Source organism: Primulina tabacum, chromosome 15 (genome assembly GCF_025594145.1).
Source record: "Primulina tabacum isolate GXHZ01 chromosome 15, ASM2559414v2, whole genome shotgun sequence".
NCBI classification, from domain to species: Eukaryota; Viridiplantae; Streptophyta; class Magnoliopsida; order Lamiales; family Gesneriaceae; genus Primulina; species Primulina tabacum.
In genome coordinates, this window is record NC_134564.1 from 301,240 (window position 1) to 434,619 (window position 133,380).

At 35.9% G+C, this 133,380-nt stretch overlaps 5 protein-coding genes, 2 long non-coding RNA genes and 2 pseudogenes across 10 annotated transcripts in view; 3 read left to right on the forward strand and 6 right to left on the reverse strand.

Annotated features, from left to right (window-relative positions):
- LOC142528023 (transcription initiation factor IIB-2-like) overlaps positions 1-2,692 on the forward strand; it is a 6,558-nt gene extending 3,866 nt beyond the window's left edge. The window contains exons 3-7 of the mRNA XM_075633055.1: positions 697-826; positions 903-1,036; positions 1,187-1,275; positions 1,997-2,073; positions 2,437-2,692. Of these exons, the coding sequence (XP_075489170.1) occupies positions 697-826; positions 903-1,036; positions 1,187-1,275; positions 1,997-2,073; positions 2,437-2,576 (570 nt within the window). The 3' untranslated portion in view covers positions 2,577-2,692. The remainder of the gene's footprint in view (positions 1-696; positions 827-902; positions 1,037-1,186; positions 1,276-1,996; positions 2,074-2,436) is intronic.
- Positions 2,693-3,401: 709 nt separating this feature from the next.
- On the reverse strand, positions 3,402-4,636 carry LOC142527043 (zeatin O-glucosyltransferase-like; annotated as a pseudogene).
- Positions 4,637-22,843: 18,207 nt separating this feature from the next.
- LOC142526252 (uncharacterized) lies at positions 22,844-26,271 on the reverse strand. The gene is made up of 3 exons (XR_012815213.1): positions 26,091-26,271; positions 25,875-26,011; positions 22,844-22,941 (listed from the first exon to the last, which is right to left on the reverse strand). It is a non-coding gene; the product is annotated as an uncharacterized LOC142526252 (long non-coding RNA).
- LOC142526345 (uncharacterized) lies at positions 23,850-25,486 on the reverse strand (annotated as a pseudogene).
- A 10,635-nt stretch (positions 26,272-36,906) lies between the features above and the next one.
- On the forward strand, positions 36,907-39,207 carry LOC142527909 (mitochondrial acidic protein mam33). 2 transcript variants are annotated; one of them, XM_075632905.1, is made up of 4 exons: positions 36,907-37,219; positions 37,777-37,899; positions 37,969-38,300; positions 38,850-39,207. In XM_075632905.1, the coding sequence occupies exons 2-4, from the start codon at positions 37,897-37,899 to the stop codon at positions 39,070-39,072; spliced, it is 558 nt and encodes a 185-aa protein (XP_075489020.1). In that variant the 5' UTR covers positions 36,907-37,219; positions 37,777-37,896; the 3' UTR covers positions 39,073-39,207. The 2 variants fall into 2 exon arrangements, with proteins under 2 accessions (XP_075489020.1, XP_075489018.1); XM_075632903.1 differs by lacking the exon at positions 37,777-37,899 and having other exon boundaries at positions 36,910-37,219.
- Positions 39,208-50,271: 11,064 nt separating this feature from the next.
- Positions 50,272-50,703, reverse strand: LOC142527047 (uncharacterized). Its single transcript, XM_075631751.1, has one exon. The coding sequence runs from the start codon at positions 50,701-50,703 to the stop codon at positions 50,272-50,274; it is 432 nt and encodes a 143-aa protein (XP_075487866.1).
- Positions 50,704-59,940: 9,237 nt separating this feature from the next.
- Positions 59,941-71,459, reverse strand: LOC142526349 (uncharacterized). Its single transcript, XM_075630681.1, has 8 exons — positions 71,152-71,459; positions 64,393-64,601; positions 64,085-64,317; positions 63,616-63,865; positions 63,325-63,470; positions 62,811-63,016; positions 62,619-62,743; positions 59,941-60,609 (listed from the first exon to the last, which is right to left on the reverse strand). Exons 1-8 carry the CDS (start codon positions 71,385-71,387, stop codon positions 60,032-60,034), a joined length of 1,983 nt encoding a protein of 660 aa, XP_075486796.1. The 5' UTR covers positions 71,388-71,459; the 3' UTR covers positions 59,941-60,031.
- LOC142526350 (uncharacterized) lies at positions 60,789-67,197 on the forward strand. Its single transcript, XR_012815236.1, has 2 exons — positions 60,789-61,539; positions 66,142-67,197. It is a non-coding gene; the product is annotated as an uncharacterized LOC142526350 (long non-coding RNA).
- Positions 71,460-95,948: 24,489 nt separating the features above from the next.
- LOC142526834 (microtubule-binding protein TANGLED) lies at positions 95,949-97,470 on the reverse strand. 3 transcript variants are annotated; one of them, XM_075631451.1, is made up of 4 exons: positions 97,304-97,466; positions 97,108-97,217; positions 96,956-97,014; positions 95,949-96,870 (listed from the first exon to the last, which is right to left on the reverse strand). In XM_075631451.1, the coding sequence occupies exons 1-4, from the start codon at positions 97,394-97,396 to the stop codon at positions 96,101-96,103; spliced, it is 1,032 nt and encodes a 343-aa protein (XP_075487566.1). In that variant the 5' UTR covers positions 97,397-97,466; the 3' UTR covers positions 95,949-96,100. The 3 variants fall into 3 exon arrangements, with proteins under 3 accessions (XP_075487566.1, XP_075487568.1, XP_075487567.1); XM_075631453.1 differs by having other exon boundaries at positions 97,148-97,217; positions 97,304-97,360; XM_075631452.1 differs by lacking the exon at positions 96,956-97,014 and having other exon boundaries at positions 97,148-97,217; positions 97,304-97,470.
- Between the last annotated feature and the right edge of the window lie 35,910 nt (positions 97,471-133,380).

Here is a 133,380-nt window from a genome sequence, read left to right on the forward strand (position 1 = left end):
CAAACATGTTATTTCACAAATAATTACATAAGTATTCATCTTGATCTTTATTTTTGGTAGGGTGTAATGGAAAATCCTCATTTATTTGCCCTGATTGCACTTATGTATTTACTTTATCTTGTCCCATACAAGTCAACAATAGATAGAATTGGTCCACCATTCCCAAGTCCAGAACAAGGATCCGGGCTCCAAATATTAATGTCACATACTTGTTTCAGTTTACATAGGTGCCACAATTCTTATAATTTTAAAATAATTCAAAATACAACAAATGTTTCAAAATTCTCTTAAATTTTTTAAGAAACTCTCTGCTGATCAAAGTTCTTTTAACTGTTCAGTGTTCATCATAAAATACACTTTTTTTGAAATTTCTACAGCCATGACCTAAAAGTTGTTTGCTTAAAAATATTTTTAAAGAATGACCTCATTGGTTGCAATTGCTCACCTTTAACTTACTTATTATTAATGATTAGCTCTTACAGCTTTTAAATTATTTCTTAATGAAATAGCCCCTTATCCGGGTGCTAACTTTGTGATACCACTGACATGTAGAAATTCTGGGTTCTGACCTTGTGATATAGTGGCGCATAAAAATTTTCTCATATTCCCGACCGTTTCTCATAGGCTAGTTAGCTTGGTCAACACTTGAAATTTGTAAGCCCTTCCACGCCTTCTCTATTGTGCTTTTCTTTGAAGGACCGGGCTAGTGAACTATACAAAAGGTTGGAGGATCAGAAATGTACAAGAGGAAGAAATTTGGAGGCTTTAGTTGCTGGCTGCATTTATATTGCTTGTCGGCAGGAAGGCAAGCCACGCACAGTAAAAGGTGTCCCCCTTAATCGTGATAATTGTATTTTACTGTAATCTAGTTTGTGAAGGCCTCTGAATCTATTCTCAACTAGAAATTTGCTCAATGGTTGCTGGAGGAGCTACAAAGAAAGAAATCGGAAGAGCAAAAGAATTTATTGTGAAACAGCTAAAGGTTGAGATGGGTGAATCAATGGAGATGGGCACCATACATGCAGGGGACTATCTGGTAAGTGTGTCTCATATTTAAATTAGGTCACGACAAAAGCAGTTTGATCCATACTTGTCAATTCCAAGAATTTCCTCTGTGCTTTCTTGTCATGAAAATCCTTCTTGTTTTGAGGGTTATCTCACTTCTCCATGCCTTCCTGTGTTGCAGAGGCGCTTTTGTTCAAATCTTGGTATGAGTAACGAAGAGGTCAAAGCTGTTCAAGAAACTGTCCAGAAGTCAGGGGACTATGATATAAGGCATACTTTACTCTTCTTGGAACCTTTATGATATTTTCGGGGAAATAGTCTTGTTTTATGTTCTATTCTAGGTAGTCGCCTGGCCTTCCTCTTACATGGCAGTGTGCTTGCAATGAACCTGAAACCTTTGAATCCCCCAACCTAAGTTCTTATAACTTTACAGCTCAAAAACATTTCGTAAACATGTCACTTGTGTTTAGCTGTGTTATGTTCTGAAACGGCGATTAATGGACAAAATGTATTATATCTTGAATTACTTGGAGATCATAAAATGATGATCACTTGATTTGGTGTTGATAATATTCTTCACACAAGATAAAGTATGGTGCAAAATTTTTGTTTCATTCGGTGTATGGTTCTCTCAACCCACAATTGGTGCTACCACGTTAGGAAAGGAGATCAATGTTTTTAATTTTCTCAACCGGATCAAATGCCTTGTGTTTATTTATCTTAGTTTTGTAGCTATCCCTAGGCAAGTTAGGAAAATTTTGCTTTTGCCAAAAGCATGATTACGATTCATCCTTTGTTGTACCTAAATGTAAGATCTGCTTGAAAATGGACTACATGCAATTTTTAGTTATATATCTCACTAATGATGATGAAATGCCGGACGAGATTGTGTATGTGTTTTGCCCAATTGATAGGAAACTGCTCAGTTTAGTTGCATTACCTGTTCATGACTCAAAAGATCTATGCCAACAGTATGCTTCTTTTCTTTCAGGAGGAGCCCTATTTCGATTGCTGCTGCGATCATTTTTATGATAACCCAGCTCTCAGATTCAAAAAAACCCTTAAGAGGTCCAAACATTTACCATCTTTTTGTTCCATCCATTTAAATTTTATGGTAATTGATGTTGCACATTACTAATACTAACCGACTGGTCTATCTTGTCTTCTCTATTTACTTTCTTATTTATCTGCTGGAGGCCCTTGAAAGGATCTATTACATGTGCGATGGTGAAAAGTTTTGTTTCTAACCATCGTGCAATATTTCTTGGAGGATTGATATCTCCATTTGTGCTGGATGGACTGGTTTCAACTCCATGGATTTAACATATTTAATTTAAGTGTATATTGGTAGTTTAAGGTGTTTTTTGACGCTATCAAAGGTTATATTTTTTGTATTTTTGTTGATTAAACTTTGAAATGGCGTTTTTGCAGATATATCAATCGCTACTACCGTTGCAGAAGGGACGATAAAGAACTCTTATAGGGATCTGTACCCCCATGCAGCCAAGATAATACCAGAGTGGTATGCAAAGGAAAGGGATGTTAAGAACCTTTCCATTCCTAAGGCCTAACTGAGTGGGTCTTGATTGTGATAATTTGTATTGGATAGGGTATTGTTAAGTTTATCTAGGTTGGAAGACACAAATACATTTTTACACAATTTTAAATTTGTGTTCAAATTTTTTTACCTTTTGAGTTTTGATGTTGAATGTACTAAAATCCATAAGACTCGATGACAGAATTTCTTAGATGATATTGGGGAATGATAATCTTGTGGTCAAACTCAAATAATTTAACAGTAAAACATTATCTTGAAAGCAGTTGGACTGTAAGTACACCTTCCTAGGTTGGATGCAAGTTTTGACACATGATATTTGAATTCATGAGAGGTTGAATCTTAAATACATTGATGAAAAAGGACAGTATTCTGGAGAGTTCTGGGTCGGTATTTTCGGAGGAAGATTGGTTAGATGATGTGGGAACAATCTTGTGTCATGTTACACTGTTTTGATGTGTTCTCGAGCTTGCACAGTAAAATCGGTGGATGTGGTGATTTAGGACATGTAGAGCATCCTGATATTGATATGATCTAATGTCTAATTTTTATGCAGCACTCTATTTTACCACAAGTTCAAGGAAGAACTGGAGTGGTGGTGGTTGGACTTCAAGACCCTAATGTGAACCATTTGAGGCAGGATCTAATAGCTAAGAATACGATTGCCTGCTGTCATAATTCGTAAATTTTCCAAAATTGTTCTTCGTTTGTATTTTCTGTTAGGATAGCCACATATTGCATTACATGTATCAAAACCACATGTTAGAAGATGAAGTAATAGGAAAAAAATTAAGCATGAGCACCCACACATTATCACCTAGTAATCTGAGAACTGAAATCATCAAATTTCTGAATTCATTAGTGCAGCTCTCAACACCTGAGCAGCTCTTCTCATCTCATCTTCTTCTTCTTCTTCTGATTCCATTAATTTCTCTCTCACATTTTTAATTCTCTCAGCTTTAACCTTTTCCTTTTTTTTCCCCCATTTCCCCACCGTTAATCCTATCTTCCGAACTTCTGTCAAGAATAAAGCATTAAGCGGTTGATCCAAATGAATTGGCCAAGCTGCAACAGGAACCCCCATAGCAATACTCTCGAAGCAAGAATTCCACCCACTGACTCATGAATCCACCTATGGATGTATGCGCAAGAATCTCCATTAGAGGAACCCAATCTCGCAACACCAGTCCATTTACTTTCACTTTTTCTTCAAACCCTTTCGGCAGGCCAATCTTTCTAGCTTCACCGGCAAAGATATCGGCTGTGTCTGCTTCACCCAAACAAACTTTTGTTAGCCCTGATCCACCCCCATTGCAAACTCCATAGCTTATTCGTCAGAAAATGAAGCAGTTGTTCTGAAACATATATACATATGTCACCGATCTTGAGCTTGTTTATCCAGCCAATCCAAGCACTTATGGCTTCGATAGATTTTGGAGAAATGGAGGGCCTAATAGCCCGTTGTTTCTTTCTCCCACTGATCTCTTGCCTAGATATCAGATCGATGTACATACCATCAATCAATGTGCATGAATTATGTATGTCCCCAGCCCTTTCTTCGAAAAGTTCAGACTTCGAAACTATGAATTGAAGGGGTCCTCCTGGGATAAACTCCTTGACATAAGGCACGTTTTTAAGTTCTCGCTCTACTTCTAATGGTTTTCCCATCACTTCCCAAAGTAAAAAGAATAAGTTGAAAGCTGAGATGCAATTGAACGCGTAAAACTCCGTGTTTGGAATCAAAACGGCATCCCTGAATCACCTAATCATCAACCTGTCATATACTATCACTACCCTTGTTGTTTTCAACGACATCTCCTGTGGCAGCTCGGCTACCTGCTTGTGTATGTTCATGGTGGCGTAGGCTGCCGACCATAGATGGAGTGGTAATTTGTCCGATGAGTTAGGATCAAGATCAACAGCAGCGATTGGTGGCGTTGGGAGATAATGGAAGTGGATTTGGTGGACGGTATTAGGTTGTGTTGGCGGAGCCTTGAAAGTGAACTGGGAGGCCATAGGAAGTTATGTGAGCTGAAACAGCTGGTTCAGATGGCTTTGCGCTGGTAGTGGCACCATTGTCACTCTTGTTAGAGTAAGTTCCCAGCAAGCTAACTTGTGGCTCAAACTTTTATTGACTCCAACGTAAAACAATATTTACTTTAATAATATTTTACGATTTAATTAATTATGCCATTATGCTTTATCTGTATACTCATGCATGCTGTATAGATAAAGTTCTTAAATATACAATAAGTACCATGAGGTTTTCCTCTCAGCGTAAGATCATGAAACTCATTAGGAAGTGTACCATATATTCCAATCATGTTCTTAGTCGAATCAGCAGTCTAAAATAAGGATAAAAGTCGCTTGAGCTTGAGACTAGCATTTGTGATATAAACGCCATGTTTCATTGGCAAGGGCATGGAGATCTCCATTCATACAGATGAGTGATCATATAATGATACATTGAACGACTCTCCCTCAGACTGTCCAAGTGGTTCTTACTCATCGAGTGAAATAGTCTACGGTTATGGATGTACATCATTAGTCCTTTGACCCAGGACAATGTAGGGGCCATACGTACTAGCATGAACTTTGATCTGTTTACAGACTCCGTTGAAGGTCATCAAGTGGCAAGGTTGGTTGTAGTTTCGAAATACGTATGAGAAAATGCATTATAGTCAGAGATTCACCATTTTCCTTCGGATGAAGATATCCTATGTGATCTGACGAGTTAATAGTGCAAGGAGTATCTGACCATAGCAAGAAATGTGCTTTAGGGAAATGTATTTTCCTAATTGGACATAACATGCCACTATTAGTACTCAAAGATAAATCACATCATTATCGAATTCATATGCAACTCTCGATATACCAATGGTTGCAGATTCGATTGGGATATATGTGTTGAAAGGACCGTACTGTACGCTAACCATGACTTAAAATTCTTCCAGGCACTATCAATGATATCTGAAAGACCATGGGGCGATGCTACTAGACGCTCTTATCATGATCCGATGGGTGCAATCAGAAATGAGTTCTGACATTCTTGATCAAGGATTTGATGAAAAGAATGATACTAATTAGGGTAAGCCTGAACAAGAATAAGTGTAATTTTGAATCACATGGAGATGTGAACCCACAACTAGCTGTATCCTTAAACCATTGAGGGTCACACAAGTATCAGACTCCATGTTCCCGTTGAGAAAGTCAAAATTCAAGAAGTTGAATTTGGCGACTTATATTTGATGGAGATCAAACATGATGCTTATAAAGAAGTTTATAAACTGATTCCATATGATGGAAGAAATTGAAATTAGCTTAATTGCTAATTAAGGAAGGACAATGAAACTATATGTTTTGGTGGAGGAGTTCACTAAACTGGTAGCTGCCAAATATGATAAGCGAAAATTTTGATTTTTCGAAATTTTCATTTTTCATTATATGAAGACTTGTATTCTTGATACATCGACACTCTCGGATTGTCGATCGGGGTTATAATGGGTTCGGAATCATTTATTTAGTAAATTTAGAATTTAATAATTAAATGATAGCATTATTAGTAGTGACTATTAATGTGTACAAATTTTCATAAATATTCTAGAGGAGTCTAAAATTAAATTAACCAATGAGTTAATTATATAAATTAAATAATAGTTATTTGGTGTTAATATATCATGTATTACCAAAAGTTGATAAATACATTATATATTAATAATATGAGAATTTAATATAATGAAATATAGAGTCCTAGTACCACAATGACTTGGAGCCCTTGTGGAGAGGGACTCCTGGTCGGATAAGGAGTCTCACTCTATAAATATACCGTAGGGGGTCATAATAATTACATAAAAAATCTTGCGCAAAAAATCAACACAACACTCTTCCTCTCCTTCTAAACCAAGTCTCGGCCATCATAATTTCTCGAGAAGAAATATCGGCCATCTTGTGTTCTTCCACCGTCGCTGAACTGTCTCCGGATTTCGGAAATTCGGAGGCCATAGTATCAACGCACAAATCATGTGCTTTTTTTTTTTTGCATTTGCATAAGCATTTGGTCATGTTCACCTAGTGATAGACGTATTCGAAACAACTCTTTATTTTTACAAAACATGGAGGAACCAACATACTAATTGGAACATGAAGTAAATAATGAGATATATATATATATATATATATATATATATATATATATATATATATATATATATATATATATATATAAAGTACTTAATCTTTGTCCACGTCAATATTTTGAACCTTCGAGAGTTGTTTATCAGTTTTATAAAGGTTTGACACCTGAAGATAGGCAAATTCTTGAATTTATGTTTAATGGAACATTTGAAGATAAAGTTCCAATCGAGGAAACTGAGTATCTCGATTCATTAGCAGAAAATGCTCAAAATTGAGACATTATAAGCACAATTGAACTATAAAACAAGATTCAATCTCCCACATATGGTGGAGATATGTAGACCCTCAATGATGAACATGATCTCCAAGCCAGATTTGCATCTTTGGCAAGAAAAGTAGAGGCAATTGAAATGAAAAAGAGTGGTCAACTAAAATCTGTTCAAGAACTTTCTTGTCACGTCTGTAATACAAGTGATCATTCTAAAAAAAAATTGTCTAACTTTGCCTTCTTTCAAATAATGTCTCCATCATCAAGCTATTATTTTGAACGCTTTCAAAAAGTCAAATTTTGAACCATACTCTCGAAGTTATAATCCATATTGGCAAAATCATCAAAATTTTAGTTGGGAGAATGATAATGCTGCACAATTTTCACGACCACCTTTCCAAAATAAATTTTTTCAAAATTATGTAGCTTTTGTTCTTCCACCTAAAAGAATTTGGAAGAAACATTGCATGCTTTCTTTGCAAAACAAGAGTCTATCAATACTCAAACTGCTCAAACCATGATAGATTTGAAAAATATTCTTGCTAAATTTGCATCTGCACTTAATGTTCATAAAAAAGGTAAAATTCATTCACAATCATAGCCAAATCCCAAGGACCGTCATTCACAAAATAGAACTTCTGGAACTCAATTGATGGATCAGGTAAAATCCGTTATTATCCTTTGCAATGGAAAGGTTGTTGAAAAATCCATTCTTGAACTTGATGATGAAAATCAAATCTATAAGGAAGTTGAAATTTTTGAAAGACTTGTGTATTGTGAAAAGAAAATTTAATGTGAAGAAAATGTTTTTATCTAAACAAGCAAGTGCAATCATCTAAAATAATAATACTTTGAAATATAAAGAACATGGTTGTCCTACTATTTCATGTATTATTGGAGAACGAAAGTTTTAAAAAGTCTTACTTGATCTTGGAGCTAGTGTGAATTAATTCCATATTCAGTTTATCAAGAACTCAATCTAGGCGAGTTAAAACCTACTTCAGTAACACTTTTACTTGCTGATATATCTGTCAAAGTGACACGAGGTATGGTAGAAGATGTGTTGGCTCAAGTTGATAAATTTGTATATCACGTCGATTTTATAGTTTTGGATACACAACCTGTCGAAGCTTGTAACACAATTCTTGTAAATTTGGGTTGTCCATTTTTAGCAACTTCTAATGATTTGTTTAATTGCAGGAACCGAATAATGAAGTTATCGTTTGATAACATGAATTTGGAGCTTAATGTTTTTAATCTTTGTTTTTAACGAGTTTACCTAAGTGCGCAAAAAGTTGAAACTGATTAGGATTTAAGCTGATTTGATTACGAGCCAAAACTGAAGCTATCGAGACGCAAACGGAAAGTTCTCACTGATTACCCAAAATGAACCAGTCCAACTGATGTCTAAAAGACCAGTTCTACTGATTGTCCAACTTATAGGTGGTTCAACAGAAGATCTTCAGAAGCCCGACCAGCTGGTGAAGAGTTCAACTGATGAAGAGCCCAGCTGACCAGTTCAACTGAATCAATGAAATCATTTTAGCTGAAGAGTCAATTGATTTCACTAGACCAATTCGAAAGACTAGTTGCAGACTAGTTCGAAGAACCAATTCAGTTGACTAGTTCAGAGCAACAGTTTGGAGCAGACCAGTTTGTAGATCGTAGCAAGCCTTTCAAAAGGATTCCAGCTTTGCACAAGGGTATAAAATAAATTTTTCTATCAAAAGACAATAATGAACGTTGATGTAGAGCTTAAATTCAATAGGTTTCAAAATGGCTGTCAGAAAGTGCAGACACAAATTTCGAGGAACAGATTCAAAATGCAACAGACATAATTGATGACTCTTGATGTATGGTCAATTTGCATCTATAAATACAAGATCAAGACGATCAATAAAAACAAATGCATAACGTGAAGTGTATGATCGCACAGAGAAGAAGATACCAAGATATACACATACACAGAGGGCACGCTTAAAGTCTTATCAGCTTACAAGAAGTAAATCATCCCAGATTTGAGGGAACACTTCAAAGTGTTATCAACTTAGTTTAGAAGCACAATTCACTCAGTGTCTGAAAACATCTTCGTGTTGTATTCATAGATCAGTTCTCACACACGCACACACAAACACTCACATATACGTAGACATAAATTTAGTTGAGTGAGTCTTGCACAAAGACATTAAATTTGTGTTTGTAGTCTTGCGCAAAGACATTAAACTTGGGTATGTAGTCTTTGCATATGTGCTGAATGAGAGGTGCGGCCTTCAGTCTGTTAGTGGATTCTACCCAAGAGGTAGAAGGGGTGACGTAAGAGCGTTTAAGTCTCCGAATATCCATAAACAAACCCATTTGTATTTACTTGTTTACAAATGTTTCAAAACTCAACTGATCAGTTCAGTTGATATCAGTTCAGTTTTCCCCACAACTGAACTGATACAAACTGTAACGGATCCTCGCTTAATGTTTTCAATTTTTCTCACGAAGAATTATTTTGAGTATTTTCCGCTTAGTTTTCATTTGGTTTGAAAATAAAACTCGATTTAATTCATTGGTGTTTACATTCTTAGAACACGAGCTATTGCAGCTTATTGAGAATATTGTATTTGAAACACTCCTGTTAGTGTCAAATCGGTCATATCAAATTGATTTGATGATTTTAACATATATCACTCTTTTCTAGGATCAGAAAAGAAGTGGAGGCAAGAGATGAGAACAAGATGAACATACTACATTGGAGTTAAAGAACTTGCCAAAAGAATTGAAGTACGCATTTTTGGAGAAGATAAAACATATCCGATGGTAATTTCTTCAAAATTTATAAGTGATCAAGAAGATAAATTAGTCGATATGCTTAAAAGGAATAAAAATTCTATTGATTGGATACTAAAAATATCAAGGGCATTAATCCACTAATTTTCACTCACATAATTCATTTAGAAGAAAATTATAAGGCATCCCGACAACCAAAAAGAAGAGTAAACATACATATGATAGATGTGAAAACTGAAATTCTAAAACTAATTGATGTTAGAATTATCTATCTTATTTCTAATAGTAAGTGGATAAGCCTAACACAAGTAGTTTCAAAAAAATCTAGCATTATAGTGATAAAAAATGATAAAGGTGAATTGTTAACAAGTCGAGTTCCTTCTAGTTGGCGTATGTATATTGATTATAGAAAAATGAATGATGCAACTAAAAAATATCATTTTTCTTTACCATTTTTGGATCAAATTTTAGAAAGAGTGGCAGGTAATCCCTACTACTGTTTTCTCGATGGATATTCATGTTATTATCAAATTCCCATTACAATTGAAGATCAAGAAAAAATCACATTTACATGTCTTTTAAGTACATTTGCATTTATAAGGATGTCATTTGGTTTAGGCATTGCCCCAACAACATTTTAGCGACGTGGTTGAAATTTTTTTGGAAATTTCATGGATGATTTGATTTTTTTGGGAATATATTTGATAATTTTCTTGAAAATTTGGAAAAAATTAAAAAAGATGTGTGGAAAAATTTCTTATTTTAATTTGAGAAAAATGTCATTACATTGTTACTTCTGGAATTGTTTTGGGACATGTGTTTTTTCATCTCACGGAATTGAAGTTGATGAAGCAAAAATTGATGTCATGACTAATGTACCTCCACCAAAGATCATTAAAGAAATTCGCTCATTTTTAGGACATGCTGAATTTTATAGGAGGTTTATAAAGAACTTTAGCTTAATCTCTAAACACATTTGTAACTTCTTAACAAACACTGCATTTGAGTGGACTCAAGGATGTCAGAATACTTTTGATAAAATCATTAGACATTTAATATCGATTGGTATTTATAATTTGAAATCATGTGTGATGTAAGTAATTTTGCAATCGATGCAGTAGTGGGTTAAAGAATGAACAGTAAGTATTATGTAATATATTATTCAAGTATAACATTAAACAATGCTCAAATGAATTATTCAATGACTGAAAAAGAATTACTTGTTGTAATATTTGCATTAGATAAATTTCGTTCTTATTTAAGTGTATCAACGAAAATTGTGTTTACTAATCATTCTGCTGTTAGATATTTATTGACCAAATAAGATGCGAAGCCACAACTGTTTAGATTGATTTTTTGTCTCCAAGAATTAGATATTTCCATCAAAGAAAAAAAAATGAACCTAGAATGCTGTAGCTAATCACTTACCCAAATTAGTAATAGGATCATCTTGTTAAATCACACCAATCAATGACAATTTTCTTGATGAACAATTATTTTCTATTGCTACTACACTTTGGTTAGCTGACATAGTCAATTTTCTTATAACAGGAAAAATGTCATCGCAATAAAATTCTCAAGATAAAAGAAAATATTTGAATGAGGTAAAAATCTTTTATTGGGATGATCCATATTTTTTCAAGTATTGTCCACATAAAATTTTTCTGTGTTTTATACCCGACAATGAGGTAAGTAATGTCATTAAATTTTGTCATTTAGAAGCAAGTTGATGGCATTTTTCTTCAAAGAAAACAACTGTAAAATCTTATATTGTGAATTTTATTGGCTCATTTTATTTAAATATACTCACGAAATCGACAAGATCTGTGAAAATTATCAAAAATTGATTGTGATTTCAAAAAGAAACATGATACATTTAAATGTTATCATTGAAATTGAAATATTTGACTGTTGGAGAATTGATTTTATCGGACATTTTCCACCGTCGTTTGGATACTTGTTTATTTTAGTTGCAGTTGATTATGTTTTCAAATGGGTAAAGACAATTCCATATCGAACAAATGATCACAAAATAATTATCAAATTTTTGAAAGAAAACATTTTTAGTAGATTTGGAATTCATCGAGTCATGATAAGTGATGAAGAAACTCAGTTTGTTAATAAATCATTTGCTTCATTAATAAAAATTATGGTATTATTCACAAAGTTACTAGTATCTATCATCCTTAAACAAATAGATAAGTTGAACTAGTCAACAATGAGATAAAGAAAAGAGTAGGTCTCTTGTGAGACGGTCTCATGAATCTTTATCTGTGAGACGGGTCAACACTATCGATATTCAAAATAAAAAGTAACACTCTTAGCATAAAAAGTAATACTTTTTCATGGATGACCCAAATAAAATATCCGTTTATCAAAATACGACTCGTGAGACCGTCACACACAAGTTTTTGCCTAAAGAAAATTTTGGAAAAAACTGTTAACTCAAATAAAAAAGATTGGTCTCTACGACTTCAGGGTGCACTTTGGGCATATCGAACAACTTTTAAAATATAATTGAATATGTTTCTCTATAGATTGATTTATAGAAAACATTTTCATTTGCCTGTAGATTTAGAACATAAAGCTTATTGGGCAATTAAAACTTTGAATTTAAGCACGAATGATGCCAACAAATTTGGCAAATTGCAACTTAATAAACTTGATGTGCTCAGAAATGACGCGTATGAGAATTCGAAGATTTATGAAGCAAAAATCAAATAATTTCATGATAAAACAATCCTTATAAAATTATTTGAGATTTGTCAAAAGGTTTTTCTTTATAATTCCCGACTTCACATTTTCCTTGAAAATTACGATTGAGGTGGACATGACCATATGTTGTAAAAAATGTGTACCCCTATGGAGGTTTGGATATTGAAAATCCAAGAAATTGTGTTGTTTTTAAAGTAAATGGACAAAGACGTAAACTTTTTATAGAAAATGAGATTTTTCAATATGAATTTATTCAATTTTCTGATCCTTTATTTTTTTGTGTTGTATTTAATTCTTTTTTGAAGTTTCCTTAATATTTTTTATTTTCATGGTCAATTGGCGGATAACGATACTCTGTGGAATTTACAGTCCATTGAATCAGTCTCTCACAATAGCTGATACGAAAATAAAACAAAATAGAATTTTTTTCTTTTCAAAATGAATGAAATTCTCTAAAAAAATTTGTAAATATTTTCCTTCTGGTTATAAACATGTTTTGAAAAAAATTTATGAAAGCATATGTGAAAGATTGAGAATGATTATGCAAAAAGGAATTTCATAAGATATTCGTCATGTAATTGAAGTCAAGGTCTGATTAAGAGGAGAAGTTCAATAACATTACTAATTTGGTATATGTCCGGATTAGGAAAAAGCCCCTATGCTAAAAATCGAAGGGCAAAAAAGTTAGAAGTTTATCATAAGTGTTCAAGATGGAGTTGTGACAAACAATGCAAATTTTTGAAATTTTTTTCCTAAAACAAAGAAGGTAAGTCTGATTTTATTAAGAATGAACTGAGTAATTAGTCTTTAGATGACCTCTTGTTGACTCTTGAGACACATTATAGTGGACATGTCCATATTGAAATTTCTGCTTATGGAAATAATTCCAAGACAAACGTCATTGTAATAGTCTTGGTAATCTGACTAAAAAACACAATGTTTGCAAATTTATAAGAAAATTGGATGAGAATCATATCATCGACTCATAGAAGGCATTGAAACCGTTTCTAGACGTAAAACGAGAGGAAATTTGTGAGCCATAATCATATCATTATATAGATATATATATATACATAGATATTTATATGTATGTATGTATGTGTGTCATTATTATAATTTGACTATATATTTTGTTCTTAGTTGGGACCTATAATTTTGTCATGATAACATCTTATCACCCTATAAAATATCTCATTTTTCTCTTCATTTTTTCAGACAAAAAAGAAAGTAAAAACATGGCTGGATCATTTACAAAAACATTGAAAGTATTTGTGTATTTTGTGGGTCTAGTCCTAGAAAAAAATTAAGTGTTTGTGGAAGAAGCAGATAATCTTGGTAAATTATTAATTGAGAGAAAAATCCACCTAGTATATGTAATGCCCAAAAACCGAACAAACTAACCACATGCATGCATGAAAATTAATTAGAATTTATTTAAATAAGTGTTTTAAAAGTGTGTTTAGGTATTGGTATGATTTAATGAATATTTAACCAAATGTTATGAATTTGAACTTTCTGCAATCGAATACGCGACGTATGGCCAAGGTGAGAGAATCGGGGACGATTTTGATAAGATGTCTACTTTTAGAAGTTTAAGAATTTGAAACTCGAGAGTTAGTGATCTAAAATAGGAAATTAGGGAATTTATAGTTAGCAAAGAACGAACTTAATCGGTAACGAACTAGTGCTATAAAATGAGAAGTTTCGGGTTTCGGTACCCGAAACCAGTGAAACCAAATATTTTTAATTATCATTTGGATTTCTAATGGATTGATTATTGATTTAATTAACTCCTTAATGTGCCTAGATTAATAGTGATTAATTAAAAGAATTATAGGACCTTTAATTTAACCTAAAAGCCCACCTAGCAACTAAATTAAAACCCTAGTCATCCTCACACACGTCTCTCTTACTTGCATCACACACAAATCACACACTAAAAAGCCTAGGTGGCCGAAAAGCACATTAGCCAAAGGGAAGAAAGATTTTCGTGCCCCGTTCGTATCTCGTCGCACCGTCACTCGTTATTTGTAAGCACAAACGATCAAGGAATGTTTTTAAACCTTTCTTTATGCTCCATTCACTCCATATTATTGCATCTGTTCGATTGTTGTATGAAAATTCATGACGATGATGGTTTTACATTTTATACATGTGCATCTCATGTTCTCATAAAAAAATCTTGACGTTTTTGAGAATTGTTGATGGAGGGACGCAAACCAAGGGATTCAAGCGTCCGTCTAATCGTTTAATAGTAGGTTTTTAAGGGACAAAGGCCAAAAGGTGGGTTGGGAAAGCTACACAGCCCATGCGTGCAGGCCGAGAGGGTGGATCGAGTTTGGGGAAACCTACGGCTAAGGGGGATGCATTGGGTCCTAGCCATGGTCTGGAGGGTTGGTTTAGGGTCCTAGGGAGTTCATGGTTGGGGTCAGTCAGGGCTTGGATGGGCTGTAGCATTGCTATGGCTGTGAGTTTGGGTCAGTCAGCCCTTACCATCGTCTTGGGGCTGTTTTTGTGTGCGTGTGGTTCTAGGGGCTGGGGGACGGTGGTAAGGGCTAGACCAGGGGCTAGGGACGTGCCTTACGGACCTGGTGAGGGTCTGGCATGAGTCATGAGTTGAGCCAAGGGCTGTAGCAGCCGTAGGAGCGTGCGAGTCCTTGCTGCGTGCAAGGAGCGAGTTTTTGGTGCAGCGCTGGTTCGTAGGCTTAGGGCATCTGGTATGAGTACAAAAGGGCCTGGTCATGGGCTAAATTTGTGTCTAAGGAAGAGGTCTAGGGCCTGGTTCGGAGTCGTTTTGAGCCGTGGTCCGTTCGGAGTCGTAAAATGTGCAAACGTATCAAAATAGAGACGAAACGGGCCTAGGTTAAATCTCTTATTCTTGTTTCGGTTTTTCCTTGGGTTCGGGAAGTTCCAGTAGCATAAATTGGATCTTGGAATGTTAATAAATGTCTGGTCTCGGGTTGGTTTGAGTCGGAAGGGTAGTTTGATCATTGTTTGCCTGAAAACACGAAAACAAGGGTAAAAGAGTCGTTCAGTTAGCGAATATAGTCGTTTTTGAAAATATGTTCTAAGATGAAATTTCCAGCAAGATTCTTGACATTTGTAATATTTTTAAAGTTTTGAAATCGAGCCGTTACCATTAAGTCAAATTCCGGGGTCATCCGGGCAAGTATATAGTTGAATCGTGTGTGGTCGGTTTGAGGAAAATTGAGGGTGGTTTGCAACTTCCTAAAACAATTCCATATCATGTTAAATGTTATTTTTAGAATTTTTAAGGTATATGCATGATATATGCTATTTTTATAAGTTTTAATATATCTACATGTTTATGTTATTTTTAGCAGTCTCGACGTATAGGAAGGTTAAAAGCCATTTTTCCTGTGTTTTAAAGAATATGTAAAGTTATGCATGTTTTTATGATACGATAAAGTAACCGAAAAATATTTTTGAGGAATGTGAATTGATCGTGATTTAAAAGTAGTAAGGAATCCGTTGAAAATAGGAACAATGACCTTGCAATGAAAAGGGAGTGAACCGTCGAAAACGGGGGTGGGAATATCAATAATAATGGATCCGTTGAAGAAGTGAACGGTGAAGTTATTTTATGATAGTCGGAAAGATCGTCGAAGAAGTGGATGTTGAACCCAGCGGCCTAGTATTATGGTTTATAGATTGATCAATCGACTTAATGTTGTCACTATCGAGGATCAGACTTCACCTAAAAATGTCATTTTTTATTATAGAAAAGTTCATATTTATGCATGATTTAGAAAGTTCCATATTTTTTAAGGTTTCATGTTTGCATGAAAAATATATTTTTAGTAAATGTATTTTTTTACACATGCTATTATATAATCATGTAATTGCTATATAAGGTTTGAGCATGCTGAGTCATTAGACTCACTAGGTTTGAATGGTTGTAGGTGATGATAATATTGAGTCGTGAGGTGCGGACCATCGAGCCATCCGGAAAGCGCAGTGCATACCCGAGTACCTTGAAATCCGCATATGTTAAAGATTTTATGGTTTATTGATTTCATATCAGAATGATAGGATGCTAGAATTTATTGAGTTTAAATTTTAGATTTTTATTGCTTTATTTTTTTATTCTGCATGAACGAGTCTGGATAGTATGAAATTCATTCATTTTATTATTTATGCTAGTTCAGTTATGCTAAATTAATTATGCATGTTTTAGGAATTAAGAATATTGTTTTTTTAAAAAAAACTAGTGTAAATTAAATAAATTTAAAAATTAGGGTCATTTCAGTATATGGTGGATGTAATATTGAGTTAATAAGATCTGTTTCAACAACAGCTTGTCTTATATATTATTCCTACATCTTTAGCTGAAGTTAATATCACATGTGTCACGATTGAGAAATAATTGAGAGTTTCATCTATGCATGACAAAATCACCAAAATGATTGAAAATTCTGATGTTTTATTGCATTACCAGGTGGTTTCGGTACTTTAGAAGAAATTTTTCACAATATTTTTTAGGCACAAATTAATATCCATAATAAACATGTGACCTTGTTGAATATAAAAAATTATTATGATAGTTTGTTGACATTTCTTGATAAAGTTGTGGAGCATAATTTCATTTTACAAAATTCACGACTGATTCTTATATCTACTTCGACGGCCAACCAGTTAATTGATGATTTGTAAGCTTTTGTTCATAAGCCTCATCCGATTATCACAAAGATCAATTGGTCACAATCTAGCAGTAAGAAAAGAAAGATGAATCATTGATGAAGTCGTTGATTTGTTTGTGTTTCCGTTTATTATCTTCAATAAAAATTCCAAGTGATATCTCTTTAATCATGAACTTTCTATTTATAGTTATTTTGATATTAGGGACAATGTCATATTAAAGTTGGGAGGAGAATACTAAAAATAAAATAAAATAAATTAATTTTTTAAATAAAATCCATCTTGATAGTTTTTGCAAATTTTCATACATTGCAGTTTTGAAAGGTTTAAATTATAAAATGTGTTAATCTATTTGGAGATGTTTAAATTTTTATGAACAATTAGAAAATGTGTTAATCATTATAAAAATATAATTTATAAAATCATTTCGAGTGATTAAAATTGTGATAAGATAAATTATTAAAGTATATGGACAAAGATGTACAAGTGTCTCAAATTTTAAACTCATATCTATTTTGTGAGTGAGTTGAGAGGATTGAGAAAAAAAACTTTCGAGCTTTTATTGATAATCAGAGAGATTATCTATTGTTTAGATCTTGAGTTCTTATTTTGAAAACATTAATATATCTTTAAAAAAATTATGTCAAAGATCAATGTTATTTTGAAGATATATGCTACAACTTATTTGTTTCTCTCATTAAAAAATAGAAAAATGAAAAAAAGAGAGAGAGAAAAAAAATATTGTACAAATTGAATAAATATGTGGTCAAAGAGCGTAAACTCAGTTTGATTTTGTTAAAAAAAACTCAAAGGAAGATCAGGACAAAATTAGAATGACTAGATTTTGATCTAATAGATTTCATATCTTTTTGATTAATTTTGCTCGTTTGCCTGTATTTCGTAAACCATTTTCTTGAGTATTTATATGTATTCCAACTCCATGAGAGAAATCATTCCCATCAAAATATTTATTAACCTGTGAGGATATGAAGTTCAAACTCTTATTACAAATTTCTGAATGTCATGTATATTTAATTATCTGAAAATATGCTTTGAATTGATCAACTCACTTTATTTCATTAGTGATAATTATAGTGATTTTGATATAAATCTAACATTCATTAAATTAAATTTAAACACACGGACAATTTATTGCATGTCTGTTTAAATCAATCAGTGTATTTTGTTTTGTTATTAATGCTTAAATTGTTAGGGGCTAGCAATAAGTTGGTTGTGGTCTGATTAATATAAACATTTATATATTAAATGTTTTGTAAAATATTTTATAGTTAAAAGTGTATTTAATATTTAAGTTTTGTAAGTTTTACAATAATTTGTATAAAAAAATATATGTGTTGTATAATTGTATTATTTTTGTTATTTTTACATATTCGGTAAAATAAGAATAACTTTGGCTAGAAAAATGAGAATGAGATGATTTTTAAACCTGTATAAAGTTTAGTGCAATGTACACAATATTGATGAAAATCATGAGATAAAATTCTTCTCACGATTGAGGCCAAATTGAGCGCTAATTTAAAATGGTACCAATGAAATTACGGTTTTATCATGCTTGGATATTTTGACCATATTTGTCAAAATACTTGGTAAAAAAATGAAAATTTACCACAATTTGGAAAACGCAATTATGAACAATATTTATTTTATGTGGAAGAATCAAATGTATTGAAAAAATTATCAAATATGTACTGCAAAATGTAATAAATGTTTAGATTATTCATGAAGAAAAATTGCATCAATTATATGTATAAAATTAATATTTTCTTTTCTTTTGTATCTCAAAATTGGCCTATAAATAGGAATGTATTATGATGAATGAAAGCGTCTCTTATTCTATGAAATAAACTTCGAGTTCATAATTTTTCTCTTTATTTTGCCAAAATTTCTTCACTAAAATACAATTATTTTGCTAAGTATATATCCCAAAATTTTCATTTCCATCACGGCTAACTAAGCTTCCAAATTCGAGATGAAATGGTAAAGCTATTGGTATGATAATAAAGTAATATTATTTAATCTTTATTTATTATTTATGTTATGTTTAGTTTCTTTTATTTAACCATTTTTGTACACTATTTATGTATAAATGTTTTGATTTATTGATGCTATATGTTATACTAAATTCTTAGTACCACTTAAATATTAGTTTGATATTACCAACAATTTAAAGTGGTTATCTTGATTTACTATATATGAATATTATCATAATATTTAATTCTTGGTACCACTTAAATGTATGTTATGTATTATCAACCATTTAAAGTGATTACATTGATTTTGTGTTTACAAATATATAGCTCAATAAATACTTGACAATATTTATAAGTTTTGGTGTGTATAATATATGAATAAGAGAATAATATATAACAATAATATAAATAATAGTTATTTACTATATTGGAACCATTTTATCAAGTATATTCCAATTATGTTAATTTATTCTAACTTTATTTAAGTACCAAGAGTGAATCTTCTGATCTCGACTATTTAATTTAAAGTTTTGAACATATAAAAATCATCATCCAAGGCTAAAATAATTAAAATATTTTAAAAAACTGAAAGATGTCATAATGGACTTGTAAAATTACCTTAGCTTTCATGTGAATACAACATTCAGACTCACTAAATTATACTACTTGTGAAGAACTTGCTCTTGGGAGTGCAACAATCAAAGTTGTGGAACTTCATCAGATAGTTCCTCCAATATTCGTGCGGCTGAGGCTCAACAACTGCCAAAGTCTCGAACATCTCTAGATTTTTGATTTGTTGCAAATCACTCTCACATCCTTAGTTGTTTGAGTCATTGTCATCAAACCAAACTGGATCGATCATTGTTTGAGAATCTCGCTTTACTTCACAATCTTGACGACCCTCGAAAATTGATGTTATGCTCTATTTTGCACGACGCCTAGAAGTGATCATCTTTTCTATGGATTCCTCAGTTGATGCCATGAATTTGTTCAACACCTCTTCAAGTAGAGTAAAATTTTCTCCCTCGTATTAATATGCTAATGACTGGTTTGAAAAATTGAGATATTAGATTTCTGGCAGATATTGGTGCTTCCAATCCTGCGATGAAGGTTCTCAATACCAATTGTAGTCGAAATCTGCCATATCATCTAACAAGTGTGTATATCATCATCGCCTAGTAAAAATATCGGACTACCCATAGCCAAACTCCATCGACTACCCGTTTTTGGGTCAATGAATCCAAACCATTAAAAAAATCAAATAAGAGAATAATTAGAGAAATTGTTATACTAAAAGATTGTTGCCAAATTGTTGAATCTCTCACATGTCTCGTAGAATGACTCTTTATGTAAGGACCGTGTATCGTATTATCGTAAATCTTATGTGATTATCGATAATTCATGAATTTGATATGTGATTATGCATTTGATGTATATTATGACAATGAAATTGAGAAAATAAGTATTGAATATAAATTGACGTTGTAAGAGCTCGAGTGGAGAAGCCGGACGCCAATATAGTACAAAATCAAATATTTGTACAGAACATGTGGCGCCCGGGCGGTAGAAAGTGACCGCCCGAGCGCCAGGGTATATGGCAATTGTGTTCGGGCAGAACACTTCGCGCCCGAGCGGTAGTTTGCGACCGCCCGAGCGCGATGCAAGTGGGTTTGGGCAAAACATGCCGCGTCCGAGCGGTAATTTGTGACCCCCCGAGCGCGGTACAAGCAAAATTCGGGGGCAGAGTGTCTCGCGCTCGGGCGCGAGAATTCTACCGCCCGAGCGCGGTATCGGTGGAGATAAGAATTAGTTCCTTTCTTCTCTTTCCTTCATTGTTTATTCGATAACTTCGAGAGAGCAAAAGAGATTTCGATTTTTTTTCGTCCGAATCGACTTCGAAACGCTGTCTAGACGCGAAACCAAATATATATTCGGAATCGTCGCGTCGAGGACGTCTGACTGAGGTAATTTTCTTCTGGTTCCAGCAGCTTGAAATATCAAAGTGCTGGAATATTATGTATTTGAAGTTGAATTTCCTGTATGTAGTAGAATAACCGACAATAAACTCATATTTGAAGTCGGAATTGAATTATGATATGATTATGATTTGATATGAATTTTTGAAGTTTCAAAAGATATTTGAAACTCATATTAATGATTTGGAGTATGTTATTGATGTAGATAAAGTGTAATATCAATATCTTCAGGCTACATCAACTGGAAACGAAGAATTGAGGTATGTTGCGATCGGGTAACATACGACAGTTATTTGTATTATATGATATATGTTGGATTGATTTGATTGATTGGAATGAGAACATGTGTCTATATGCCTTATTTGTTGAGTTTATGTGGCATACATGACATTGAGATTGAGATATCGATATATAAAATAAATGTTTTGTTAACACACATCGTTTGATGCATACATCGATACATGACATGCACGTTGAGCTATGATCCTTGGATACCCTGATATGATTTGATTGAATTCTGGGGTTTGTGAACACAATGCTATGTTTGGTATTATATGACCCTTAAAAACATAGACATTTGTGGCCCCGATGATTGGATATGAGATTTGGGATTTGATGGTGCTTTGTCGACGCTATCATACGAGTATCCCTTATTGAGGCCGGTGTGCCAGCTCGAGCATTGATTTGATAGCGATTCGTTTGATTCTGACATGTGCTTAGTGGATGGGCATTTGACCTGATGTCTCCACGACATACATGCATTGCATACTATATATCATTGGTTAGATACTTGTGGTATATATGATGGTTGTTCCATACGGAGCTTTGCTCACCCCCAAGGGGGGCTGTTGTTGTCTTTGTGTGTGGACAATGGCAGGTACTCCAGGATATCAGGAGACCGGAGAGGGTACTTCTGGAGGGAGTCACAGTTTGAGTTGAGGTTTATGTTTTGTTCCCAGTATATATGTATATGTATTTATATACCGGGGCATGTCCCGAGGATATGAGTTGTTTGTATATGATTGGTTTTGAGTTCGTGTGGGCATGTTTATGATGTGAGAAGAAATATTATTTTTAGTATTTAAATTATAGAAGAAATATTTCGGGCTCATTGTAAAGGAAATTTTAAACTCGTTTTCCGCTGTAATTAGTTAACCCTAATCAAAGTGCATTGTAATAACGATTAGGAGCTAAGGGCCCCACACGGAGTGGTATCAGAGCATAGCTGGGAATGCTCGATTGAGTTTTGTGTACACTTGAATAGGCACAAATGAATTGTGCGCATGTGTTTGATTTATTTGTATTACTTGCTCTTACTTGATTTGATTCGAGTAAGTATCTGATGAGATTGATGATATGAGATGATGATGATGTGAAATTGATATAGATTTGTGATATTCATCTTTTGATTGTAGATGGATCCCACAAATGAAACTGCGAGTAGCAGTACTAAGAGGATAGTTGGACAATTTGAAGGATTGTCCATGGATGTAGTGATGGCTCGATTCCAGGATTTGAAACCACCGAGGTTCTTTGGCACTGAGAGTGCTGAAAGAGCAGAGGCCTGGTTGAAGAATATCGAGCACTTTGTTTAATATTGTTGAGTATTCCAAGGCTCGGAGACTGAAACTTGCTTTGTATCAATTGAAAGACCGAGCTAAATCTTGGTAGGAAGCCGCTGAGATTGGATTGAAAGAGGCCGGGATTGAAGTCACATGGGATGTCTTCAAGGCCCAGTTTTTGGAGTAGTATTCCCCTCCTTCTTATTCAAGCTTATAAAATTCGCTAGGCGTTAGTCGGGCGCCAGCCCAGCGCCTAGCGCCTAGGCCGCCTAGGCGGGGACTAGGCGCCGCTAATCGGATTCTACGATATCAAAGATTCAAAACAATATAAATCATATACTAGAACATTAACACAATAACATCAATTTAAAATATGTTCAAAATATTCCCAATATAGTCTAATGTGTCATCTCAATAAAATAAGAAAGAATTCAGATTTCTTCCAAAATTCACAATAAAATAGTCTAATGTGTCATCACAAATTTACTCCACTTCTTCTTCTCCGAAATTTTCAATAACTTGTTCTTCATCAGACACAAAATCAATATCATCATTTTGATCATCATCTTCTTCAGATTCAAAATCATCCTCGTGAAGTTCTCTAACTCTAGAGCTTCTTCGGGGTTGTAAATTTTCATCTGCCCCAGTTGCTTCATCAACTAATTGCCAAGTGATCCCCGAACCTGGTTCAACTTCATTTTCTTCCCCCACCATCCACAATCCAACCTTGTGCATTTGAAGCATCTTTTTGAAGAAGGACGTCGACATTCCTTTCTTTCTCTCTCTTTTGCTTGTTAAACAATCTAGTATTAAATTGGACAAATACTAGATTGTTCAACCTATGGACATCCAACCTATTTCTTTTTTTTTGTATGAATCTAAAAAAAAACAGAGAAAGTAATTAGTACAGTTAGGAATATGCTCATACACTTTAAAAATTAATAATTTATTTTAATTAAAGTTTAAACTTACTCCTTCAAATGCACTCCAATTTCTTTCACACCCAGATGAACTTGTAGTTAATGAAAGATTTCTCAATGCCACTCTTAGCAAGTTGGGTGTGTGAGCACCGTAGGTACTCCACCATGCACATGGATCAAATGTATCGTCATTTTTTTCACATGCTTTTGCAGCCAATGCTTTCCCAAATAACCCAGTCTTCTCTCTATATTTTGCAAATTCCTTATCGGCATGCAAAACTTCCATGCATTAAAAAATCCCTGCCGCGACCTCTCCATAAAGAGCAATAGAACTATCTTTGTAGTAGAAGTAGGGATTCAACAAAAAGGCTGTGGTATGCAATGATGTATCAAGTCTATCCTTCATTTTTGACTCAATAATCACTATGATAGGTTGATAATTTGATTCGACATTGTTAAGGGCCACCTTGATATCTTCTTTATCTCGAAGAAGATCCCCATATAGAAACCCCATGGATGGCTTCCTATCTCCATCAACCAATCGGAGAACTCTTACCAAAGGAGCAAATATTTTCAAACACAATGTCACATGATTCCAAAAACTCATGCTCATCACAGTAGAGTAAGCCAATTTCCCTTTGTTTGTCTTTGACCATTTACAGTTCTCCCACATATCACTTGTAAACATTACCCTTAAACTAGATTTTTTCTCAATCAAACTTTGCAATGTGAGGAAGTTTGATGCAAACCTGGTAACTCTTGGTCGGACTATGTCTCTTTTTTCGTAAAACTTCTCATCAATGACAAAGTCTTATGGTGAGCATAAATGAAAATTGTAAAAGACTTTGCTTGGTCGATAATCATTTTAAATCTTGGAAGCTTGCCAATACTTTCAAGCATGAGATTAACAGTATGATTTGCACATGAACTCCAAAATATCCCTGGCCGCTTTTCTTTCATCAATTTAGCCGCAGCCATATTGTTGGTGGCATTGTCTGTTACAATCTGAACAACATTATGAGCTCCAACTTGTTCAAGACACTTGTCAACATACTCAAAAATAAGTCCAGATGTATGTGCCTCATCTGAAGACTCTTTAGACTCTAAAAATACAATACCCTCCTTGCAATTAACACACAAATTTAATATGCTTCTTCTTTTTCTATCACTCCATGCATCTGTCATAATCGAGCACCCATTCTTTGCCCATTCTTCTTCGTGATTCTTCAACAGTTGCTTTGTTCTTTCAACTTCAGCTTTCAAAAGTGGCTCTCTAAGTTGATATTGAGTTGGAGGCTTGAACCCTGGTCCAAATTGACACACTGCCTCCGTTAGTTGCTTGAAGCTATCATTATCAAGAGCATTGAATGGGATTCCATTTTCATAAGCCCATCTCCCAACATATTGTTGAACTTATTGAGTTCTTTCTTTGAAAAGAGCCTCATTTATATTTTTTTGGCGAATCACTTTACTCCCACTTGAACTTACATTTTCTGGAGCAATCATCGATGCATATTTATCCATGGGGCCAAGTAGATGAGGCTTTTTAATTCCATCTATCCCTTCAATTTCACCATCTTCTTCTTCGTCTATAGAAATATTCACCTCCGCTCTACAACTTTTTTCTTCCAATATTTTGTTTTTCTTTTTGTTCCTCCCTTCTAAAATAGCCTGTTTGCACTTATTACGATCTTCTTGAGATGCGATTCGACACCCAGATACATTTCCAGGTATATTTCCTATGTGCTCCTTGATTCTATATACTCCACCAGACATCATTTTCCCACACAACTTACATTTAATTTTGTCGAGGTTCTTAGGATCAATCAAAATACCAAACTCCCATCTGATGTCATTCGAATTTCTCTTAAAAATTTCAGATTCAGGTTGAGTGATGGATGCAGTCGACGATGGATTGCTTGCCATTTTCAGCAATAGACCTGAAAATTTGATGTGATAACACCACACAACAAATGATAGTACTAAAAAGCTCAAAGTCACTCCATATATTTTGAAGCATGAAGAAAAATGACACTAAGAAAGCAATGGTATAGTCACTGTAGATTTTTAAGTACATTTAGATACAAACATGAAACAACCATCATAAGATTACTCCCATCCGATGTCACAACCTATTGTTTCTACCATAAACCTCTTGCAAGTTGCACCAATAGCCATACCAAACACCCACGTTCACAAAATCAAGGGTCAATACAAAAATACACAAACTGAAAATCAAGCCTCACTAATTCCAAATTATTCCAATACTTGTTCCAAATGCACGGTCAATACTTATTCCAAATAATTAATGCACGACCATTACCTTCAAGGCTTGAACGATGATTGTTTCTGGAGTGCTTCGATGTGTTTCGATTCTTCCGAACAAGAGAGGTTTCTGGAACGAACACCTTGAACGAGGACTGCTTCTGGAACGAGGACTGCTTCTGCCTTCTGGAATGAGGCTTGCTTCTGGAACGAGGCTTGCTTCTGGAACGATGCTGCCTTCTAGAACGAGGAGTGTTTCTGGAACGAGGCTGCCTTCTGGAAAGAAAAGTGCTTTGGGAAATAACGATAAGAAAGAAACGCAGCAGCCCAGACAGAAAAGAATCATACCTAGTGGGCCAATTTTTTTTTTAAATGGGCTTCTTACCGGATCATTGAATTTTGAAGCCCAAATTTTTTTTTTTTAAAAAACAAGCCCACCTAGGCGCCCAGCCTCCGCCTAGGCGCGCCCTAGCGCCTAGGCTGGCCGCCTAGCACCTTATCGGTGCGGCCGGCCTCCGCCTAGCGCCTAGGCGGGCGCCTAGGGTGCATTTTAGAACACTGTTCTGTTCTTATTATACTGCTCAGGAAAATGAATTTAATAGTCTGCAGCAGGGAACGATGACTGTTGCAGAATATGCTTCGAAATTTTCTACTCTGTTGAAGTATGCACCTCACGTAGCTGGGAATGCGAAGGCAAAATATAACAGGTTTGTGAATGGATTGCATCCTGCTATATATACTTATGTTGTTTCTGGATTGCCTACCAGCTACGCAGAGGCAGTTGAACGAGCTAAGGCAGCCGAGGCTCGACTTAGGCGAGGAGGTCCACAGTATACTCCTCCACCTCCAGTGTCAGCCCAGCGGCCTACTTTGCGGCCGAGAGGTAAGAAGTTTAAGAAGACTGGTTCTGTTTCTTCGTCTTCTTCGAGTTCGAGTGGATCACAGAGAGGGAGTCATGTGATTGCTCCTTACTGTAGCCATTGTGGGGGTAAACATACTATCAAGCAGTGTTGAGGTATGTTTGGTACTTGTTATCAGTGTGGGCAGGAAGGCCATTTCTCTCGAGTATGTCCGAACAGGGGTACGACTTCTTCCCAACCTCAGCCAGATGAGACCTACTGTTCCTACTCCATCCTTTCAGCAGTCTAGCATCCCACGATATCGAGGACTGGGTGGTCGGAGTGCCCAAGTTCCTCCTCAAGTGAGAGTGTACGCCATGACCGAGGATCAGGCGAGAGAAGCTCCTGGTGGAGTGATTGCAGGTATTTGCACGCTTTGCGATTATCCTGCACGTGGTTTATTTGATACAGGAGCATCTCATTCATTCATATCTCATGCATTTGTTGCATCTCACGATATTGAGTGTACCCCGTTGTATGATACTTTGTCGATAGCCACGCCAGCAGGGAAGATTATTTTGTCTGAGAAAGATGTGCATAATTATGTATTGATATATGAGGATAATGTGATATTTCTGAATTTGATTGTCCTCCCAATGCACGACTTTGATTGTATTATTGGCATGGATATCTTGATGGCAAATCGAGCTACTGTTGATTGTTATCATGGAGTGGTTCGATTTTGACCGATTGATGGACCCAAGTGGAATTTTTATGGCAAGGGTTCCCAAGCCAAAATTCCATTGGTATCTTCCTTGGAAATGTCTCGACTATTGACTAGCGGAGATGAGAGTTATCTTATCTACGCTATTGATGTCTCTAAAAAGGAACCTTCTTTATCTGAGATTCCTGTTGCGAAAGAATTCCCGGATGTATTTCCCGATGAGATTCCTAATTTCCCTCCTCATCGAGAAGTTGAGTTTAATATTGATCTTGTCCCGGGAAGTGCGCCTATTTCGAAAGCTCCTTATCGCATGGCACCTTTGGAATTGAAAGAATTGAAAGAACACTTACAGGATCTTCTCAATAAGGGATATATTCGATCGAGTGTATTACCTTGGTAAGCTCCGATCTTATTTGTTGGAAAGAAAGATGGTACTATGCGAATGTATATCGATTATAGGCAACTGAATCGGGCTACTGTGAAAAACAAGTACCCACTTCCTCGTATTGATGACTTATTTGATCAGCTTCAGGGTACTTCTGTATATTCGAAGATTGATCTTCGTTTTGGGTATCATCAAGTACGAGTTCGAGACGAAGATGTGCCCAAAACTGCTTTTCGTACGAGGTATGGCCATTATGAATTCTTGGTTATGCCTTTCGGTCTCACAAATGCTCCTGCTGTTTTTATGGATCTAATGAATCGTGTCTTTCGAGATTATCTTGACCAATTCGTTATTGTGTTTAGTGATGATATTCTTGTATATTCGAAATCGAAAAAGGACCATGCTGAACATCTGAAACTGGTACTTCAAATTCTTCGTAATGGACATTTATATGCTAAATTGTCCAAATGTGAATTTTGGATGGACAAAGTTGTATTCTTAGGCCACGTCATTTCGAGACATGGCATATCTGTTGATCCTGCGAAGGTCGAAGCTGTATTGAATTGGCCGAGAACTACGAATGTTCCTGAGATCCGTAGCTTCATGGGTTTAGCTGGATATTATCGTCGTTTTATTGAAGAATTTTCGAAAATAGCTAAACCTATTACTCAACTGACGCAGAAGAATCAACGATTCATTTGGTCAGATGAATGTGAAGCTAGTTTTCTTGAATTGAAGACGAGATTGACCACAGCACCTGTGCTTACTATTCCCTCAGGTACCGGAGGATTTGTGGTGTGTACAGATGCGTCTGGTAAAGGTTTGGGCTGTGTTCTGATACAACATGGCAAAGTGGTTGCTTATGCATCTCGTCAATTGAAATCTCATGAAACACGTTATCCTGTTCATGATCTCAAATTGGCCGCCATTGTGTTTGCTTTGAAGATTTGGCGCCATTACTTGTATGGAGAAAAGTTTGTTATCTATTCGGACCATAAGAGTCTGAAATATCTCTTTTCTCAATCTGATTTGAATATGAGGCAACGCAGGTGGATGGATCTCTTGAAGGATTTTGATTGTGAGATTCAATATCACCCTGGATCGGTGAATGTTACTGCGGATGCCCTTAGTCGGAAACTTCATGATTCTGTTTTATTATCTATTTGTGTCGCCAAGGTACATGAAGATATATGTACTTCTGGTTGGACTTTTCACTCGAATTGGAATTCTGTCACTGTCTCAGCATTGCAAATTGAGCCGAACTTGATATCGAAAATACGAAAGGCCCAACGAAGCGATGCTCAGATCCAAAAGTCGAAAGAACTTGTATCTGTAGGACATCAGTCTGGATTCCAGATATCTTCTGATGGTTCTTTACGACTTAATGATCGGCTGGTAGTTCCTGATAATTCTGATTTGAAATCTGCCCTTCTTCGAGAAGCACATTGTAGCAAATACAGTATTCACCCTGGAGGCCGAAAGATGTATTTGACATTGAGACCTCAATTCTGGTGGAAACGTATGAAGAAGGACATTGCTGAGTTTATTTCTAAATGTCTTGTCTGCCAGCAAGTGAAAGCCGAGAGAATGAAACCGGGAGCATTGCTCCATAGTCTCGAAATCCTGAAATGGAATTGGGAACATATTGCTATGGATTTTGTGACTCATTTACCTCGTTCGCCCAAGGGTTGTGATGCTATTTGGGTCATTATTGATCGGCTTTCGAAATCTGCACATTTTATTCCGTATGAACGGACTTATCCTTATAAAAGAATGGCCCGTTTATACATCGAGAATGTAGTGAGACTGCATGGTGTGCCAGTCTCAATTGTATCTGATCGTGATCCCAGATTTACTTCTAAATTCTGGGGTATTTTTCAGGAAGCGATGGGTACGCGTTTGGCTATGAGTACTGCTTATCATCCTCAAACTGATGGCCAGACCGAGCGTACGATTCAAACGTTAGAGGATATGTTACGTGCTGTTGTGATGGACTTCAGAATGGGATGACAAGATGCCTTACCATTGGTTGAATTTTCTTATAATAATAGCTTTCAGACGAGTATCAGTATGGCACCGTTTGAAGCTCTATATGGGAGACGATGTCGATCACCGTTATTCTGGGATGAGATTGGAGAGAGACAATTGACTGGACCTAAAATGATACAGGAAATGAACGATAAGGTTCAGTTAATTCGGAAGCGGATGAAAGCTGCTCAGGATTCGTCAAATGAGTTATGCGAACAAACGAAGACGACCCTTGGAATTCCAGAAAGGTGACAGAGTATTTTTGAAAATATCTCCCTTTAGAGGCACTGTTCGATTTGGCATGCGAGGGAAGTTATCTCCTCGTTATGTTGGGCCATACGAGATTCTTGATCGAGTTGGTGATCTTGCGTATCGATTGGCATTGCCACAAGCTCTATCTGCCATTCACGATGTATTTCATGTTTCTATGTTGAGGAAATATGAACCGGATCCATCACATGTCACATGTACTTGCACCTGATGAATTTGAACTTGATCCTTCTCTTTCCTATGTTGAACAACATGTTCGCATTATGGATCGAAAGGAAAAGATATTGCGAAATAAATCGATCCCTTTGGTTCGAGTACAATGGACACGACATGGTATTGAAGAGTCGACGTGGGAATTGGAAAGCAAAATGCGAGATTCGTATCCGCATTTATTTGATACTAGTCCATCTGTTCCATTGTATTCGATGTATTCTGATCCGTTTACTGATTTTAGTTTTGATATATATTATAACTTGTAACATATATATGTTTGCCAATGTTATGTATATAGAGATGTTTGAGATTTCGAGGACGAAATCTTTTAAGTGGGGGAGAAATGTAAGGGCCGTGTATCGTATTATCGTAAATCTTATGTGATTATCGATAATTCATGAATTTGATATGTGATTATGCATTTAATGTATATTATGACGATAAAATTGAGAAAATAAGTATTGAATATGAATTGACGTTGTAAGAGCTCGAGTGGAGAAGCCGGACGCCAATATAGTACAAAATCAAATATTTGTACAGAACATGTGGCGCCCGGGCGGTAGAAAGTGACCGCCCGAGCGCCAGGGTATATGGCAATTGTGTTCGGGTAGAACACTTCACGCCCGAGCGGTAGTTTGCGACCGCCCGAGCACGATGCAAGTGGGTTTGGGCAAAACATGCCGCGCCCGAGCGGTAATTTGTGACCGCCCGAGCGCGGTACAAGCAAAATTCGGGGGCAGAGTGTCTCGCGCTCGGGCGCGAGAATTCTACCGCCCGAGCGCGGTATCGGTGGAGATAAGAATTAGTTCCTTTCTTCTCTTTCCTTCATTGTTTATTCGATAACTTCGAGAGAGCAAACGAGATTTTGATTTTCTTTCGTCCGAATCGACTTCGAAATGCTGTCTAGACGCGAAACCAAATATATATTCGGAATCGTCGCGTCGAGGGCGTCTGACTGAGGTAATTTTCTTCTGGTTCCAGCAGCTTGAAATATCAAAGTGCTGGAATAGCATGTATTTGAAGTTGAATTTCCTGTATGTAGTAGAATAATCGACAATAAACTCATATTTAAAGTCGGAATTGAATTATGATATGATTATGATTTGATATGAATTTTTGAAGTTTCAAAAGATATTTGAAACTCATATTAATGATTTTGGAGTATGTTATTGATGTAGATAAAGTGTAATATCAATATCTTCAGGCTACATCAACTGGAAACGAAGAATTGAGGTATGTTGCGATCGGGTAACATACGACAGGTATCTGTATTATATGATATATGTTGGATTGATTTGATTGATTGGAATGAGAATATGTGTCTATATGCCTTATTTGTTGAGTTTATGTGGCATACATGACATTGAGATTGAGATATAGATGTATAAAATAAATGCTTTGTTAACACACATCGTTTGATGCATACATCGATACATGACATGCACGTTGAGCTATGATACTTGGATACCCTGATATGATTTGATTGGATTCTGGGGTTTGTGAACACAATGCTATGTTTGGTATTATATGACCCTTAAAAACATAGACATTTGTGGCCACGATGATTGGATATGAGATTTGGGATTTGATGGTGCTTTGTCGACGCTATCATACGAGTATCCCTTATTGAGACCGGTGTGCCAGCTCGAGCATTGATTTGATAGCGATTCGTTTGATTCTGAGATGTGCTCAGTGGATGGGAATTTGACCTGATACCTCCACGACATACATGCATTGCATACCATATATAATTGTTTAGATACTTGTGGTATATATGATGGTTGTTCCATACGGAGCTTTGCTCACCCCCAAGGGGGGCTGTTGTTGTCTTTGTGTGTGGACAATGGCAGGTACTCCAGGATATCAGGAGACCGGAGAGGGTACTTCTGGAGGGAGTCACAGTTTGAGTTGAGGTTTATGTTTTGTTCCCAGTATATATGTATATGTATTTATATACCGGGGCATGTCCCGAGGATATGAGTTGTTTGTATATGATTGGTTTTGAGTTCGTGTGGGCATGTTTATGATGTGAGAAGAAATACTATTTTTAGTATTTAAATTATAGAAGAAATATTTCGGGCTCATTGTAAAGGAAATTTTAAACTCGTTTTCCGCTGTAATTAGTTAACCCTAATCAAAGTGCATTGTAATAACGATTAGGAGCTAAGGGCCCCACACTTTATGTTGTTGAGAAAAACTTATGAATACTTTTTGATGGAATATCTCAAAGTATTACACAAGAAAGATTCTTGCAAAAATATAGTATAAACTGATATATTATGCACGAAAAAAATACAACAAGTAGGAAAATAATCAACTAAAAGTAAAATTTACCAATTTCAATCCCCGAAAACGGTGCCAAAAACTTAGCTTTTCTAATACAATAATTTAGAACAATTAAATTTCTCCTATTTTCTCGATATTACCAAAACACACGATTCAATTTAAAATATAGTGTACAAAGAATGAGTATCGTCTCACATAGATTGATTTATGAAAAATTTATCTCAAGCCAAATTCTTTAGTTAACTACAAAGATAAGTAAATTAATTTATAAACTAAATTAAAAGTAATTTCAACAAACACAATATAAATAACTTAAATCAAATTAATAAAAAAAACAACAGTTAAGATTTCGATTTATCTAGCCCTGAATATTCTTTAATGATTAAATTTCAATTCATAAGCCATGATTTTTTACGAGATTCTCTAATCTATCAATATACTCTGTCGAGTTATAATAATCTAATCGAAAAAATGCAGCAACCAAGTATCTTTGTGTTATTTAACAGTTCCAATCGCATTAACGCATCATGAAATCCTCTAGCTTTCGATTTATTGTACTATAACTATCAACATGTACCCAAATTCATATGTCTATGCAAGTTATAGATCCATGAATTATGTTATCATATCATGTTATAAAATCTCATTCCGTTCTTAATTATAATACATAAAATAACTTCGAACTTGAGCATTCCCCAAAGAAGCAATAAACACAATAGAATCATAAAAAATGCTCAAAAATAAAATTCAATCTTCAACTAGAAATCAAAACATAGATGTTTGGGGGATAAGATCTCTTAAATCCTAACTAAAAGAAAAGAGAAGTAGAAAAACGCTTGTTTTTCGGTTGAGTTATCTTGCTTTCCCTCTTGTGCCTCTTTTCGTTGTGGTGGCTCTTTTGCCTATTTGATCTTCCCATTTGTATATTAGGGCTGCTCATATTATATATACAAATTTTGAGTCCATAAAAAGTCAGGAAATCCGAGCATATTTTCTTTCCTTATCGCATCGCGCTGGGGCTGTCAGAAAATAACACCCAGCATGATATGTTTTGTCTCGGGCATCGAATTTTCTTCCGAGCATGCTGAGGCGATATTGCTTGACTGCACTAGCGTGCTGTCTTTTGTCTCATCCTTTGTTTCTTACTTGATACATGCTAGGTCGGTAAAACAATCACCGTCCTAGCACGCCATACTCTGTCCAGCTTTTTCACTTTTCATGCATCCGGGCGGGCCGGGTACAAAAATCACCGCCCTAGCACAATATGCTCTGTTCTAAGGTACAAATTTTCACCTTTCTTCATCACTTTTCACCTACAAATCAACCACACACATGAGGAGTGATCATATGCATAAACTAACAACAAAATTGCTGAAATGTGGACTCAACACATAAACTTGAAAAAAAATAGACTAAAAACAACACTATAAACTATGTAAAAATTATGATGAGAAATCGAAGATGATTGTAATTGAAACGTCTACTACTCATTTTTCAATAAATTATACTAGAATTTTTTTTCTTTGTTATATGATTTCGGCCAAATATACATATATATATATATATATACATACATATACATATATATATATATATATATATATATATACCAACCAACCTATTATTTGAAAGTCCAAAAAAACGCAGTGCAAAACATAAAATCGTAAACCGTCAAACCAAAATTAAAACTAGTATTTTTCAAAATAGCAAAAACACTTAAATCCTCTCAAAACCTCTCGAAAGCATAAAAGTCATAAATTCTTTAAAGTAATCTTAAATCATAATAATGCGGAAAAACTAGCAAAGATCATCGGGTTATGTATATCATCAGTCCAGCTAGTTCAACCATCAAGTCCTCCATCATCATCAAAATTATTCTCACCTAGTGAGTTCATTGAGTCAACAAACCTTAACCATGATAACAAGTAATACATATACATTCCCAACCAACAATGAAAGATAATTTTAATAAAATAGCTTTTCATGAACATGCATAAACTTTAAACCTTTTTTCCATTCATTATATCATTTTTCCTTTCATCATATACATATAAATTTTTCTTTTATTGAATTCAGATCATTAATTGTGACTTTTATTTCAGCTTTTGGTTGATGGATCCATCTACGTATAACCATAGTACCAGGCAGCGGGGACATCAGCGACACTCTCACTTGTCAACTGAGCGTTGGCCTTACATATCATCATATCCTTTCGTATTAGTCACAATCAAGTCACTTTCTTCAACCTTTCATTATATTAATCACTTATAAAAATTCATGCATATATATCATTTTTCCTTTAAACTAGGCATGCAACATATCTTTAAGCATTATCGTTTTTAATCATAAAATCCCAAAAAGTTTCAAAATAAACATTTTAACATTCATTACATCATTCAAGGCACTAACATGGCCGAACATTTTTCAGGTGTAAAATGACCGTTTTGTCCCTAAAACCCCAACTTTCCCAAATTACCCTTGGACCCTAAAACGACGACCCAAATATATCCAAACTTAACATAACACCTTAAAATACACCCATAAGCATTCCTTAGATGCAAACTTAAGCTCCTCGACTAATTTCTTAATTAGTTTTAAAACTTGAACCTACGTCCCGATTTTAACACGAATCGACTCAAAACTCAACCAAACTTGGACCATAGCTTATCAAAACCCAACCATACCCTATGCAACCAAAATCAAGCCAATTAAAACCCATAGAACAAGCCTAGAAAGCTACTTAATTTTATGCCCTTAATCAAACGGAACCCTAGCCTCTCAACCTTGCCCCCTTCGGCCCTTGCCCTTAACCAACAAGACCAGCCCCTATGCAACCTTCCTAGGACCATGACCGAGCCCTTGAAAAGCTACTGGACCAGTCCTAACAAGCTATGCCCCTACAGCCCTCAAGCCCGTCGACTAGAAGCCTCGCGTGACCCATATTCACGCCTCGAGCCCCTCTCCTCGCACCAGGTATGGTACCAGCCATTTAAGACCATGCCTCAGCCCTTTTAACACATGAACACGTCCTTACAGCAGCTAGGTGTTGTGCTCTTCTAGGAAACCCAAACCAAAACCCTAACTTGATTTTGGAGCCCAAAAATGTTCAGCTTATTCCCCCTCTTGTCAAGCCCTTAGCCATGCCTCTTATGACCCTTAAACCTACTGAAAAACATCCTTTCCCATAACCCTATCATGGCAGCCCTTTTGTGCAACAAAAGCATGAATTTAAAGGCATGAAAATCAAAACTTTAACATGTATATACCATGAAAACGAAAATACAAGAAGGGTATCATATTTTTCATGAAAACTTGATTAAATACATATAATATGGTATGAACGATGAGTAAAAAAAGATTAAGGCATGCCTTTATGTGTTTCGCGGGCGAAATTCAATCCTTGACGCGGGGGACGTTGATGGAGAGACGGGAGAGGAAGCTTGTTGAAATTTCCTTGTACAAAATCACGTGAAGGTGCTGATGTGTGGTCATGTGCTTGGGAGAGGAGAGTCCTAGTATTTTTTGAGGCTTGGTGTGCATGAGTTTAGTGTTGTAGGTTAGGGTTTTGGGACCTTGTTTTGATATAAAATACTTGGTGGAAGGCTTGGCTCAAAAATCTTAGTATAATAGGCTCATTATAAAGTAGATAAAATATCTCGTTTAGGAAATTTTTCAAAAATATTAGCCGAGTTTCCAAAAAATTCTTATTTTCGTCAAAAATCTATTACTGGTTTAAAATACGCATCGGCATATAAAAACATCCCAAAAAACACAATTTTCGAAATTCTCATTTAAAATATACCATATATTAAATATATAAAAATAATCATTTAATAATAATATTTTGCCTTTACGATCCTCAGTCTTCATTCCTCGATCGCGTCTCGAATAACCTTTAAAACATAGTTTTATGCATTCTAATAGAAAATCATATTTTAAACATGTAAACATGCCTACCACATTTAATTAATGCAATTAAAATAATTTAGTTAGACATTTTTCATTTATCTTAGATCTGCATGCAATTGTGTTACGTTATCGCATTTTAGATCTTACAATAATCCAGCTGAAATTTAGGACATATTTTGCTCAAATAAAATATGTTTTTGGGAGGAAAGATAGAAAAAAAAAACAAGAAACAATTTCAGGTAGTAGATTCACAAATAAAGATGCTAAATTTTCAAGTGATTAAAAAAGATCGAAATCAATGTATGAATCAAAATTTAGAATATTTTAATTTGGACATTTTGCGAGGAGTTAAAACTAAAATAATTAAAATAGGAAGTCCTTGCCATAAAATGCTGACATGAAGACCGATTCGAAATGGAAATTAGAGCTTGGTTTATTCATTTCCCCTTTCAATTACACCCTTCTCCTCTTGTAAATTCTAATCCAGAAATTTCGGTTCACCGCGAAACGGGTCGACCCTAATTTATCTGAAGTGTATTGTATAGGTATTGGAGATCGTTAGTTCTCTGGGTCCTAGCCCCATTGTGATCTTCCTCTGTAAAACGAAGATTAAAGGTTGGAGAATTATGCCGAGAGTGACCCACCTGCTGCGAAAAGCTAGTAAATCAATTCAAGATTTGGATTTGCTCAAAGTTTTGAAATCCGAACTCAACCATGAACTTTCTTCCATCCGATTCCAGGTACCCATTCCATAATCAGAAATTTAACGATAAAAAATGTGTCTATGAGTCTGTCTTGTTTGAAGCTAATCCGATTCCATTTACTGTCATGGACGAATTGTGTGGACAATAGGAATGAATATATTATTAATCCCTAAGAAAAGGTTGAATCTTTGAAAATTGTGCAAGTATAAATAGGCAATTGAGACGCTTTTTCTTTCCCCTTGCGTATTGAATGAAATCTCTCCCTGCTACTCATCCTGTTTTATAGATAGGCAAATTGAGTTGACAGTTTTAGAACTCATGAGGAAATTCTTTGATCTTTTTGCTCACAAATGCGAACTCGGTCTGGGATTTGTTAGGTAACTTGTATCTTGAATGACTGAAATTTTACTGTGCCCCTCCTCTAGCCGTCCTTAGTTGTGGAAATTGGCAAATTGCTTAAAAAGAAAAGAAAATCAAATCAAATCGTTTTAGATTGTCATTAGACCAAGAAATTTGAGTTGTATTAGAAGGCAAGACGTGCATTTATCTCTCAAATGGTTTCAATGTATTGCAAGAGCACTTCTTGGTTTCAGGTAGGAAAAGCCTTGGGTGTTGATGGAAAAGGAGTTGGCATTGCCGATCAGTCTGATTTGAGACATGAATATTTGCCTGTGAAAAAGTAGGGTTCTAGGAAATTTATAGAATTGCCAACAATGGTGAGCTTCATTGTTGAATTGGCTACATTTTCGATATTTTAATTTGTACACGTGCTAAAATGAATACAGGGCTGTGGAATTGGTTCCTCTGGAGATTTCATATTAGAGTGGGACTCACCATGGTCCCAAGATGTGGTTTTACGGAAAAAAGGTTCAGCCGGGGAAGAAGTTGCCGTTTCAGCTTTGTTGGGTCGTGAGGCATTTCAAGGAGACAGTAAATTTCCGAGAGAAGCTTTGATGAAAATTTGTGTGAAAAAGACAGGGTTGAACTCCATCTTGCACTTCGACTGTGTAGCATCTAGTATTGGAGAAGATAGGTCTGACTTTGACATTCGGAAAGCACAATATATTCAATCGATATCATGTCTTGATTCTTCAGTGTATAGAGGCCCTATATTCAGGTATTTAATGTCTATATTCTGTTGTCTTTTCAGTTGTTGCAATAGAGTTGTTTAAATGAGGAAGTATCAAATGGTGCAAAAATTCAGAAATATAGTATTCATAAGATTGGTTCAACAGTCCAACTACTTTCTGCTGATGTAATAACTGACCAAATCATTAACGAGATAAACATCATACTTAAAACATTTCACAGGGTGACATGTAGTGGAATTGTAAAAATCGTTTCCTGTATATACGTGTTCTTAAGCAGATAAGTCACCTAGAAGAGAGAAGAGAGGGAAATGAGAAGGGTGAGAAAGTTCTCACGCTTGCTCTTCACTCAGCTTTTACGTTTCCATTTATTCTTGTTTCTAACGCTTTTGGTGAATATAAATTTATCTGGTTTGAATGAAATCGATCCTTACATATATCCTAGAAGAAAGATGTTTTTAGATGACTTTATATACAAGCTAACAAATTTCTTTGGCTCGAAATTTTCAGAGTAATTTTTTAATCTTTGTAGAATTTTTCAGTGTTGATTTCTTATCTTACTGATATCCTTTATACAGTGACTTGGATCCGACACTCCAACGTGAGCTGAAGCAATTTCTTGCATCAAGAGGAATCGAGGAAAATTTTACAAACTTTGTCCTCCTTCACTTACACAGAAAGGAGCAAGATCAATACATGAACTGGCTGCAAAAGTTAAAAGACTCGATGGATGATGAAGATACGTGCAATGACCAATGTTCTAAAAAGCGGTACAATGACCAATGTTCTAAAAAGCGGTAGGCGGTTGTTGGGCTCCACCCACTGCCTAATGCCTAGGCGGTTTTTACTTTTATCTAAATATCAAAATTTTCTTGTTTATCTCAATATTTCTCCAATAATTCCTCTATATCAAATTCTAACTCAAAATTAATGGCATATCATCATCTTTATCCTATACAAATTGATTAAAAAATATGTCAAACAATCTTTTCTAAAAAATAAAAAAATACGAAAGTTTTATATATTACATTAGGTGGTCACCTAGACGGATCTAAAAATCTGGAGAGTAGGCGACCGCTCTGCACTTAGCCGCCTAGACGTTTTTAGTCGGTGTCTTTTAGAACCCTGGCAGCGAAGGTTTAACGTTCCGAAGTTACTGTACATATTTGAAGCTGAGCCTGATATAATCATCACTATTAAAAATGCAGGGTTTGATAATTTTGGCTCTTTTTGTTAGAGTATGATTTTCATCTGGTTTGTTGCCCATTGATATGAAATTTATGCTTTCGTAGTACGCAAATATTAGAGGGTCTTTCTTGCCGACAACAGTTTCAAAACTTTGCTTTAGTTTTGGGTTAAAGTAATGTGCTAAACAACTCGATTCTCAAACTTGACGAACTTGTTAAATTAAAACAAAATAGTCAAAAATAATTGCTGAAATTTAAGTCGCATCCTCGTTCAATTATTTCGAGATACTCTTTTGGGATTCAATTTTGTTGGAGTAACCCGACAAGCAGTTGGGCTTGAATTATACAGACACAGATGATTGATCGAAGCTGCTCTCAATTTTGTGGACCAAAAACACGAATATTCTTCATTCAGCACTCTTCACCTAAAGAGTTTAGACCTTCATGGGTTGTTAGTCTTAGGCTATCTTCAACCACAAAATCTATTTTGGTGTAAATTTTATATTAAAGTAGTACGATTTTTGCACCAAATACAAGATACATCTCCAACCCGAATATTCTCGAAATATTCTTAATTATTAATAATTAACATAAATAAATAAATATTAAAACATTTAATAATTAAACATTTACTTATAAAATTAATAATTAATTATAGTTAATTGTTTTTGCTAAATATAAAATTATTAAATTAAAAAAACAAATATTAGATTATTTTTTGTATATTATTAATAATTATTAAAAATAAATAAATTTATAAATAAATAAAAAATTATGGCACCCAATTTCGCCAAATTTGGTGCAATGGAAGGTGGGGCGCTATCTTGGTGCAAAAGATAGCACCCCCATTGGAGCAATAAACCTTGCACCAAAATGACTTCTCACGTAATTTTGGTGCAAGGTTGGAGAAGCCGGAGAGAATACGGTTTCAGTTCAAAAGTCGTTTTCTCGAATGGGAAACTATAATAGGCTTTTAGCAGTGAATTTGTTTAGAGGAGCAGAAAACCTTGTGATGATATTAAATATCATGGTTTCTTTAATATTCAAAATTAGTATTTTTTATGAGGGATGGTGGAGACCATAAACCATTCATTTCCATATAATAATGGGATTGACTAAGATTTGTTTCAATCATCAAAATAATGTTTTAGTGCGATATGTATCGGGATATTTTGAATATTTGTGGTTATTATTATTGATGGTACCACCATAATCAAACACCATTTAATATTAATTGTCAATCTATATCTCTACATGTTAATTATATAACGTTAATCTAACTGCCAAACAAAGAAAAGGCTAACCGACCAACTAATTACACCTCTGTTCTTTTGCCTGACACTTGAAAATTATTTTATATATAATAAATCGAGGCCATTATTTGATATACATATGTATATAGAGATATTTGTATCGATATTATTATTATTATTATTTAAACAAATATATATATACACACACAGTTTTGATATTCTGTAAACTCACTGTACATATTTATGTGAGCACCGATGATGTGACACTTATCTATTGGATGTACAATTTTGATATGTTCATTACATACAATAGATGAGTGTCACCTCATCCGTTGGTACATAAATGTGCATGATGAGTGTATAACATATCAAAACTATATATATATGTGTGTGTGTGTGTGTGTGTGTGTGTGTGTGTGTGTAGTTTTGCTATGCTGCTCACCAACCGTGCCAACCCGTATGCTCACAATAAGATGACACTCACGTATTGGATATACAATTTTGATATACATCATCACATCCAATAAGTGAGTGATACATCATTGGACACGAAGGTGGGTACGATTGGTGAACAACATGCAACAGAATAACAAAATAAACAAATCACTAACTTAATTAAAATAACTAAAAAATAATTATGCAAAAATATAAATACTTGTGTGTGATGTCTTGGAGCAAAATAGTTACTAGAAAACATAAAGTCAGCTGATTCAATGAAAAACTAATTTCCTCAACCATGTGAGAAAACAAAATGCATCCTAAAACAAATAACCAGACTTAAAACGAAACCAAGGAATGCAAGACGATGTGCCAAAAATTGTTGTGTTCATATGTCTCCAACACTCAACGGCAACACAGTATAATTACGATGCTTCTTCTTTGTGAGTTCTTTTGTACATTCTTGCGTGTATTGCTTGTCTCGATTTTCTGGAATTTTCAACCGATGCATCTCTTGTGTATCAATTATTCTTTAATATATATAGATTTGTGTTGATCTTGATAGGCTTGAATATGGATGCGATCCGAGAAAAAGGATGAGCCGGGTCGGGCACTCCACCGGATCTGCTATCAAGATGATGAGGGAAATAGGAGCAGTGTGAATATCTGAACAAGAGGTTTCTTTCTCGGGTAATTATAGAGACCTGCGATCAAGAAGATAAGTGAATGGGCGCCGGAAGGGTATCCGGCATGGTCATTCCGATGCTTAAGTCAGTGTGATTCAACAAAGGGACCAATGTAACCAAGTGATAGTTGTGATATTGTTGTGGATGAAAGGATTTGAATAAAAGAGTAATGAATGCTGGTGTATTCAATATGTGAATGAATTAAATACAAAGAGAGAACCTAGTATTTATAGCAGGAGAAATGATGATGACCTCGTTCTGCATGCTATCTACTAATTATAGCATGGCGGCTGATCATATCATACATTCTGACACACCAAGTCACACAATAGTCACATCCTCCTGGTCTGATTTGGCCAACCACTTGGATCGGTGTTAGAATGGGACAACCGCCCACATCTTATTTCACTAGCACACTTGAGTGCTGTGCTCACATCTTGGTAGCCCGAGGAAGACGTTCCCAAGAACTTTCACGAGAGCCCGAGCATCCAATAGCCTGAGGAGAAAATGTCCCGGGCGTTCACCTGCCCGGCTCTGATGAACCCTTCCTGCAAATTTACCCTGATCTGGGCCATCCATTCAGTATCCCGGGTCGTTCATGACCTGGGCTCTTATGGGAGCATCGTCAATTGTCTCGGGTCATCCACGACCTGGGCACAGCCCGGGCTATCCCGGGGATATCATCACTCCCTCCTTAAATAGTCGGGCTAGATTCATACTCGCTGTCCCGATTAGTCTTCTGTGCCAGGTCATGGAAAATGTGAGAACCTGAATTTCCAGCATTTCAGCAGCAATGCAAAACTCCAGCAGAAGTTAATATTTCTAGCAGCTAGCAATATTCAGTAGCAAAGGAAAATTCCAGCAGAAGCTAATAATTCCAGCATCAGCTAATATTTCAGAAGTTGATATTTTCCAGCATATAGAATTCCAGCAGATAGAATCCAGCATCAGAAGAACGAGATTCCAGCAGACAGTTACTAATTCTGCTCAGGACTTGTAACTGAAGCATTTAACATGTAATAAAGGCTGTTAATGGCAGATTATGGTCATTAATTGGAAGGCTAACAGTGAGATCATGGCCTATAAATAGCACCCTCAATCTCTGAAATTGATGTTACCAAAATCTTGAGTTATCACTTGAAATTAGAGCTAAGAGAGTGCATTTTTCGAAGCTGTAAAATCCAGTAGCGAGGCAAGCAGATTTCCAGACTTCAACAGAAATTCTTTAAGCAAACTACGGTAAGTGGGCTTATATATAAATATCTTGAAATCAGTTTGATAATTCTGTTTTAAAGCACAGTTTCTGTATGTTTAATTTCTGATATATGATTTTGAAGCACTGAAACTCCCTAGTTAACTAATGGTAGGAATATATATTCTGAACATTTCTGAATTCTGATTATGATTCTGGCCTCACCCCTTAGAGGAGAGAACATATAGGGGACTGATATCAGTTTAGCCATGAAATTCACTAACGTGCTCAGTACTTACTAATTCTGATTTCTGTTCTGAAACATGTGATTTCTGAATTCTGATTTCTGTTCTGAAAATAAGAGTTTCTATGTATTCCTGTATTACTGTTTCTGTTGAAAACGATTTCAAAAACTGGGAGTTATTCCCGCCCCTGCTTACTGAGTGACAATCATATCACTTACCCACCAAACTCATCTCAGATAAGAACGAGGAAGAAAAGTTAGAAGAAGAAGAGCAGATTCAATTCTGGGCTGGTGAAGAAGACCGTTGTTTATCAGTTCTAGTTTATGTTTATTCCGTTGAATCTGTTAAGATACTTTTATATTTTGTTTTACATTTCCGCTGTAAAATATTTGGCATTGAGTTTGTATCAGACATTGAAATATTCAGTATTTATGAATAAAAAGACTGGTTTATGAATTATGTACTTCTGAGGCTTGTTGTTTTCGAATGTAAATTTGAGAGCAACGCCAGTGTCAACCAACCCCCGTCCCGGGGCATGACATTATTTTGTCGTTTAGCTTTCTCGGGCTGGTAGGACTGCTGTTATTTCATTGGTGCTGACGTAAGCCCTAGAATCTTGAGCCGCCATAAATTTTTCGTATTCCGAGAAAATTAATCATCATAACGCCTCGTATTTCGAGCCTGTCTTTTCACATTTCCCCACGTAAATCGCAACCGTCCAATTGATTTGCGATCAACTGTTCAGATTAATCATTTTCTTCCTATATACATCTTTGTCCTAGGTTTACTTTTGACTTTTCACCTTTTGCTCCTTAATTCTCTTCAACTTCATCTTCTCTCCTCCGGCGACGTGTTTTCTTAGCTCTGGCAATCTTTGTTACCAGTCACTCATCACCATCTTCACCTCGTAAGTTCATCTTTCCTTATTCTCTGCCTCCTCTCCTTTTCTTTTTTAGTTATGTCGAATTCCAATTCTTCCACCTCTGGTAAGAACGTCGAGGGCTTGTCGAAAAACAACTCCCCGACCCCTTATGAGACTTCCGTCCACATCCTATAGCCATCCCCATTCCAACTTTCCGCCCTCTTCCAAAAAAAAGAAAAAACCATGAAATCTTCTTCCCGACCAGCTGGTTCCCAGGACAGAGGAAAAGATAAGGTTACAACGCCCTTGTGGTTCTCTACAGTAACTTCTACCCTTTATCTCGTGGCCTCTGAAGACATTAGATCTCTAGGCTCAATCCCTCCTAATTACAAAATCATCATCCCCGAGTCCAACGATCACGAGGACACCCCACCACCGGGCTTCCAAGCCTTCTTTGTAGAACGGCATAAGAGTGGGCTCCGGTTTTCGGTTCACTATTTTTTCGAAGGGGTTGGCCGGTTCTTTGGGGTCCCAATTAACCATCTCCAACCTAATGCTTTTAGGATTATGACAGCTACTTTATTTTGTTCCTTATGAAGAGTCTTCTAATTAATCATTCCGTCTTTCATTTCTTTTATTCCTGCTGGTTCATTATGGGATAGGGCCCCGGCCTACTGACCCTGTGGACTAGATAATAAATGAATTTGGCCAGGCTAGTAAATTACTTTCCCTTGATCTCGATCATTTCCTTATGTTTTATTTTCTCTCTTATCTTTGGTGCAGAAGAGGAAGAGATGATCAAGGCTAGTCTCCTTGAAGCGGCCGCCCGGAAAAAGCCCGAACAGAAGCAAGCTTGAGCTGAGAAAAGGGCTCGAGAAGATCAGGAGCAAGAGGAACGCCGGGTCGGGGCTGAGGCTGAGTCCCGGAAGAAACTGCCCCAAACTTGGAGGGGACCACTTCTTTTATCAGCGAGTGGGATCCGGCTCCTCTGAATCACCGCAAGAGAAAAGCCTCTCGGGAACCAATTACTGACACGGCTCCCTTGATCACCATACTCGAGGAAGGGCCCGAGATACATGCTCGGTCACACCTCCCAACCGGCTCACCTACCGATCTTTTTGCTTCACAGGGTGAGGTTCCCCTGGTCTTACAAAACATTTTTGGCGACGACATCAGAACGGATCTTATCAGGATGGTGCGGGGTCTTCTTCGTCCCGAGGAAATCGAGCATCTCAGGGGACTTCATTCCAACCAAAAACTTTATGAGGGGTTTGCTCGGTCCTTCTCAATAAGTTGCCTTTATTCTTTTTACTCGGTCATGTGCCAATTCTTAATCATTCTTTTGATTGCAGGGCTTGCAGATGCTCATCTCGGCTTATGAGCATGTGGCTGCTAAAGCAAAGAGAGCCAATTCCCAAGCTGCAACCGCTCGGGAAATGCACAACCAACTCCTGGTAGAAGTGGGCCGGATAAAAGGGCTTTGAAGGATCGTTTGCAGAGCACCTTGAGGTGCTTCAAACAAAATATTCTCCAAGAGTTGCAATAGCTCGTGTTCTAAGAATGTATATACCGATGAGTTAGATCGAGTTTGGTATAGAATCAAGCGAAAAATACTCGAAATAATCCTTCGTTAAGAAACACTGATATATTTGTATATCTTGTGTAACTGAATGAACAAAAGACTAGATTAGTTTTTGCATTCATTAGTTCAGTTATGGTGAGAATTGAACCAACAGATGCTCTAACTAGTTAAATCAGTTGGAAAACAATAGTTAAATAGTTAAATACACAAGATATGTTTATGGATATTCGGATACTTCAACTGCTCCTACGTCACCCCTTCTACCATTTTGGGTATGATTCACTAGAAGACTTTGAACGATACAAATACTTGTATAAACTCACCCAGCTTAGGACTTACCCACTGCCTTAACTGAACTCCTAGACTATACTGAAGACAACACCTTCTAGTCAACACTTCTTTAATGTCTATATGAGAAAGACTACATACACAAGTTTAAAATCTTTGTGCAAGACTGTATTTGAGTGGTGGTGTGTGTATGTGTGTGAGAACTGATCTCTGAGAACTACCTGAAAGTGTTCTCACACACTGAGGGAAATATGCTTCTAATCTAAAGCTCATAACACGTTTAAGTGTTGCCTCGACTGGGCTGAATGCTTCTCTCTTAAGCTGATATGACTTTGAAGCGTGCCCTTTTCTTTTCTCTCTTGTGTTGTAGATATCTTCACTGATCTTCACCCTCTATTTATAGGCGCGAAGTTTGATCGTACAGTGAGACTCAATTATTGTATATGTTGCATTTTGAATCTGTTCCTCGAAGTTTGTCTGGTTCTTTCTGGAACACTTTTGTCTTTAAGCTCTGATGCAACGTCCATTATTGTCCTTTGACTGGACAAATGTTTTTGTACCTTTGCGCACAGCTGGATTCCACTTAGTTCAGCTTGTCTTGATCTGCAACTGATTGCTCCAAACTGATGTTCTAAACTGGTCTTCATTTAGGCTGGTGAAATCAGTTGACTCGTCAGTTGAACTATTTTCACTCTTGTTCAGTTGAAGCAGTTGAAATGATCTTCAGTTGGGCTCTTCATCAGTTGAACACTCCTTCAGCTGGACGGGCTTCTGAGGTTCTCCTGTTGAACCACCTATCAACTGAACAATCAATTGAACTCATTTACGACACATCAGTTGAACTGATCTAGTTTGGTTGATCAGTTGATGCTTTCAGTTGGCGTCTTCGACAGCTTCAGTTTTGGCTCGTAACTGATTATTTCAGTTTCAGTTATCTGCGCACTAAGGTAGATTATTAAAAACAAACAAACAAGTTTTATTCACATCAAAATTAAGATTGCGAACATGAAATGTTCCAACAATCTCCTCCTTTTTGATGATCACAAAACTTGAACAATTGAAGTTAAAAGAAGTTTTCCCCAAAGAGAGAATCAAAGAAATAAAGAAAAGCTTTTTAAAGAAAAGTTTTTCAGTTCGAGGAATAGCAGAAAGAAACGCTCCCCCTCAACAACTAAATGAAATAATTTGAAAACAGTTTTTCAGTTCGAGGGATAGTTCTAAACAAAACTCCCACTCAGAAACTGAATGAAAAACTCCCTTAAAAAATATAATCATTTACGCAATTAATGAAGTTTTGGTATCAATCAAGCACTTTAGGCAACAAATATTAAAATAGCAGTTCAGTTATGTAAAGGCTAACTGGATGAACAAGATATTTATTTAATCAAATAAGCGTCCCTTGTATTATACATAACTGGTCGCCTTGAATGCTTTGAATGCTGCAAATATTTTGAGTTTTTTTTCCAGAAGATAAGCTAATTTGCCTTTGGACTTGATCTCTGTGCTGGCTAACTGGTCGAGCTGACTCAAACTGGACTCAACTGGTGCTGAACCGCATTGATCATCTATATTTGATCTGATATGGCAATTAAGCGGCGACACTTCTGATGATTAAGCTCCACTTAACTCATCAGTTTCAGCTAGTAGTTGGGTTTTGTTTGATGATCAGTTGGACTGGTAGACTTGCAACTGAAATAATGTCCTTTGAGCAGTTTAGTTGAACTGCTGTCAGTTGAACTCTACACCCTGCAAGCTACTTAAAACAACGAAGTTAATGAATCGAGAGAAGTGGCTACAATGTTAGTTGCTGAGCCATGAACCTTCTCTCTCCTCATAACAAACGCATAAAATATTTGAGAGGATTTTGAAATTCATTTTAAATAACATTTTCAAAATATCAATTTTCAAATGTCCTTTTTAGAACAACTAGCTCTGATACCAATTTAAGGATAGTTTGCATAGCACCTTGAGGTACTTCAAACAAAATATTCTCCAAGAGTTGCAATAGCTCGTGTTCTAAGAATGTATATACCGATGAGTTAGATCGAGTTTGGTATAGAATCAAGCGAAAAATACTCGAAATAATCATTCGTTAAGAAACACTGATATATTTGTATATCTTGTGTAACCGAATGACCAAAAGACTAGATTAGTTTTTGCATTCATTAGTTCAGTTATGGTGAGAATTGAACCAACAGATGCTCTAACTAGTTAAATCAGTTGGAAAACAATAGTTAAATACACAAGATATGTTTATGGATATTCGGATACTTCAACTGCTCCTACGTCACCCCTTCTACCATTTCGGGTATGATTCACTAGAAGACTTTGAACGATACAAATACTTGTATAAACTCACCCAGCTTAGGACTTACCCACTGCCTTAACTGAACTCCTAGACTATACTGAAGACAACACCTTCTAGTCAACACTTCTTTAATGTCTATATGAGAAAGACTACATACACAAGTTTAACATCTTTGTGCAAGACTGTATTTGAGTGGTGGTGTGTGTATGTGTGTGAGAACTGATCTCTGAAAACTACCTGAAAGTGTTCTCACACACTGAGAGAAATATGCTTCTAATCTAAAGCTCATAACACGTTTAAGTGTTCCCTCGACTGGGCTGAATGCTTCTCTCTTAAGCTGATATGACTTTGAAGCGTGCCCTTTTCTTTTCTCTCTTGTGTTGTAGATATCTTCACTGATTTTCACCCTCTATTTATAGGCGCGAAGTTTGATCGTACAGTGAGACTCAATTATTGTATCCGTTGCATTTTGAATCTGTTCCTCGAAATTTGTCTTGTTCTTTCTGGAACACTTTTGTCTTTAAGCTCTGATGCAACGTCCATTATTGTCCTTTTAGTGGACAAATGTTTTTCTACCTTTTCTCACAGCTGGATTCCACCTATTTCAGCTTGTCTTGATCTGCAACTGATTGCTCCAAACTGATGTTCTAAACTAGTCTTCAGTTAGGCTGGTGAAATCAGTTGACTCGTCAGTTGAACTTGTTTCACTCTTGTTCAGTTGGGCTCTTCATCAGTTGAACACTCCTTCAGCTGGCCGGGCTTTTGAGGTTCTCCTGCTGAATCACCTATCAAGTGAACAATCAGTTGAACTCATTTACGACACATCAGTTGAACTGGTCTAGTTTGGTTGATCAGTTGATGCTTTCAGTTTCGGTTATCTGCGCACTAAGGTAGATTATTAAAAACAAAAAAACAAGTTTTGTTCACATCAAAATTAAGATTGCGAACATGAAATGTTCCAACAGGCTTCACGAGCAAGATTTACACCGGGAGAAGGCCACTTGGAAGCAGCAGTTGGATCTGGCCAGTGCGGAGCTTGCTACGACCCGATCCGAGTTGGAATCGTCCTAGAAGGAGTACGATTATAACTTAGAGACCGTTTGTCTAGTGGCGCGAGCGGACCGGGAAGAAGCGGAATCTTCTCGGGCTTGAGCTGAAGAGGCAATTGCTGCTCTGGAGCTTTCGAATACTTCCTAGGAAGACAAGATGGATCAATTTTTGAAGTCCCGAGAGTTTAAGAATATGGTGGCTGACAAAGCCTTCGTTTATTTTGACCTAGGCTTCAACAAATGTCTCGAGCAGTTTCAAGAGGAAGGCCTTGTTCCTCCTGACCGGGAAGATTTTCCTGACCTGTTTAAAGCTGCTGCCTCTCTCCTGGAGGATGAAGAGGAAGAGAAAGATAAACCAGAATCAGAGGCTTAGATAATAGGTTTTATTTTTCTTCCCGGGCTTCCGGGCACAATGTATTTTCCCATTTTGTTTAATGAAACATATATTTTGTCCTTTTTCATTTGTTTTCTTCCTGGTATTCTGGCTGGACAAGTAGGAGACGTCGAGAATATCTCCCAAGTATTAGAAACGACTCGGGCTTTCTTAAATATCCTAAGAAAATCGAGTTTTTGTATAATAATAGTACCAAGAATATCTTGTTTTAGATTCGTGGACATACCCCTGAGGGCTCTGCTTAGCAGATGGCCGGGGTACGGATCCCTGGGCCAGGGTACGGGTCCTTGGACTTAGTAAATGACCAGGGTACGGGTCCCCGGGCCAGGGTACGGGTCCCTGTACTTAGTAAATGATCGGGCAACGGGTCTCCGGGCCAGGGTACGGGTCCCTGGACTTAGTAAAGACCGTGATACGGGTCCCCGGGCCAGGGTACGCGTCCCTGGGCTTGAACAGTATTTCCTTGAATAATCCTCATTTTATTTGATGTACAGATTAATATATACAAGAGAGCTTTTAAGCATAATATTTCTTCAAATGAAATGCGTTCCATGGTCTCTTGAGAGAGTGTCCCTGAGAATCTTCCAGATAAAAGGCTGATCCCGAGCTAACTCTCTGAATTATCTTAAAAGGTCCTTCCCAACGAGCTTCCAGTTTTCCCACATCACCAACTGGTTTCACTTTCTTCATGACCAGATCTCCAACCTGGAAATCTCGTGACCAAACATGCTTATTATATGATCTCATAATGTGGCTTCGATAGGCTTTCATTCGGATGGCTGCCCGATCTCTCTTTTCTTCCACCAGATCAAGCTCAATGGCCCGGGTTTGATAATTACTGTTTGGGTAAGATTCTACACTCGCAGAAGGCTGTCCAATTTCCACAGGCAAAACTGCTTCCGAGCCATATCTACGGAGTTTCCTGGCAGATATCCGAGGTGTAGTCATGTATGCCCATAGTACACTTGGCAATTCTTCAAACTAGTCTTTACCTTTTCCTTGAAGTCGGGTCCTTAACGCTTGTACAATAATTCCGTTAGTTACCTCAGTTTGGCCATTGGCTTGTGGGTAGGCTACCGAGGTAAAAGATTGAGTGATCTTCATTTCTCGGCACCAAGACATGATTTTCTTCCCCTGGAACTGTCTCCCATTGTCTGAATTAATCTTCTAGGGATACCAAATCTGCAAACAATATTTTTCCAGAGAAATTTCATCACCTCATCCTCAGTAATCTTAGCCAAAGGCTCGACTTTCACCCACTTAGAGATAGTCCACAGCCTCCAAAAGAAACTTCTTCTGAGCCCGGGCTACAGAGAAAGATCCCATAATATCCATGCCCCATTGATCAAAGGGAAATGATGCCGAGATAGGTTGCATAATAACAGCTGGACTGTATTGAAAGTTAGAATGATACTGGCAAGCTTTACACGCTCGAACAAGCTGGGTGGCATTTTGATTCATCTTGGGCAACCAGAATTCGACTATTATCGATTTCCGAGCCAGGGCTGCTCCCCCGAGATGTTCACCACAGCATCCCTCATGAATCTCCCGGAGGACATACTCCACTTCACCCTCCGCTAAACACTTGAGCAAAGGACCCTAGTATGATCTCCTGTATAATACATTATTTAAAAGGACGAACATGGGTGTTTGCTTCTTGATTTTTAATGCTTGCGCTCGGTCTTCTATGAGCTTGGCATGAGTGCTATATTCGATTAAAGATGTCATCCATGAATTCTCCTGGGTTGATGGTGCATCTTCCTCAACAGAAAGAACCAACCGGGTAAAACATAAGACCTCCCGGGTGCTTACGTCTGACAAAGAGGCAGCCATTTTGGCCAAGGTGTCAGCCTCCACGTTTTCATCCCAGGGAATTTGCTCAATGCTCCAATCAGTCAGGGATTCCACCCGGGCTGTGATGAGTCCCAAATATTTGAATATTTTCTCATCCTTAGCTTCATATGCTCATTTGATTTCCTAGGCAACCAATTAAGAATCAGAGTAAATAATGACACGAGAAGCTCCGACTTCCTTGGCATCTTGTAATCCAGCAAGAACAACCTCATACTCAGCTTCATTATTGGTGACTCGGGAATCAATTCGTAGAGCTAATTTAACATTATCTCCTGATGGAGCAATTAGAACTATTCTGACCCCGCATCCCAAAGAATTTGATGCATCGTCAACAAAAACTCTCCATACTTCCTCCTCTTCTGGTTGAACCATTTCTATCAAGAAATCTGTCAATGCTTGGGCTTTGATAGCAACCCGGGGCTTATACTCAATGTCGTATTCTCCGAGCTCTACTGTCCATTTTATCATTCTCCCTGAGACTTTAGGGTGAGTCATGATTCTCCTGAGTGGGGAGTTGGTGAGAACCACAATTGGGTGTGAGAGAAAATAAGGTCGCAGCTTCCAGGCGGTCATTACTAGAGCAAGGGCTACTTTCTCAACTTCACTGTATTTTAGCTCTGCTCCCTTGAGGGCGTGACTGACATAATACACCGGCTTCTGGTTTGTCCCTTCTTCTCGGATGAGTACAAAGCTAACAACGTATTCTGTGGTGGATAAATAGACCAATAATTTCTCCCCGGGCTCGGGCTTTACCAAGATTGGTAGTTCGGCCAAGTGCTTTTTTAGATCTTGAAAAGCTTGCTCACACTTCTTATCCCACCGGAACTTCTATGCCTTCCTTAGAACCTGAAAGAACGGATAACTTCGGTGTGCAGACCTGGAAATGAATTGTAATAATTACATTATCAACTGCAATATCAAAACAAACAAACAAATTTGATATGATCACTAAAATAAAGCAACATAATAAATTATAGACCATAAACTTATTCATTAATGTTAAAAACAAACCAGATGAAGTCGGGGGCCGAGTAGATCTGATCCATTGAATTGAGTATGTAATTTCTACAAATACTTTGTTTGTAACCAGTATCCTTCATCTTTTCCGAAAAAAACACAAAGGAAATTCATAACTAACAAACAGAAAATCATAAATAATATGTTTATCCATTAGACACTAACCATGTAATTTTTAAATTTGGTTCAATAAATATAGAAAGTGTAATACACATGCCAAAAATGGTTATTCGAGAGACATGATAAGATAGAGGATGAGAAATAGAAAACATGGGCAGAGATAAAAGCATGGATAGAAAACAGGGTGCCACATATAGCTGACTGTGGATGAACACAGATAATGGAATTTATTAGCATCCCTCAAATTCTAAGGTTGAAACATATATCATATATTTAACGATTATTGTAAATATTTGTACTTAATGTATTTTTGAAAAATTTACAATAAAGAGAGTTGACTTACTTACACTTTATCATTCTCTATTAGGTAGGAATACGTATTTGAAAACCACGTTTCTTGTGAATACACCATATGGACGCTCTAAATTCCCATCTTTTACCAATATTTTTGTAGAATTTGGTGAGACTCCTCTTGAAGGTGCTACATATAGCTGACTGTGGCTGAACATATGGTTACGTAAAAATATGCCAATATTTGGGATTGTTTGACCTTGTACTTTGTTTATTGTCAAAGCAAAACTAAGCTTTATGGGAAAATTTTGACGTGTCAACTCAAATGGTAATTCAAAATTATCTTTACTTTTCAAGGGTATTCTATGTAGAAAGAATTTGGTACCTTTCTGAGAACTTGTTATGATATCAGCATCTATAAAATTTCTACCAAGACTGTGACATATTAATCTTGTTCCATTTGCATAGACCAAGTTCAGGCACAACATTTCTGTAAAGCATGATAGGACTTCGTACTTTCAATATGATTTTATGTGGTGGCAAACAACTTGGACTAAGGGAATTCAAAAATTCTTCTTGAAAAAGGTCGTGATTGTCGTCTTTTACACTATCCCAAGAGTTATACTCTTTTTCCTCTTCAGGAAACTTGAGAATGAACATTTGATTAATACTGTCGATATCAACATTTTTTGGTGTGATGATGGCTCTATCAACTATATAGTTTTCTTCATTAACATGATTTACCATATTAGAAAAAACAGAATCAATCAACATCTGAATTGATTGCTCACCTTCTCATGGTATGATAATTGAATCTAGTAATTTTATGAAATCACGATTCACAGAATGTTGCAATCCATCACCTATGCACAAGAGATATTGCGAGAATTAAATATCTTGAGCAGATCTCAAATTTTGTTGAATGTGTATTATCCTTATGCAATGTCGGAATGTTGACCTTGAAATACTTACAGCAATTTGTTCTGGCTTTGACCCTTGTTTAACAACCGGTCACACTTGTCGAAAATCGCAACCACAAACCATTGCCTTCTTCCCTCCAAATGCTATTTGATTTTCCATACTATCTTGGAAATTCTTACTGACGGATTCAAAAGCATAGCGATTTGCCATTGGAGCCTCGTTCCATGCTATAGCTGTTGCACGCCTAATTAGATCTGCAAGTTCAGTCTGTTTTTTATTTTGCAAATTGTTGATGCGGTTGTTCTAAGTGAAATTTGAAAAAATGAATGTGCAGTTCTTCCACCTAACAAAAATGTCGCCGCTATTCTAGATGTTGCTACCACAATTATAATTTTACCCAATTTTCTTAAATGTACCAACATTAAGAGGTATAAAAAGTTCTAACCAATAAGTCAAGGACCATCAATAAAGAAAAGTTTTGATTGATTATGCATAATACTTTCTATGATGGTGTCAAACGCAATCCTCTGTTGAGCATTCAAACATTCAATAGATCTCAAATCATCATAAAAAATTTGATAAGAAAGCTAATCCTCAATTATTATTGGTAGCGGTGCATCTTCTAAAAACTCAGCACTTATTGATGGTAAATCAAAATCATCAAGTTCCTTTTTGTACTGATGCAACAACCTTCGTATCTCAAGCAATAACTTATTGATGAGTAAGTTACTTGATGAAATTTCTTTATCATAATATTCACACATGAAAAGATGGAACTCATCCCAGAGTTCTCGAACTATTGTTGTTTGACAGAACACTAGTATGAATACAAATAACCTTCTCAATGAAAATGACATTCTAACAGAGCATGTTTCTTGCAAACATTGCTTTACATAATCATCATGTTGGAGATCCTCTCATTTGAGCAGAATCCTTAAATGTTGAATATGTTACCCCATTCACACTCATCATATCTTCAAAAGATGTTGGGCCCTTGACATAGTTTAAAAGGATACGAAAATAAAACATCTTACCTTCAGATGGCTATACAACATATACTCTTCCAACTACTTTATTGTTGCTTCTTCGACGAATCCAGTTTTTTCAGATTTTATCCATCTGTAATATTCTGGAAATTTTTGATATAAATACTTTCCAGTCAAGTAAGAATCACAATTTATTTTGAAAAATTCTGTAAGCATAGTCTTCGAGCTGTCATCATCTGCAAGTAGATCACTTACGTGTTGTCGGGAGTCAAAATAAATCAAATGTTGGTTTGGTGTATGTAGTTGTAACCTAATGACTGAAGTATACATCCTATGAACTCAAATGATAAAATTCGCCACAATGCTTCACACAAAAATCCATCTTCCATCCACGTACTGTTGGATTTCATCACAATTTTACCCATTTCGTAACTCTAGTGCAACCCGATCAGGGCCTTTATGGATGTATTTGTATATGTACTTGACACATTTAATCTTTCCACATACTTCAACATTAATATGACAATCACATTTTAATAAAATCCATGGATTATACGGGACAACCCAACCATAAGCAATGAAAATGTCGCCATTGTTGGGAATTGATACTTGGCCACCTTCACATATTCGATACAAAGGATATGAATCATTTACTCGAGATTTGTATTCCGCAAATGGCTTTCTAAATTTCTTCTTACATTTACCATTTACCATGCATGGACAATTAGGATTGATTGATCCACAAGGCCCATGTGTCATATGATGAACTACTGCTTTGTATATATTGGGTTCTTCTGTTTGTAAAGGTATTTCAGCAGGCACAATTGAGTCAAAGTGACCGGGAGTACACAACTTGTAATTATTTTCAAATATGACCAACATATGAACATGTGGAAGCCCTCTTTGTTGATACTCAATGAAGTGCGGACCTTACCTGAAACCCCTCTATCCACGATGTCTTTCTTAAACTCCTCAAATTTTGAGCGAAATATCCTTGTAATCAAATATGGATGGTCTTGAGGTAATTTCCTAGGAAGTAGTTGATACTTTATCTCATTCCAATTCGAAGGAGATGATATTGCAAAGAATCATAATAGCCAACTACGTCTTGAATGCTGATAAAATTTCCACCGAATTCCTTTTATAGAAATATCTCAACTGCTCAAAGTTTCTAGAAATTCGTTGTCAACAATGACAGCTGCAACTTGAGATGTTGATGGTAAACTATATTGATGTTCATAATGGTTTTTGTTGCCTGATGATGAGCCTATAGATAAGTATGTCTTGACATTTATCAATTTTTTGAAACACGTGCACAAATGGATTGTGTTGATCAAGCATGTTTTGAATCTTAAGCAGCAATTCTCGTCTTAGTTCTGGATTTTCATGAAGTCTATTGTCGATATTATGATTTGTGTCTACAATCCACATCTGCATGTACCTTGGTCTACAATTCTCATTTGGTAAAAGACTTCCAATCGAGTGATATATTGATCCATGGACACGAAATATGTAAATTCCACGCGTACTGGTTGCTAACGACTCATCTATGTTGACTCCCATCGATGTAAAAGAGAAAACATGATTGTATGCCCTTATGAACTGCCGAAAATGTCTACCTTCCTCGTTATCTAGATCTGCAGCATACAACTCTTGGAATTCAATGGGAGAAGAGATATGATCCAAATTTATATTTCCATTTCTACAGCAGAATTTTGATGTTAATTTCACCATTAAACAATAGAGCTTTACAATGTATACAAATTCTTGGGTCAGACAATTGTCACCGATAATTTATCTCACTTTCACCGAAATTTCTTCCTAGGTTACGATATCGACGTGTACGTGAATATCGTTGTATGTTAGTAATGACATTAATTAAAGTTAATTCCTGCAAAAAATTTCAAATTAATCTTCAAACTAACAATGGTAAAAGAAATTGTTGATGTAAGAGTGAACCAATAAATTATATAGTGGAAATTTATTATTCTAACCTATTCGCAAACCTCGTTTTTAAAAATAATTTATTTTCGAAATATTTGACGATATATAATATGTATTGCAAATATTCCAAATACTTCTTTTCTCTCATATTTCTTAATTTAAATTGTGAAATGCATATAAGCGCTAATGAAAAAGTAATATATTTCATATTTTATGTTTAAAAAATAATATATTTCTTATTTATCTGAATTTTTTAAAAATGAGAATAATTATTTTAAATAAATTAAAATATTTCTACGAAACTCTAAAAATAAGACATTAAAAAAATGTATAATGTGTTCAAATTATATTTTCCATGTTTAAAAATATATTTCATGTAAGATGCTTTCTAGTTAATTTTTAAATCACCTTCTGAAACTTTTAAATGATTAAATATTTGTGCATAAAGTTTTGAAAATTAAAACAAAAATAAAAATCAATCCCCTGATTGATACACTCTCATTGAAGTCATTAAATACTAAATATAGAACTTGAGAGAGAAAATTGATGACATAAACAATAAAAAGTTTTTTTAACAAAAAAATAATACACGTGTATGTCACAAAAAAAAATATAGTGAGACAATTATTTAGCAAAGTAATACTAATTAATCAAACTTTTGATTCAATTATTTATTTTTATTTAAATGCATTGAAATATATATATTGCTACGACTATCTATTTGGATATAGCAAAGTACCTTCATGAACAGAAGTTGGTCCTTTTAATAATAGAGTAATAAAATAAAAATAACAGGCAAAATATTCTCTTACTTTTTTTTAAATGAAATTACTTTCATTAATAACTTTTAAAATATTCCCTTATTTTTACTCATATATCTATATATATAAAAGCAGAGTTGTTGCTAAATTTAGTAAGTTTCCGCCTAAATGACATTCTAAAAATGGAAATAAACGAAAAATGTGGTAATATATATTATAATAAATGTCTAAATATATTTAATCCATTATTAAAACTGTATATTAATGTCTGTGTGTATAACTGATTGAAAATTGAATTTCTCAGAGAAATTACAAACCAAATTAAATTACATTTCAAATTTCAAATCCAGAAATTAAATTTCATTCTGGGAATTATAAACCAAATTCAAATTGTTATTCAAAATTTAAATATGAATTCTGAAAATTTGAAACATGTTTAAAAAATTGTGCTCCGTTGAAATCATTTTATTAATTTAAAATTAATTACAAAAATTCGTCTATATTTTAGATGAACTAATTTTTAATTTGATTTTATTTTTGATATCTAATATATTTATTCCAATGATAGTATAAAATCATTTTTCTCTTCAATATATTAACTTTAATCTTAGACAAACAATTCTCGAATTATTATAGATGATTAAAAAATAATCGTATGTCAATTTAATATAAACTACCATTTTTATTATTTTGTTATTCATGCAAAATAATATAAACAAGGAAAATTTGTTAATTAACATATTCGGAATTAAAATATATGCATGGAATTTGACATACTCAACAGGAAAATTTTGTTAGTTAAATTACTTCAAGGCCAAAATTGATTATGTAGTTGTATAGTAGGCTATTGTTAATAATTCTCTTTAAATAAATTTTTTATACTTGAATACATTTATCTTGTGAGTTATCATTATAAATATTTCTTTTAGAATTAGTTCCATTTATTTTAATTATTTTTTGTTATAAATATTTAAACAGAAAATATGGATTTGAAAGCCAAAATATCTCAACAACTTAGTTTTCATGGTTTAGTCAAGATGCTGATTCCAACATCAATATATACGTTAAGTGATATTACAAAAGATATGATTTCTTTTAATTAAATAAAGTACTTTATCTCCAACATAGATCATTCTCTTAGATTATACAATGACACTAAATTGATCGTGACAAGGCTCGGAAACCATGTTTTGGAAGGAAAAATTCTTACTGGAAGTAATGCAGATCATAAAGTGCTTATTCAAAAAATGTCATTGACGCCTTCTGATCTAAGACTTCTTTTTAAATTTCAACGAAGACAGTTCAGTAATCTTTGATTATATCATATGCAATGATAATCAACAAAAGTCAGGGGCAATCATTGTCTCATATAAAACTTTTTTTTAAGAACCCTGTTTTTTAGTCATAGTCAATTGTACATGAGTTACAAATCCTAAAAGTCTAAAAATTTTGAAGAGCAACCCGAAAAATTCAACGACAAATGTTGTATTTAATGAAGATTTTCAAAATTTATAATTTGTTTTTGTTTTCTAATTGTATGATCTATAATCCATTTAGTTTATTAGTATTTTAATTTAAATTATTTATTGAAATTAAAACCACATTATAAGTCTGTATCATGTTTATCATTTTATTTTGTTACATTTATTGTTTTCTACATAGTACATAAATTTATATGTCAATACAATATAATTGATAAACACATTATATCATTCATTGTCTTATACAAGCGTGATATTAATTTTCAGCCGAAATACAAAAATGACTTTTTTATTCAGTGTTCCATTGTTAACATCTATATGTATATGAAAACAATAAACATTTCACTTTGATAAAAAATCACATTATAGAAAAAATAAACAAATTATCATACATGTTAATTTTAATAATCAATTAAATAAAATAATTGTTCGTGCATGGTAAGCACGCGGGAAAACTAGTTCCCATAACAATTCACAATAATCCAAAAGGAAAAAACACATCAAGTACAACCAAGGATTACCACAGAAGATGGACCAACCACCGACCCTACCATTCTTGATGCTTTTAATAATAGAATGCTAAAAATAAAATAATAGTCCAAATATACCCCTACTTTTGCCCATATATTCCCACTTACTATTCACACTAATATAAAGAAAAATACACACCAAGAACAACCAATGACTAGAACGAATTCTAAACATTTGCTCTTTTATAAAGATAATAGATAGATAGAAATAGATTTGTGGAGGAATGAACGCTGAATGGAATGCCATCGTTCTCAATATAGCGAGAGAAGAAGATCAGTATAGCGATGATGGCTCTAGCTTGAAAATTTATACAAGGGATCAATATAGCGAGAGAAGAAGATCAGACAACAAACAACAGTCTCCTAACCCACTATGCCATCTTGTTATCTGCTTTATGCATGTTTCTAATAACAGCAGTCACTTGCTCAATCTGATCTTCCCCAGAACAAGAAGACAGAAGAACTTTTGCGGTTCCCCCATCGGGATAACAACCACTGTCAATCATTTCTTCAAAAATTTCTACACACCTAGTGTACTGTTTCATTCTAGAGTAAGCACCGAGTCTAGATGTCCAGGTCACGACGTCTGGCCTCAAGTTCTTATAGGAAAGTGACATAAAAAGCTCTTCCATTTTCTGAAGAAACCCAGCCCGTCCATATATGTTGATCAAGATGTTGTAAGTGCTGATATCAAGTCTGCATGCTCCATTCTCCATCGCACTCAATACCTGTTCCATTTTCTCAAAATGACCTAGCCGGCCGTATAGATTCAGCATCGTGTTGAGGATAAAAGTATCTGGCGCGAGCCCAAACTTGTGCATATGTTTAACAATTTCTTCACATTTGGATGAGTTGCCCATTCTTGAGTAGGATGATAAAAGCAATGTGAAGGATTTCATGGTAGGTGCTATTTCGAGGCGAATCATTTCATCAAAGACAGCTTGTGCACCTGAAATTTAAAAAAAAAAAAGAAGTTTTAGAGACTAAAAATAGAGTAAAGAGAAGAACATGAATACAATATTTATGCAGTTTGGAAAATGGCCTACCTCCACAAGGGAAAAGTGAAACGAAAACGTACACCTTCTCGGAAAGCTCGTTCAAAACTTAGTTATTTCATGTGGACTGCTAGTGATGGATAGATATTTAGAAACAATGGAAGTTCAAAACGCACAAATAACAGATGAGAAGCGCCTCTTGTTCCAAAGATAGATATATATTAGTGGGCAAATTAATATTTATAGCTCCTAATCACCATTTTTTATGGCCTATAGGTGAATCGAGGAATTGAGATGAAATGCCGAAAGAAAGGGAAAAAATCGCATTTGTTTCCGTGTATGGGTGTCATGCCAAGGAAAGGAAAAAAGAGCAACGTACACACATTTTGAGGCTGTAGGCACGGCTAAGAGAGGTCTAAAAGATTCAAAGCAAGAAAGAAAGCATGGACTCGTGTTGGGATTATATTCAAGGATAAATCGTGTCTTTTGTGCAAGATTTGAAACACGATGACAACAAGAAAGACGGAAGCAAGACCGTTAAAAAAGAAGAAAAAGAGAAAGGAAAAGGGGCCCATTTTGCTTAATTTTATGAAAGACCCGTGCATATCATGGTGTTGGAGGCTCAAAATCGAAGAAAAAAACCGCCGCTAGGGTAGCAGGGTTAATTTTTCCTTTTGGAAAGAAAGTTAAGATATTTGGGAATCTTGTCTTTCTTAGATATAAAGAAAAGGGGCACCGACAATTAGAAAAATCTGGAGCCCCACATATTTTCAGCGATATCAAACGCACCTTTCAGCCAGAGTTTGGAAGAGAATAGCAGGAAAGGGAAGAAGGAAGACAGAGGGAGGAAGAAAAAAAGATCAACTACGGATGGACGTCGAGAAGTCAGTCTTATTACTAAAATTTGTTCTTTATTTTATTTTTGGATTGACGAGAAACATTAGTTAGCATAATTTTTCACTGTAAGTATGAAGTATGAAGAATATTAAGGGATCTTTCGGTCGAAATATGATTTCATTATTATTGCTTGATTGAATCCTGAATTTCTTGAGTACATGTTTTATTGTTTTTAATGCTTTCAAGATTAGCTACGTTTAAATGATTTCATATATTATATAATATAATTGAGATCGAGAGATGAAACTATAATAAGATATAATGTCATAGATTTCGATTGAAATATAGATCGATATCAAATGCATGCAGTGATAGCCATACTTAATCAATCAAAGTCTAAAGGTTTTCACCTAGATTTAATGTGATACTGATTTATCAAACAATTCAAAGAGATTTAATTGTTATAGATTGATATTAGGTTTGCTATAACTCGAAATAATATATTAATTATCTAGGAAAACTCGAACATATGGAAATTCAATAAAACATAACATGAGATTTGTGAGGGATTGTAGTGGTTACACCTCCTTGCTATTTAATTTTTAATTGTTTTGGTTGGAATTTGAGTTTTTGTCTTGTTTTATTTTTGTTTGGTTTATTTGAATTCTTCTATGTCCTAGGTTAAATGTAGTTAAAATACTTTTATTTTGTACTTGTTAGTTAGTCCTTATATATATATATATATATATATATCTATGCTAGACTTGATTTTAATTTGTGCTATAAAATTGTTATTTATTTATATTAGATTTATTTTGGTTGAAAAATAGAAATTTAATCTCATGATAAGCTTCTGTAAGCAAATATCTTACAATTACGATATTGTTCCTGCATCACTACAAAAAACAAGTTCCTCAGTTCCTCAGAACATGTATGAAAGTCCTTGGTACTTATTTAATAATGTAATCAAATCCTTCTATATGAAAACAATTCTAACCAAGTAAATTTGACCTCGGTGTATAGCATTCAAAACAGTCTATAAAGTGTTTCTCATATCCAAACGTGCTCTTTCTCAATTAACAAGTCATGACAAATTTGCAAAATAAAATGAAAACACAGATGTTACCTCCATGAAGACCTGCTCTCCCATAAGCGTCAACCATTATATTGTATGAGGCTCTATCTGGTTCACATCCCATTTGATGGATAAGCGCAAAAATTTCTGCAGCACCAAAGGGAAAACCTGCACGACTGTCAAAATAGTAGATTGAGTAACTTGTTAGATGGTTTGGGTCTAAGTGAATTTTATCAACAATACCTGTAAGCTTCCATGAGGGCGTTGTATGCATATACATCAGGGTCATGACCTGCTTCTTGCAGTTGTTCAAAGATCTCTTCTGCCTTTTCACAAAGTCCATCTCTTGCTAATGCATTTACCAAAGCAGTATAAGTGCAAATATTAGGTTCACACTTTTTACTCCTCATCTCACCAAATACCTCCAAGGCCATGTAGGATTTATTTTCCTGTCAATCACGAGAAACTGAAGGTGAAACAAATGAAGCCTATACACCAAAACAAACACCTGGTAGAGAAATAACGTCTGGACATCAAAATATATCAGTGAGCTATACAAACTAGCACAATCAATTTCAGCATCAAGATTGTATTTTTACTAATATGAAACTTACGATAGATGTGAGAAGTTAAATCTATCTTTGGAGGGCATGCAGAGGCATACAAAAAGTAAGTAAAATGATGTATTACATCTAACGATATTCATTCCTGGAAATGATAAAAGACATCTTCCGCAATAAAACTCATAAAGGATCACCTTTCCATATAAGTTGATCATCATTGTGTAAGTCTCAGGAGAAAGTTCACAATTCTCTCTTTTCATCCTCTGGAAAATAGTAATAGCTTGCTGAGAATTGTTTCCTTTTACAAGCCCATCAATATATGAATTATATGCAATGGTACCTGAAGATTTGATGATAAATTATGAGAAATGCATGATTCAAATGTTAATATTCCTCCGGCCAGTTTTCATCATAATTCGATATTATTCTTATATATCTAATTTATGTTTAAAGAAGATAACTAGATCATTTAAATAGTCACATACCTGGAGGAAGACCATTTTTTTGCATCTCAACAAAGACAGCTTCAGCATGCTCAAAGAACCCACATTTACCGTACACTTTTAAAAGAAGTGCATAAGTATCCTCTGTAGGGATGCATCGAGCTTCAAGGAGTTCAGCATAGGTGGATTCTGCCTTTTTAAAATGTAATTTTTGTCCATAAGCCTCGATAAGTAGATTATAGCAAATTACATCAGGCTTGAAAGGGCTCCTGCGTGTTAACCATTCGCAAATCTGCACAAAGATTTATAGTGTACTTATCACAAACAATACAATTCAAATAAAATTATTAAGTAATACATTCCAAGCCACAGAGGTAGGGTGAACATATTCTTGTCTCCCTTTCCCAGCGAACTAAATCAAAAATTGTTGTTTTTCATAAACTAATACATTCTCAAATAATTTTAGGCTTATTTACAATCTAAAAAAGATAGAATGGTATGAGAAATGTACCGATATGATTGGATCCCATTTTTTTCTGAGACGAAGTCTGACCACCACGTTGATTAAGTCATCCCAAGTGGTGTTAGTAGGAGGCAAATTTCCTAAGGAAGACCAAATTCTATCTATGCTTATGTCCTTTTGAACAAAGTCGAGAATCTGCTGGGCAATGGGGCTTAGCACAGGGAAAATTCCATTAACGAATCCAGATCCAAACTTCCATCCTTGGCCCCTCAAAGAACCACCTGAACAAAATGAAGGCTTCAGCATCACTGCTGACTTCACCCTGCATCTGTAAAAATCAACTCAGTATTTATCACCTTTCTTTCTCGAAACTTTTTTATGATTGAAGCTTCTCAGTTTCCCACGTTTGTCAATGAAAATGCTATCACGTCGGTCAATGAAAAGGCTGTCCTTTTTCCATTTCCCGATAGATTCAACACTGCTATCTTTTCTCCTCCGCTTGTATTTATCTTCAAGGTGTCTATGTTCATTTATAATAAAAGTTGAAGGGCTTTTGACAAAGATCCTACAAATAAATAGGCAGATAAGACATTGCAGCATATGTCCTGTGAGTTCTTACAACATATGAAGAAACAGAGAGTAAATCAATAACATGACAGGACACTTCGAAGTTTGGAGACATAGTCAACAAAATTGTTAATCAAATCCATTGAATTCACTTAAACCATCATTAAGTTAGAATGATAACAAGTGTTTTAAGGGCATCCAAAAAAGAAAAAGAACTGCATTGTTGGCCAATCGAGACGAGACTGCCATGATGAGTTTTTTACACCATAAACTTCTTGGAACCGAAAAGAAAGGCAGCAGTCTATGATACTCAACCAACAGAAATATACAAATTAAATTACTTATTTTTTGCAGATAGCAATTTAGAATGCGTGAAAGTGGTGAAAACAAAATAAAAGGGCAAGAACGAGTAATTCATCTAATGATATAATAAAAAGGAATTGAAGGTTATAAAGAGAGGAACTACAATCAAGAAGAAGAGACTTGCATGAACGCACACATAGACCACAAAATTTGATTTGATTTGGGTTTTGCTCAAATTACAGAGATTGCTTTATCTTTAGTATTCACTTTCTCAGAAAGTGTGTACATATATATAGATACATACATATATTTAGATACGCACACATATGATTAGTACAATTATAGTGTAAATAAATAGGACATTGATTTGAATTTTCTTTGTTTAAGTTATCTAAACAATTAAAATGCCTTCGAAATTGTGAATTTCAAATGGCTAAATATGAATGCACCCTTAAGGAATATACAAGTTTCTTCTGTTGTAGGCCAGTTCATTAACAAACAAACGGATTATAAACTTACGAAAAAGTTGCATTTTTAACTCATCTAACAAAGTAAATCTAAGAAACACAGCGAGAAACTTCTTAAATAACTTCAGTGTAAGCTGGTATGTTTATCAGCCATCTCGTGACGATGATTATAACATGAATATATCTGAACTTAGATGCAATTGTAATGCAATTTTCATTTTTTTTTCCTACACCAAAAAAATATAAATAAGCTTCATAACAGATATATTCTAATGAATCTTGTAATGAATCTTGAAACTCCTTTAGAACTTGGGACTTTTTGAGAATGAACCGTAAATCTCCTATTTGCTGAATCTGACGTTGTTTTTCACTTGAAGCTATCATGGAATTACGTCATTCGCATTTACACCTCAACCTTTGAGGTTCCTGAGCCATGTTGAGAAAATAAACATCCTTATGAGGTGTTGGCCTCTTTTGTATGTTGCTAAACACAATGATAGGGATAAGTGTAAGTTGGGACAAAAGAACACTAGAAGCCCCACTATTGTTTATTCTACAAAAAAGAGGTGGAGTACACGTGGGAAGAGAAATATAGAGGGGGACCGAGTTAGTTAGGCATTCAACATGTTTTTCATTGTGTGTACTAGACTCTTGCTACGGATATTATTATGTTTGTTACAGAGCATTGCCTTCGGGATTTTACATCACTTCAGCAAATCAATATATGGTTCATTTCCTAAAATTTCTGTTGCATCGTTCTTAATCCAGTGTTTTCTTGATTGATTTACATATAAACCTCTATCACACAATCTATACCTTGCCGTATTAGCCTGAACTATGGCCAACAACTCAATCATTGTCAACTGCCAAGGTACAGGAAAGTAAGGAATTCTCTTAGTTTTCTTACGCTTCATGTTTTCTCTAAGAATCTTTCCTTAATGATGAGCTCTAACATTATATCTTTTACATTTCAATTTGGAGGATCAATTAAGAACAAGTATTACAATCAAGCTCAATATGATGAAGTAAGAAGTGAATTTGTCTGTCATGTGAGTGCCTAACTGGTTATATACGTTGTGATAAATTTGTGGATTGTACTTGTTGATACACTTGTGGTAAATTTGTGATTGCCTAATTGGTCTTATGATTTTTTAGTAGTTAACACATATATGAATGATTTTGAATGAATTATTTTGGATGACAAATACCTAAACCATATTTTGGTTGAATGATTTAATGAGTCTAATTCATTTTTAGTCGTAGATATTGTAATACTGTTGTATGTATATTTGTTCAATTTTAGTGAAATGAAAAATATTTTTAACTTCATTACTTTATTTAAAAAAATGAAGTTAAAGGTAATTCAAATCCTTCAAAAATTATTAAATTAGTGCAGTGGTAGTCAACAATTACTTCAGTAAATTAAAATGAGTGAGAGTAGTATAGTGATAGTTGACCTCCTAGGAAATTCTCGTGCGTCAAGTTGCTGACGTTGCACCACTTGATCTGGTTGGTTAGGTGGGCCATAAAAGAGTACACTAGATCTTAACGGGTAATATTCTCTCTGCTGGGTACATGGCCGATGGTAGGGAAAGGTGAAGACTGATCTCTAAGGGATATGAGACAATATCAGCAGATAGAGACGCACCACCCATAACTCATGAACCTAACAGTCCGATCCATTAGCACCCAAGTAGGTGCACTCTGTGTTGCTAGAAATATAAAAAAATACAGTTGCACTTTGACTAAAAGTTAAAAAACAAAAGGCCCAAACTCAGCCCCAAACCCAAACCCAGCAACCCAAGTCCCCAACGTAAAATAAAAGGAGTGGCCAGAACGCGTAGAAAAAGAGAAAGCGCAACAGCAGAAGTGCATAATGAAAAAGAGAGCGCTGCAGTGAAGACCGAGAAGTTGGTTTGCCTCGTACCAATTTTGAAGACAAAATCCGTCAGGTCTTATTTCTACTTCATCTTGAATAGCTACAGCAGATTGCTAATTTGTATACGTATGTTTATGTAACCTAAAATGTGTTAACTGAAATGTAGAGAAACTCAAAATATTATTATTTATTTGATGTTGTATATTTGATGGCTGAATTTAGTTGCATGCATTATTGTGAATTTTATCTCAGGATATTAATTTAATGGGCATCCTTTGTAAAAGTTTAAAGTTGAAAGCTGTTAGAATTGTGAGACATGATAATATTTTTACTTCTCACGCGACTTGTCACATACAATGTTACTTCATTGAATTAGGAGCAAAAATATTGGCAAACTTTAATATTTATTTTTTAGTCAATATAAATAGTGTAAGTCAAAATGTGATTTCATATTGGCAATAAGTTTTAGTGTCTGTATGAATTATGAAATGGCCTTCATCCCACTGCCCACATCATTTTGTCTAAATTTGTATCTTAAATATGTTTATTTTTTGCATATTAACTTATTTCAAACTCATGAAATCATGGATATTCATATTTCATGGTTGTAAATTTCACTCAGGTTTTACTTCAGTTTTAAGTTTTAATTATGTAATATTTTTGTTTGGTTTCTGCATAGTTTATTAGTTTATGTTATCGTATATATTGAATTACTAATATAATATGTCGCAATTTTTACTCCATATTAATGTCAGCTTCTGAAAATTTGGAGAATCGAAAAGATCCTGGCTGGAACTATGGGAAATTAATCAATCCAAGAAAAACTAATTCCGTGTAATGTGTTTATGTGTCAAAATTCTCAAGGGAGGAATTTTTTGTCTCAAGCAACATCTTGCTGGAGGCCATCGAAATGCCAAAGCATGTCCAAAATACCCTGAGCATGTTAGAACTGAAATTAAAGTTTACATATAAAAAAAAGAGATCAAACAGCAAATGCACATGAATCCTAATTTTGATGAATTTGCTGAGCAATTGAAAATTTTCAAAGATGATGATATGTTTCCAATCCCTCGAAAAGAGAAACAACCAATGTTAAATTCAACAGCGTATTTCGCCACTATCCCCCCTGTTTCTCAAGTCAAAAAACAAAGACTGTTGGTCCTCTTGATTATTTCTTTGTCAATGATATGGATCAAGTTGTGAATCGAGGAAAGCCAAAAAAGACCAAAAGATTCAAAGAAATATGATGAACGTTAGAAAAAAGTGGGAGACTCTGTTGTGCAGTATTTTGTCAAATAGATGTACGATGCAAGTATTCCGTTCAACGCTAAAAAGTATGATAACTTTAAGGAATTTTGTAGAGCAGCATCTTACTGTACTCATGCTTGGAAGCCCCCAAGTTACCATGAAGTTACGGTAACTTATTTAAATAAAAAATACAAAGTACGAAAATTCTTTTGAAAGGGTACAAAGCAAACTATCAAAAATATGGATGCACATTAATGGCTGATGGATGGGCGGATGGAAAAAATATAACTTTGATTAATTTTTTGGTGAACGGTCTAAGAGAGACAATATTTTTGGAATATGTGGATGCCTACGGCTTTTCTCATACATGTATCAAGTTGTTTGACTTATTTGAAAAGTATATGGACCAAATCGGTCCAAAGAATGTTGTTCAAGTGGTTACAAAAAATGCATCTGTAAATATTTCAGCAGGTATGAAATGTGAATTCAAGTGGTTAATTTTAATAAGTATTAGATTTGTTCATAGTTGTCAAAGGGGACGCCACCAAGTGAGGACCCTGTACTTGGGGTCATCCCAGGTACAGGGATTTAATAAGGCGAGCCTAGACGCTCGCCTGGACTAGCCTTGGAAGTTGGAAGTTCACTCAGGCGCCCTTAGTGAATTTTTTTTATTTACTTGTTTAAAACGAAAGGCCCAAACACAAACCCAAAACCTAGCAACCCAACACTCACATTGGAATTAGAAGAAGAGAACGCTGAACAAAAGAACGAAGTAAGGACATCTACATCTTAAACAACCAGAAAAAGACCGATTTCACATCTTTTGGATGAGGAGGAAAAAAATTGATGTTGACCAAGAAAAATACAAGTTCGAAAGTTCTGGGGACTTTGATGATTCGATGAAAGAAGATGAACTTGATTTGAATAATTTAAAAATTTTAATCATATGTTACTAATTACTACGAACTTATTAATTATTTTTTGTTTTGAGTGACATTGTGACTAATTATTTCATATTTTAAATATATTTATTCTAACATAAATATATATTTTTTAAATTTAAAAATGTGTGACTTGCTTCAGTAAGGCACGCGCCTTGTGCCTTGCGCCGTGCGCCTTGTGTCTCAGGCTCCATGGTCCTTATCCGCCTCGATGCGCCTTGCGCCCTTAACAATATGATAAAAAAAGGATAAGACTGATTTCTAAGAAATATGATACAACATCAACAGCTAGACAAGCACCTCTCCCTATTCACGAGCCTAAGAGCCTGACCCGTCAGCACTCAAATAGGTGCACTCTCCGCTGCCACAAGTATAAAGAAATAAAATTGCGTCTTGGCTAATATCTATAGTTTTTGACCTAGTGGTAAGCGCTTGATTCTAAATAAAGTAATAAAATAAATATACTTCAAAAATTTCAAAATTATGGCGAAGTAGAAGAAAACATTTACTTCATTACAATTCAAACTATGGTAAAGTCGTCCGGATCAATTATTTCATTAACATTATACTTTGTTGCAGTCACATATAATTAAATATTTCGCTATTTGATGAAACAATAGAGGTAAATGCAATATTTTATTTCACCACAATAACAAAACTGTGAAGTTATACAACTATATTACTTCTACAATCGATGTACATACCCCGTTAACTGACGATACAGACGTAGTAAAATATGTATTTACTTCATCAATCAATGCTACATATGAAGTAATATAAGATCATTCACTTCATTAATTTACGAAATCGATTAAGTAAAACACGCTTTTGAATCGGTCTAATTTCGAATCGATTTTGCCTCTTTAGACCGGTCAAAGACCTCGCTTTTTTATGGGCTACGACCTTGATTTCAATGCTAAGCACCTTTTTACTTCACGTGCATCTATTTCGGTATTTATCTCATGTCTATTACTTTGTTTAATATTTGAAGTATATCACCGAATTTCTACTGGTGCTTTTTCGAAAACAATGAACGAACAAAACATGCTATTATTAGAACAAACTGGCACTGTAGCTCTCATCGACCTTGAGCATTCTGATTGAGCCATTCATGACCTTGTATTGTAAGCAATTGTACGTACATACTTTGGCTCACGCGATTTCTTCTATTCCGACCCTTGTATAGTATCATAGTTAGTATTTACTGAGTCGGATGACTAACCATTAGTGTTGAGCGGCCTTCAGTGAATTCAAAATTTTAGAACATGGCACTAAAGAAATGTTGTGAGAATAAATTTTTTGACTCTAGGCATTAAAGGGAACAGTTTGTGCTAGAAACCATGCACGTACAGCTGAGATGTATAGTATGTTATCAAGCAATACTTATATTTTCTAGGTACTATTAACGTGTACGACCGTATGTGGAATGTGTGTAAGATACTTGTGAAGTTTCTATTTTGGCTAAGCACCAGTGTTAAGATTTCTGGGATGAAATCCAATAGATAGGGGGTCATGAGTTGTAATGCCTAAAGCTATATATATGTCAGATACAAGTCACAGGCATTTTAAATTAAGAATTTAATAGTAATGGCACCTTGCTATGTACTTGGCCTAACTGTATAGTCTTGTATATAAAATAAATTTTGGTCGCCCCTCTTACCATCTACCTAGACCAACCATATAAGAATAGTAAATTCGTTATTGTTGCACCTGTCATCTTCTTCCTCTGCGTCACTGGGTTCTTGAATCAACAGTTTCTGTAGGTCATCATCCGTGATATTTTCTTGGAGTTCCTCGAACTTGGCTTGACATCTTGAAGTGGAAATCGAAATCCCATCGAACCCACAAGTTCTTGAACGAAACAGAAAAGTAGAAAAATGGGCGGTGGTGGGAACTTTGGGAACACAAGCAATGCAACCAGCAAGGTTTGAATAGGCGGCGGCCATCTTCACTCTGCTTGTTTTCGCTCACAGCCTTTGCTTTGGAGGGGATAATATCAACAATCCTTCGTTCAACCAATAATTGAGTCCCACGTAAGCCCAGAACTGGGGAGACTGAATTAATTTTGTCGGAGGAAAACAACTATTGAATATTAATATATTCTTTTAAATATTTTCACAATATTTTTTTATCACATATGTTCACATTAAATTATTGACGTTAACTTGTAATTTATTTTTTCATTACTTCAAAAATTATTATATAGTGTATTAATTCGATAAAAATTCAACCTTAACTCAAATTATTATTATACTGATACAGAATTATAATGAAAATATCCCAAACCACAAATTTATCACAATTACAAAAAAAAAAAAATTATTTGAAAGATGAAGAACTGAATTGAAATGAAAAAGAAATCCTTCTTTATTCTGTAAAAATATTTACAAAGATCTGATACAAATGAAACTCAAGCTCGCTTAAATACATGTGCGGAAGATCAGAGAAGTAAAGTAGAATTGAAAATGCGACTTATATTCTAGTACTCCCCTCATGGAGAATGAATATTTTGAATGCCCATCTTGACTTGTAATCTTGCTGGAAAAAGTGGCTTCGTAAATAAGTTGGCAGCTGTAATTGAGAAGAAACATGCATCATTTCAAGGAGACCCAGCTTGAATCTTTTCCTGAACAATATGACAATTAATCTCGATGTGTTTAGTTCTTTCATGGAAAGATTAGATTAGAAGATATGCTTGGTTGTCAGAGAACAAGACTACTGGAAGGGGAACTAAACATGTAAATCAGTGAATAATGTTTGACATCAGGAACCTGAACTTTATGCAGCTTTCTTGAGCCCATAAAGTGATTTATGCAGTTTAGATAGTGATTTAGGAGGAAACAACTCCCCCTTACGCTGTTGAAAACCAGGGGGCAAAGCCATGCATACTTCTTCATTTAACTCACCGTGCAGAAAGGAATTATTGACATCTAATTGCATTAAAAACCACCCACGTACGACAGCTAAGGCTACGAGAATCCTGAATGGCACATCGGAATAATTTTTGAAGTAGGACATATAGGAATTCAAGTCATGCAATACACTTGATTATCTTATTTAACTTAATTGTTTTTGGATATAATCCTGCAGATTACATAAGCATATTTATAAACCGAATCTCATATTTTCAAGACTTATTAACTCCACTCTTTGACTAGCTATTCAACCTTCCTAGATGACATTCAAATTACTAGTAAATATCTAGAAAATGACTCTATAATTTAAAAATTATCTTAACAGTCTCCTTAATTTTTAATTTTCAATTGCTACTTGAACTTCTCGAATTTCTCCTTGGTAAATGCTTTGGTTAGAAAATCTGCAACTTGATTATATGTGTTAATAAACACCATTTGAATATACTTTGTGCTTAATAATTCTCGAATAAAGTGATGTCGAAATTCAATATGCTTTGAACGAGCATGAAACACTGTGTTCTTTGTCATTGCCACAAGTGACATGTTATCACAATAAATTTTTGTTGGCTGACTTTGAACTTGCTGCAAGTCACCAAGATTTATCCTTAACCAAGTTGCATCACATGATGCTTCTGTTGTTGCAATATACTCAGCTTCAGCTGATGATAGAGCAACTGTCTTTTGCTTCTTTGAGCTCCAAGCAATCACTTTTGAGCCAAGACAGAATATGTATCCAGAAGTGCTCTTCCTGTCATCTTGAGATCTTGCCCAATCGCTATCAGTAAACCCAAACAAATTGTTGTCTTGATCATTGACATAATGCAGTCAAAGCTTTTTGTTCCTTGCAAATACCTTAGGATTCATTTAGCTGCAGTAAATTGAACTTTGGAAGGATCGGGCATAAATCTTGAAACAACACGAACTACAAATGAAATATCAGGCCTCGTACGAGTAACATAAATAAGTGATCCAACAAAACTTCGATAGATTTTTGGATCCACTTTTTCAGACCCATCATTTAGTTGCAACTTCTCACTCGGCATCATTGCAGTGCTAACATGCTTGCAATTTGCCATCCCGAATATTTTGAACAAATCATCTACGTACTTTTCTGGTGAGAGAAAAATCTCTCCATTAGCTTGTCTTATTTGAATGCCAAGGAAATACTTCATCATTCCAAGATTAATCATTTCGAAAAATGCCATCATTTTCTCCTTGAACTCCTTCAAAAAAAAAAAATCGTATTAGTTCCAAAGTAAATCAAATCATCAACATATAAACATACCACTATAAAATCTTTCCCATCCTTTTTCATATATAGAGCTGGTTCATTCTTGCTTCTTTCAAAACCATTTTTGAGAAAATACCCATCAATTTTGCAATTCCAAGATCTAGGGGCTTGCTTCAAACCATACAAGGCCTTTCGTAGTTTGTAAACCTTATCTTATTTTCCTTCAATCAAGAAACCCATTAGCAATGAATCAAGTTTTATTAAACTCGAGTTGAATTTTGCAAGTGTTTTTTAGGCTTTCTCAAGATCATCCTTGACTCTGCAAAGCTCGAGATCTTTTTTACTTAACACAACTTCAAGTCGAGACACATATTCTTTCAGGTCTGCATTATTTTAGAGAGGGTCGAATTATCTTATTTCTTTTGATCTAATCTTTGTATAGCTCTTTGTACATAGTCTGCACACTTTCTAAGGAGAGTTCATCCGAATCAACATCCTGGATTTCTTGATTGCTCGAGTTACCATTAGTTTTAGCATTGAGACACAAAGGTTTTGAAGTGGTGTTACGACCCGGTGTTGCAGCACTTGAGGCAACACCTAGCGGGTTGACTTGCAGCCAGCGTTTTTCTTTCAAAGCTGCAGACATGGAAGAATGATATTCTCTTTTACTGGATTCCAGTTCTTCTTCTGAGTCATCATCACTAAAAGAGACGGTCATGCCTTTGTTCTTACGAAGTCTGTTTGCACATTAATTTGCATAATAATCGAGTCCAGAACAATCTTTGCATTAGACCGAATCTAGTCTCTTAAGATGTGGTCGAGCCATCAATTCATTCCTTGGTTTAAGATGTCCTTGAGAAAGGACAGGTCTCTTATTCTTTTCAAAAATGACAGACAAAGGTTTCGGTGGTTGAATGATTTTTGTTGGGTTAAGCGTGCATGATTGAGAGTAGCACTGAGATGGGTGACCTCTTGAGAAGTTCTCATGCTTCAAGTTTTTGGCGTTGTGCCGCTTGATCTGGTTGGCTAAGTGGGCCGTAAAAAAGTGACACCTGATCTTGACGGGTAATACTATCTCTGCTGGGGACATGGCCAACGGTAGGGAAAGGATAAGACTGATCTTTAAAGGATATGAGACAACACCTAGCAGATAGACACGCACCTCCTCGGACTCATGGGCCTAACAGCCCGACCCATTAGCACCCAAGTAGGTTCATTCTGCTCTGTCACAAGTATAAGAAAATAAAGTTGCACCTTAGCTAACAACTATTGTAAGGTCCAAAATTAAGATGATGTAATCAAACTGCATTTAAATCTAGGAGAAAATGGAAAATAGCTAATTAAATGATTTTAATTGCTTAATTGAATATGATATGCATAATTGCATGTATAAAATGTATTTTCTACAAGAATTCATGTAAACCGTATTTTTAAAGGTTATTCGAGATGCGATCGAAGAACGGAGACCAAGGGCTGAAAACAGAAAAATATTTTTATCAAATAATTGTTTTTAATTATTTAAAATAAGGTTGATGCTATTTGATATTTTGAAAATAAGGCGTTTTTAGGTTATTTTATACGCCGAGTCGTAATTTTTAACGGTATTCAATTTTCGACGAAAATATAAATTTTTCGAGGACTCGACTAATATTTTCACGAACTTTCCTAAACGAAATATTTTAAATATGTACTAATGAGCTTATTAGGCCTATTATACCATTGTAATGGGCTTAGGCTTACACTAGGAATTTTATATCAAATATTAAAAAGCCTAAACCCTCCCCATTTTTTTTCATAACACACGCCCCTTCCCCTCAACAACAAGGACTCTCCCCTCCTCCTCAAACACACGCACACACGAGTTTTTCTCTAGGAAAAGCCACGATTTTGCAAAGGAAATTAAGCAAAGGTTCTTCGTCGCTGTTCTTCGCTTCTCAACGTGTTTGTCGTGCATAATATACGCAAAGGCACACCATAAACCTTCTTTTCTCATCTATCACACCCTATTACGTATTGGAATTGTGTTTGCATGAAAATATGTTTACCATGAATTTAAATTTCTTTTTATGCACTTTCGTTTGAATAAATTATGTTTTCATATTCCAGAACTTGATATATTATCGCATGAAGCGGCTTCCATGTTAGGGAATCAAGAAGGGAAGTTTTCTTAAACGAGTATAATGGCCATATGATGCATGGTTAAGGTCTGCACACGCCTAGGAGGAAGCTTGATCAAATTACATTATAATATGAAATGATTTTCTGTTATTGCTTCTGAAGTAAAGAATTTTTGTCTCGACTGATCATTCGTTCCTGACGGGGTCGAGTGATTTCCTGGTCCTCCGCCGACCGGGGCTTCCCTCGGCCACTAAGCGATGGGGTCGACCTGTGAACAAGGTAAACCCAATGGGAACCAAAAAACGGGGGTACCCTATTCAATTCAATGGAGGACTTCTCCATTCTTCTTTATCTGGGTTCAAATCCTACTGAGAGTTCAGCCTATTTGCATTCAAGCGGTGAGGCTCCTTAAGTCTAATAGAGGTATGGCGGCTAGGGCGGCCCGAAAAGAGCTACCTACTAAGATAATCCCAAACCAAAGCTACGTCGGACCGGCCTAATCGAATTGTTTGGGATTCAGAAGTGCATGTAGGGTTCTAAGGTTCGGTTAGGAGACTTTGCGGCGTGCGGTTCAAACCAGGGCTCGACCAGGGCTCAGGCTGGACGTGACACGGGGTGAGGAAGAGTCCTAGCCATGCTAGGACTCAAGCACGATAGTAGGGAAAGAGCCCATGCAAGTTGGGACTATTCCCAAGCTAATAGGAATAATTGTTGTGCGAGGGAGTCATGGCTCGGCCAGGGTGGTCAGTGCTGAGCTAGGTTAGGTCCGGTGATGGCTTCACAAGGGGCTGGGCTCGGTGGTGGCTCGAGGGTAGGAGTTCTAGTGCAATAGGTCTAATGTCCGGTTACTCGTACAAATGATTACAGATGCGTTTATGTCATTTATTATGTGGTTATTTGGCTCATTATGTTTCACGTGTTGATTGAAGTATTGATAATGAGATTGAATATGGTGACTAGATTGAATATTGACAATAAGATGTGTGAATGAAATGGTGTCATGAACATTGATATTGAAATGTACGAAACGAGAATGAAAACTATGACACTTCTTACGGTTTTTAGCATAGGTATTTGAATATGAATCATATTGATACGAGGCCAATTTCATTAGAAATCCAATGAGTACTAAAACTTTTAAGTTTTGAGTTTTGTCCAAATCCATTGGGAAACAAGGCCAAAATCGTCCCAAAATGTTTAGTGTGTATCGTCGTTTTTGTACTGACACATGTTGGGAGAATGAGCATAACCTTTTACTCCAACCTTCAAATGACAAGAAACTAATTTGGGATGCAAGCCAAGACATAGGGCTACAACTTTCTTGTTTACCACTTGTGGGCCCTTAGCTCCTAATCGTTATTACAATGCAATCTGATTAGGGTTAACTAATTACAGCGGAAAACGAGTTTAAATTTTCTTTACAATGAGCCCAAATCATTTTATTTGAATACTAAAAATAGTATTTAATCTCACGTCATAAACATTGCCCACACGTAATCAAAACCAATCATATACAAACAACTCATATCCTCGGGACATGCCTCGGTATATAGATACATATACATATATACTGGGAACAAGACATAAACATAAAACCTCAGCCCAAGCTGTGGCTCCCTCCAGAAGTACCGTCTCCGGTCTCCTGATATCCTGGAGTACCTGCCATTGTCCACACACAAAGACAACAATAGCCCCCCTTGGGGGTGAGCAAAGCTCCGTATGGAACAACCAATTATATATACCACAGATATCTAAACAATGATATATGGTATGCAATGCATGTATGTTGTGGAGGTGTCAAGTCAAATGCCCATCCACTGAGCACATGTCAGAATCAATCGAATCGCTATCAAATCAATGCTCGAGCTGGCACACCGACCTCAATAAGGGATACTCGTATGATAGCGTCGACAAAGCGCCATCAAATCTCAAATCTCATATCCAATCATCGGGGCCACAATTGTCTATGGTTTACGGGCCATATAATACCAACATAGCAATTTTGTTCACAAACCCCAGAATCCAATCAAATCATATCAGGGTATCCAAGGATCATAGCTCAACGTGCCATGTCATATATCGATGTATGCATCAAACGATGTGTGTTAACAAAATATTTATTTTATACATCGATATCTCAATCTCAATGTCATGTATGCCACATCAATCAACAAATAAGGCATATAGACATGTATTCTCATTCCAATCAATCAAATCAATCCGACATATATCATATAATACAGATACCTGTCGTATGTTACCCGGTCGCAACATACCTCAATTCTTCGTTTCCAACTGATGTAGCCTGAAGATATTGATATTACACTTTATCTACATCAATAACATACTTATTCCAATCAATAACATAATTCAAAATCATTAATATGAGTTTCAAATATCATTTGAAACTTCAAAAATTCATATCAAATCCAAATCATAATATAATTCAATTCCGACTTCGAATATGAGTTTATTGTCGGTTATTGTACCACATATAGGAATTTCAACTTCAAATACATGATATTCCAGCACTTTGATATTTAGAGCTGCTGGAACCAGAAGAAAATTACCTCAGTCAGAAGCCCTCGACGCGAAGATCACAAATATATAATTTTTTTCGCGTTTAGACAGCGTTTCGAAGTCGATTTGGACGGAAGAAAACCGAAATTCTCTCAATTCTCTCGAGATTACCGAATAAGAAATGACAAAAAGGAAGAAAAGAACTTAATCTTATCCTCACTGCTCTCGCGCTCGGGCGGTAGAATTCTCGCGCCCGAGCGCGAGACATTCTGCCCCCGAGTACATTTGCACCGCCCTCGGGCGGTCAAAAATTACCGCTCGGGCGCGGCATGTTCTATCCAAGAACACCCCTTATTCCACACTGGCGCTCGGGCGGTCATTTTCTACCGCCCGGGCGCCACATATTCTGTACCAAAGGTTGGTTTTGGTATTTTATTGGCGTCCGGCTTTTCCACTCGAGCTCTTACAACGTCAATTCATATTCAATATTCATTTTCTCAATTTCATTGTCATAATATAAATCATATACATAATCACATGACAATTTCATAATTATCGATAATCAACATGGGATTTACGATAATATGATACACGGTCCTTACATTTCTCCCCCACTTAAAAGATTTCGTTCCTCGAAATCTCAAACATCTCTATATACATAACATTGACAAACATATATATGTTACCAGTTATAGTACATATCAAAAGTAAAATCAGTAAACGGATCAGAATACATCGAATACAATGGAATAGATGGACTAGTATCAAATAAATGCGGATACGAATCTCGCATTTTGCTTTCCAATTCCCACGTCGACTCTTCCACACCATGTCGTGTCCATTGTACTCGAACCAACAGAATCGATTTATTTTGCAATATCTTCTCCTTTCGTTTCATAATGCGAACAGGTTGTTCAACATAGGAAAGAGAAGGATCAAGTTCAATCCTCGTCAGGTGCAAGCACATGCGATGGATCTGGTTCATATTTCCTCAACATAGAAACATGAAACACATCATGAATAGCAGATAGAGCTGGTGACAATGCCAATCGATATGAAAGATCACCAACTCGATCAAGAATCTCGTATGGACCAACATATCGAGGAGATAATTTCCCTCGCATGCCAAATCGAACAGTGCCTCTAAAGGGAGATATTTTCAAAAACACTCTGTCACCTTTCTGGAATTCCAAGGGTCGTCTTCGTTTGTTCGCATAACTCGTTTGACGATCCTGAGCAGCTTTCATCCGCTGCCGAATTAACTGAATCTTATCGTTCATTTCCTGTATCATTTCAGGTCCAGTCAATTGTCTTTCTCCAATCTCATCCAAGAATAACGGTGATCTACATCGTCTCCCATATAGAGCTTCAAACGGTGCCATACCGATACTCGTCTGAAAGCTATTATTATAAGAAAATTCAACCAATGGTAAGGCATCTTGCCATCCCATTCTAAAATCCATCACAATCGCACGCAACATATCCTCTAACGTTTGAATCGTATACTCAGTCTGGCCATCAGTTTGAGGATGATAAGCAGTACTCATAGCCAAACGCGTACCCATCGCTTCCTGAAAACTACCCCAGAATTTAGAAGCAAATATGGGATCACGATCAGATACAATTGAGACTGGCACACCGTGCAGTCTCACTACATTCTCGATGTATAAACGGGCCATTCTTTTATAAGGATAAGTCCGTTCATACAGAATAAAATGTGCAGATTTTGAAAGCCGATCAATAATGACCCAAATAGCATCACAGCCCTTGGGTGAACGAGGTAAATGAGTCACAAAATCCATAGCAATATGTTCCCAATTCCATTTCGGGATTTCGAGACTATAGGAGCAATCCTCCAGGTTTCATTCTCTCGGCTTTTACTTGCTGACAGACAAGACATTTAGAAATAAACTCAGCAATGTCCTTTTTCATACGTTTCCACCAGAATTGAGGTCTCAATGTCAAATACATCTTTCGACCTCCAGGTTGAATACTGTATTTGCTACAATGTGCTTCTCGAAGAAGGGAAGATTTCAAATCAGAATCATTAGGGACTACCAGCCGACCATTAAGTCGTAAAGAACCATCAGAAGAAATCTGGAATCCAGATTGATGTTCTGCAGATACAAGTTCTTTCGACTTTTGGATCTGAGCATCGCTTCGTTGGGCCTTTCGTATTTTCGAAATCGATTTGGACGGAAGAAAACCGAAATTCTCTCAATTCTCTCGAGATTACCGAATAAGAAATGACAAAAAGTAAGAAAAGAACTTAATCTTATCCTCACTGCTCTCGCGCTCGGGCGGTAGAATTCTCGCGCCCGAGCGCGAGACATTTTGTCCCCGAGTACAATTGCACCGCGCTCGGGCGGTCAAAAATTACCGCTCGGGCGCGACATGTTCTGTCCGAGAACACCCCTTATTCCACACTGGCGCTCGGGCGGTCATTTTCTACCTCCCGGGCGCCACATATTCTGTACCAAAGGTTGGTTTTGGTATTTTATTGGCGTTCGGCTTTTCCACTCAAGCTCTTACAACGTCAATTCATATTCAATATTCATTTTCTCAATTTCATTGTCATAATATACATCATATACATAATCACATGACAATTTCATAATTATCGATAATCAACATGAGATTTACGATAATATGATACACGGTCCTTACACCACTTTTTCAAATTATGAAGGAAAAAGACGTTTCTGCAGTGATCTTTGATGAAGTTGTGTGCAGGAACAAAATGTTTGGCGCTCGAGCGGTAAGATGTTACCGCCCGAGCGTCCCTGTACTAAAAATTCAGTATTTTTACAGAAATATCCACCCCCGAGCGGTAAAATATTACCGCCTGAGCGCCACTGCACAACATTTTCAGTATTTTGGCAGAAAGTTCCGCGCTCGAGCGGCAAGATCTTACCTCCCGAGCGCCGCTGAGTATAAGAAAGGATAAGTTTTGAATTTTCTAAGCATCTTCACCATTTCATCTTCACTTTTTCACAGCAAACACACGGGAACCCTTCCTCCAAATGCTCTTTTCTTCTTCTTCTTCATTTTGAAGCTAAAATTGAATTCTCCACCTCAAGATCATCCTAGAGTTGTAAGTGTTCATCTTTAATGGTTGTTATTTTGTAGAGGATCATAAAGGGATGAATTTCACCTAGTATAGACAGAGTGACTGAATTATTGATATTTTTGAAAGTATAAGAGTGAGAAACATCGTCTCAAATCAGTATTTGTACGCTTGGACAGTAAGTTGGCACGTTCTTGAAGTAATACATGAGTAATATTATGAATTTCAAATGATTTTCATTGATTATTGCTACATGTTTTTTTTAGTATGTTTATTGCTGAAAACATAGCACCATATTCCATTGTTATTTATTAAATATGAAAGAAGTTCATGAATATTGAAGATATATGCTATGTTATGAACATGAACATAAAAGAAAAGGAAAATGACTAATTTTTATATGATATATGAGCTTGTTGACATCATGGGTGGTTCTAAGTCCACCAAACCTATTGGCCAATTTATGTTCATGGGGCGTGGGGTTGTCACAGGGCACCCTGACGTACAACAAAGTAGTATCTATATAATAAAGCAAGCACGGTAGTACAGGTCAACTAATGAGGCTCAAGTACTGAAATGAACATTAATATATGCTATGGTATGACATGGTTTAAAGATTCATTGTTGATCACGACTCAATATGTATAATCTTTTGATGCATATTGATACGTGTATGTGCCAACTTATTGAGTTTTATAAACTCACGTAGCTCATGTTTACAGGATCGGGTAATGAAGATACATAGGATGTCGGTTTGCCAATGAATGCTTGTGACGTGCCTTACCTCGAGAACAACCTGGACGTCTTATTGTATAGTTTTCGCATATGTATTATAATGGATTTTATGTCAGGGTTTGAAACAAGTTTCACGATATTTATGACTATATGTATAACGATACGGTGTATGTTTGTATATGAAGAAATGCTTAGACGTACGTATAGATGTTTTTGCTTGAGTGTTTGGCTAATACAAAATGTAGGGACATCATGCCAAAATTTTATAAACCGTCGAATTGATACCTATTGTTTGAATTGCTTCATAATATAGGTATATCATTCAAATCCTATTTTGATTATGAGTATAAGTATCATTAATCTTGTCAAGTATAGAAGAAGGGTGTTACACGTTATATGGTATCAGAGCCCACGGTTCTTCGAGAGGGAAGACACTACACTTCATCCATACATGGGGAACTCGGCAAGTAAGTATCTTTGTATCTCATAGTTTATGCTAAGTTATGTGCTTTTATGTGGCCTACTAGTAGGCTAAGTGACAATGCCACCCAAACATAAAGTGCATGACGGAGAGTCATCTAAGGGCAAGGCCCCGGCAGCGGAAGGTGAAGGCAGTGCGCCACGACCTATAGACGAATTTGCTCAGCTGCTCCAACAACAAGAAAAATTCCATGGAGAGCAAATACAACAATTACTTGAAATGCAGCGGATGACACATGAGCAGGCATGAGTCCAAGTACCAAGACAAGGGCTTGTTCAAACAGATATGTATGATCGATTTCGACGTCTGAATCCTCTTGACTGAATATATACAATTATTCGAGGCTGGAGTTCAATATGTACCATATATTGCACAGGATGACACAAGTAAGGGAGAACACTTCATGCGGGGACTTCGCTCTGAAATTAAAAGAGATGTACGAATGTCGAAAGTTGTTACATACGGGGAGATAGTGGAAAGAGCACTTATGGCAGAACAGGATGAACAAGACATTGACAGAGACAGACAACAGCGATGTCAACAGTACTTTCAGAAGAGTCAAGGAACAGGACAAGACAAAAGGACCGATAGCAAAGGTACTCGACCAGAGGAACTCCGTGGCAAAGGTCCACCTCCACGTAAGGAACAGGACAGACCACCTTGTCCTAAATGTGCCAAACCCCATGGCGGTGAATGTATGCAAGGTACCAATATTTGTTATCGTTACAAAAAGCTAGGGCATCTCGCCAGAAATTTTCCAGGGAGTTTTGAGAAAGTACAGGGGGGCCTCTTCTCGATGATCAAAGAGGAACTAGATGCAAATACATCAATGATCACTGGTATGTTCTTGATTTCTGGTATCATTGCGATTGTTTTACTAGATTTAGGAGCCACACATTCCTTTATTTCGGAATCGTTGGTATGGAGACTGGGCATTATAGCAAGTACAACAGAGACACAACTCACCATAGCTTTACCTTCCGGGCAAGAAATACATACAGATCAGATTGTGCGAGGGTGTTCAATATATGTCAAGGCCGTGAGATGTATGCCAATTCGATAGTTCTGAAAATTACTGATTTTGATGTAATATTGGGAATGGATTGGCTCTCGAAGTATAGAGTTACGATTGACGGTGGCATGAAAATGATCAAGTTTGCGCAAGTAGGAGCTGAACCATTCACAGTAACAAGTGCAGATATATTCTTACCTCTTCTGATAATCTCTTGTATGAAGGCATGTAAATTACTACAGAATGGGTGTCAAGGGTATTTAGCATCTGTTTTAATTATTGACCCACATGTTCGTGAGATAAAAGATACAGATGTTGTTTGTGAATTTCCAGAGGTATTTCCCGATGATATAACAGGCTTACCCCCAGTGATTGATGTTGTGGCAGGGACTCATCCGATCTCAAAAGCTCATTATTGATTAGCTCCTACATAAATAAAGGAATTGAAAGAAAAGTTACATGAATTACTTGATAAAGGATTTATTAGACCGAGCTTTTCACCGTGGGGTTCACCTGTTTTATTTGTGAAGAAGAAAGATAGTACCCTTCGTCTATCTATTGATTATAGGGAGTTGAACAAAGTGACAATCAAAAATAGGTATTCACTCCCTAGAATTGATGATTTGTTTGATCAATTACAAGGAGCTTCTATCTTCTCGAAGATTGATTTACGATCAGGCTATCATCAATTAAAAGTGAAGTTAGCCGATATCTCAAAAACTACCTTTCGAACCAGGTATGGGCATTATGAATTTCTTGTAATGCCATTTGCACTAACGAATGCACCAACTGCTTTTATGGATTTAATGAACAGAATTTTCAAGTCATTTTTAGAAAAGTTCATGATTGTATTTATAGATGATATTCTCATCTACTCACGAACCATAGAGGAGCATCGAGAACATCTGAAACTAGTTTTGCAAACTTTGAAGGATAAACATTTATATGCCAGATGGAAGAATTTTGGTTTGAAAAAGTAGCATTCTTGGGCCATATCATCTCAAAAGAAGGCATATCTGTGGATCCAAGCAAGATTGAAGCTGTTAATAACTGGCTACGACCAACTACTGTTACCAAGCTACGTAGTTTTCTTGGGTTAGCTGGTTATTACCATCGTTTTATAGTAGAATTTTCTAGGAGAACATTGCCTTTGACTGCTTTAACACGAAAGAATATGAAATTTGTATGGAACGAAGTATGTGATCGCACTTTCCAAGAGTTAAAGACAAAATTGACATCAGCATCAGTCCTTGCTATTCCAGAAGGACCAGAAAATTTTTTGGTATATAGTGATGCTTCAAAACAAGGTTTATGAGCAATCTTAATGCAGCACGGGAAGTGATTGCTTGTGCATCAAGACAATTGAAGGAATATGAAAGAACTATCCCACACATGATTTAGAACTGGCAGCAGTGATATTTGCGTTGAAAAAATGGCGCCATTATCTGTATGGTGAGCTAGTGAAATATACACTGACCACAAGAGTTTGAAATAGTATTTGACGCAAAATGAACTGAATATGCGACAATGACATTGGTCGGAATTAGTGAAGGATTATGATTGTGTCATTAATTATCATCCAGGTAAAGCCAATGTTGTTGCAGATGCATTAAGTCGAAAATCCAGTTATATTGCCGCAATGCAAGTACAAGAACAAATTTTATGGGATTTACATAACTTGCAGATTGAGGTTATTCCAAAGGGAGCTGCAATCCGGTTATCAACCCTCATGGTTCGACCAAGACTTGAAGACAGAATCAAGGCTGAACAAAGTGCAGTTAATGAATTACAACAACCGAGACAACGAGATGAGGAAAAAAGAAATTTGAACTTTGAATTGAATGGGGAAGGAATGTGGACATATCGAGGTAGATTGTGTGTGCCAAAACAAGGAACGATAAGAACCGACATTATTATAGATGCTCATGCTACACCCTATTAGATTCATCCAAGAGGCACAAAAATGTACAAAGATTTAAAACCATTATTTTGGTGGCCAGGTATGAAAAAGGACATTGCTCAATTTGTTGCACAATGTCTCACTTGTCAACAGGTCAAGACTGAACATCAAAGACCAGCAGGACTCCTGAAACCATTACCCATTCTTGAGTGAAAATGGGAATATATTACAATGGATTTCATCCTTGATTTACCAAGAACACAAAGATGATTAAATGCTATATAGGTTATTGTCGATCGGCTTACAAAATCAGCTACTTTCTTCTGATGAAGACCACATATACGATGAATCAATATGCTGAATAATACATCAAAGAGATAGTGAGGCTTCATGGCATCCCAGTGTCCATTGTATCTGATAGAGATCCCAAATATACGTCTCCATTTTGGAAAAGTTTACATCATTCTATGGGAACTTGATTGGCATTTAGTACAGCATTACACCCTCAAACTGATGGTCAATCAGAACGAGTGAATCAGATCTTAGAAGATATGTTGAATGCTTGTACTATTGACTTTCCAGGCAGTTGGGACAGTAAACTTGAAACGACCTCGACTTTTTTTAAAAAAAACATAAACTTCGAAAATCACCATTCAAACTAAATTAACATTTTCATTGACCAAAATAACTTAGCATTTTAAACTTCAATTGCATAAAATAAATCTCTAAATCTTCCAATAACAAAAAATCCTACGTCACCTTTAAAAAGATCAACTAACAATAAAATAAAGCATAAAAATCCATAATAAAGTCATTAACATAAATTTTTCAAACCTATTATCTATCAAGCTAGTGTGAAAAATAAAGGTCCATCGGGAGTGTGCTGCAGCACTCGATCCACTCAATCGTCAGCGCCTCCCATAATATCATCAAATCATGCATCATACCAACCTAGTGAGTGTAATGACTCATCACGTTCTAAACATGAATAACAAATAATACATATACAATCACATTCATTTAAAAATCATATTTTTATTTAAAATAACTTTTAAACATAATTAAACCATTTAAAATAATTTTAAGCGTAAATAAATCATTGAAAAACTTTTAAGCATAAATCAAATATTATAAAATCATAAAAATCGTAAAGCTTTCAATCTTTTATCATTTTGGATGAATTTTGATCCTTGAAAGTAACTAGCTTTTATCATTTGGTCGATTAATCAGTCTTTAGCTCTACATGGCCCATGACGGTGGGCACTAGGCTCCACCATGAAAATACGATCGTTGGGGTCTCTATGGGGCCTTGTCGCGTAAACAGGGTCCCTTTGAGGCCTTGGGCCTCACATTATCCCCATAAAATCATATATCATATATCTTATCTTTTGTCACAGTCAATTTACATCCCTCAAAAATATTTTTCATTTTCTTTTAAAAAGTGTAAAATATCGCAGCTTTCCAAAAATAGCATTTTAACAGTAAAAATTGCACAGCTTTACCATAAATCATAAAATATCATATTTTCATAAAAATCATCATTTTAAATCATAAAATATAATTTAACATGCATGATGATCCTTCGGGATGTTATATCAAGCTTTTACGTATTTCTCAAGTGTAGAATGATCGTTTTGCCTCTAGACGTATAATTTCTCGATTTTATCTTTTTCTTACTTTTAATGACATTGGCTTATCCCAAATAATTATTTAAGCTTAAATCTAATTTTTCATAATTTTATTCAGCTTAATTCGATTCTTTTCGATTAATTCTTGAATTAACTATTCTTGAGGCGTTTAATTCCTGAATAAATTCAAAACTTAATATTTTCTTCCCAAATTTTAACATAATATTTTTAATACCTAATCTACCCTTGTGAGCCGAGCCATGAACCACCCCCGTGGACACATGGTCCCAATATTTCTTCATTAAATTTGAAATATGACCCTCAATCAAACACACCGACCCATCTCCCAATTTACTCGAGCCATGCCCGAGCCACCTCGAGCCAAACCCTAGCCAACCCATCTAGGAACCCTCCTGACCATCCCTAACCCTTATGACATGACCCTAGCTCGTGCAACTTTCCTGGACAGAAGATTCAAAGCCGCACGAGACCCTTCCCTCTCGCCTAGGACTCTTGGCTAACTAGGAATCTTTTAGCCGAGCCACCACCGAACCCACCTGACCCTTACCAACCATGGACCAGGCGCACGAAGCCCTGCCTGAAGATACAAGCTGCGCGCACCCCACGACTGCTGCTGCTATCTTGCGTGGAGGTTTCTACCCAGACCACCACCAAGCACAGCCCCTCCTAACCCTCACCGGACCATCCTAAAACACCGTCTAGACCACCTAGCCCAGCCCCATACCAAGCCGAAAGCCCCCTAGCCCGAGACTTAACTGAATGCGCATGGGGGAGAGTCCCAACTCCCGTGGACTCTTCCCTAGTGTTTCCCTCGATTCCTAGCCATGATAGGACTCCTCCTAGGACCTAACCACATCCGATAAGAACCCTCCTCAAGACCTGGTCGAGCCCCATCACCCCATGCACCCTAGTCGAGTCCCTTGAATCAAGCAAAACCCATGAAACCTCGACTTATCTCTTCCCTTGCCATCTCTTGGTTCCAGCCTTGTTTTCCTTTAATTTGTTCATGTTCCATTCATAATTCATCTTACGTTGTCAGCTTAACCCTCGGGAATCATAACGTTTCAAAACAAAGTATTAAATAGTCGAAACTTTGAAAATATTTGACAAAACGTTTAGCGATTAAAACTACAATATTTTTCATGCAAAAATACATAAAACATGCATATAATAGTTTGAATGATGCGTCGAAAAGGTTTAGTAAACGTGCCTTTGCGTTTAAAACGCTCGAATACGTGATCGTCTGCGGGGAAGGACGAACGGGAGACAAAGACTCCTTCTTTTCTTCCTTGTTAATTTCGAAAATAATGTGTGTGCTTGTGTGTGTATTTCGGCTGATAGGAGGTTGAATTGTGGTGTTATGAAAGCTATGAGTCCTATTTATAATTTAATTAACATGATAATGGGCTTTGGTTTTGGGCCTCCAAGTATAGGAGCAATTGGACCTACTTAAAACAATTAAATTGGGTCCAATAACTCTAATTTAATTAAAACATGAAAGTTTATAAAAATTACTTTTCATAAATAATGCATTTGATATTTTAAAAGTCCTTTGTTTGCCCAAAAGCGGCTTCCCGAGTAAAATCGAGTTCGACTCGTAAAATAATTCGAACTCCCACATTTTTAGAAAAATTAAATCATTTCTAATCATATTAGGAAACCTTGAAAATATTTAATGAAAAATAATTATTCTAGTCTTGGTCGTCCCCGGTCTCCCTGCCTATTATCGAATATTTAGGTAAAATCCTACAGTTTTATGAAATCATGTCATATAATCATTTAATCATGCAATCATATCTTTAATCATTTAATAAATATCATGCAAGCATAAAAAAATAAATTAAATAAAATAATTAAGCAATTAAAATAATTTTGCATGCATGTGGTTTACGTAGGTTGGTTTTTCGGACGTTAGAAAACTACCGTTGGCTGAGTTTACATATAACAATAGTTATCAGTCAACTATTGGAATGACACCCTATATATGGTAGAAAATGACAATCTCCAGTACATTTGGATGAAATAGGAGAAGGAAAGTTATTAGGCCCTGAATTGGTGCAACAGACAGCAGAATTGGTAAACAAGATTAGAGAAAGAATATACACTGTTCAGAGTCGAAAGAATGCTGATGTGTGACGTCGTCAATTGGAATTTCATGTCGGTGACCATGTATTTGTAAAAATATCACCATTGAAGGGCATTTTGTGTTTTGGTAAGAAGGGAAAATTAAGTCCAAAATATATCGGTCCGTTTGAAATCTTGAACAGAATAGGATACAGAGCATACCGACTTGCTTTACCACCGAATTTGTCAAATTTTTATTACATTTTTCATGTTTCCTTGCTACGAAAGTATTTGGCCAATCCAGCTCACGTTTATCATTACGAACCATTGGAGCTTGCATCGAATCTCTCGTATGAAGAATGGCCAGTCCAAATCCTTGATAGGAAATCAAAAGTGTTACGAGGCAAAGAAATACTCTTAGTGAAACAATTATGGCGCAATCATGCAATCGAAGAAGCAACTTGGGACCGAGAAGACGAAATTCATTAGAGGTATCCTGAACTATATGGTACGTCAAATTTCGAGGACGAAATTTTTTGAAAGAGGGTAGAATTGTAATGCCGGATTACTTGTACAAATGATTAATGATGCGTTTATTTCATTTATTATGCGGTTATTTGGCTCATTATATTTCACGTGTTGATTGAAATAACGATAATGAGATTGAATATGTGACTAGATTGAATAATGACAATAAGATGCGTGAATGAAATGGTGTCATGAACATTGATATTTAAATGTACGAAACGAGAATGAAAACTATGATACTTCTTATGGTTTTTAGCATAAGTATTTGAATATGAATCATATTGATATGAGGCAAATTTCATTAGAAATTCAATGAGTAAGGCTACAACTTTTATGTTTTGAGTTTTTTCCAAATCCATTGGGAAACAAGGCCAAAATCGTCCCAAAGTGTGTAGTGTGTATCGTCGTTCTTGCACCGACAAATGTTGGGAGAATGAGCATAACATTTTACTCATACTTTCAAATGACATGAGACCAATTGGGGATACAAGCCAAGACATAGCGCTACAACTTTCATGTTTACCACTTTTTCAAATTATGAAAGAAAGAGACGTTTCTGGAGCGATTTTTGATGAAGTTGTGTGCAGGGACAAAATGTTTGCGCCCGAGCGGCAAGATGTTACCGCCCGAGCGCCCCTGTACTACAAATTCAGTATTTTTACAGAAAGTTCTGTGCTCGAGCGGTAGAATATTACTGCCCGAGCGCCACTGAACGACATTTTCAGTATTTTTGGCAGAAAGTTCCACGATCTTACCACCTGAGCGCCGCTGAGTATAAGAAAGGATAAGTTTCGAATTTTCTAAGCATCTTCACCATTTCATCTCCACTTTTTCACAAGAAACACACGGGAACCCTTCTTCCAAATGCTCTTTTCTTCTTCTTCTTCTTCTTCTTCTTCTTCATTTTGAAGCTAGAATTGAATTCTCCACCTCAAGATGATCCTAGAGTTGTAAGTGTTCATCTTTAATGGTTGTAATATATGTAGAGGATCATAAAGGGATGACTTTCACCTAGTATAAAGTGACTGAATTATTGATATATTTGACAGTATAGGAGCGAAACACATCGTTTCAAACTAGTATTCCTACGCTTGAACAGTAAGTTGACATGTTCTTGAAGTAATACATGAGTAATATTATGAATTTCAAATGATTTCCATTGATTATTTCTTTATGTACATTGTTAGTATGTTTATTGATGAAAGCATAGCACCATATTCCATTTTTATGTATTAAATATGAAAGAAGTTCATGAATATTGAAGATAGGTGCTATGTCATGAACATGAACATAAAAGAAAAATAAAATGACTAATTTTTATATGATATATGAGCTAGTTGACATCATGGGTGGTTTTAAGTCCACCAAACCTATTGGCCAATATATGTTCATGGGACGTGGGGTTGTCACAGGGCACCCTGATGTCCAACACAGTAGTAGCTATATAATAAAGCAAGCATGGTAGTACAGGGCAGCTAATGAGTCTAGAGTATAGAAATAAACATGAATATATGCTATGGTATGACATGGTTTAAAGATTCATTGTTGATCACGACTTGATATGTATAATCCTTTGATGCATATTGATACGTATAAGTGCCAAATTATTGGGTTTTATAAACTCACGTAGCTCATGTATTACAGGATCAGATAATGAAGATACATACGATGCCGGTTCGCCAATGGATGCTTGTGATGTGCCTTACCTCGATAAGAACCTGGATGTCTTATTGTACAGCTTCGCATATGTATTATAATGGATTTTATGTCAGGGTTTGAAACAGGTTTCACGACGTTTATAACTATATGTATAACGATATGATGTATGTTTGTATATGAAGATATGCTTAGACATACGTATAGATGTTGTTGCTTGAGTGTTTGGCTATTACAAAATGTAGGGATATCATGCCAAAAATTTTATAAACAGTCAAATTGATATCCATTGTTTGAATTGCTTCATAAATAGGTATATAATTCAAACTCTATTTTGATTATGAGTATACATATCATTAATATTGTCAAGTATAGAAGAAGGGTGTTACAATAGGAGTGTTAGGTTCATACATGAGGGGCTCGTGCATGCTCTTGTGTACGTGCAGAGGTTGCAGTGGGTTAGGGGCTAGTTCAAGGGGTCATGGCAGGTCAGTAGGGTCCATAGGGGGCATGGGAAGAGTTTGGGTTGAGGTGGCTCGGGCTTGGCTTGAAGGTAGCGTAACATGGCCCGATGTATCATGCTAAGGTTCGAATTAATGGGCTTAAATGGTTAAGGCTTGAACCGTGGGTCTACGGGGGTGGTCCATGGGTCACAAGGTTAAATTAGGTAATAAAAACTCTATGTTTAAAGGTTAAGAATTTAATAATCAAATTTGAATTAATTCTGAATTAAAACGCTCTACGAATTAATATTTACGAAATAAATAGAAAAACATGAATTTAAGCCAAATAAAAATATAAGAAATTTAATTTAAGCTTAAAAAATTATTTCGGATGGTCGTGTCAACGGAAGTAAAAAAACGTCGTCTAGGGGTAAAACGATCATTTTACACCCGAAAATAGTAAAGGTCTTGGCAGTGCCCTGAATACTGTAAAATATGTTGATATATTATTTTAAATGTTTATGGAATTTTATGATGAAACGTTAATACTAAAAGATATGTTGCATGCTTAGTTTAAAAGAAAAATGATTTATGCATACTTTGATTTTTTTTAAAGTGATGAAAACATGAAATGTTGAAGGAAGTGAAGTAACTGTGACTAATACGATGATACGATGATTATGATGAAACGATGATATGTAAGGCCAAGACTCAGTTGACGGGTGAGAGTGTCGTTGATGTTCCCGCCGCCCAGTATGTGGTAATACTTAGATGGATCCATCGACATTCAGCTGATACGAAAATCACAATTAACGATCTGAATTCAATGAAAATGAAAACATATACGTATATGATGAAAAGTAGAATGTTTATGATGAAAGGGAAGATGTTTATATTTATGTTTATGCATGTTCATGAAATGTTATTTTAAGTAAAAGTATTTTCACTGTTGTATATGTTTGTATATGAATTATTCGTTATTATGGTTATTGTTTGCTGAGTCAATAGACTCACTAGGTGTGATCAATGCAGGTGAGCATGATGTTGAAGTTGAGGGACTTGATGATTGATCTTACTGGACTGAAGGTGCACATAACCCGAGAACCAGCGCTAGTTTTCCGCACTTATGATCTAAAGTTTATGATAAAGATTTTTACGAGTTTTATGATGCTTTTTGAGTGGTTTTGAGAGATTGTTAGAGTTAGTTTTTATTTTGAATATTGCTAAGTTTAGGTTTGATGAAACGATTTACGATTTTACGTTTTGAATTCTTTCTTTAAAATTTCAAATATAGTTGGTATATTTTATTTTAAAACGGTGTCAAAACGAGCAGTATGTATAGGTTTCGGCCAAGAATTACTATAGAAGGAAAAGAAATTAGTACTTTTTAAGAAAAACGAGCAGTTGACATTTCAGCTATAGGTTTTGGCCTAGTGGTAAGCGCTTGATCCTAACAATTGGTATCAAAGCGAGGTCATGGGTTGAAGTCTCCCAAGAAGCATATTTCTATACTTCTTTGGGGGGGGGGGGGGGGGGGGGGGTGTGTTGAATTAAGTGTGCATGAGTGAGATTAGTACTATCACGGGTGACCTCTTGGGAAGTTCTCATGCGTCAAACTGTTGACCTTGTGTAGTTTGATCTGGTTGGCCAAGTAGGTCATAAAAGAGTGACACTAGATTTTAACCGGGTAATACTCTTTGCTGGAAACATGGCCGAAGGGATATGAGACATCATCAGCAGATAGACAGCCAGACTCATTACCACCCAAGTATGTGCATTCTATGTTTTCACAAGTATAAGGAAATAAAGTTGCGCCTTAGCTAACAGCTATAGCTTTTGGTTTAGTGGTAAACGCTTGATCCTAACAATTTTGCTTTGTATCTCTCATTCTTTTTAGGTAATCATCGAACTTCTTTGTAATCAGCGAGATCGAATCTTCACATTGGTCAGACTCATTAACTTCCCGAATCAATTCATCGAAGGAGTCATCAGAAGCTTGCAATGCAACAACCTTCCCTTTGTCTCTTTTTTGTGAGTCTAGATTCATCTCGAATATTCTGAGTGAGCTGATCAAATCTTCTAGGTTAAGTGTAGAAGTATCCTTAAATTCATCAAAAACACAGATTTTAATGTTGAAGCTTTCTGGAAGGGATCTGAGCACCTTGCTAACCAATCCTTCATTCGTCATAGGATCGCCGAGAATAAAGGCTTCATTCACAATGTCATGCAATCTTCGATCATATTCAACAATAGTCTCGTTCCCTTCCATTCTCAAACTTTCATATTTTGAGGTTAGCATCCTTAGTTTGGTTCTGCGTACACTCTCAGATCTTTCGTATTGCTTCTGAAGGATATCCCATGCTTTGGCGGAGATGCAATTGGTGATTAGACTTAATATGTTGACATCAACAGAAGTGAAAATAGCATTAAGCGCTTTCGAGTTGAAATTCGAGGTTTGGAATTCATCGACTGTCCACGCACTCTCTGGTTTGATGCGACTATCTCCGTCAGTGTCGACAGTTCTAGGAGGAGACCAACCATCCAAAACACATAGCCAACCCCTTTCTTCAATAGATTTAATGTAAATCCTAATCTTGACTTTCCAAAGCGCATAGTTGGATCCATCTAGAATCTGTGGTCGAAAAGCAGAGTTAGCTGACAACACGTCCATTGCACTTTTGCCTTTATAAACAAAAAAGTAATCATAATCAACGCTTAGTATATTAAGAGTTGGCTCTGATACCACTAGTAGGGATTGTTTAACATAAAAGTGCAAAAACACTAAATTTGTGTGTATCAGATTTTGGTGTTGTGTATCGGTGTTGTCAACACTGTTCACAATGTGCAGCGGAATGTATTATTTATCACACATATAAACTTTAGTAAACACAATAAGACAGATTAAATTATGTACAAGTATAAATACTTGTACAATGCATTAAGTAAAATTATCAATAGAAAACTTGTGAATCGTTTACAAAACCCAATACTAGTGACGCGTATAAAAACTATATTCATTAACTACCCAAGTAAATAATTGCATCTAAATAAGTCAAATAAAATTACTGATGCAAATATTGTGTCGCTTAAAATAGAAACCGTCGAGAACTCCTCAAGCACTTTCTCCAAGACGATTATTTGTGATGCAAATATTATTACTAATATTTTATTTGCATCAGTAATTTTATAAAATTATTGATGCAAATAAAATTACTGATGCAAATATTGTGATGCAAATATTATTACTAATTAACAGTTATCATAACCTACAACATCAGGACCTTAACGAAACATATCAAACACTTTCTCCAAGACGATTATTTGTTTCTCCAAGCACCCATCCTTCTTCGTAGCAATCAAATAATCAAAACCGGTCTATTTTATAAAAACAAATAATCGTCTTTACAATATGATCCAAAACAACGAAATGCAAAAGCAAATTATAACTTAACAAAACTAAATTTAAATAGGATTGATCTCGAATCGGTCTTTCATCACCAGCCCCAAAACATGGCTTGTTCATCTTCATCTAACTGATCTTCATTCTTATATAGGGAGGAAGAGTAAGGATGGGTGCTTGGAGAAACATTCAGCAAGTGCGGGTTGATTGTGCACAAAAAATACCAATGATACATATAGGTATACAAAATCATAATTTTGATTATAGGCATGATGAAGATAATACGAACAAAATATAAACATAGCATTGAAAATTATCTCATTTTTCATGGTTAACTGATAAGTCCCTTATTATTACTAATTAACAGTTATCATAACCTACAACATCAGGACCTTAACGAAACATATCAAACACTTACTCGAATCATTACAACACATTGTAATTATTTCAAACATGCTTTCAAATATCATATCTAATATCGAACAACAAACGAATTCAAAGATAAAATATCAAATAGAAACGAATATATCCAGCCGATCGGATTTTCAAAGACATACGTAAATGTTACCGATTTCATTCATTTCTTATCACACAACACTGCTGAAACAAGGATTTTGCCTACTTATGAAGGATTTTAGCCCTCATCCATTCTGTGGCCCGCTTCTGCTTTTACATGATAATAATTATTGGAAATGGCCTTAGGAAACCATATACCAACCCCCAAGAAGATGGACACGTAAAACATGAAATGAATTTTGAGGGAAAAAAGACTTCAAAAGGATGATTAATAAAGAGAATATACCATTATATGGACAATCCTCTGAATATAATATTCACCACTAAAACTGGCTAGCAAATCAGAAATACTATCAACCATGGAAATTATAAAATTTCTTATATGCTGCTGCTTCTCGCTATAGACATCATCGAGAAGATAAACTCAAATTCTCCGAGGTGAGAATCGAACTGACATTGACATCACCGGACGATGTTTTAGTCCGCTCATCATCTTGGTTACGTCACTGCTCCTGTGCACAGATTTTTTCCCCTTCAATGGCGAAATCAGTTTGTTTGCTATCCTGGATGGCGAAAATGATCTACCAATCTTTGATGCAGTCGGCAATTTCTTGGACAAACCCACTGGTCTTGTAGGAGAAATCGAAAGTGGAGGGCCTTTAATCTTCACTTGAAACTTTGAACCAGCCGGAGGAGACTTGATCGAGAACTTGTGCGGAATACTCGTCCTTTTCCCAATCACAGGGGACATAGTCTTGCCGAACTTTTGATGATGAGACGTGGGAGACATCGAAAGGAATAATGGGTTCGGAAACAATACTGTCTTTCTAGCCCATGGTGCATTCCTTGGGGATACTCGATTAGCTATATACCTAGAGTTTTCTTTGTCACACTCCCTTTTCTCAGCTGGTGAAACCTTGAAGTTTATTCGGGATCTTGCCCGTTGGATAAGCGGGATGTTGGATTGGGATCGGATTGTTCGCAATACGGCTTGTTTCTCTTTCTTTCTTCTTTCATGGATCTTGGAATCGTCTGCATTCAACCTGTGTTTCCTCCTTTCGGTGATTGGAGTTTTTGGGTCATCTTTAATGGCGACTGATTCCACTATATTCCTTGCAAATTGACTTGCTTTCATGATTTCTCCAATTGTTTCTCCTAAAAGCATAGCTGGAAGCGACATTCGTCTCCATTCCTCTGCACACCACAACTCATTTTTGTCATACAACCAACTGAATCATAGATCAGCCACAACATGTTAATAAAAAAAATGTAAAAGAACCTGTGTTATCTATTAGCATTTTTCCTGGAGAAGACCTTCGGGAATTAACATTTTTCATCCTTCAAATTTATAATCAAACAACAAATAAAATCAATGGGCGCTGAAAAAAATCTTCAAACTTTTAGACGAACCAAGTTCCCGATTATCCGTACCTCGTACGCTGCTGTTTACAGCGTGGACTAAGATTCTCACCTGAACTCACTTTCTTCCCGCCATTCACTGCGTATTGAAGCTCTTGCAATCGAGCCATACACTTATCCACCTTCGATACGACACACAAATCACCACTTCTTCTCCAAATCCAGAATTTGTTAACATGATACGATAAAAGCAAACAGAAATGGGTACCTTTTTAACTGTTTCTCTGAGAAGAGAGGGACTGAGAGGTGGCAGCGCCGCCGCCAATCTCCGCTGCTGCTTCGGTGGGCTTCTTGCAACCATTTTTTCACACTATCTGAACGGATTTGTGTGTGTTTCTTTTCTTCTCGCCCTCCCAAGTGAAGTGAAGTGTAACAACAAAATTATATTGGAGCAGCTCACTTTTGGAGTAACGGATACAATGACGCGTGTTTTGTAACGGTCGAATCGACATTTAAATTAATTAATTAATAATATTTCCACTTTGACTCTGATTTTACTTTATTTAAATTCCATTTAATGATTAATTCAATTTTCAATTAAATTACTTAATTTATTCTTAATGTTTACCTATTATCACTTTCACCATTTAAAATTATGTCTCGGATTCAAATAGACACAATTAAAAAAACTTATCACAATTATTTGAGATATAGTTGGCTATCGTTTTTTCTGGTTTATTTTATCCTATCCATGTGGGCATTGCCCTCATGATAGGATGGATGACCAAGATTTGTTATTCATATATAGGACCCACTTTTTTTTTGAAATTGTATGTGTGCCAAGATCTTACCCGTTGAAATAAAGTAAGGGTAGTGCTCACATAAGGAGGATCTCATTAACCGTTTTTTCTATTGATTTATCCAGAAATCAAATTAAAACTAAAATTTATTGGCTATTTATTAAGTTTCGGATTCAAATAGACACACTAGAAAAAACTTAGGGCAAACTGTAAAGTCTAAAATACGATAATGTAATCTAACTGCGTGCAAATATAGGAAAAATAAAAAAATGCCTAATTAAATTATTTTAATTGCATGAATTCAATGAGATTAATATGTTTACATGTTTAAAATATGATTTTTCTCTAAAATGCATAAAACTCTGTTTTCAAGTGTTATTCGAGACGCGATCGAGGAATGGAGATCGGAGACTGTAAAGAGAAAATATTTTTATTAATTTATTATTTTTAATTATTTACTAAATGATATATTTTATATGTTAATTTCGAAAATGGTATCTTTTGAGATGTTTTTACGCGTCGAGTCGTATTTTAAATTGGAAATCGATTTTTGACGAAAATAGAGATTTTTTGAGAACTCGGCTAATATTTTCGAAAATTATCCTAAACAAAATATTTTACCTACAATATAATGGGCCTAATTGGGCCTATTATACTATAGTTATTGAGTTTAAACTTGTACTATAGTATTTATATTAAAAGAAGGACTCCTAAGCCCTAATTTGAATCATAACTTTTGCACGCTTCTCCTCGAGACCTAGGGTTTTCTCCATCAGAAAATAAACATACACCACACGTTTTGAAGTTTTCACGTGAGTTTTGAAGACAAGATTTCGGCAAGTTCTCTCCCGCCTCTCCGCCAACGTTCCTACACGTTAAGAGTTGAATTTCGTGTGTGAAACATGCAAAAGCATGCCTTAATCTTTCCTTGCTCATCGTTCATACCATATTACGTGTGTATATACATGTTTGCATGAAAAATATGATACTCTTTCATTTATTTTCGTTTTTATGAATCATACATGGAAAATCATGGTTTTTCTTGCACAATTCTTCATGATATTTATGCACGAAGGGGCTGTCATGGTAGAGCCATAAGAAGTGATGAATTTCAGAGGGTTTAGGAGCCCTAGATGGGGCTGTTTAAGTGCTGGACTGTGAAAGGAAAAAGATGATCGAAAATTGGGTTCATGGATAGCTAGGGCATGGTATTGGGAGGATAAAAGGAGGGGGAGCCACGCCGGGTACTTTCTCTCGAGGGGCTGGGCTCGTGAGGTTCTATCATCGAGCCATGGTGGTCCACGCAAGGTTGTACATGCTAGGAAAAGTAGCGCATGTTTGGCCGCACATGGACAAGCCGCGCGCAAGGGAGGGAAGGTTCACGCACGTCCTCGTGCATGGGCTGTAGAGGCTGGTCTAAGTGGATTATAAGGGGTTTGTTCTTGGTCCTAGGAGGGTTGGTCAGGGTCAGGTCCACTCGGTTAGGGTCTAGGTTCGAAGGATTTGAAGTTGGTTGAAGCTAGGGTCTCGAAAAGAAAGGGCAGAAAATTCCGGCAGATGTCTAGGCATTTCTGAGGATCTTAAGTGGCTTGATTTGGGTTGCATACGGTATGGTTAGGTGTGATTAAACTATGGTTAAATTTTGGTGAAGTTTCGTGTTGATTCAGGTTAAACCGGGAGTTCTGTTCAACTTTTAAAACGAATGACGAATTTAGTCGAGGAGCTTAATTTTACGTCTAAAAAATATTTATGGGTGTATTTTAAGGTATTATGGTAAGTTTGGATGGATTCGAGTCGTCGTTTTAAGGTCCAAGGGAAATTGGGAAAGAGAGGGTTTCAGGGGCAAAACGGTCATTTTACACCTGAAAAATATAAGATCTCCTGGCAATGTCTTGAATGTTGTAACGCATGTTAAAATGGTTATTTTGAAATATTATGGAATTTTATGATGAAAATGATAAAGTTAAAAGATGTGTTGCATACTTGGTTTAAATAAAAAATGATATTTATACACGAATTTTTATAAATGATGGATATGATAAAATGATTTGAAGGAGGTGACTTGATAGTGACAGATACGAATACGAAAAAATATGATGATATGTAAGATCAATGCTCACTTGACGGATGAGAGTGTCGCTGATGTCACCACCGCCTTGTATCATGGTTATACGTAAGGTTGATCAATCAACCAACAGCTGATACGAAAGTCACAATCAATGATCTGATAATAAAGGGAAACATATATGTATATGATGAAAGGAAAATGATATGATGAAATGAAAAATATTTAAAGTTTATGCATATTTATGAAAAGCTATTTCATTAAAAGTATTTTCACTGTTGCATGTGAATGTATACGTATTACTTGCTATCATGGTTAGGTTTTGCTGATTCATTAGACTCGCTAGGTGTGAATGATGCAGGTAAGGATGGTTATGTTGGTATGGGAGGACTTGATGGTTGAATTGATTGGACCGATGGTGAACATAACTCGATGACTATTGCTAGTTTTTCCGCCCTATTATGATTTTACAGTACTTTAAAGATTTTATGACTTTCATGTTTTTTAGTGGTTTTTGAGAGGATTTAAGATATTTATGCTCTTTTGAAAAAAATAATAGTTTTACGTTTTGGGTAGATGGTTTACGATTTTATGTTTTGCATGACGTTTTGGATTTTCAAATAATTAGTTAGTGAGTTTAGTTTAAATGGTGCAAAAATATATCAATGTATATGTATAATCATATTTTGGCCAAAGCTTGTAGGAGGAAAACAAATATCTCTAATATTTTAAAAAAAACGAATAGTAGATGTTTCAACTTGACATTGTTAGACCTATCGAGCATGTTCTTAAAGGCATATAGCCCAAAGAGATGCTGCTACACAATGTTCTAGCCTATATATCATGTTTAAGATTATTGATTTTATTTTTTGATGGCTCATCATGCTTCCTTATAATAAATTGAATAGTTTACCTCTTTGATCGGACTACCATCGGGTATGTCAATCGAGTTTTATATATTGCTTTTCATAGTCCAACCACACAGTAGGAACAGATGGTTCTTTACATAATTCCTTCAACAACACTTAACACAATCATGTTTTGTTTTCTAACTCAAAGTGTATACTAAAGTAGTCCAATTTGAAAATAATACATGAGAGGAGTAGTTAGACATGGTCTTTTTATTCAAACATATAATTTATTAATACATAGTGACCTCGTGTAGAGGAGGGGGAACTTGCTTAAATAACTCTCGTAGCCGGAATTACAACACACATACAATAAAGAAAACTATTACAAGTTTATTTTGAGAAAAAATGAAGAAGTTGAATGACGCTTTCATTTTTATTTTGCATTGGTATTTATAGAATTCTTGGTGAATTAGAAATTTGTGCTTCAAATTTTGTGAATTATTCAGCCACTTGTGTCCGACAGCATCTTGTGAGTGGTGGCCTTTTCAACCACTGGTTAGTAACTTATCATTATGGGTGGTTGAGTGGTCCCTCAACCACTACTTAGTGGAATCGTCTTTTAGTGGTGGTTCATCATTTACTAATGGAGTGGTTGGATCACATGCTTGCTTTATTTTTGTCGGGGAATCTTCTGTTTTTTTATAGTCTTCGAGGAAATTATTTTTGTGTGGTCCCTCGCCATTTAGACTTTTTTCTGCATTATGCTTTTAGCCAAATTTTGATCGAAAACATTCTCCGAATTCTGGTTTCTTCTGGTTCGGGCATTCTTAGTACATGTTTTCTAACCATCTTCTCACATAAGCTATGTTATAGAATTTTCGACGATTTTTTTTGCTCCCCAACAGCTTGTTATTCCACAATTTTTTTCTTTTCAAATAGTTCTTCTGCAAAACTTGTTGTTTTTCCTATCATAGTATTAACAGAAAAGATCTATTTACAGAATTCTCATAAAACTTAAATGAAAACTTGACTTTTTTAATCGTTGTTAGACAGACCCATAGACCCCATGTTATTCTGATAGAGATGTCATCTTCAGTTAATAAAGCAACAAGGTGTGTTTCTTCAATTCGAGGATCTTTGATAAATTTTTGAATATTTGTATCTAGCCTCATTAGCTTGATAAACGAAAGGCTTCATGTAAGCCTTTTACTGATGGTTCTGGTGTTGTACTAAAAAAATATAGCTTCAAAATATCTTATATGGACAAATAGTCATTGTTTTTCCATGTCTTGTGTATTGCTTCTTGAATCCACTTTGGTAATGCCAGAAATTTCTAGGAAGCTGAGTGGTGTAGTATAAACTGAGGCAAGAGCCAATAATTCGTATAATGTCTCAACCTCCTTTGAATATGAATTTGGTTTCATCCATAACCTATGATATTTTCCTGTTATATCAACCAATATTGTGGCTGGTTTAATGTCTATTCTCGTTTTAAATTTCTCTCAGTTCTGTTGATATACCTAAAATGGAGAAACTCTACATTCATTAGTAACAACCTTAAATTTACCCTTGTCTGTATGAAGTTTAAGGTTGATCTCTCCCTCTTTAATCTCCAACGTGGAGGGTTGACTTAAGGACTCGAGATAAGGATATGGAGTTTCAATTTTTTTTAGCCGACTCGTCTAGAAATGATCCCGACTCGTCACTTGTGCTAAGGGTATCTGAATCCTCTATTATAAGTGTAGAGTCTTGTAATCGAAAACACTCTTTTTGAGAAACCAGTGGATTCTCAATGCCTTGGAGAATAGGCCTTTGCATTACAAACCATAGCTGGGTATAAGCCTGTATACACCCTGTAATTCGATCAGAGATAATTCTCTTATCAGCTTGTTGTAGCCTACTTGCAAGTTTTGCATTTAGTACAAGCTTGTTAAACTCGTTTTGAAGTATTTTAAGGTGTTCTCTCAAATGTTTCTGCATTTTTATGATGACATCGTTATCACTGTTGTCCATATCTTGTGTAGAAATCTACAAAAATATTTTCATGAGATTTAATAATCATATTTACAAAAATATAATATTGATATAAAACTTGTCACCTAAATAATCTAGTCTTCTCGGGTTTAGATTCTATTCTATTTTTTAAGAAAGATTTTACTCGTGTGTTATCAATATTTAAAGTAAATTTCTTATCCAGTAAAAATAATGGTCATTTTTCAAAAGATTTTTTTACTATATAAAATTCATTTTCGTTGATATGTCATCGTATGACTTCTACTTCTGAAAATAGATTATTTCAATATCTGCATGATTGTTCTCCTTCTGGTGTGAACTATGTTAAAACTGTTGTCCACCAGTTATCATTGACATCTGTGTATAACATCAGATCATCTTCATCTTGAGGAATAACCATTTTTGGAAGTTTTTTACAAATTTCCTTTAGTTGGCTACTTCCTAAGCTAAATCTTTGAACTTCCATTTAAAAAATTACACTCTTCTTTACTTTCAGTCATTTTACATATCTTATTTGTCATAATCTGTGTTGTTGACTCTCTAATTTGAACTTATCTTTTGCAGTTGCATATATCGTATTCACTTGGTAACTTGAGATGTTTCTTCACTTAAGTATTTCAGTAGCTTACTTTAGTTAGTCTGATTGGAATACTGACTAGATTTGTTAACACGGTTTGGTTTCGCATTATTTGTCATAATTTTATATCAGTTCATTCACACGCTCTAAATTGTTATCTTCGATCATGACAAGTGGTATCAAAGCGGTTTATTCCAATCTTTGAATTATAATATATTGAATGACCAAGTTTAACAAAATTCTCGTGTTTAAAAAAAATAATATGATGACTGGTGTAGGACCAAATGCTTTCCGCTTTAACAAAAGTTATAGCTGGTGGTAATAGTGCAACTCAAATATTTTAAACTGCATAGCAACTCAAGTGTCGTGGTTTGATCGCTCTAACCAGTAGAGACAATTATTGCACATCAACAATCTTACTCCAAATATTTGCACTCCTTGGCATCAATGAGAATCGAACTCATGATTTTGGCTCTGATAACAATCGATCGCTTTTTGCTCTACCAAAAGCTGTAGTTGGTGGTAATTGTGCAACTCGAATCTTTTAGACTGCATAGCAACCCAAGCATCATGATTCGATCTCTCTATCCAGTAGAGAAAATTATTGCACCTCAACAACTGAAAAATCCAAATGCAGGCATATCTATCAGCTCAAGATGATGACATGTGGTATGTCATCACAGATGAACCGATAAAGATCATAAAAGTAAACACAGTTGCTATTTTAACAAATGGTGCTTCTCGACTAGTAGAGAAACCTAGAACACAGTGGACTGTTGAGGACAAAAAGAAAGTGAATCTGTACAATGCTGCAAAAGATATATTTTATAAAAGATTATATAAAAATGTTTTTAGTAATATTAAAACATGATCAATTGCTAAAGAAATTTAAGAAAAACTAAATCAAGTTTATGAAGAGAATGACCAGACTAAGAAGAACAAGCTGATGGTGGCCATTCAAAAATTCGATAAAATAAAGATTAAGGCAAGAGATTAAATGAACAAGTTTGATGAGAGGTTTAACTTAATAGAGTTCGAGCTGACAGCTCTTGGGAAGGAATACAACAAGAGAGAGGTTGCACTTAAAGTGATGAGAGTCCTACCAAGAGAATTTGATTTCAAGACCATAATCATGTGAGAGTCGAAAGATCTGATCAAGCTCGAGTTGCACGACCTGTTTACTGATCTGAAAGCATGCGAGTTTGAGCTAGGAACAAGAAACGAAGAAGAGTCGTATGTTCCACAAGTTACAAAAACCCTCGTTACAATAGAAGAGTCTCCATCAAAGTTAGCAAAACAGCTAAGAAATGACATCACGTCATTTTTTTTCAGGAATCTTGGAAAATTCATGAGCTAAGAATCATTCTAACTTTCAAAACTCTTATAAAAAGAATAACTACAAGAAATAATCAAACTCTTCTGATCAAGCTTGCTTTAATTGTGACAGAACATGACATTTCATTGCTGACAATACTAGACCTAAGAAAGATGACCAAAAGTCATCTGATAAGAGAAGAACCAAAGGAGAAAATATAATTTTTATGGAAAAAAAACAGAAGGTGTTGATAGCTGAATGGAACAAGAGCAAGTGGGTTAAGTCAAACTCAGAGACCACCAGCTCAAATGATGACTCCAGTGAAGGTGATGAAAACTTAGTCAAGTTATTTATGGCAGATGATGATTTAGAATCCAACTTTGATGAGTTCTTTGATATTACCTCTAATAAATTTACACTGGATGACTTAATCAATGCACTTAATGAGATGGATATGGATAACAAAATATTATCACAAACATTTTAGGAAGTCGAAGCTTAAAAAAGTGTCTGATAGACAATTATGGTAGCTCAAGCTATGGACAGCCCGATGAGTTAGATAGTCTTAAGACAAAAGTTAGTTTGCTCGTGACTGAAAAGGAAAATATGCAATCTGAAATCCAAGTAAAAATGATTGAAAATCAAAGGTACAATCTGGTCGATACCTGGAAAAAGTCTTCTGTTTCAATTGGAAAAAAATGCAAGAAGATCAAAAACAAGTTGGTGACAAATCAGGCTTAGGTTTTGAAAATAATGATTTCAACTCTCCAAAACAAGTAATCAATTGTGTCTAGAAAAAACAAATCTAAATTCTTAGATTTTTCTAGATTTGGCACCATATGAGCAATTAGAACCTGGAATTCAAGTTAGTCAACATGTTTATCAGAAGAACAAAAGAATGCATTGTGGGCTTGGATATATAGAATCTGAGAGTTCTAGGTCAGGCTGGCTCAAGAACAGAATAAGCAAAAATGGATATGATCCTCATTTCAAATCAAGATGGTATGATAAGAGTCATTTCAGACAAAACTTCTTGAAAGTCAGATATAAACATTACCACAATCGTAAAATAGTTAAAAAGAGATTTAGGTTAACTGATAACAAGGAAAGACCTAAACAAAAGTTTTTCAAGCACACACCATACAACACTAGCAAGATTTCAGCTTTATCACAAACCGTATTGGAGACACGCAAGGGAAGATTTGTAAGGATAATTCAGGTGCAGGTCCTAAAAGGACTAATCTATTCTGGACCCAAATAGATGTGAGTACAAAATTCATTATTAAGTGATTACAGGTACAACAGATTGAGAAATTGAAGAAATAAACCTGGAAGCTGGACAATTGATGTTCAAGAAATATGACAGGAAACTTCAACTTCCTCTATGAAATCATTGAATATCAAGGTACAAATATCACTTTTGGAGATGATTTGAAAGGTGAAACTATGAGTAATAGTAAGATTATAGAAGGTAATATTCACTACAAGCAAATAGGCATTCAACAATACATCAAAGACAACGATTTTTTTATTAAAACCATTGTGTTTTTTCTTTTAACAACGGTTTCATCAAAAACCGTTGTCGTAGCCTAAAAAAACCCGCTCAGAGACAATAGTTTTTTAAAAACCATTTTCTTTGATGTGTCTACGGCAACAGATTTCTAAAAACCGTTGTCTTTTAGCATTTTTTTGAGGGTCAAAGACAACATTTTATAAAACTGTTGACTATTAACGTGTTTTTTTTGGACAAACAACAACATTTTATAAAACCGTTGTCTTTTAGCGTTTTTTTGTCAAAGAGATTGTGAATTAGTGTGTTTTTTGGACAACCACAACAGTTATCTTAAATCGTTGCAATATTAGCGACTGTTTTATCCGATTTTGATAAAACCGTCGCATTTTTAAATTAGCGACGATTTTATTTTAAATTAGCGATTGTCTATAAATAATAACTGTCGCAGATTGTCTATAAATATCCACGTCCTCGGTCCATTTCCTTCACACGAAAATTTTTTATCTCTTATAGACGATTTTAATTTCGAAATAGAATAAATTTTTTCGCTTCAATTCTTGGTAGATTTTTTTAGTGTTGGTTAAGATCATGAATATTATTAGGTTAGTCAGACTGTAAGTTTTTTTTGGTAGATTTATTAAATTATAAAAATAATTTTTTATTTTACGTAAAAAAATAGCGACGGTTTTTTACATTTATTAAATATAAAAATAATTTTTTATTTTACTTAAAAAAATAGCGACGGATTTAGTAAAAAACCATCGCTAATTTCAAAATCCGTCGCTAATTCAAAAAAAAAAAAAACCGTCGCAATATTTAGCTACGACAACGGTTTAAAACTGTTGTTGAACACACTTTCAACAACACGCTCGATTACAACAGTTTTAAATGGTCTACGACGTTTAGCATTTTTTTTGTAGTGATTATTATAAGTTTTGTATTGTTAGTTGAAAATCACCAGTTATAATCTAATAAGCACAAGACAATTATGTGACAATGAATATACTGTAGAGTTTGACAAACTCACCTCCACTGTCAAGAATCCAAATGGTAGAACCAGGCTAATAGGTAACAGAATTGGTAATACATATAAATATACTGGTCTATTGAATAACCATCTGATCTGAGATGTTTTATTGTTGCTAATTCTAACAAACTTATTGTGGCACAAAAGGTTAAATCATTTAAATTTCAAAACTATTTCTAGTCTAATTAAGAACAACTTAGTAGCAGGTCTGCCCAAGATTGACTTCACAAAGGACAAGATCAATTCAGCATGTCACATGAGAAAGCAAGTCAAATTGATTTTCAAGGACAAAACATGTACAGCCTCAGCTCGATGCTTGGAACTAATTCACTTGGACTTATGTTGTCCTATACCTGTGATAATCTTAGGTGGAATGAAGCACACCTTAGTGATGATTGATGATTTATCAAGATTTACGTGATTTATATTTCTAAATTCCAAAGACCAGAGTAGTTATCAACTAATAAAGATCTTAAAGCGTATACGGATTGAGAAGACCCTAGTGGGTTACACGATCAGAAGTGATTGAGGAACTGAGTTTACCAACAGGTTGCTTGCAACTTATCTGGAAGAAAATGGAATCAAACATGAATTTTCAGCTGGCCTGATCACCTTAGCCAAACGGTGTTGTTGAGAGATAGAACATAACACTTACGGAAGCATCTCAAACCATGTTAGCTGGCTCTGGAATTTCACAACGCTTCTAGGCTGCTGTAAACACTTCCTGTTATAATCTAAACATGACGATGATCAACAAAAGGCATGGAAAAACACCTTATCAGATCTGGAATGTAAATCAACTAGAAACATTATACTTCAGGGTATTTGGTTGTGATTGTTTTATTCACAATAACAATAAAAATCATTTAATGATTTTGATGAAAAATCGGATGCTAGAATATTCTTAGGATTCATCTGTTAGTAAAACTTATCATGTATTCAATACGGGAACTTTAACTGTTGAAGAATCGGTTCACATAGTATTTGATGAATCTTCTGTTATTCCTAATGTACACTTGAATTATCTTTCCAATATAATGAAAAACATTAATATTCAATCTGAAAATGATGATGCGATTCAGATAAGAAGAACAGATAACCTATATTGTTAACCTGATATCTCCACAAATCAAGTTGATGAAGACATCGAGCATATACCAGAATATCAATGAAACGTACTACTTATTTTTCTTTAAAATATACTAGAAATTTTTTTCTTTCCTCAAGCTTTGGCCGAATTATGTATAAATATATGTATATGTTTTTTTTGCATCTTTTAAAATAACTCACCAACTAATTTACTCAAAAACCAAAACGCAGTGCAAAACGTAAAATCGTCAAACAAAACCTAAAGCTAGCATTTTTCAAAAATAGCATAAACTCTTAAATCCTCTAAAAAACCACTCAAAATCCTAAAAGTCATAAAATCTTTAAAGTACTCTTAAATCATAATAGTGTGGAAAAACTAGCAATGATTCTCGGGTTATGATGATCGGGTTATGTGCATCACCAGTCCAGTCAGTTCAACCATCAAGTCCTCCAATATTCTCATAAACATCCTTACCAGCATTATTCACGCCTAATGATTTAATGACTCAGCAAACATTAACCGTGATAACAAGTAGTACATATACATTCACATGCAACAAGTGAAAATATTTTTAATAAAAAAGCTTTTCATGAATATGCATAAAATTTTAAACCTTTTTTGTTTCATCATATACGTATATGTTTCTCTTTTATTGAATTCAGATCATTAATTGTGACTTTCGTATTAGTTGTTGGTCAACTGATCAATCTATGTATGACCATGGTATCAGGCGGCAGGGACATCAACGACACTCTCATCCGTCAACTGAGCCTTGGCCTTATATGTGAACATATCATTTCGTATTCGTATTCGTATTAGTCACAATGGAATCACCTCCTTCAAAACCTTTCATCATATCCATCACTTATAAAAATTCATACATATATAGCATTTTTCTTTTAAACAAACTTGCAACACTGAAGGATCGTTTGCAGAGCACCTTGTAGGTGCTTCAAACAAAATATTCTCCAAGAGCTGCAATAGCTCGTATTTTAAAAATGTATACACCAATGAATTAGATCGAGTTTGATATAGAACCAAGCGGAAAACACTCGAAATAATCCTTCGTTAAGAAACACTGATATATTTTATATCTTGTGTAACTGAATGACTGGAAATAGCTAGGGATCAGTTCTGGCTTATATCAGTTTAGTTTTGGACAGAACTGAACTGATATCAGCTGAACTGATCAAATCAGTTAAGAACAAAAACAAGCAGTTAAACAGAAATAACACAAGATATGTTTATGGATGTTCGGAGACTTCAACTGCTCCTACGTCACCCCTTCTACCACCTCGGGTAGGATTCACTAGAAGACTTTGATCGATACAAATACTTGTACAAACCCACCCACCTAGGACTTACATTACTGCCTAAACTGAACTCCTAGACTAGACTGAAGGCAACACCTTCCAGTCAACACTTCTTTAATGTCTATGTGAGAAAGACTACATACACAAGTTTAACGTCTTTGTGCAAGACTGTATTTGAGTGGTGGTGTGTGTGTGAGAGAGAACTGATCTCTGAAAACTAACCGAAAGTGTTATCACACACCGAGGGAAATATGCTTCTAATCTAAAGCTGATAATACGTTTAAGTGTTCTCTTGACTGGGCTGAATGCTTCTCTCTTAAGCTGATCTGACTTTGAAGTGTGCCCTTTTCTTTTCTCTCTTGTGTTGTATTATATGTCTTCACTGATCTTCATCCTCTATTTAAAGGCGCAAAGTTTGATCGTACAGTGAGACTCAATTATTGTATCCATTGCATTTTGAATTTGTTCCTCGAAATTTGTCTTGTTCTTTCTGGAACACTTTTGTCTTTAAGCTCTGATGCAACGTCCATTATTGTCCTTTTAGTGGACAAATGTTTTTCTACCTTTTCTCACAGCTGGATTCCACCTAGTTCAGCTTGTCTTGATCTGCAACTGATTGCTCCAAACTGATGTTGTAAACTAGTCTTCATTTAGGCTGGTGAAATCAGTTGACTCGTCAGTTGAACTGATTTCACTCTTGTTCAGTTAAACACTCCTTCGGCTGGTCGAGCTTCTGAAGTCTCCTGCTGAACCGCCTATCAACTGAATAATCAGTTGAACTCATTTACGATTCTTCAGTTGAACTAGTTCAGTTTGCTTGATCAGTTGATGCTTTCAGTTGGCATCTTCGACAGCTTCAGTTTTGGCTCGTAACTGATTATTTCAGTTTCAGCTATCTGCGCACTAAGGTAGATTATTAAAAACAAACAAACAAGTTTTGTTAGCATCAAAATTAAGATTGCGAACATGAAATGTTCCAACAAACACATCTTTTAGTTTTATTTTTTTTCATCATGAAATCCCATAACCTTTCAAAATGAACATTTTAGCATTTATTACAGCATTCAAGGTACTGCAGGACGTCTAACATTTTTCAGGTTTAAAATAATCTTTTTGCCCCTGACATCCTAAATTTCTCAATTTACTCTTGGACCTTAAAACTGTCGTTCCAAATTCATCCAAATGTACCATAACACCTTAAAATATATCCATAAACTTTTTTTAGACATAAATTTAAGCTCCATGACTAAATCCGTCATTCGTTTTAGAACTTTAACCGAAGTCACGTTTTAACCCGAATCAACTCGAAACTTAACCAAACTTAAACCATAGCTTAACACACCTGAACATACCTAAGCAAACCAAATAAAGAAACTTAAGACCTTCGGAAATGACTAGATAGCTGCTGGAATTTTCTGCCCTTTCTTTTCGAAACCCTAGCTTCAACAACCTTCAAATCCTTCGAACCTAGACCCTAACCGAGTAGACCAAACCTTGACCAACCGTCCTAGGACCTAGAATGAACCCCTTAGGACCCACTAGGACCAACCTCTACATGCCATGCATGAGGACGTGCATGAACCTTCACTCCATTGCGCTCGGTTTGTCCTTGTGCGGCCAAACGTACGCCTACCTTTCCTAACCTCTCCAGCCTTGTGTGGACTACCATGGCTCGATGCTAGGACTTCACGAACCCATACCCTTGCCTGGAAAGTACCCCGCATGGCCCCCTCCTTTTATCTTCCCAAAATTGTGCCCTAGCTATCCATGATCCTAATTTTCGTTCATTTTTTTGCTTCATAGTCCAGCCCTTATATAGCCCCATCTAGGGCTCTTAAACCCTCTTAAATTCATCCCTTATAATAGCCCTACCATGGTAGCCATTTTGTGCATATATGATTCATAAAAACGAAAATAAATGAAAGGGTGTCATATTTTTCATGCAAACATGTATAAACACACATAATATGATATGAACGATAAGCAAGAAAGGATTAAGGTGTACCTTTGAACATGCACGAAAAACTATCCTTGACGCGTGGGACGTTGGCGGAGAGACGGGGGATCCTTGCTGTATTTTTATTCTTCAAACTCACGTGAAAGTGCTTCCCAAGATGCGGGGTGTGTGGCCTGTGTGGTTGTTAAAAATAGTAGGTCTCTAGAGCTTGTAGGCGTGTGATATGAAGAGTTTAGGGCTTGGGAAATTCATTCTTTTGTTATAAATAATTGGATAGGAGTTTAGGCTCAATAACCATAGTATAATAGGCTCATTATAATGTAGGTAAAATATTTTTTTAGGAACATTTTCGAAAATATTAGCCGAGTTCCCAAAAAGTCCTTATTTTTGTCGAAAATTGATTACCGATTTAAAATAAGAATCGGCGCGTAAAAATACCTCAAAAGACATAATTTTCAAAATTTTCATATTAAATATACCATATATTAAATAATTAAAAATAATCATTTAATAAAAATATTTTCCCTTTACGGTCCCCGGTCTCCGTTCCTCGATCGCGTCTCGAATAACCCTTAAAAATATAGTTTTATGCATCTAATAGAAAATCATATTTTTAAACATATAAACATGCCTACCACATATAATCAATGCAATTAAAATTATTTAATTAAGTAGTTTCTATTTTTCCTAGATTTACATGTAGCTTGATTACGTTATCGCATTTTGGACCTTACAACTCCTTCCTCTCTTAAGACTCACCGAGTAACTTCGGTTAGCAACTCCTCATGTCAGCCTCGGTCTCCCAAGTAGGTTCCTCCTCCGAATGATTTAGCCACTTCACTTTGACAATTTGAATAACTTTATTTCGGAGCCTTCTTTCTTGCCTATTCAGGATTTGTGTATGTCTTTCCTCGTATGACATATTTGGAGTCAACTGCATAGGTTCAGAATTCAGTACATGTAAAGGATTCGACATGTACTTTCGCAGCATCGAGATGTGGAACACATTATGTACTCCAGCCAGCATTGGTGGCGAAGTCACTCTATAGGCTAATGTTCCAATCATCTCTAGAATCTCAAACGGTCCTATGAACCTCGGATTGAGTTTTCCTTTCTTGCCAAATTGCATAACACCCTTCATAGGTGCTACTTTCACGAATACGTGGTCACCTACTGCAAACTCTATTTCCTTTCGTCGCTTCAGTGTAGCTCTTCTGGCGACTTTGAGCAGTCTTCATCATATCTCGGATTTTGACTACTAGCTCTGTTGTCTGCTTGATAAAGTTCGGACCGAATTCCCCTCTTTCACTTACCTCATCCCAATGTATCGGTTCTTTACACTTCCTCCCATAAAGTGTCTCGTAAGAAGTCATACCTATAGACGACTGGTAGCCATTGTTATAGGTGAAATCCACTAGAAGTAGCTTTGGCTCCCAACTTCCTTAGATATCGATCTCACAATCTCGGAGTAGATCCTCCCGAATTTGAATCACCCTTTCGGACTGACCATCGGTTTGAGGATGAAACATTGTACTGAACAACAACTTTTTCTCATCGCTGAATGCAGACTCTTCCAGAAAGACAATGTGAACCTCGGATCTCTGTCCGAAGCGATGGACACTAGAATTCCATGCAATCAGACTATCTCTCGGATATACAGCTTTGGGTACTGTGTCATGGTGAATGTCGTCTTAATAGGTAGAAAGTGTGCTAATTTTGTAAGACGATCAACTATCACCCAAATAACGTTGAATCCCCTGATAGTCCTTGGAAATCCCACTACAAAATCCATAGTAATATTTTCTCATTTTCACTCGAGAATAGGAAATGGCTTAAGCTTCTCTTCTAGCCTTTGATGCTCTGCCTTAACTTGCAGGCATGTCAAACACTCGAACACAAAACGCAAGATGTCTCGCTTAATGCCCGGCTACCAATACAACGACTGTAAATCCTTGTACATCTTCATACTTCCAGGATGAATGGAGTACGGAGTATTAGGAGCTTATTTCATAATAACCTCTCTCAATGAATTGTCACTAGGAACCAAGAGTCGATCTCGATATCGAACTATGCCATCCTCCTCAGAATACAGATTCCGACCCTTCGATTCTTCTCTCAGTCTCCATTTCCGTAATTGCTTGTCAGAAGACTTACCCTCACGGATTATATCCCTCAGAGTCGACTGTACTGTAATAGTATAAAGATTAGGAGCCTCGCTCCTATCATACATTGCCAGCTCGAATCACAGAATCTCTGTTTGCAATGGTCTTTGAACTGCCAATTGAGTAATAACTATTGCCTTTCTACTCAAAGCATCCGTAACTACATTAGTTTTTCCCGGATTGTAGCTAATATAGCAATCGTAGTCCTTCAACAATTCTAACCATCTTGGTAGCCTCATATTCAACTTTTTTTGGGTGAAGAAGTACTTCAAGCTTTTATGATCAGTTAAAATTTTGCACTTCTCTCCATATAAGTAATGTCTTCAAATCTTTAATACAAACACTGCTGCTGCAAGATCGAGGTCATGAGTCAGGTAATTCTTCTCATGAACCTTTAACTGTCTAGACACGTAAGCTGTGGGGACCCGGACGCTGATCTTCTTCTTAATCATCTTTGGGATTTAATTATCAATTAAGATAAACAGGGTCTAAAAATTTTTCTTTTTAAAATAAAGTGCGGAAGGTAATGGCATCTACATAATATACATATCTGTATAAAACTACATTTCAGTATAAAGGTACAATAATGTACAACATGTCTTTTCAATTAATCTAAGGTTCAACTACTAAAGTTCAAGTAATAAAACCAAATCTATCCAAGTCCGGAATCACCACGCTAAACTCGTCTTCTCTCATCATCTTCTCGACCCCGATCTTGTCCCACCTGTTGTCATGCACACATACAAAACAAGACAACAGCCGGATACTCCGGTGAGAATAAATCCCAGTATAAAACATGGTAAGCATGCATATAAACAATCTAAATTATAAACATGCTATCATGGACATATTTAAAAGTAATAGATTTCATAATCTATAAAATCAAATCAAAATAAGCATGCAACTCAATTCAGATAAACATGCAGTTTAATCAAATCATAAACAAATACTATCATGACTGAAAGCAATAAAGATGGGTTTCATAGTCTATGAAACCACATCCATAAACGCATGCAGTTCTAGTCAAATCATGTCTAGACTCGACTCAACTATAACTCTAGGGATCCCGGTATGAATAAGACGATCTATCACCTACCCTCCCAATCGGGGTGACGGTACGTCTTATTCCTAGACTTCGGCCTAATCTATATCCACATCTACAATAGGAGACTGATCTTCCCCTACGCTGTGATATAGCCGAACATCTAGAAGTTTGACTGATCTGTCAAGACTCCCTATCTTAAATGCAATAAATAACAATCTGTAATTAAAGCATAGCATATCAACACATAAACAAAACATATTCATATCAGAATATAACAATAATCTAGTATGTGATTTTGTTGGGAAACTCAAATAGGATCTTATTTGAGTCGTGTCTTCCCGAATATCACATGAATTATACCTTTGTCGTCCCGGTCTGACGAAGACGATGACCTGTATTCAAATCTGTCCATATCAAATCTGAAATGACAATATCGAATACACTGTATCAGTGAATAACTCAATACACAATCTGTTCTGATTAATACTCAACTCAATACACAATCTGGTCAATATCAATGTAATCTCAATCACTATCATATCTGATCAATCTAAATCAATACTGAATCTGATCCATCTAAATCCAATAATTCGAAGTAAGACTTGGTTTGCTCAAAACTCAATCTATATCAATTCCGGCGGCATAACGGCGCAAATTCGATATACCCGGCAACTCAAACATCATTAATCTGATACCAACGACTAAAAACCTCACAATATCAACCACAACATAATAAAATCTGCACCTACTAGGTTCGAACAACATGCTGGATTTTTCAAAACCAATTCATATGATGTCCGTTCTTCGATCCGATTACGGTTCTATAATCTCTATATACTCAAGAACACATATCAACAATTAAATCACAAATCCTCCAACATCTAAATTTTGAAACATGCTGGAAATGGATGAAAATTACCTCCCCTTGAAGCTCTTAAGGTAAGGATCAAGAATCTATACTTGGATTAATAAGTTGATGGTTGGATGTTGAGATATGAATTTTTGAAGATCAAAATCCTTGAAGGAACCTATGGAAACTCACGTTTTCACCCTTCCAAGCTAGGCATCCATGAAAAAAATGAAAATTGGAAGGGAATGCCACGTTCAAGAGGTGACCAAGACAAGTGTCCCACTTAAATTTTCATATTTGCACTTTAGTCCCTCAACTTTTCACTAATTACAAATTGGCCCCCGCTCAATCTTTTTAATTCAATTCAATCCTAAATAATTCCATTTCAATCCTAAATAATTGCAAACATCTTGGAATATAATTCAACACTCCAAAAGTTTCCAATTACATACTCTCGGATTAAAATAATATCATCTTTATTATCTCGGGCCTTACATAAGCTATCACTTGAACATTTTGCATCAGGACTACGCCTAAACCAAGCTTCGAAACATCTGTATAGAGAACGTACTCTCCTTGCCCTGATGGCATCGATAGAACTGGCGTTGATGTCAAAGCTTGCTTCACCTTCTCGAAACTCTCTTGGCAATCGGATCCCCAAATAAACTTAGCATTCTTCATCGTCAAGGCGGTCAAGGGTACCACAATAGTAGAGAAACTTTGAATAAACTACTGGTATTAGCCATCTAGAACCATGAAACTGCAGATCTTGGTTACGCTCTTAGGTATTGGCCATTCTCTAACTGCCTCGACCTTGTTGGGATCGACCTCAACTCCATCTCTAGAGATAACGTGGCCTAAGAACTCCACTCTCTCAAGCCAAAACTCCACTTGCTGAACTTAGCGAACAGTTTTATATCTTGCAATAACTGTAGAGTCGTTCTTAAGTTCTGATTATGCTCTTCTTTGCTCCTCGAGTAAATCATAATGTCATCTATGAAGAATATGATAAACTGATCTAACTATGGCTAAAATACGCGATTCATGAGATCCATGAAGATCGCTGGTGCATTGGTCAATCCGAATGGCATCACCATAAACTTGTAGTGCTCATATCTAGTCCTGGAGGTCGTCTTAAGAACATCGAACTCCTTCACCTTTAGCTGATGGTATCCCGAACGAAGATATATCTTCGAGAAAATCAAAATTCCTTGTAATTGATCAAATAAATCCTTGATTCTAGGTAGTGGATACTTATTCTTGATGGTTACTCTTTTCAACTCTCTATAGTCAATGCAGAGTCGCATACTACCATATTTTTTCTTCACGAATAAAACAAGTGTGACCCACAGAGAACAACTCGGGCGAATAAAACCCTTGTACAACAACTTTTGAATATGATCTTTCAGCTCTTTCATCTCAGCTGGTACTAGACGACAGGGTGCCTTAGAGATTGGCAATGTACCTAGCATCAACTCAATAGAAAATTCCACCTCTCAGTCTGGTGGAATGGCAGAAACGTCCTCAGGAAAGACGCTAGGAAAATATCTGACCACCTCAACATCCTCTACCTTCTGACTGACAGGAACATGTACTGAAGTAATACGTGCTAAAAAAGCTTGGCAGCCTCGTCCCATAATTTCCTCGCACAGATGCTGGAGATAATGTGCGACATTTGCTTGTTCCTTGCTGCATCAAAGGCAAAATATTTCTCGCTGGGTGGTCGAATAGATACTGACCTCCGCCAAAAATCTATCGAAGCTCCATTCGAAGATAGCCAATCCACGCTAAGAATGATCCGAATTCAGGCATCGGGAGTACGATAAGATCTTCCCAAACTACATCTTTTTGTAAATGAAGCTCCAAATTCTTCACAATACTCGATGCAGCCATTTGATCACTAGAAGGAATGGAAACTCGAAAGCCCAAATCCAAATCCCGGGTATAATATTTAGTCGCTTTACGAACGTCTCATATATGAATGAGTGTGTAGCTCCCCAAATCCAAATCCCCGGATATAATATTTAGTCGCTTTACAAACGTCTCGGATATGAATGAGTGTGTAGCTCCTGAATCCAACATTACATAGGTAGCTACACCTAAAATAAATATCTTCATGTGACAAATATACCATCAAGTCCAATCGAGTCGAAAAATTAATGAATTCTTATATTTAATAACACAAAACTCTCGAAAATTATCTCAATCAATTATACTAACCAATTTAACATTTCTTGCAATAGAAGCAATATAAAAATGTTAAACAACTAGGTTATCAGTAATTAGAGTCGTGTCTGGCTCTACCTCTGCTTCCTCAGCATGCATAACATAAGCTCTGCCAATAGTTGGTCCTTTCTTCTTTGGGTAGTCAATGGCCTTATGTCCTTCCTCCTTGTATATGAAGCACTTGTATGTTCCCCACATGAACTTGCCAAAGTTTAGACGATTGCATTCTTTGCACAGTGGCCACTCTTCAGGTTTTGGGGCTCCAGACTATGGTGGCCTCTGTTGCCCCGGCTTCTTCCACTGTCCTTGGGGCTTTTGCTGCCCTTGAGCTTTGGGAGGTCCCGCAAATTTCTTTTTGACTAGCTGAGAGTTCTGCTGGTGGTGGTGGTGCTGCCTCTTGCGCTGCATCTCAAAATCAATATCTTTCAAGGCTTGCTCAGCTTGTAAAGCACAAACAGTTGCAGCTGCATAATTCGTCGATCGTATCAACATCACATCATGGCATATAGTAGGTCGAAGGCCATCCAAGAAGTGTCTAAGTTTCTCAGCAGCATCCCTAGAAATAAGGGGCACAAAGTGACAACCCCTATCAAACTTACTAACGAACTCAGCCACCAACGTGTCTCCCTGATGGAGAGTCATAAACTCACTCTTCAAGCGTCCTCGAGCATCAGCAGTAAAATACTTCTCATAGAAAATGTTCTTGAATTGTGCCCAAGCGAGGGTGACTAGATTCTCACCATGTTCAGCTCCTTCCTACCAAAGAAAAACATCATCTCAAAGCATATAAGTAGCACACATAACTTCGATCAGCATACGCCATATTCAGATAACGCAAATGCACCTCAAGGGAACTAATCCAACCCTCAGCAACAAATCGGTCGGTGGTGCCTGAAAACTCCTTTAGACCCAGCCTCCGGAACTGATCATACATATCGTGTTGTGACCTCGGAGACTGATGCTCAAAGAAACGTGCCATACCCTTCAGAAAACGTGTAGCAGCATCCTCATTAGGAGATGGGGTGCAATCTCTTTTCCATCCTCAGTGTGTATCCGTTTGCCTATCAGTACTAAGTGCGCGTCTAGGAGGCATTATATATGAACATTTTCCAAAGTCTAAACGTAAGTGCACTACCTATCCATGATCCTAATTTTCGTTCATCTTTATCCCTTCACAGTCCATCCCTTGTACATCCCCATCTAGGACTCCTAAACCCTCTGAAATTCATCCCTTCTAATGGTCTTACCATGTGATCTCCTTTGTGCAATAATACCATGAAGAATTATCACTACAAGAAAAATGATTTTCTGCAGCACGTCATCAACAGCGTGCATTAAAAATACGTGTTGAATAGTATTTTTAACGACGTGCACCCATATATGCGCTGTTAATATTGTTGCATTTGACAAAAATAACGACGTGCATTAAAACCAAGCCTGCGGATAGTAATATCCGCAGCACGCATTTATGTATGCTGTTAATAAATTATATAAACGACAGCGTGCAGTTGTATGTGAGCTGTTAATAACCTATACAATTTTCGCAGCGTACAATAAAGGCACGCCATTAATAGTATTATTAACAGCGTGCATGTTTATGTGCGCTGTTAAAAGTAAATCATTTTTTAAAAAAAAATCGTATTTAGACATTAACGGCGTATATTAATCGCATGCCATCAATAGTATTATTCACGGCATGCATATTATTAGCACGATGCGGAAAATGGGTGCGAATTTTTAAATTAGCGACGGTTGTGGTAAAACTGTCGCTAATTTAAAGGTTGCAACGGTTTACAAAACCGTCGCTATATTTAGCGACGGTTTAATAAAAACATTGTCGCTTTGAGTGACGGTTTTTATTAAACCGTCGCTAATAAACGTAAATCAGCGATGGTTGAAATAGAACCGTCGCTAATATGGTTTAATAAAAAACCGTCGCTGTGGTTGAAATAGAACCGTCGCTAATATGGTTTAATAAAAAACCGTCGCTAATAGTGACGGTTTTTTATTAAACTATATTAGCGACGGTTCTATTTCAACCATTGCTGATTTACGACTATTAGCGACGATTCTATTTCAACCATCGCTATTATGGAAAACTGTCGCTAATAGTCGCAAATTATCTATAAATATCCGATTTCCGTTCTATTTTCCTCCACACCACTTCACAAAACTTAAAATTTTTCTCTTTTATACGATTTTAGTTTCGATTTAGGTAGTTTTTTTGTTTCAATTTTTGCCTAAATTTTTAAGTGTTAGTTAAAATCATGAGTATTGTTATTATAGTTGTATTGTATTTTTTAAAAAATTTATTAAATTATAAAAGTAATTTTTTTTTATTTTTACGAAAAATTTAGCGACGGTGTTTGAACTGTCGCGAAATGTAACCGTCGCTCAATTAGCGATGGATCTTCGGTTATGAACCGTCGCCAATTAGCGACGGTTTTGTCAAAAACCGTCGCTAATTTTAGATGTTCTATAAATATTAATGACGTACATTGCACGCTGCGGATAGTTGTATTAACGGCATACATATGCACGCCGTGGATAATAGTATTAACAGCGTGCACATGTACGCCACGGATAATCTTGAACTTTCAACAGCTTGCTACTTTGCAACGTGCAATGTGCGCCGCGGAAAGAGAATTTGCACGCTGCGAAAAGCTATTTTTGTTGTAGTGTATGCAATAAAAATCGTAATTATGGCTTCCCAAAACGTGTGGTGTGTGGCCGTGTGTGGTCGAGAAAAACCCTAGGTCTCTACAGCTTGGAGGCGTGTGATATGAAGAGTTTAGGGCTTGGGAAATTCATTCTTTTGATATAAATAATTGGTTAGGAGTTTAGGCCCAATAACCATAGTATAATAGACCCATTATAATGTAGGTAAAATATTTTTTTAGGAAAATTTTCGAACATATTAACCGAGTTCCCAAAAAGTCTTTATTTTGGTCGAAATCGATTACCCGTTTAAAATACAACTTGACGCGTAAAAACACCTCAAAAGATCATTTTAAAAAATTTCGTATTAAATATACCATATATTAAATAATTTAAAATAATAATTTAATAAATATATTTTTCCTTTTACTGTCTCTGTTCCTCGATCGAGTCTCGAATAACCCTTACAAACACATTTTTATGCATTCTAATATAAAATCATATTTTTAAACATAAAACATGCCTACCACATATAATCAATGCAATTAAAATGATTTGATTAAGTATTTTCTATTTTTTCTAGATTTGCATGCAGTTGGATTACGTAATTGCATTTTGGACCTTAAAATCAAGGTGAACCAACAGCAGACCAGGTTCAAAATCAAACTAAGGTTGTTGAAGAAAAAGTTGATCCGATCCTAAAACAATTTCTCATACTGTAAATTCAAATCCTCTTGGATCATGCTATCGGTGGAATAAGGATCATTAACTTGATTTGGTCATAGTTAACACTTCTGTCCTTTTAAGAACTAGAAAATAGATTATTGATGAATTTTTGCATGTTGCATTTATTTCTCAGAATGAACCTAACAAGATTGATGTTGCCCTAATTGATTCTAATTGGATATATTCTATTCAAGAGAAATTGGGTCAATTTGATGGAAATAAAGTCTGGCATTTAGTTCTTAGACCGTCAGATCAATCTTTCATAGGATGAATTCTAGAAATAAACTTGATGAAAATGGCACTATAATTCGTAATAAAGCAAGATAAGTGGCACAAAGCTATTAGCAAGAAGAAAAAATAGATGTTAATAAATCATTTTCGTATGTAGCTAGATTAGAAGGTATTAGAATATTTCTTGCATATGCTGGATTTAAAGACTTCAAAGTCTATCAGATAGATGTTAAAAGTGCATTTTTGAATGGATTATGATAGGAGATGTATATGTTGAACAACCTCCTGGTTTGTGAATCGTGTATTGTTTCATTATGTGTTTGAATTATATAAAGCTTTGTATGGTTTGAACCAAGCTCCCAGAGTTTATGATACCTTATCCAAAATTCTAATTGATCATGATTTCAACATCGGTATAGTTGATAAAACATTTTTTATATTCAGTAAAATAGATCGTACTTTGTTAGTTCAAATATATATTGATGATATTATATTTGGGTCAACTAACCCCAAACTCTATGAAATGTTCTCTTAGCTAATACAGAACAAGTTTGATATGAGTGTGATGGGTAGACTTACACTCTTTCTCGGATTGCAAGTTAGACAACTTAATAGTGGTATTTTTATAAATCAAGATACACCAAATAATTTTTCAAGAATTTTGGAATTGATAATTGCTCAGCAACATCAACATCGATGAGCTCCTCAATCAAGATGGACAAGGATGAGATTGGACATCAGTTGATGTATCTATCACATTTCTGATGTTTGATTTGTTTGATATGTATTTAACTGCTAGCAGATCAGAAATCATGTTCGAAGTATGTATAAGCAATCGCTTTATATTGCTACCAAATGTATATTGAAATATTTTAAGGGCACTCAGAATGTTGGACTCCTGTATCCAGCAAATTTCAGTTTCAATTTAATTGGTTATTCCGATGCAGAATATGCAGGTTATAAAATAAACAGGAAAATCATAAATGGAAAATGTTGGATTTTTAGGTGACAGACTGGTCTCGTGGTTTAGCAGAAGAAAACCTTAATTGCTACATCAATAGCTTAAGCAAAATACCTAGATGTCGGGACTAGTTGTCCTCAACTACTGTGGATATAACAACAACTCAGAGATTATGATGTTCAATCTGATGAGTTTCCAATATTTTGTGACAACACAAGTGCTATGGCATTACATATAATCCATGTTGCAATCAAGAACTAAGCATGTTGACATCAGATATCATTTCATAAGAGATCCTGTCATGAAGATGGACATCAGATCTGAACATGTCTCAACAAATTAGCAAGTGACAGAAATCTTTACCCAGCTATTACCCGATACAAAGTTTTATTAAATTAAAAATACTTTAGGACCTTTAGATTAAATTAATAATGTCTTTTTTTAGAGGAATTTTCAGATTAAGCTGATAGACAACAGTCGAACTCATGAGCTCAAGCTGACTGACAGCTCAAGTTTGTGATAAGTTCGATCTTAACGTATATCTCTCATCTTTTGACATTTGCTCGAAAGCAATTTGATATGAATGGTTGGTTATCCGATTTATTATTATATTTAATTTTATAAGATACAATTATTTAGTGATTTAAATGTACGGTGTATGACACTTAAAATTATTGTTCAAAATTTCAAAGTTCTCAACAAATATGTTGATACGAGTGACGAAAGACGGGAGCCACTCTAGTCTCTTATGTGACCGTATATATATACATAAAATATAACTGACTCATTTTTTTTTACCAAAACATATTTTGATCATCTTCTCCAAAACTTCTGAACTTCCAGCATTCCATGCTTTCAAATTCCTTCTATTAACTCTCAAAATGTTTTCCTTCCTTAGAAATACCCTTCAGGTCAACTTCGATTCAGTTTATCTACTATTAGTGGTAGCTATGTTCAAGACTCTGAAAACCTCTAGACTCAAGGGGTTCCGCTGATGTGCAAGTTACATTTTCAAAGAAGGATTGTCACGATTTTTTGCATCCGTCAAGATTGACAATGAAGCAATGATCTATACGATAGGTGATAAAAACATATCCACTACTAAACAAATTTTCACTGACACCTTCGGTTTTCCGACAGAAGGAATCATGGAATTCAAAAGGCTGCCATCTGCAACCATCAAAGAAATGAAGATCGAATTATCCCATTCTGGTGCCCCTCTCAAATCCTTCGGGAAGAAAAATGACATGAAGTTTAACATTGTGGCCAAACCTTGACAACCAAATCAGGTTCATTTGACCATTTCAGTGTTGAACATTTAGAAATGATTATTTCCATTACTGCCGACATCAAGATAAACTGGTTAGTTTTCCGGTTACTGCCGACATCCTATAAACTGGCTATGATATATTATCCAGTTAAGCAGCACCAAGACTTCGTTGTTCCAATCTATCGACTGTTGGAACAATGTCAAGCTCACATGGGACCATCCTCTACTCTGCACTCTCACAAAGTGATCAACAAAAAGCTCATTGAAGTTTATAGATCAAAGAATATAATCACGAAGGATGGTCTGTTAACAGTGAAGAAAGAAGTTTTCGAAGGGAAGAAAAAGAAAAAATATCAAAAGAAACCACCAGTTAAGCACAAACTGGTGTTTGAAATATCTGAATCAGAAAGGACTGATTCCAATCAAGAGAAGCTCTCACTCAACCAAGCCTTCTACCCAGCTCCTGAGAAAAAGAAGAAAAAGAAGAAGAGAACCAAACTTATGTAACACTTCAACGAATCCATCAGACCAGCTCCCATCCTAGTTTTTCCAATTTGCAAAGTATTGCCTAGTCTGAAGATATCTGATACCAACATCACATCTCATTAGTCACGACTTTCTCATATCAATTTGTTAGTCAAAGGAAAATGAATTTAAGTGAAGGCATTCAAGCCGTTGTCAGTCGTACAAACTGGCATCAATTTGACAATGCAAGAGGTTGAAAACAAAGTGCAGATTCAAATGAAGAAATTTGACAAATGAGTGCGCATCAGAACGTTTGGAAACTTCTTCATAATGAAAAAATTTGAAATATTGTAGACATTAATAGAACAAGAAAACAAAATTCTGAAATGGACTGAGACTCAAATTATTACAGAATCAACAAGGAGAAGAGATTTCTTAGCTATGATGCTAAGACAAAGTTGTTTTAAACTTTTGCTGATGAAGAAAAGGACAAATTTTGACCATACAGTCCAACAACACCAGATGATGTGGTTGTCATAAGCCGATTAGAAATGGATGCACTCAGTCTTTTAATGAAAGTAAAAGTAATATGTGAAGATTTAAAGCTGCCTTTTCCTCTACAAGGAAAAACAAGCTCAGAACCGTCAGATCTGTTTGATTTTGAGGTTCGGTAGACAATATTCCATCAAAACAGATGAATTCAGAAGAACATAAGAAAACAAAACAGTCTCAAGATCAGATCCTTGAAACTCAACAACTAATGACTGTTGAAACCGCACCTCGGGTTCAGACAGAACAAGAACCAGCTGTTGAATAGCTCTAAGAAGTTCAAGTGCCTCCGCATTTTTCTGAATCCTTCCAAAAATATCATTGACAAATACATCTAAGATGCTGAAAAATCTGGACATTACAATTGCTCAAGAACTAATCCATGTTTCTATTACTAATTTCGTAATCACAATGGCCATTCCTCTACAGCAAGTGGTGGTAGTGGAATCAGCCTCAGATACATTCTCACAAATCATTCAACATATAAATCAACAGAGCAGCAGATTATTTTATACCATCCACAACAGAAGGTAGTAACAGAACAACAAATTGTTTCATATCATTTGCCACTACCATCCTTTGACAATCTCATCTATAATATGTTTCAATCTCCTCCGCTTCCAACTCCTCAGAAGTTACCAACACAAGAAGGTGAACAACAAATTATGCCGCAAATTCAAGAAATTCCAACTGAAAAATTTGTTGATGACCCTGAACGACAAATTGGCTTCAACTTGGTTCAGAACACAGTTTACTAGAGATTGAGATGCTGCAAAACTCTCCACCAATTTCTCCTCCAAAATTTCAAGAAATAGATCAGGGACTTGAATTAGAATTTCAAAAATTCGATGACTTGAACATAGTTCATCAGTCCTTGTCTCAACTACAGAAAGATTTTTCCGGTCTTATAACATATCAAATGACATCTTCACTTGTTATATAGCTATTCAAAACAAATTTCAGTGCCCAAATTTTTGAAGTTCTTTGAGTGGTGAACATGCACTCAAGTCAGCTATCGGATCGACAAGCAAGAGCAGGTGATCACAGGTCATATTGAGACTTTGGGTAAACAGATTTCTGAGGTGGTTAATTTTCTTTATAAAAAAAGGAAAGATTGTCGTTAAAAAAGGGGAAAATCCCAAAAAATGCCCTAAGCATTCTTCTTCCTCTTCTCAGCACAAGAAACCACCTGGTAGAAGTTCTGGTGGTGGTGGTCATTATAGCATCTCAAGAGTAAAAGTCAAAAACGGATTTTTTTACGCTTAAGCTCGTATTAATCTCGCTTAAACTAGAGAAGTTTGAGCTCGACCTCCACGCTTCATCTCGATTCATACCATCTCGATTCATGTTTTTTAAAATGGAGAAAGGCTTGTGGCCCTGAAAATATTGGTTGGACTTCAGAGGACATGAATTTGTTAGAACAACTTCTAGAATCGCATGAACATGGCATCAAAAACTGGTGATCTTGAGTATAAATATTCTTATTGTTGGTAACACAATATAAATAGATTGAAAAATGATGAGTTTTTGGGGTATTTACACTTAAAACAACAAAACTGAGCTAATTATTAGGCATTCGTATGTGCTAAGAGCAACTCCAACCATTCTCCATTTTGGAGAAAATGGAGAACCAACCATGCTCCATTCTCTATATATCATCTTCATTTTGAAGCCATGCACAATAGTTCTCCAAAAGTGCCGAATCCTAGCTGCATCTCCATATATTTTGGAGAATGACATTATTTACGAAATGTCATTCTCCAAAATTGCAAATACACCCTTTAAAAAAATTTCTCTTTTATTCATTTCATATATTTTAAATGTTTATTTCAATACTTTTATTAAATTTTAATGATTTTTTGGTATTATTTAATTTTTTTCAAGTTTTCTCATTTTTATTATTGATTTATTTATTGTAATTGAATTATTTTGATGAAAAAAACAAATGAAAATAACAATTAAATAAGATTGTGAAAAAATACATTACATATTTTTTTTGAACACAAATCGAATTAGTTAACTTGAGATAAATTAAACATGCATTCACATTAAAACATAAAAAACAGTTCACATTAAAACATATAAATAGACGATCATAAAAAAAATACACATTGACATATTTTTATTCCACTGCAATGATGAGTAAACACTAGTACTCTCCTAGATCGGACCCGGATGGAGAAGTTCCGCCGAAGAACTGGCCAAACAGATTAGAAGATCCGTCGGCTCCATCCCCTTTTGATGCTCTTTTCTGCCAAATGTTTTGTTGTTCTTTGAGCAAGTATGCACGAAATGATTCATCAACAGACATAGGGTTCATCCGTAATATTTTATTTTCTTCTTTCCAAGCCAATAGAGCGTTCCTTTCTTTCTGAACATCAATGAGTTGTTGTCGATGTGCCTCGGCATTCTCCATAGCAGTCATCATTTTCTCACTGCATTTGGCCATGGTGGAAATATCCTTCGAGTAATCTTCAATGGCTTTTCTTTTGGCTTTTGCTTTTTATGTCGATTGGTCGCTGAGTACTCCCTTATGGGCTATCTTCATCTAGGTTTACATCAAACCCAGATAGTCCCGGAAAATCTGGTGTTGGGGATTCTGTGTTGGGTGAGTAGTCAGAATGGAAGGAGTTCCTACGGTTTGATATGAAACTAGGTAAGGTAGCGTTGGATGACCTAAACTTCTCCTGGTCTTTTAGTAAAGACCAAACATGATCCAATCTCCAAGTTGACCCAGATTTCTTAAATAAGTCTTTTGCTTCATCAAACTTTAAGCATGTGTTAGTTGTATGTTATTTACACACTAAAAATTAAAATATTTAAAGAATTTTGAACATTTGTTCTCACAATGTCTTTCTCTGAATCACCACTTGGGTGCCTAAGTTCCACTTGACGAATACATCCACTAAAACTTTGGACAGCCCTACTTATGTTGGACCATCGACATTGAAGGGCCTTCATAGTACGATGCTTTGTTGACGGACGAGTGAGTTTCTCGTTGTAACTGGCTGCCACTCGAGACCACAAGCTATCATTTGATTGGTTTATGCCAAGAATAGGATTCTGGGAGATGTCGAGATAAACTGTCACAAGAAGTTTGTCCTCCTCAACTGAGAAACCACATCGAGATGAATTCATTATGCTTGGAGTGAATGAATTAGGGATGGAAGGATATTTTATAGAAGGATAGATGTTAGTGGTAATGGTCTAGTATAAGATGACAATGGTAGTGGGATAGTGGGTAGTGTGGATGTCATTCAAAGGCTTTATCGTTTACTATAAAATGACAATGGTAATGGGATAGTAGGTAGTACTGGGATAGTGGGATGGTGGGATGTGACAATTCGATAGTGGGATGGTGGGATAAAGCTTATCTTTTATTGAATTGATGAGAATTGATGACATGACAATTCAGTGCCTTTACTTATGGGATGGTAGGATGTACCTTTATTTATGGGATAGTGGGAGTGAGATTTGACAATTCGATAGTGGGATATTTGGATGTGACAATTCAGTGCCTTTATTTATAGGATAGTGGGATGTGTATTTATTGGATAGTGGGATGTGACACTGATAGTATTTAAGACTAGTGAATGGTGATAGAACTATTATCTCACCATTTCGTAATTCAAACTCAATATGAATTTTCATGAGGGAGGTCCTTCAAATTTTTCTTTCCTTGCATCATCGTCCTCATCTGATAGGGACGAGGAGTCCGATACCATGATAAACAATGAGCTTCAACTCATTGACCAACAACAACAAATGATGTCTTTCCAACTTACAAGCAATGCTACTCTCATCTCCACTTACTTCCAACAACTAGATAACACGCACCATGGAGGATCAATTCATGGCCATGCGGTGATTAATCGAGATAGAGCGGCCGCTGAGCAACGCTTATACAATGATTATTTTTCTGATTCTCCAATGTATGGAGAGGCAATGTTCAAGAGACGTTTTCGAATGTCGCGTCGCCTATTCCTACGCATTATGACATCCATTCAAGAGCATGATAATTACTTCGTACAGAAAGCGGATGCATTAGGTCGGCCTGGGTTGACACCATACCAAAAGATAACTGCTGCAATGCGGATATTGGCATACGGTGTGGGGGCAGATGCGACAGATGAGTATATTAAAATCGGGGAGTCCACTGCGATTGAAAGTGTAAAGAGATTTTGCCGAGCTACGATAGAGGTGTTTGGCGACTTGTATCTTCGCTCTCCTAATGTCGAGAACATTGAAAGACTTCTCCATATTGGAAAACAACGTGGATTTCCGGGAATGCTTGAAAGCCTCAATTGTATGCATTGGAGGTGGAAAAACTATCCAACGGCTTGGGCAGGACAATATACCGGTCGGAGTGGAAGATCAACAATCATTTTGGAGGCTGTAGCTGATTACGACATGTGGATATGGCATGCATACTTTGGTTTGCCAAGTTCGAACAAAGACATTAATGTGTTGTCAAAATCACATCTCTTTGCTAATCTGGCCAATGGAGTAGCTTCTCCTGCTAATTATATCATACAAGGAAAAAAATACAACATGGGATACTATCTAGCTGATGGTATATATCCAAAGTGGGCCACTTTAGTTCAAACAATTCACAATCCACATGGTCCAAAGAAGAAATACTTTGCAGCACGACAAGAGAGTTGTAGAAAAGACGTGGAACGAGCATTTGGTCAATTGCAATCAAAATGGACGATAATCACTGGCCCTGCACGATTCTGGAGCAAACATGTGTTGCATAATATAATGACAACGTGCATTATACTGCATAATATGATTATTGAAGATGAGAGGGATGAGCATATGCCAATCACATATTATCGCGAAGCACCCATCCCCAAAGTTGAAATGGTGTGTGATGAACATGTCCGATTCCAAGAGTTTCTTGCACGTCATCGTCAAATCAAAGACAAATCGGCTCACTATGTACTCCGAAATGCTCTTATTGACCATTTGTGGGAGGAATACTCTAATTCGGAATATTAGTCTTTAAATCACGTGTAGTTTATAATTATATCGATCTACGTATGTGTTTTAACAGTTGTATGCGGCTTGAAATTTGATGTCAAAACAAATGAATTATTTTTAAAAAAAATGAGTCACATTTAATTTAATTTTTTTAGTATCATATTACATAATTAATATTTTTATTTTAAATAGTTTGGAATAAAAAATATAAAAATAAAGAATTTACAAAATTTAGAGAATATGGGTTGGAGAAGATTTTTGAAATAGAGAATTCAATACTCTATTTTGGAGAATAGAGAATGAAAAAATGGAGAACAGGGTTGGAGATGCCCTAATAAAAATTTTATACGTCACATTGGCAGTAGGATCTTTGGTACAATTTGGGCACACACCATTACAAATGTTTCATATATCGTGTGTTCATGTTCGTTTGGTTCATCATTTTCAAATTTTAGGTACTATGATTGTTTGATTTCACTCTGTATCATCCTCAACTTTATCTTCACGAGGATTTTCAATGTTGTTGGCCATATTTCTTAACTATTAAAGAGGAAAAACCAACATGTTACTTTAAAATAGTCTCTTCAATTAATGGGCCTGAGGTGGTGTGGCTCAATACACTGCTTCAAGTTAAACCTCAATTTTATATTAGTACGTACTTTCATTTTATTTGTGTAACACAGATCAAACCACTTCTCTAGATAACGATATCAATTATGTATCGACATGCGTGGAGGCATAAACCTACCGTGATGGCAGTCATAATCTTGAAGTATGTTGTTATGGTTCCCAATGTTTGATTCATCAAATCGATCGTTCTAACGTCGTTCCGGCTTCCCTCCAGCAAATATTTTATCGAAGCTATTCCAAAGTAAGGGAAAGAAATTCTATCTAATTTGCATCGACTTTTAATGTGCTGATTTAAGGACGCTTGGTGTAAGAGGTGTAGGCAACTATCTTGAAGTGCTAGGTTGGCTAATGCATGTGTTACTTCCTCGAAAAATGTGTGATTGTTTTTGTAGGAATCTTGGATCTGAAAGTGCTCCCAGCTATCTTAGAATCAACTTCCAACCAAAGAGGGGAAAATCTGTATTGTCGAGAAAGTTCTAATCCTGCCATGAGTCTGCTCGAGTCTTAGAACAAAACATGACCTCCACTCCCAAGTAAAGATCCATCTGTATTCTTTTTGCCTTTCACAACTGTTATTATCGTGTGAAAGGACCGGGATATCCAACTCTTAGCTATTGGCATGCAGCCTCTCCAATATCGAGTAAGTGCAAAGGCTCCTGATTAGGCGAACAAGGAGTTCGATAGTTATTAAGAAGGGCAGGGATTAATTCTCTATTATGTCTGGTGATATCTTGGAAAAGGCTCGGGTCATTCTTGGACTAGGGCAGAAAGAGAAAACTTAAACGAGTCATATTCCGATTTGCTCCCAGGAGTATAGCATGTGTAAACTATGCCCAAGGTCCGCCAGCCAATCCAGATCACCCCTCCCCTGGACAAGGTCCTCCAGCCCAACCAGGGCCCTCTCCCCCTGACAGGGTCCTCTCCTCCGGCCAGGGTCCTCCAGCCCGACCAGGGTCCTATAGCCCGGCCAAGATCCTCTAGTCAAGTCAAGGTCCTCTTGCTCGACCAGGGTTTAGGTCACCGGACCAGTATGGGTCAACATACATCATTACCATGACAATCAGTGCCCCTGACAAGACCCGAAAAGTATGGTCGCATGCCTACTGACAGATGACAGGGCATGGGCAGTCGTCAAAAGACAGAGTATGGGCATATGTCTAATGAAGAACAATGTACATGCACTGAAATCGAAGTCATCTTCTCCACTATAAATACCCAAGTTCGCTCATTTGAGAAACATGGTAATCTACTGCATTCAATAAAATATCTCTCTACTTGGTGAACAATGTACTGACTTGAGGGTCGGAGTGTCTACGCTAGAAACCCTTCCGGCGCACCACTGATATTATCTTGTTGATTGTGTGCAGATTGTCTAACCTGAGGTTATCCCACCAGGACAGGCCAAACCACCCGGGGTCATCCCGCCAGTCAATCCAGATCACCTGGAGTCATCTCGCCAGCCAGGCCAGACCACCCGGGCAGACAAGAACAGACCACATGAGGTCATCCCACCAAGAAAGTCAGATCACCCGGGCAGACCAGGACAGACCACCTGAGGTCATCCCACCAAAGCAAGCCAGACCACCCGAGAGATCAAGCCAGATCACCCAAACTCATCCCATCATATCAAAATCTTCATAGGGAAATTACACATATCTGCTCAGTAGATTGCTCACACAAGCTCATCCAATCTACTCAGACATCAATGTCATTTCGCAGTCACCTCTTTACTAAGAGTGATGTTTTGAGGAGGCAATATGTATGTATTGATTGTTTGACAGATCCAACCCAACAAAAGAAGGTATAAATAAATATTGTTGAGGGTTGCCTAATTAAGTCCTACCAAGGCTGATTTAGTATTGAACAAAGGACGCTAGCTTTTGATCAAAACTGAATCAAAGAACCATTACTTTTTTCGATTGAAAGGAAGCTAAGTCACATTCCTGTTGCCAAATAGACTCTAGAATTGAGTCTTTTACTTGAGCTGGAGCATATCAATTCATAATTTATTATCTACTATAAGTTTAATTCATTCACTAAATCAGATGTAATACAATACCAACAAACTACGTAATTTCATTCATTTTCTATATATATATATATATATATATATATATATGTTGGAAATTTTAATCAAATTTAGGGGTTGAATAAAAATTATGTCTCATGAATGTGGGTGTGTCTTTTGCTCTCCACATTCTTGAGTTAGTTGAAGAGTCAAAACTCTTCATATTCTTGAGTTAATGAGAAGATTGATTGAGTTATTAATCTTGCATTACTCTTGGTGTGCATTTTGGGGCTTATAAATAGTGTATTCATTTCCCATTTCATACACATGAAAATCTTTTCTCTTTCAAGTATTCTCTTGCATTTTATATTGTTAGTTTTTCATTTGGCCTCCGTTAAATCTCGGTGATAAAGTGAAGTTACGTTTTCAGTTCGCCGTAGTAGTGTCTCGTGCTAAGTCACTGCTGGTTGTTTCGTTGTATCCTGGGAAACAGACGTCCGCTGAAACCTCGAAGCACATACCGGAGAGGGCGAATCTGTTTTAAGGAAACTATACACGCTACAGGCATCGGTTTGGTTTACTTCATTTATAGCGTTTCTCTACTGTTTTCTCTTCACTATATTGTTCGCTGGTTTTATTGATAAAAACCTTTCTGTACTGTACAATTTTATATATTGTGCAACAAACTTAAAACAGATTACTCATTACGTGGTTTGTATCGATATGGCTACTGAAACCAGCGTGCAAAGGGAAACGGGTTATGTTGTCCCTACTGTGCTCAATTTGTCCTTCATGTTACCCCACGTGCTGCTGTGGTTGCTGTCCCAGCCAGTCACGATGAAAAGCCTGAAAAGTTCACTGGTGTGGATTTCAAAAGGTGGCAGCAGAAAATGTTGTTCTACTTGACGATGCTGAACCTGGATAGATTCCTGTCTGAGGATGCTCCTAACCTCAAAGAGGGTGAGGGAGATGTTGAATCTGTTAGTGCGGTGGAGGCATGGAATCATTTTGATTTCTTATGCCGAAACTATGTACTAAACAGATTGGCCGATTCGCT

Coding starts and splice junctions, on each gene's coding strand:
- LOC142527909 (XM_075632903.1), top strand. CDS start 37,106: ATGCCGAGAGTGACCCACCTGCTGCGAAAAGCTAGTAAATCAATTCAA. Junction 37,220..37,968: donor TTTCTTCCATCCGATTCCAG/GTACCCATTCCA, acceptor AAATGAATACAG/GGCTGTGGAATTGGTTCCTC. Junction 38,301..38,849: donor TATAGAGGCCCTATATTCAG/GTATTTAATGTC, acceptor TCCTTTATACAG/TGACTTGGATCCGACACTCC.
- LOC142527047 (XM_075631751.1), bottom strand. CDS start 50,703: ATGACTACACCTCGGATATCTGCCAGGAAACTCCGTAGATATGGCTCG.
- LOC142526349 (XM_075630681.1), bottom strand. CDS start 71,387: ATGGCCGCCGCCTATTCAAACCTTGCTGGTTGCATTGCTTGTGTTCCC. Junction 63,471..63,615: donor AAAAAATGGTCTTCCTCCAG/GTATGTGACTAT, acceptor TCAAATCTTCAG/GTACCATTGCATATAATTCA. Junction 62,744..62,810: donor GCCCTCATGGAAGCTTACAG/GTATTGTTGATA, acceptor CTATTTTGACAG/TCGTGCAGGTTTTCCCTTTG.
- LOC142526834 (XM_075631451.1), bottom strand. CDS start 97,396: ATGGTTGCAAGAAGCCCACCGAAGCAGCAGCGGAGATTGGCGGCGGCG. Junction 97,218..97,303: donor TCAGAGAAACAGTTAAAAAG/GTACCCATTTCT, acceptor GTCGTATCGAAG/GTGGATAAGTGTATGGCTCG. Junction 97,015..97,107: donor TGTAAACAGCAGCGTACGAG/GTACGGATAATC, acceptor ATAAATTTGAAG/GATGAAAAATGTTAATTCCC.